At 38.9% G+C, this 110,366-nt stretch overlaps 6 protein-coding genes across 6 annotated transcripts; 4 read left to right on the top strand and 2 right to left on the bottom strand.

Annotated features, from left to right (window-relative positions):
* The first annotated feature begins 213 nt into the window (after window positions 1-213).
* LOC132123288 (UPF0547 protein C16orf87 homolog) lies at window positions 214-6,567 on the top strand. Its single transcript, XM_059533847.1, has 4 exons — window positions 214-414; window positions 1,195-1,288; window positions 4,264-4,443; window positions 5,830-6,567. The coding sequence occupies exons 1-4, from the start codon at window positions 232-234 to the stop codon at window positions 5,946-5,948; spliced, it is 576 nt and encodes a 191-aa protein (XP_059389830.1). The 5' UTR covers window positions 214-231; the 3' UTR covers window positions 5,949-6,567.
* Window positions 6,568-13,759: 7,192 nt separating this feature from the next.
* LOC132112987 (myosin light chain kinase 3-like) lies at window positions 13,760-29,085 on the top strand. The gene is made up of 12 exons (XM_059520769.1): window positions 13,760-14,494; window positions 16,238-16,543; window positions 18,829-19,295; window positions 19,983-20,088; window positions 20,672-20,765; window positions 21,873-21,982; window positions 22,536-22,677; window positions 23,569-23,639; window positions 24,755-24,883; window positions 26,427-26,579; window positions 28,201-28,336; window positions 28,448-29,085. Exons 1-12 carry the CDS (start codon window positions 13,923-13,925, stop codon window positions 28,523-28,525), a joined length of 2,364 nt encoding a protein of 787 aa, XP_059376752.1. The 5' UTR covers window positions 13,760-13,922; the 3' UTR covers window positions 28,526-29,085.
* Window positions 29,086-29,395: 310 nt separating this feature from the next.
* Window positions 29,396-32,819, bottom strand: LOC132123279 (origin recognition complex subunit 6-like). The gene is made up of 7 exons (XM_059533840.1): window positions 32,657-32,819; window positions 32,419-32,545; window positions 31,599-31,762; window positions 31,436-31,525; window positions 30,714-30,823; window positions 30,318-30,404; window positions 29,396-30,080 (listed from the first exon to the last, which is right to left on the bottom strand). The coding sequence occupies exons 1-7, from the start codon at window positions 32,779-32,781 to the stop codon at window positions 29,950-29,952; spliced, it is 834 nt and encodes a 277-aa protein (XP_059389823.1). The 5' UTR covers window positions 32,782-32,819; the 3' UTR covers window positions 29,396-29,949.
* Window positions 32,820-33,082: 263 nt separating this feature from the next.
* LOC132123259 (vacuolar protein sorting-associated protein 35) lies at window positions 33,083-60,628 on the top strand. The gene is made up of 17 exons (XM_059533824.1): window positions 33,083-33,217; window positions 37,602-37,700; window positions 37,873-37,969; window positions 39,754-39,877; window positions 44,851-45,033; window positions 45,285-45,498; window positions 47,008-47,091; window positions 47,217-47,326; window positions 47,629-47,725; window positions 47,830-47,978; window positions 49,047-49,254; window positions 51,188-51,343; window positions 51,679-51,801; window positions 53,048-53,227; window positions 53,449-53,688; window positions 57,323-57,466; window positions 59,635-60,628. The coding sequence occupies exons 1-17, from the start codon at window positions 33,215-33,217 to the stop codon at window positions 59,812-59,814; spliced, it is 2,391 nt and encodes a 796-aa protein (XP_059389807.1). The 5' UTR covers window positions 33,083-33,214; the 3' UTR covers window positions 59,815-60,628.
* A 303-nt stretch (window positions 60,629-60,931) lies between these two features.
* LOC132123270 (histamine H3 receptor-like) lies at window positions 60,932-64,692 on the bottom strand. Its single transcript, XM_059533833.1, has 3 exons — window positions 64,090-64,692; window positions 63,841-64,007; window positions 60,932-62,556 (listed from the first exon to the last, which is right to left on the bottom strand). The coding sequence occupies exons 1-3, from the start codon at window positions 64,469-64,471 to the stop codon at window positions 61,645-61,647; spliced, it is 1,461 nt and encodes a 486-aa protein (XP_059389816.1). The 5' UTR covers window positions 64,472-64,692; the 3' UTR covers window positions 60,932-61,644.
* Window positions 64,693-80,435: 15,743 nt separating this feature from the next.
* arl8 (ADP-ribosylation factor-like 8) lies at window positions 80,436-92,215 on the top strand. The gene is made up of 6 exons (XM_059533818.1): window positions 80,436-80,986; window positions 83,753-83,813; window positions 85,115-85,262; window positions 86,676-86,759; window positions 86,848-86,999; window positions 90,293-92,215. Exons 1-6 carry the CDS (start codon window positions 80,941-80,943, stop codon window positions 90,339-90,341), a joined length of 540 nt encoding a protein of 179 aa, XP_059389801.1. The 5' UTR covers window positions 80,436-80,940; the 3' UTR covers window positions 90,342-92,215.
* The last annotated feature ends 18,151 nt before the right edge of the window (window positions 92,216-110,366 follow it).

Raw genomic sequence — 110,366 nt, 5'->3', positions numbered from 1 at the left:
GCTCCTTGAGTGCTGGCTGCATAAAGGAAATATCTAGACAGCTGAATATTTATTATTGACGTTCTACCTCTCAAAGCTGCTATTATGAGGCACAGTTCTAAACTTTAGAATGTCCAAAAACAACAAAAAAGGCGCTAATCTTTCCATTTCTGGCTGTGGGTCACGTGAGCTGGCAGCCAGGGACCGAGCGAGGCTCTACAGCGCGCATGCGCAGTCTGTCTCGAGCGATTGATGTGTGTGTCTGAGCTCCTGATGAGCTGCACTTCTCTGTGTGCCTTAGTGCAGCTGGAAGTTTTACAGTACGATCGCCGAGGTCAAGGGATATTATTGCAGCCCGTCGTTATAAATATGTCTACAAACAAAGTGAAGAAAGTGAAAATGGCCACCAAATCATGCCCGGAGTGTGACCAACAGGTGAGCTGTTGTTTGTCAATGAATGATATATTTGTGTTTTTGCTCAAGTTCTCAAATGCCGGATTGTTATCTTTAGTACGGTGTGTGCTTTGATAAGGTTGAGTTATCTATTAGATCTGTGTGAGTCACAAACAACGTTGCTGTGTGCTGTGAAATATGGTTTTCGCGTTTTGTCGATTGTATTGAAGTGATTTTATTGATATTATATGTGGTATCACACAATAAGCCACCGAATCTGGTTTCCATCTTAGTTCGGCGATGAAAACGTGTAAGGTTGTTAAATGATATCCAGCTTGCTGCATTGAAACAATTAAATTTCATAGATTTCATGCAGTCTGTTTTCGCTTCGTTTAATATCACGGAGCAGGATGATCTCTGCGATTAAAATGCTTATAAATGTGCTTGCTATTATCTAAAGGCTTCTGCCATTTCTAAGGATGATGCAGTTATACATTAAAGCTGGTTTCGACGTATAAACGATTCATATTTTTTTGTTTATTTTGCCCTTGAACAAACCGAACTGGCTTCATTGCAGACTGTACTTAGTGTGACTGTATCAGTTGAGCTGCAGAAAACTATCAGGGTATCGTTTCCTGTTTACTGTGGCGTCAGTGTCAGTTTTTCTCCAGACACTCCGTATTTATTTGCTCCTTTGAAAAATGCATAATATTGAAGTGCTCTTCCTCGAGTGTTGTGAAATATTTAGTCAGTCATTGTACAGAAATGTCACTGTGTGCTGAAGTTCACTGAATTCTCCTTCTCTCTTTCTGTTTCTGTCAGATTCCTGTGGCTTGTAAATCCTGTCCTTGTGGCTACGTCTTCATAAGCCGAAAGCTTCTCAATGCCAAATTAAATGAGAGGTCTCCAGTAATGGGTAAATTGTGCATCTTTTAAATGTTTTATGCCTCTGAACCACCCATATATTAATCATTCATATATCATGTTATGCTAAATTGTGTACTTACTAAATATTTATCAAGTGGCCTTTAACAAGCTGTGTAATGTGACTATTGATCTGGAAAGTGACGGCTGTGGAATAGATGTTTAAAATTCTTACAGTGGAATGTAATTCCAGATATTAATCAGCTAACTTTTCTGTCCCACTGAAAAAAATGAACACTTGCTCATTTCATTGCTTTAATATCTACCCATATGAGTCTGCCACAGTTAGTCTGTGTCTTCAGGCTATACTCGTGAGTTATGGTGATCGAGAATTTTTTTTTACATACTATCATTATGTGCTGGACTCTTTGGGCTAGTGAATGGAAATGAATAGCAGGCAAGTTTCCAGTCAGCAGGATGCGTTGAGAATACAGAAATGAGTGCTGCAGTGATGGCTGTTTGCTTGAGTGAGTAGTGCTAAGAGAGAGATGGGGGAAGGGCCAACTAATTCCTGTCTGAAAAGCTTGTTCCTGTCCTCTCTCTCTCTCCACCCCCTCTCTCTCTCTCTCTCTCTCTCTCTCCCGCCACTGTCTTACCAAGAAACTAGTCACAGTATTTCACTTGACTCATTTTTATGATACATTAAGTCATGTATAAATTCACCCAAAGATTAAATTACAAAATGCATTTCTCAAAGTTGAACTGAAGGTTTGTTGAATCTTATTAGGAGGGATTTTTGTGAAGTGATGTCACAAAATGATGTCTGTAGACATTTTTAAAAGTGTGTTATGTAAGTGATAAGGGGCCAGCTTGGGTGGTCGTGATCTTGTTAAAATGAGACAACTGTGTGGCTTATAGTGTGAGCACATTTCAGTCAGTGTGCAGTTTTTATTAGTTGTATTTCTTCACAATTATTTGGTAGGCTTGTGATTTTAAAATGATTAATTAGATTTTCTGCTATTTGGAATTCATATTTAAGCACGAATATCAGGCTTTGGGTCAGTCATGAGTATTATTTAGTTTAAGTTAGAAAATAATGTCTTGTTGTGTACATATCAAATACATACATATCATAGTCTCATGCATGCTGGAGTTTTATGATTTTAAAGCCCAGCTGGCGTGTGCATTGCGTTTTTTTGGTGGCGCAGGCTCAGACTGTGATTGTTGCATTGAGTTATGACTGGAATGCTCTGCACAAATGTTCTTTGTTTAAATGCTTTACTGTGGTGTGATGTATACGTTGATTTCTCTACTTCTTTACATTTTTCTGTACAAATAATTCAGAGCTCTCTGCAAGTCACATAAGGAATTAATTTGTAAATATGTGGAGGGTGTGAGATTCTACTTGTATTATATTATTTGAAAGGTGTAGCCATAGTTTATTCTGAATGAAACATTTCCATTTTTAGCAGAAGTATTTATTCAGGGCTTACCCTGCTCTCTGCTAAGAATAATGTGCTCAATTTGAAATAGGACAGCCTTTATTTAGATTACCCTGCCTGCCCTTGCATTTTGGAAAGAGAATTTTATTTCAGAATTAAACATTTAATTTAATTTTAAAATATTTAATGAAAGCCTAAATAAGACATTTATTAAGAAAATTGTGGTGTTTGCAACATGAAACAAGACAAATGTGATAAGAATATTGGATCAAATTTACAGCCAAGCTTTCCAGATATTTTGCAGTAATATTCACACATGATGCAACCCGGTCTTCATGATTGTGGCATAGTTGTGAAGGAGTTGCGCAGTGTTAATTAGCTTTAGAACAGAGCTCTTCTTGTTAGTGCAGGTTATTGACACGGCCTGGATTCCTGAGTTAACGTGCAGTCGTACAGCAGGCCGGTAAAGGGAGTGAGCAGAAGAAGATCTTATCACAGCGTTTAGAATCAAATGGCTGCCATGGAAATACATGATTATATAAACATTGAAATGATCTGTTGGGGAAAGAAGGTTAGGTTGCCTTTAGAGATTCACAGAACAGGGTTGCACCAAGATTATTAAATCATCCATCATTCTAGTGCTGGATTATTGTAAACATACTTGATTAAAAAAAAATATATATATATATATATACATACATTTTGGAAAGTTGACATGCTGTACTTCATATAAAAATATTTTTAAATGGCATGTTTCTAATTATGTTTCTAACTTAAAAAAAAAAATAGAAATAAATAATTATTTTTATAAATGCAACTTTTATCTCCTACTATTTTAGAGGCTACATGGAATATATGTATTCAAATGAATTTTTCACACCATAACAAATGAGTGAACAATGAAAAAATCGTAAGAAGCATAAAATTTAATAAAAATATGTAATGAACATAAGTTATAACACTTAATATGCAATTTCCCTTTTTACATTAAGAGCAAGAATATCTAATACTTATTATATAAAATTTATATTTATAATATTTATTTATTATATATATATATATATATATATATATTTTTTTTTTTTTTTTTTTTTTTTTTTTTCATTTTTTTTTTTTTACATAAGATCTTTGGCAAGTTATGTATAGAATTGGCCAAATAAATCTTTTTAAAAAGCTTTCCAAATATTATTATTAGTATTATTGTGGTGTAGTCGCTCTCTTCACACAGGGTTGCTAGAGTCTGTTACTAATGACGTTTACTTGAAGCCTGAAGACTCCTATAAATAAACTCCCTCAGAGAGACGCAGGCCTACTTCCTTTAGTAATGAGCTCTTAATTCTCTGATTGTAGCTCTGCATATGGCTGTGCTTTTACATTATTTGCATATGGACTCACACAGACCCTCATTTGGCTTTTTAGTCTGTCAATATTGATTGGGGGATGGGTTTAAAGACTATGTGAGGAAAACGAGAGCTGCTGTTTGTGATAAAACTGTTCATGGGATGGTGTGGCTAGTTTGGGTATCCAGAATATGAATGTATCAGCACCAATTACTGTATATTATAACCTTTTGGTTGTGTTTCAGACCAGTTGGACGCAAAGAGAAGACGAACAGAAAGAATCAGAAAAGAGAAGATCAACTTAACACCTAGCAGTGATATGGAAAACAGGAGGCGACCTCGTTCCAACAGTCAGTCAGATCCAATCCGCAGAGGAAGAGGCAGACCCAAAACTGTTGGACTGAAGAAGCAGGAGGAAGAAAAAGGTAAAGTGTCTGGGGAATAGGAGTCATTATAGATTTACAGCCTATATTCTACATTAACTTTAAGAAATGTAGACATCCAGGGTGACTTTATTGCTGTTATTTTTTCATTTGCATTGGCAATGATGTCAGATAATGTCAATTTAATTGTCCACAATAATAAAAAAACTTTATTCGATCAACTTTTCTTCAAATATATGTAAATATATTTAAATAAATACAGACTATTGTAAGTGGAACCAGCAAATTTCTCTGAACATTTGAATATGAATATAAACAATAGTACTTTGTTAAGCTGACAAAAAGAGTTGTTGCTTTGAAAAGTGCTTTTGTCAACGTTTGCTTGGAGTGTGCTTTGAAGGGATCTTGTGAATAATGTTTGATCACAGGTTTCTTTCCTGTTTTTGCAAACACCCTTTTTCACTATCGATGTGGCATTTCTTTTCAGCGTCCGTCACTGTTTCTATCATTTTATCCAGTTTGAATCTATATTTTCTCATTTTGTGTCATCCCTAAAATAGTTCATAGTTTAAATGCGTCTTGTCTGTTGGGTCAAACAGTAAATGAGCGTAAACCTAAAGAGGAACGTTTAGTAGCCTTTTAAGTATCTTAAGTATTAAGAAATATTTTAGAGAAGTTGCTATAAAACTGGGCTAGGAAATGAAAGATGTTGATGTATGTTTTCACGTCTGGAGCGCCTCACCAAGAGGAGGTAGGAAATAATACTGCGAGCATTTGATAGTGTTAACTGTGTCCTAGAGTCTAGATACCACCCCTATCCCCAAACTGACCTTCACTCCCATCATACCCCTCTCTGATCTCACACTCCCCCTAGAGATTTCTGTTTATTTACATTTGCATTTAGAATAAAGCCCCTCTGTGGCGTGTCACAGCTGATCTTCGCTCCCAGCCACACCTAGCTGTAAACCAAATAGTGTCTCATATTAAATAAAACTCTGGCTTGATCAACCCTTGTGTGTTTTAGATAAAGTTTTTTTTTTTTTAATGACAACAGATGACCATATCTCCATGGACACAAAGAAATCTTCAGTATTCAGCAGCCATCAGGGTGGCACGTGCTTCATTGTACTGTTTCCAAGTGTACAGCTTTCATATTGTGGATTAATGATCCTTTCTTTACTCTCTGCTGAATAAATCATTGCCGGGTTGGAAGCTTCCCTGCAATATCAGCTCTTCTGTGGAGGAGCGACTGCAGATCTGCTGTGCTTTTCACTTTAAACAAAGAGTTTCAATTAAATTACATTAGTATGAAGTTCTGCCCCTTTTGAATTATGCTTTGTGTCCTGTAATAAATTGGCACATTTCCCTGTTGATGTCAAACCAGTCGTGGTTGTTTCTGTAATGATTTTTTTTTCTTTTCTTTCACAGAAAAACAGGAAAAGGAGGTTGACATGTATGCCAACCTCTCCGATGAGAAGGCTTTTGTGTTCTCGGTGGCCTTGGCTGAGATTAACCGCAAAATTCTGGGCCAGAGACTCATCCTGTAGCAGGCGTTGGAAACAATTGCAGCTGAAACTCAGGACTCTTACTACGTGGCTGTGTGGCTGTCCCATATGTCTGTGTAAAAGAGGGAGGGAAACTCAGACACAGAAAGGCTTAAACCCCGAAGCTCAGTGGTGCTCCCGTGAATCGGTGGGGTTTCATCCCCCCGGTTTGTGTATGAGGGGAAAATGACTGTTATCCTTCACATGAGTGAGAAGTGTAGTAATCATTAGTGGTGTAGGATTCTATCTATTTTATTGACAATTTTACGGAATGTATTTAAATGTTGCTACCAGTCGTTTCTTAAAATTTCAAGCTGTTTACTGAGGGACAATGGGTTCACCAAAAGAGTGCAAATTATGACTGGTGCCATTATTCAGACTTGTAATTGGATCTGTTCCAATATTTGTTTATTAAGGTGCCAGTGAGCCATATTATTTCAAAAGTAACCTGGAGCTGAACCCCAGGAAATGCCGGATTAATGGTTATTTATTATGCCTCAACCACCTTAATTTAAGTGTGTATTTTATTTTTCCCTTTTGGTATTGTTTTGACGAATGGTAACAGCGTATATGTGTAATATTCATCTTGTATAAATATATATTAAATTCAATTGCATTCAAACTCGCAGTTTTATTTTTAGTGGAAGTTAATTGCAACCATTCCTTCTCATACGTCATCTGCCCTTCTTTTAAGATGGATTTGGAGCAAGAAAAATGCCTCTGGCAACTCTCGTAGAGAGAGCTCATATTTCAGCTGTCTTCTAAAGCTCTACTCAAAACTCGATCACTTTGTTTCAGTTCTTCACAGGCAATATTTCACCATGAACAAGCTGAACCAGACTCAGACGTGTTGAATAAAATACACAAGGATCATCCTGGTTTTAAATAAAAATGTGAACTTTGGTATTTATGTAGCATTATTGTTTACAAAGAGCCCAGACCATTTCTGAACATGTATTTATTTATTTCCACCATCAGTTCGGATTGTGCAGCTGCTGCAGCCAGTCTTTTTTTCCTAAGCTTCATCACCAAGCAACAAGCTCACCTCAGAGAATCCAGTGTGCGGTGGTTTCCACAGAAATGATGGATCACCCGCTCTATATTCCCTTATATTTGTCACTGATTTGCCCCCAGCAACCTTAGTGATTCTCAAAGGGCATATTAATGAATAATTTAAAACATGCCTACTTAACAGTAAAGTATGCCTCTATAGTCAATATATTCTACTTTCCTTAAGACATTATTTTTTAGCTGCTTCAGTTCTTTACATGCAACATTTCACAGTCAACATATGACATGTAAATAGATGCTATGTCCGTTCTTTTGTGTTAAAAGGTTGATGAGAATTCTTAGTAAATGGGAAAACATCCAAATTTAGTTGCTAAATTAATTTCACAAAGAGGCTTTTACGTGAGTTCACATTAACAAACACTTTCACACTGTGATTTGTGGGTTGGTTTAGCCTCCCGTTGAACAAGAAAAACAAGGTATGCATTCTGTTGTAGTAGTTCTCAATAAAAAGAATTGATCAAAGTTAATAGAGAAACCAAGACAAACGGGCCAAAGAAATTATTTTTCATAGAGTTTGAACAAGAGCCTTAAAAATGATGACCTGTACAATAAAATTTGGTTATGAGTAACTATGGGGTGTAACAATGAAAATGCAAATACTGAGTGAAAACTGCAACTGTATGGCCAATAAGAAGAGATAGCTGATGAGATAAGCCCTGGATGTATCTTAATATACATGACACAAGAGTTGTTGAGGGGTTTCCCACTTTATGAGTAGCTGTATTTGCATTTGTTTGCCACCTTCAGTCAAGAACAGTGTGACAGCTGTTAACAGCTTTTGAGCTAGGCCTATACAAAAACCAACATGATTCATTCACTTCATTTAACAGTAGTTTGTGGAGAAAAGCTCAAGTGGGGATTTTTGCTTGTGACAGTGTTTTCCTGTGTGATTATTAAAAGGCAGAAATGGTTCTATCTAAGTTTCAGTGACATGATGATGTGATGAGTCACTGGACAGTCTGAATGGTTTGGGGGTCATGGCAGACGGTGTGTCTTTGTGTGGTGGAGGTGATGAGGGTCTGATCTTGTTTGGCACTTGCTAAAGCTCCCAGTGGACATCCTCACCACAAACCTCTGGCCCTTCGCCTGGAGAATAGGAATAAAAAAAATAAAAATAAAAGATTCATTAGGTTACAGGAAATGGAGAAGCTGAATAATATTCCATCTAAAGAAAATGATTTTGTGTGCTTGGAAATATACAGAAGAGACATTTCCTCAATATATATATAGTGGCTCTGTTTGTCATTGAGTTTGCATTTAGTTTTTCATACAACTGCATGTGCAGCTGCATGTTAAGCCTACATAACAAATTAATTGTAAAAAATCATAATGTTCCAGTTTAATGTGGGAAACCAAACCAAGGCTTATTTAAAACATTAGTGTCTTTGACATGAAACACAAAAGACATCAATGAAGGAACTGGAGAACATATCCTCTGCTGTTGGTTAGAGCACGCATAATTTAAATGTTATTGAGATCACACCCTCTTTCTGGAAACACGTTGTTCAGATGTTTTGTGTGGCTTGAAAAACCATTTGGGTGGTTGATGGAAACTCAGAGTGAATCACAGGCTCTGGTTTCTTGCCTGAGGGAGTGGAATAAAACAGATTTCTGCATCTATAGCATTTGTACCAAACAGCTTGTTGTTTTTTCGAATTTGGATGGCTTGGTTTTATTCTCAGTGAACCTATAAATGGCGATCTCTTTATTAACCACTAGATGGCAGCCTAACCATAATCCTCCACTATTTACAGTCGGCTACGCAACTAATGTTTTATACATCTACAGAAACTCGTTGCTTCAGTTATGCAAGCAGATTGAAGAAGAAATGTAAATTTAGAGCCAGAAATGCAGAAAACAGTCGCTCTGTAGCAATAAGATGAATACTTATTTTTATTCGGATTCTTTTTTTTTCTATTTATTAACATGAATATTGTAAGTGTTTTGATTGACAAGATAGGCTAGTGATGCTAGCAATTCTAAGTAACACTAATATTTACATGTAACCAATAATATACATTTTTAACCATAGTTCCCGCCAAAATCTAGTAGTAGTTTAGTGCTGACTAATTATGAATTAAAGCAATACTCCATCGAAAAATGAAAATTCTCTCATCATTTATTCGCCTTGTGTTGTCCAAGATTACTTTTTTCAGATGAACACAACATTTTGTTATCCCTTTCTGTTAATGTGTGTAAAAAAAAATAGGTGTGTAAGGCAATTTCTTCTTCTTTTTTTTCTTTTTTTTTTTACAACAGCACTTTGTGAAGTAGGCTAAACAAATAAAGTTGAAAATATGAGTATTTTTCTTATACACACATCAGGTTTCAGAAGACACTGACTGATTAATTGGGGTTGTATGGATTACCGACATGTCCACTTTGTGTTTTAATTTGATGCATCATCTCTGGGAGTCACATTAACTCTAAAAAGTTTGTGTTCATTAGAAGAAAGAAAAGGTAGACTATTACTTTGTTCTCCTTCAAATAGTGTAAGAGGCTGCCAGAATCTGACATGGTAGCTAATACCAAGTTAGTTACCAGTTTTTAGTAGTTTTAACTGTAATATCTTATGCTATTTTGGTTGTCACCATTGTACACTTTTCTAAGCAATGTTTTTAACAAAAAAAAGCACAGTTTTTAGCCACGAATGAATAATCTTGTTGAATTTTACGGACTTATGCAGCAGGTTGTAATAATCATACTACACAGACATTGTGATTTCAGAAGTTTTATCAGTGAAGGTCAGAACAGACAGTGCTGGTGTAAATTGAGTCATTAAAATCCATGTCATATAAAAGAGCATTGCGATGACAAAAGTGCGTGTGAGTCATGTTAGATGCCGTACTTGTGCCACCTGTCCCATTACTAACAGGAACAACAGCCCTGTCACAGAATCACATTATTGTTTTAGCATTAAAGCGTTTTCAGTGCCATCTGTAGCACCACCCACATCGTTTAACAAGCCCTTACAAATCACAGGATGAAGATGTTTGCCTCTAATGACAAGTTACAGTTATTTGGAGGTTTTCATAACACCTGTCATTTCACTAGTGAAGCTACAGTGAATTAAACCACCCCATTTTTTGAGAGGATTCTGGAAGCTTTTTCATTTACGGAGATTTTTTTTTTTAGAAACTGCTTTTATTAGCATATCAATTCACTGTAATTGTGTTACATATAAACACAGCTGATATGTACCGACATGCTCTGTTCTTACTGGTGTTATAGAGACAATAGTAGCCAGCCATGAAGAGAACCGTTTTCAGACCGGGAACAATGCCACCAATCAAAGATGGATTTTATTCCATCAGCCTCCTGGGGCTTTACATATGCCTCTAAAACCAGAGCCACCAAATAACGTGCATGGTGCTTTGCCTGCTTGCAGTGTAGCTCTGGGCTTTTCCAACCCCAGATGAACAAGCTCTCTTATTTTGCTCCAGCTCTTTCAGATTCCTTTTCAGGAAAGGCTTAGGCTACTTGATGCCTACACACCGGTGCACGACTGACGCATCCATCTCAAATTGGGACAGTGCATGAGATCAGATCCCTTACAAGCACACACAGTCTCTGCTCCTATTCTTCTACACCAGTATAAGAGAAACTGAAGTCTGGTCTGACCTCCAGCATCCTCGTCATATCGCCATCCCTCCGTCCACCCTGCAGGGAGGAAGACTTACCACGGGGATGTTCCCAAAACAAAAAGACAAATCTGAGACCTATTAATAAAACAGGACACTCACATTTCCAGCATACTCAGGCTAATCTCAGGCAGCTGTTATCTCTAAGCAGGAAGTGCTTTCTGGGCCCACTGGCGTGCTGACGGGCGGTGGGTACCCAGTAAACGGGCTGAGAGTGATAAGATAGTTCATGTTTGAGAGGTGATCTGTCCACCCCAAATGTTACAGAACCCTGAGAGTCCGGGTCTGGGAGATATTCGTTTCTCGTGGCAGCCCACATTAGCAATGGAGTCCACTGAGTCCCACTTACCCAGGACAACAGGGCAATGCATGATGGGGACCAATCTGTACAGATCAACGCTTCTGAGCACAGGTGGCTTCAGTGTGTCAGACTACATCCGCAAATTCACAGTAAGACCCTGCTTTTGTGCAAACGGCATGAGAAAATTCTGTACTTATAGAATATATTTTTTGATTATTCTTAATTGCTATAGATATGTCTTATTATAATAACATGACTGGCAAAACTATATGCAGTTACTTTTAGATTATTGTCATTAAAAAAAATCAACTACTATTTTAGGGAGTTAAATAAAGATTTTAAATCTCTCCTTATCTGTGTGAATATTAAACTCTTATGGTAAAACATTTTTGTTTGCATATGTAAGCTACTTTTAATTCAAGTGGTTTGTAATTCTGAGGAGTAGGATTTTTACTAATTTTTTACTGACAAACATGTTCAGGGTTGCCTTTACCTCTCACATGGAGAATATGTGATTAGTTTAATTACTTTATCTGCGTACTTTGATCATTTATAAGCTTCCCTCTTGAGCTGTTGGTTTAGTTGTATGCTCTTTGTCATTTTCTATTTTCTTTTCTTGTTGAGTCAAATCATCTCAGTATTGTTTCACAAATTGTTGCACATGTTTTTGACAATGGTGCCCTTTTGGCCTTTTGACAAATTGCGCATTGTCTGTAACATTTTAAAGATGTTGTACATTAGAGAGCACAATCCCATCTCCTTTCTCAGAACAAAGAGAAAACATGAAAAGGCAATTAGCTTGTGTGGGTGAGTGAAGAAGAAAAACAATTCATTTCATTCATTTCAACTAAGCATATTTAGCTTGGGCTGTTAAATAGATGACATTTGATTGAATTGAATTCATCTTGACACTTTATAGCACTCAGAGTGAGTTTTTATTGAATGGCCTGAACGGTAATGGGATTTGCGTCTAATTTACATACCATCTCCCCAAGCGCTTTTGTCAGAGGGACTCTTCTGCTCTTTCAACCTTTAACGCTAAGAGTCCTTGCCATGTCAAACATCTATATGAGGGCACAGAAGGGATTGTAAAATGAGACTACAGTGCAAACATTCCATTCAGAGAGGGCAAGGGTAAACACCACTACGAACAACAGCATACATCCATTAACTTGTCAGAGCCCTTCAAAGCCATATTGTCTCCATCAGGCTGACGATGTACCATAAGTACAGCAGTTTAACAGCAGACTTGCATTTCCCTTCTTAACGCACATTCTGTACTCAACAATTTTCTGTGATCAAAGAGGTTTTAACATATTAAGCAGAATTATAGTTATGCTTATCTCTGCCAAGCACATATTCTTTCCCAGTGATGTTAGCTATCTTACTGGCCCGAGTCCTGTTGTGAAATGGAAATTGAGTTTCTTGTATTGTGCCAGCTTGTAATAACAGATCCCCACCACCACTAAACAGTCAGCATGGAGCCACATTCCTGTGGCTGTCCTGACCCTGGTCTCTATCTCTATTGCATAATAAGGTTTTACTATATTGTGAGTGTTGTGTTTTGGCATCCGAACACAGCAGAAAGTTGATATAGAAGGATAAAGACAAAAAGTCCCTGGCTTACACACGGGACACTGACATTAGGGACAGAACATCCAGAGAGTTCAAGGTTCCCATCTCTAGAAGCCCCTTTATTAGAGGTGTCTTATATATTTGGTAGACAGTTTTAAACCAAGCAACTTACATTGCATTCAAGCTATACATTTTATCACTTGTTACAATGGGAATCAAACCCATGACCTTGTCATTGATAGTATTATGCTACAATCTGAGCTGCATTGAGCTTTCAGCATGTTAAGTAAATAAACATGATTTTCTAGACTTAAAAAATTATTTGCTTGTTTACCTAATAATTTCTTTAAAAACCTCTTAATAGAAAATAGGGTGAAACATTACAATAACATTCAGTTTTTCCAGTCTAGGTGAATTGATCAATTAGTCTATTTAACTTATAAATCTGCTATAGCTGTTTGTTAATTCATGTCTATTCATCATACATTAGCTAATAATTATAAAGTTAACTAAAGTGTAAAAATGAACTAATAGACATAGGTAATAGATATTTATATTTTGTGAATGAATGTATAATATTTGAGTAAATTTGCCTAGGGATGGTTTATTCTTTAAATTATTTTATTCCTGGTTATGATTATGTTGTTGTAATGATTCAGCTAATGGAAAGACCCATTAACTATGGCTGGATTCCAGATGAGGTCAGAGAGACACAGTTGTAGCATATCATTCATCCTCATGCCAGCGTCAATAGACGTTTATTTTTATTTAAAATGTCAGCCAATGTCACGTCACATTCCAATGAGTAGGGTGTTAGGTGATATGCAGTTAGCAGCATAGGGTGGATCCAGTGATTGAGTCTCAAAGGAAGATGGATCCAACTCTGTAACAATTAATTTAAAAAGAAAGCGTGATAAGAACATGAAAGAGTGAGATTTAATTTGTCTTTCCTCTACCTAATGACCGTCCATTTACAGAGGTCATTCCATTCATGCTCACCTTGCTCACCCGAGAAGAGTTTAAATGTTTTGATGATGTCAAGAGACTGCTGGAACTTTGGCAATCACCAAGACCTGCTATAGGTCATATCAAAGGCCTGTCCCAGAGTATACTGTAGGAGAGAGAAAGAGAAAGAGAAGAGAAGAGGAGAAGAGGGGGAGGAAAATAGAAGTGGAGAGATAAGATACCCAATGGAGGTGTTTATTTAAGTGAGGTCATGACTCTGGCACATACCAACAACAGGGTCTGTCTGAGTTGTCTGTTTTGTGAGAGGCACACAATACCCGAAACAAGCATAGAGACCACTGGGGAACAGAAATAGGTTGTGGAGAGAACGGTGGGGCATCCTCTTTTTCTACATTTTCTCAGTGCATGTGACCGGGGCCAGCCATGAGTAAACAGGCAACTCTGGCCTCCTGTATTGCCAAGTTGTATGAAGGAGGCAGGCTGGAGAACTCTGGAACTCCATCTGGGACGGTCAAGAAGACGAGTCCAACTCTGATAGGTAGCCTGAGCAATGTGGAGGTCAAGTTACATGCCCTGGAAGGGAAGGTGGAACAGATCAAACATACCCAGACAGAGGTCCTTCACAAGCTGAGTTCATTGTGCCAAGGAATGGAGGCGCTAGAAAGGAGCCTTATACAGCACAAGCAGGGTGCTCAAGAGGCAAATGTGATTAAAAATGGTCAGCGAGAGAGCAACAATCTTCCTTTGCTGACTGAGGTCAGATCGCTTTGTGGCGAAACTGTGGATCTGCTTCATAATCTCAAGCAAGAGAACCAGCAGCAGAGAGAGAAGATTGAATGCATGGAAAGTTCTTTGTCCACTCTGGAGAAAGTATTAGGGTATGTGGGGAATGCTTTCCGTAACTCAAAGGTAGTGGAGTTCATCCTCAATGGTGTGGTGCCTTGGAGGAAACAAGGCCTTCTGAACACCGTGGAGGAAGAGGTCAGTAAGATCCTGCTCATCTGAGATCTCTGTTCCGAACAGATAAACAGAAAAACACAGAGGTTATGTGATACTCAGTGTAACAGGTCAGATAATGTATGAAATCAGAGCTGTTTATTTCCAAGCTGTTTACTACAGCTCGAGCTGTCCCTGAAAATGAGGACAAATTCAAAACAGCGCAGAGTGAAATAATACCTAATGTGATATTGATTGTTTCTTTTAAAAGGAGCTCACGAAGAACTGAACATACTGTTTAGTACTCATTTTCTGCTAATCAGTTTGTTTGTTTTTTAGGTTGTTGCATTAGATCCTTACATATATATGTTATGCATGTTACCATTTTATTAAGTTGAAATATGTAGCTGTGTGGTAGTTGTCTTTACTGTTCATACAGTAAGATGCCTAAATCTATTTTAGACAGAGTATGATAGTAGTTCATGCATTCACAATAGTTAAAATACACAAAACTGAAACCCCCACTTTAAAAATTCATGGTAACTTAGTAATAACACAGTAACTAATTCATAATAACATCCAATGCTATATTCAGCTGTCACAGTTGTTTGTGTATGTTTTTAAGTATTATCTATTTTCCTAACCATTGTTTTCCTCACTATTTAATTTGTTGGCTTATCTATTGTTACTGCTTAGCTTGTTATATTTACGGCCAAATCTTACCTTTTACCCAAGGTTGCTATTTTATCTATGACGAGGCTGAATGGGCCTCGTGTTCCAAATTCCTAGAGTGGACATGTGACTGAGCTGATGGTGACTGAGTGTACGTTAACCCAGATTTGCAATTAGCAAAGCCACAGTTTAAACCCATACCTTTATCACACATATTTTAAGTTAAGTGTATGTGAATTTTCCTCTTACAATGCTCTTAGAACCACTTAGAGGACAAATTCCATTTCTTTTAAGCTAGAGTGGCTGTACATCGGCAGATGCTATATTGTTAATTGTAGACTGCATCTCTTTCATAATTATGAGGTGAAATTGCTTTTGGATCCAAGTTAAATTTTGCAATAGTTGGCTTAGCTAGACGATGGAGCCTTCCACACTGTGTCTAATAGCAGCTCTTTTGTCAAACAGTTTAATTATAACAAGCATTTCATGCATCAAATCCCAAAAACCACAAAATGGAATGTTTTGTCACAAATCCCCCCTGAGTCGTGGGATGAACATGAAGCTACCTGAAGTGCCATTCTGTAAACAGGTTGACTATTATAATATTGCTTCACCATAATCAGCATAAGCACCACACCCACTTCATGTTTAAAGATCATGGTGTAATTACTCATAGAAGTATTTAAGTACAACTAAGTACATATTAAATCAAATCCATGAAAACATCAAATCCATAGTTTGACAACATTTTTAAAAATAATCTCTATGTTCTGTTATTTCAACTGTATGTTATTACTATCAAAATGTCCACGTCTGTTTCTGCAAGTAGAAGAAAGGTGGCAAAGTGAAATACATGTTTTAATCATTCAGTACTGCATAAAGCCCAACAAAAGTGTAATATATATGCATTTGGATCCACAGAAAAACAAACCAGGTGACAACTTTAAACCAAACAACAGTTTCTGCCACCAGAGCACACAGACCTCAGAGGGGGTTAAAGGAGTAATTTCAGGTATGAACAAAATATATCTTCAGCAAATTATGGACTATAAATGTTTTTATTAAAGAGATAGTTTATGAAAAATGATATGTCAGTGATTTTTCCCGCATTAATTTTAATGTACGGTTTTGCAAAACACAGCTGATTTTGAACTCCAGCAGCCAGAGGTCACTGTTCCCACTGGTCCCAGCAGCCTACCTTTTCCTGAAGCCCTTACAGGTGAACACAAACCTCTGACACCTGTTAGTACAGAAGTAAGGTCCAAAGCCTTAAGAAAGGCCAAGGAGGTCACTGTGAAAAGCAGAGCACCTGCACAGGTCCAGACATTTGCTTCTGATATCCAGCTGGAGGAGGAGAATGACGTGCCAACTAATGCTGAATGTGTCACTGTGACAACAACTAAAGTGGAAAAAGATTTGGCTCTTCCACAAGAGAGGTGAGCCATTGCTACAAATTGCTGCCATTTAAGGTTCAAAAATAATTTCTCCCATCTTGAATTTTAAAAGGGATGCTGTCAGTGATATGTTGGATTTTCTAAGATTGTAGCAAAAATTTTCAAAAATTACTATGTGCTGAAAAGAAAACAGGTTATAAGGGAAGACCGAACATTGTCATTGGCCCCCTTTGGAGATAATTACATAGCAGCTGATGCCAGTGTGGAGAACTAATTCTCTAATGGACTTTTTATCCTACACAGAAGAAGGGATCTGAACTGGTTAAAGGGTTAGTTCACCTAAAAATGAAAATTAGCCCATAAATTATTCACCCTCAAGTCAACCTAGGTGTATATGACTTTCTTTTTTCAGACGAATCCAGTCAGAGTTATGACACCTGACGGGTGTTGCATGCATCAGTACAAAATAAGTTAAATAAAAAGCGCCCTTCCACACAGCTCTAGGGGGTGAACAAATTAAGTTATATATCTTTAAAAGCACTTTAATATCTTTAAAGCGTTAACAGATTTATAATATTTTTTTAAGTAGAAAACGCTGTACTTTATTATTGTTAGGCTATTATTATATGCAAAGAAAAAGTTTTTAAAATAACATTAACCATAATTTTTTCTAGGCATACCGGTTTCGGAACGATAAAATTACAGTCATGGCCAAAAGTTTTGGCAATGACATAAACTTTGTGATTTGCAAATGTTTCTATGGTATACCGAAAAAACTATGATAAGCATATCATAAGTTTGAAAGGCTTTTATTGGCAAACAATATTTATAATTAGTCAATATTTACAATGTTGACCCTTGTTCTTCATAACCTCTGCAGTTTGCCCTGGCATGATGGATATTAGCTTCAAGGCCAAATCCTGAGTGATGGAGATCCATTCCTGCCTTATTAGTTCTCAGAGTTGATCACACTGTGGGCTTCTGGTTGTCCACTTGCCTTTTGAGGACTGACCACAGGTTCTCTATGGGATTGAGATCCTGTGATTTGGCTGGACACAAATCCAAAATTTCAGTGTAATGATCTTCAAGCCACTTCTTTATTACTCTTGCTTTGTGACATGGTGCTCCATCATGCTGGAAAATGCACAGATCATCACCAAATTGCTCATGGATCGTTTTGAAGAAGTCACTCTTGCAGGTCGTTTTGATACTGTTCTTTATTCATATCAGTGTTTTTGGGCAGAATTAGGAGAGAGCCCACTCCCTTGGTTGAAAAGCAACTCCACACATGGATGGTCTCAGGATGCTTCACTGTTGGCACAGCACAGTGTTCACCTTTTCTTCTACAAACAATCGACTTTCCAGACATCCTGAAGACTTCTTTACTGCAGTCAAACCTCTCTCCTTGAAGTTCTTGAATGAATTTAATTTCAGATTCAATCTTCTTCGTAGCAATTTCCATTTTGATGCAAAGCGATGATGCCTGCACGTGTTTCTTTGGAGGTAACCATTGCTAAAAAGAACACAATCAGTGGAAGCGTTTCTTCCCACCTTTTATAACAATCAGTCTGCTCTTACAATCTATTTAGTATGATAGTGATTTCACCTCTTACTAGTACTACTTCAGACTTTCACATGTCTGCTAATTTGTCAATTAATGTTAGCTGGTCATTTTGTGTCAGGATCAAAAAACAATGAAATTAGTTTTTTTGTAAAAAGAAAAAAAATTTTGGTCAATGAAGCTTTTAGCAATTATTTAAAATGCACCTGATCCCTCTACACAATAATCTAGAAACAATGTGAATGAACACCACAACGGCTAAAGCTGCAAACCTTGCAAAACACAAAATTTATGTCACTGCCAAAACCGTCTTATAGCCGTGTTTTTCTCATCTGTCGCAAGAGTTCAAAAAAAGGCAGAGTGCTGATAATGCAATTCCAAGAGCTCTGTATTTTAATGTGTTAGTTGTGTTTTTGCACTGAGGCACAAAAGACCGTCTACCTCAAATAACAGGCTAGGTTATGTTATGTCATTAGACTAATGGCCAAGGTCTTGAGATTACACTATGCGCCATTGTAACTATAGTGACTGAATCCACGTTGCCAGGCATTATGAGTTTTAGGCCATTTAGTTTTATTCAAAACATTCCAGTTAAAGACCTTGTGCTGCTGTTGGGTTTGCTGTTGTTCACAGTAGCCTCTCATGTTTCTTGATGACCATTACCTGCATATCTTTGAATTGATTACATATATCAAGGTCTCACATACATAACTTTAAAACGTGAATAAACAGCACATCAAATGTTTGTTCTTTGGGTTATTCACAGGGCTCTTGAACAGGCAGATGCTTCACAGGTTGGTGAGGAGTCTTCATTCAAGTCAGTAGTTCCTGAGCAACAAGTGGTGCCAAAGGTTGAGGTTCCTCAAAAACAGGCTGAGGTTTCTCAGGTAGATGATGAGGCCTCGTTGAAACGGTCAGTTCCTGGACAGCAGCAACTAGAGAAGGATGTTCCTCATAAACCTCTGCTCTGCACCAAAAAGCCCGTCGACGAGGTCAGTTCACAACATAAAGAGACAGTGGAGAGTGTAACACCTGTGCCGAAACATGATGAGGGAAAGACAGAATCTGAGCCAGCTAACAAGAAAAATGAAAACAAAACCATTGGGAAGATTTTGGAGTCTGACGCAATCAAGAACTGTGCGGCTACTAGTCCACAAAAAACAGCCATTGTTGAGGGAGGAAAAGCAAAATCGTCACCTCTTAGAAAAGCTGAGTCACAGCTAATGATCATTGGTGAGTTCACGTTGTCTTACCACCAGCTGAAAAAAAATCATTTCTTCTGTGTTGATAAACCCTCAATGCAACCGTGTTGCATTTCAACTCATAGGAGCACAACAATTACATGCTGTTTAAAAATCTGATTCCAGTCAGACTAAAGCAATAAGTTCAGCTTCGCCTCGTGTACACTTTATCGAATCTGACTACAATTCACCTCGGCACTGAATATTTCAAATACATTTTTTAATTGATGAAAACGATGTAATGCATTTTTTGATTCACTAAAATAATCGTCTCATGAGTAGTTCATTCAGGAGTCAGATTACATTGTGATATAGGTTTGTGATTCACTAAACAGTCACTCTTTTGGGAGTTGGACTACAGTAGTTGTGCTGTATGTTTTTTGACTCACTAAAAAGAATTGAGATGGTTGGGAAGTCAGGACTACACGGGTTGTGCAATGACACCAGCAAACAGTGGCTACATGTGATGAACAGTGACACGGTAATATCATGTGACAAAAATGATCAGTTAGGCCTATTTAGAAAGTATTGTGACTTTGTAAATCAACTTTCAACCAATCCAATTCTTCACTTTTAATTATAACTAAGCAGCTTATAATTTGTCAAAGTTCAGTGTGAAAACATTTTGCAAACAGGACTTGTCAGCATGCTACAGTCTGGGTTGATGTTTGTTTTTTAGATGACAGTCCACCTCTTCCAGCCCCGTTTGAGCACCGCATTGTCAGCGCCAAGCAGGTTCCCATGAACGCATATTACGCCGTCAAACCCGATGAGGTGCTTGGCGGGTGAGTCCACACACACACACACACACACACAGATATATATATATATATATATATATATATATATATATATATATATACTGGCTAACATTTTTCTCTTGGCACTATCTGTATATATTGTATTAGCCCAGCTGCGTCTGTCATGCTGACAACAGAGCAGCAGATAGGAGTATTAAGTGGAGGGGGTCACTCTTTCTCCAGGACTGGCAGAGAAGCATGCAGGCGCTGCCCATGGAACATACAGCAGTTGAATGACTGGTACAAACAGACAAGGGCTCATTTAGACCTCCTGTGTGTGCACCTCTCGCTCCACATATGCCACAAATAAGCACTGGCTTGTTTTTTGTCTCATCATCGGCAGAGTTTATTCTGGGCAGGTGTTGAGCAGGTCTGTTTGCATGGAACTTATTTTCAGCCAGCAGCAGTTGCCATCTTGACGCAAACATGTTATCTCACCCCATGGAGACACAGCAGATAAAAACACAGGGAGAGGAAAGACAGCAAATAGTGACAGATAGCTTTCACAAAGGTTGAAATGATTTCCATAGTGCATGAAATAAAATCTGTGTGTATGTGTTTGTTGCAGAGGCCGTTTTGGACAGGTGCACAAGTGTGCTGAATTGTCGTCAGGTCTTACGCTGGCTGCTAAGATTATAAAAGTCCGGGGAATGAAAGAGAGAGTGAGTACAAAATATGCATAAACCATTAGCGTTTCAAAAATGTTTACCCCCCTTTCTCCCTCTCTCTTTCTCTTCCCTCCCACTCCAATCTGTCCATCACTCTGTTCCTGTTAGGAAGCTTTATGAGAGCATTTCCTTCTTGACAACCACTGACAGTTCTGCGCACATGAGCATTTGAAAAATGTGCACACATTAACACATGCTCTTGCACTCTCGCAAATAACATAACACCCATAGTCCCTCAAGTACATGGAAGTGCATGTTGTTTCTAGCATCTGTATTAAAAAAGCGCTCCAAACATTGAGCTGTTTTCATATAATGTGAAATATAAAAAATCTTTGCACATGCACTTTCATCAGTTCCAAACATCCTCCAAGCTTCAACAAGTGCCGCTAATTCCATCTAATGACAGCTCTTCTGTCAAAAGCACTTGCCCTCAGTGCAATGCCTTTCTCTCCCCTCTGTTCTGTCAGTTGGCGTCATTAGAGAGCAATCAGTGAGGAATGGGCAAGTACAGATCATTTTCAATCTCTCACGGTTTAATTCCACAAATGTCAAAAGAGCAAAAGAAGTCAACACACAGTCACACAGAGGATATCTCTCTATAAGTATCATTTCTGGAAACATTAGCATTTTGAAATGCTCCTTCCTAGTGACAACATGATGCTCCATTCCTTCTGCATGCACCGTCTGCTCAAAAATGTGCCAGAGAGAGAGGAAGAGTAGCTTCATATGAAATAATTCAATGGATTTCCTTGGTCATTCCACAGAATAGTGGACAGGAAGAGGCAGAATAACTAGGGCAGACAATTACAGGGTTGGCCATGGCTGTCAAGTACCATTTCAGAAGCTGTTTAAATGCTTGTATTTGCTACCCCATGCAATCATTGTCAATCCACTTCCAGCACTTTAACTGCACAATTTAAATTCTGAAATAGCTTCTCTCTTGCTAATGACCTAATTTATAACACTGCCGCTATCATCCTTTTGAGAGTATAACAACGCTTTTCATAAGCTTAAAATATAGGCTTTAGACAGCTGTTTGAAAAGGAAATGCATTGCAGATGATCATTTATTTGTATTTTATTTTTTGTGCTTTTATTCCAGGATGAAGTGAAGAATGAGATTGGAGTAATGAACCAGTTAAACCATGCAAATTTGATTCAGCTGTATGATGCTTTTGAGTCTCGAACAAATCTCACACTTATTATGGAATAGTAAGTACCCCAAATGTACTAGAAAGGTTCGTTTAAATATTTACGGCTTATATATAGTATAAAATTGGTCTAAATATTAATTCTAACTTGGCTTTGGATAATATTCATTAGGCTTCATTTGCAAAGCAAATTTTCTCTCCTGGCCTTGTCCTCACATTCTTTCGCAAGAACATAGAGCACCCACACATGCCACTTTACACAGACATAATGGTGTGTCATCTTCCTCCCTTGTTCACAGATTTAATTTTACAATTTTTGGTTGTATTTAATTTGCTTTTAATTGAAACGTGAATGTTTTGTGTGAAGATTAATATTTGTAATACAAAACATACCTATAAATGATGAGGCTTTTTTTCTGAAATGGATATTTTTAAATAAGGTATGGAAAGAGTCTTAAAATGTAGTTTTGTTTTCGCATTAAAAAAAATACTTGCACTCAAATGGCTTGAGCCACTTAATGTCAATCTGCTTGGCCAAACAGACTAAACTAAAAGAGAAGAGTTAATATGTGATGGTTCATTTGAAAAAATCTTTCCATTGTTTGTTTTTTCAGTGTGGAGGGTGGTGAATTGTTTGAGCGTATCATTGATGAGAATTACCAGCTGACGGAGCTGGATGCCATCGTGTTTACCAGGCAGATTTGTGAAGGGGTTCAGTACCTTCACCAGCAGTACATTCTCCATTTAGATCTTAAGGTAAACCGCACAGCCAGCACTGAATGTTATAATGTGACACTGACAGGATTAGCAGTGCATAGTGTCGGCTGTCTCTATGGAAAAATCCACCAGCGAATTATCCATGTTTGTCAACATTTGCTGTCTGAATGTCATAAGTTTTAATTAGCATACTGCCATTGGACTTGTGCCCTGTCATGCTTGTGAACATGTTGTTTATAGAAATATGAAATGCACACCATTACATACATTGCTTATGGAAAAGTAAGACTGTTCACACCAAGGACAACAATGATAATGATAAACATACAGTCTTAAAGGTGCTCTAAGTGATGTCACACATCCAGCCAATAACCGACAAGAAAGATTTGGGGGGTTAGTGCACGGATGAGGAGGAGGGAGGGTCTAGCTAGCCTCCGTTTTGTTTGACAACAATTTGAACATCAACAAGAAGTTACGACTCCCGTCATCGCTTAGAGCACCTTTAAAAGTTTTAAAGTAGTAGTAGAGTCCACCCCAGAACTGTCACGATAATGACACAGAGAAAATATTACTTTTAGAAGGTTTTTCCCAGATGATGAACGATAAAAACATTGACAGGCAATTAGAAGTCAATTCTGATTTAAAAAGCTCAAGCATTTAAAGCGACAGACGACAAAACTGTAGCACACATGTACAGTAAACAGAATGATGATATAAATTGGTTTAGATATTACTATAGTTATCGTTAAATTTATCATTCTTGGTGTGAACAATATTTCCTGTCTTTAATTTGAAACATGGAAATTGTTATTTACATTGTTATTAGTAGTAACAATAAGTAAGTTATTATAAGTAATTATGAATACATAATCAATTTTAATCTGAATCTCTTTTATCCCTTACTTTTTACTTTTATTTTCTTTACTATAGCCAGAAAATATCTTATGTGTGAACACCACAGGGAATCAGATCAAGATCATTGACTTTGGACTCGCCAGAAAGTAAGCAGACCTAATTAAATCCACTTATTATCAAAAAGTTGGTTTATAAATACTAACATGACTTTTTCATTTTAAACATTTTTTTTAAGTGTAAAAATGAAGCACATTGCTCAGTCTTGTAGAATTATTTCTCTAATTTCACTCTTAAAATAAAGTGTTATAATAATGTTTTCAGCAGGATTCGCACCAATGTACTGACACACTGCACACGGTCACCATGACTACAGTCACATTCCTTCACAAATGTTCATTTTTTGACATCTTTGTTCACTTTGAGCTTCAGAGTTTGAAAGCATTGTCACAGTCAGCGTAACTGTAAGAAACTTGCAAAACTTTTTTATTTTGCGTAATTTATGAATCTTCACTTGTGAGCAAGACACTGCTGTGGGTTCTGTGATTTACATGTTTTTCAATTAGCAGACACTTTAATCCAAAATGACTTAAAAATGAGAAACACTACAACAAAAGCTAGGGATGCCACAATACAGAGTGCCAGAATTGCTCAGAGAAAGTACAAAAAAGAAAGTACAGAGGTAGGTGAGACTCTGTGGAACGACTAAAAGAGAAAAGTAGAGCTTTTAAAAAAAGTAAGTAGCGTCAAGATCTCACAGGGGAGTTGTGTGATTTCTAAGAGTGGAGAGGGAAGATCATTCTACCACTGAGGTGCCGTGAATGTGAAGGTTTGGGGAAAGTGGTTTCAAGCCTCTTTGTGAGGACGCCATGGGATTCCACTCACAAACTTCCCTCAGATTTCTGAAAGAAACACAAATTTGCAGAAGTGAGTGTAGGTAGAGAGTACTGAGCCAGTGACTGTACTTACACCAATATTGTTGCATTGAACTTGTGTGGGCTGCAATTGGGATCATTTGAGATTAGACTTTTAGATGGGCTCAGATAGGAGGGGTCTGCTTTTCCTGATTGTCTTTTGTAGAGTGCACAAATGCATAATTCAGTGGTATTTCTAATTTGGTCAACTAATTTAAAAGGTCCTGCCCAACCTGGTTTTATTATAGTCAAGGTTTGTGGTATGAGTTTGGGTCCGTTTTTTTTATGAATGGGTATAATATAAAGTCCAAAAACAAATCTGCCAAATGTGTCTGTTTATCTCTCAACAGGTATAGACCCAGAGAAAAGCTGAAGGTCAACTTTGGAACCCCAGAGTTCCTGGCACCAGAAGTTGTCAACTATGACTTTGTGTCATTTCCTACAGACATGTGGAGCGTTGGTGTCATCACATACATGCTGTGAGTACACAACTAGAAGCAGTAAGGCAGATCTATTAATGCAGCATTTATTTCACTTTTTTCAAAAACATTATGCAGACTTCCAACGTTTAATGGAATGTAAAGATTGTCATAAAAGAGTCACAATTGACATTCATAAAATATGCACATATGCATTAATGATGTATGTGTTGTAGGGATACAAAAAGTCACCCTTTCTTTCCACACTGAACTGCACAGTGGCATAGACGGAGTGAAATATCAGCCAGATCAAAAGCCAAATACAAATGTGACGCTCCATGAAAGCTTTAGAGGGCTCATCTAAGAGCATTGAATAGAGCCCTGATAAAAGGGCACCAGTTCCATACAGCTGAAAAAGCATGTTACTAGCCCTGCTGCTCTGTTCTGTTTATTTGTACACACAAGCAAGCAAACATAACATCCTATCTCAGACCCTGCACCCCCATCACTCCCTCCATGAGCAGTGCTGGCCATGGATGACCCTCTACTCTGGCCAATAGAATAGCAGCTCGGCCTCAAAAATTGAATTAAGACTAATGACCTGACAGCTGTTGGTGGAGAATTAGAAGGGTTTGCCCATCCAAAAAATATGTGTGTCACCTACTTCACAGAACTGAACACCCAACAAGACTCAGGTGTTCAGTGTATTCATTTAATTATAGCTTTTTATTTCAAGTAGACACAAACACATAATTGTGTTAGTGGTGAGTTAAGCCACTATAATTGTTTGTTGTGCTCATTTCAAGTTTTTATAGATGGTATTGGTGTTGTGGTTGCTTATCCATGTACTTTATGTATTTATATTCAGTTTTTTTGTTAAGTGACACTTTCAGTGTATTTCAGTCAAAATCCCTTCGGAATCATATCAGCATTGCATTTATAACATTTATTAATGTTAATTTATAAATATTGTTAATTGTTAGTTCATGTTCATTCATTATTTATTTCTAAATATTAATTTATACAACTTGAAATTTTAAATATGGCTCTACTGATGACCCAGTGCTTGTTGTGCATGCTAGGTGCTTGTTGTTTGTTTTACATATGTGTGTGTATGCTAAAGTGAAATGTTGAATTTATTTAAATTTGTATATTTTTATCATTGTTCTTTTATAATTGTTATGTTGTGTTGATCTTGTAATGGTGTGTTGTGAAGCCACATTTTCCAATCGTGGACAATAAAGGAACTAAATAACTAACATAATATATCATTAAACACTATAAATGCTGTAAAAGTATTGTTCATTGTTATAATGCATATTGTTAACAAATTTAACCTTAAGTATCGATATTTATTAATTAAACTGCATGGAGATTTAAACAAAACATACAAATGGGGGAAAATAAAAACACAATTCAGTAATCGTAAAAAGCCAAAAATATTCACAGTGCTTCAATAAGAAAATATCAAAGTAGATCAGAATGGTAAAAGCAGAGATATAAGTGCACCTTTTTTCATGTCACACTTTGATAAGCTTAAAACTAAGGGTGAATAGATTTGTAGGTTGTTCACTCACTTCATGATTTATTTTATTTTTTTCAGTCTGAGTGGTCTTTCTCCCTTCATGGGGGACAACGACACAGAAACAATGAACAACATTATGCACGCCAACTGGGACTTTGATGCAGAGGCATTTGAGAACGTGTCAGAAGAAGCCAAAGACTTCATTTCCAGCCTTCTTGTGACCGCCAAATGGTATTCATCCATCCATCATTATTCCACTAGTTCAAAACCTTGAAGTATAGAATATAACTCATGCTTTCAATCACACATACTTCAGTATAGCAGCCTGTCTCCTATTATTTTTCCTCGTTTTTGGCCACCTGTCTCCTGGCTTTAAGAGCCTCACTTTTCTCTTCCATCTCTCAGTCATTGCCCCACTTTGACCTGCTCAGGTTCCCTTAATGCATCCAGGCATCAAAACTGAAACCTCTCAAAAAACAGTGCTGTACACCAAAAAATGACATATAATTGTCTGGTGACGTTAGCATGGCCCAGTGTTATTTTAAAGTGTTTGGAGCTCACCCTCATGATGCTCTGTCTTAGATAACCTCTCCCACACAAGGGCTGTACTGCTCAGCTGGCATGAGATAATAGCAGGCTGGCACAGCAAGTGGCCATGAGAGGGCACATTGCCTTTTGCTCACTGTCTTACCACGGTCTATGCAGTAAAAGTGATAGTTAATGATCCAGTGCACTATGACAAGGTGCATTTAGACGCAGCATGACACCCACTCTGGCCTTCCTCCCTTCTCTTTATCTGTGGTGACAATGTTGTCTAATGACCTCATCAAAGCCCCCCACATGAGCCATGTGATTCATATCACCCATGTACATACACGCTTTCAGCCAATGAATACTAATGGATTATTGGCATGATGATAATGTAGCCCTAGTAGGCTATAATCAGCTGGATTACTTGCGTCTTTCCTACTGGTAAAAATGCACTCATGTGTACGCAGGTTTTACCAAGTCATGATGTTCAGGTAAATCTTTCAGCTACTTTCAGGACTCGATCTGTTCCTCTCACTCAAATAAAGATGACTGTCTTTTGGCTCTGTTAGCCACATGTTAGCACGGTTAGCCAAACATCAGCACAGTTAGCACAGACTTCCCAAACTTGTTGTGGTCTAATCGACTTGATCGAGTGGACGCAACAGAAATGAAGTGCAAGACTGTCACAGGTCTGAAAAATGCCAAAGCTAAGTGCTCTATTGCTAATACTGCTTTAGAGAGGTATTTGAGGCTAAGTGTAGCCCATTATTCATCATGTTTTGAAACTCGCGTGCCCCAAAATTCCAAGATTTTTGAGGGAAACTATCCAGTGTGCAAGTTAATGTAATCAGATTGAATTAGGTATTAAAATATGAAGTATTGCACATTTTATTAGTGCAGAGTAGGCTATGTGTATTTTGTAAAATCCAACAGCTTTTTATCACTTAATTAGAAGAACCAAAACTAATAAACTGTGTCGCCTTTTAGAGACTGAACAGAAATGTAGAAGTTTATTTTAAAGTGCAAAGTACATTTTATAATTAGGCTATAACTTTTCTTAAATGAGATAACCTCAGTGATGTATGCCACTTCCAGACAACGCAGCCATTGAAATGAGACAGTTAGCTAAACATGTATTCATCAAAACATGAAATATACGTAATATTGATATATAAATGTGTATAAAAGTTAAACATGTGATTCATAATCATTACACAGAAAGGTCTGAACTGTATACTGCATTTCATGGAACTGTTTGTTTCTTTGAGCACCGGATGTTTTTATGATCTTAATGTGTGTGTCTGTGTGGTCTCTATGGTAGCAGCCGAATGAGTGCATCAGGGTGCATGAAGCATAGTTGGCTAAATAACCTGGAGGACAAGGCCAAGGTGTACAAAGTTTGGCTAAAGTCTCAGATGAGGCTTCAGCGTTACCTCGCTGCTCACCGTCAGTGGAAGGTACGGAATCACCAGTCAGTGCATGTGTTTGATTCTAAATGGATTTAGAACAGATGGAATTGCACCAGCATAACATATGAACCTGTTCTTATGGTAACTTTGTTTTTACAGAAACATTTCTATGCGGTTGCTGCAGCAAACAGGTTGAAGAGGTTTCAGCAGAGCAGATCAGTTAGTACTCCAAATTAACCTCCAGTGTCAGCAGCTTGAGAGGACATCACAACTTTACTCCACACACTGAAAAATGAACTTGTCTGAAGATTTGAAATTGCTTTTTAGAAAGTGTTTAATATGTTCTTGCTTTGTTTATAGCCAGTGGAAAAACATTGTGTTAAAAAGTGTCACATTTTCTTAATGTACCTTGTTTGGAACACCATTGCATTTAATTTACACTTCTTTATCATGCTTTCACACCAGGAGTGTATGGCATGGATTGCAGGGCATGCTTTTGAACCACTTGAAAAAGCTTTTTCTTCCTTCTGTGAAGGCGTTTTTCTTGGGCATAACTGCCTTATATTAGTATTTAAAAGAAGTGGTTTTCATTCTCATTGTTCAGTATTTTGAGTAAAACATACAGAGCATGACGATTTGATGTAGAAACACTGTATTTGTTCTAGATTTCCAGTCTTTCTTTAGCCTGTTGATTAGAACTGGAAACAAAACCTGAATAAGAGCCTCAGCTGGCATGGTGTTTTTATTTTTTTAAACTTGCATTTAAAACATTTCACTGGTTGTTCTGGAATATTTGAAAGTTAATATTATGCTTTTTAAGAATTTTTTTTTTTAATTTGTGTGGATGCACACATTCATATGGTAATAGCATAATCACAAATAAATGCACAAATGTGGTTCTGTGCTTGGCAAGGCAATTGGCATACAAGTACAAAGAAATTAGCACAGAATTATAGGGCAGTTCTGTTTTGCGATTTCTGTCTATCTCAAAGAATGGGCTTCTATAGAAATCATTGTATTGGGTATTTTCAGCACAATATAAATGGTCACAAATTGCCTGTAGAAAATGAGTGTTTAATCAAAATATTAAAAAAAGAAATCATCAACTTGTCAAAAATACACACTTTATTCATAATAAAATCTAGCTAAACTGGAAGCAGATAAGCCATTTCTTAACAAATGGATAAATCCCATCCAGATGATCTTGAATGCATTCTACTCCTCTTGTGAGATTTTACCACAGAACACTGTGAGCAAACAAAGTCATACGGTCACCAGACATAATCATCCAAATCATGATCGATTAAACACCACAATTTAAACATCAACACAAACTAAATGAACCACGATAAAATCCTGCATGTTGAAAACATCATCTAAATAAGGAACTTAATTAGTAAACCTTTGCACAATATAAAATCTGTCATAAAATGGTAACCATATTTTCACCAAGAAATGGCAATGAAACAAAGGATAATAAAAAGTGCTGTGATTCCTGTTGAAATGTCCATATGTAAACGGAACAAATTTACTCAAGGAGCCAGAAGGGGGCAGACAACTTCTCTTGGTAATAGAGTATAAAATACAACTCAAAGTAAGGTCCTGTTGACATTATGCAGAACCATAATTAAATTAATCTGAAACATAAAACCTTACAGAGTTCAAGAATCTACTTCCTTTGGTTTTAAAGCATTTTCAAGAATTTTTCTTTTCCACTCTTCATAATTTTGTGTCTCTTCTTCCTCCGTCTTCTCAGCCCGCTCTCGCTTAGGGAATGTTGAAAGCTTTTCATCTTGGAAAAAGCCAAAAAGACAATTACTTTTAATCCTCAAACATATTTATATTCTATTATTAAACATTACATCTAGAAATATTATTTATTAGTCTTTTTAGAGAAAAAAAAACTTTTCCACAGCATAAAAAAAAGCTTAGGAACAGAAAATGTCTTTCCATTGTAACATAAGGGCAGCTTATGGGTAGAATAATAATTTGCCATTATTATTTACTGCGGTAAACATGGCTTTCTTACCATCTTCTCCTGTTTCTAGCATTTCAGTGATTGTCTTCTGCCTCTTTTGAACAGTTTTGACTGGTTTCTCCATAGATGAAGCCTCATCTGAGGGTACAGGGAGGGAGTTAGAACAAATTAGTCAGCTTAATATCATAACTTCAATAATTACTTGAGAAGAAACAAGCTGATCTTTGATGAACTACGCAAAAAAATACATAGATTCATTGTCTAATTGTGATAAAGTCTGTAGCCATTGTAGCCAGTCAAATGTGTTTTTTTTTTTGTGACAGATCTCTTTGAAGTAATATTTCTTTAAAGAAGAACATGAAAGCCAGACCAATATCTCCTACACAAATGTCTTTATTCACTTTAATTAGGCAATGTGTCACTTTTGTTTGAAGAAGTCACACTCACTGCAGATCTCCTGTCCGAGTTTCTGAAACTGTGTGCACAGCCGGTCAAAGATGCCCTTCTTTGCTCCAGATGAAGAGGCTAATTTCCTGTCAGTTCTGATTTTCATGCACCTTCAAAAAGGAAGGAAAGAAACCAATTTATTTTTCCATCTTCAGTCACTGAATATAAACCAGGTGCAGTTTAGATTTAGAGATTTATTTGGCTTGCTGACATGCATAAAATATTTTGGACCCATCTGGGAGCTTTAGTTGTTTATTATCATACAGTAACAGAGTTAGGTTGGATAACAATAGTCCCACACAGGCTCAGTACACTTAGATTAAAGGCAGTCTTATGTCTGAAGTACCACCTTTAAGAAAGACAGTAGCATTTCTCATACAAGCACTCACTTTCATAGAGCCTAATATGCAAATAAGCTAGCTTTAAGCACGGACAGGAACAACTATGACTACATTTAACAACTATGTGATAACCAATTCAAGATCTGACCTTTCCAAATGTAATTTAAGCTCCAAATTTAATGTGTACTCAATGCACCTCTCATAGCCTCATATTAAAGTACTTTGACCACAGTGACACTGTGAAGAGCTTAATGAGGTTCAAGAGACAATTGAGCTCCCAACCAAAATTATGTAATTATCAAACACAATCATCCACCAAGTATTTTTGAACCAGTCATTATTTGACTATGACAATGAGACATCACAGCAATCTATACTCACTTGCATGCTGCATAGAGAGCTGCTGTGGTAAAGAGAGGCTTTGACAGGTCAAGGTCTTGATGCTGAGCAGAGGGCAAACTGGTCTCATACCTTGAACAAACACATGCAAGTTTAGAAGTCATTCAGTTAATATGTATTTCACTGATGCAATGTGAAGACTAACCTCTGAAGGATCTGAGAGGCCACTTTAACCGCTTCCAAACACCCGAACTGCACTGCAAGATCTCTGAGACCCAGGTTTGACTGCAGGCCCAGCATGCACTCCATAGCCTTCAGATTACTGGAGTAAACCTTAGGACTTAGTCCAGAGAGTTTGATGGCATACTCCTATCCAGTATAAAGAATATTTATTTGGATAATTATAGCAAAAAAAATTAATTTTTACTAAATGTTAGTGTACCACATATTGTGTAAAATATTCAATGCTTATTGGGTGAAAGTTGTTTTGATAATTTTTTATCACATATAATTTTCCCCTAAATTTTCAAAAGCAAATATCAGTCTGTGGATAAGCATTCTTCATATTAAATATGAGATATGTGATGCAATAGGACAACAGAATTTTTCTATTAACTGTCAACCAGGCTGTAATTTTGTCTAAATGATGGCAAAAAGTGTTTCCTAATTATGTTGGTATATTTAGAATACATAAATTGCTATAAAATTAGGGCTGGGAAAACACTGTAATAAGCCATTTATAAAATGATAATTTATTTCCATAAAGAAAGCAATTTTATTTAATACAGAATTTGAGGCAAGATGGAAATACAATTTTCTTGTGATGCCACAACTGGACAGTGTTAGGGGTAAATAAAATCAATAGGCAAGCACCAGAAAGTCTACTGGGCTTAACGTTTATAGAAAATTATGATATTACAATTATAGTAACATACTCAACAATTAATATATATATATATATATATTAATTGTTGAGTTTATATATTATATATATATATAAATAAATATAATCAAGCGGATCTTACCTTGTCTAAAGGATATTTCATGGAAGTCGCTGCCAACTCAAGGCAAATAATGGCCTTGCTGGTGGCTGTAACAGAACCCAGTCCAACACATTTCACCTGGGATAATCGGATGTATTCCTCGGCTTGACTGAAAATAAATGACCAGAATTAGTTGTGTTGTTATATTGGCGTGTTTACTTCGGATTGAACCACTGAATCTCAAAACAAGCGACTGGTCACTCGACACTGGGACAGTTACCTCAATACTTTAACAGCCGTTATCCCAATCTTCGACGCAAGTTTACGAAATAACTCTTTATCCATTTGTAAAGATGCAGCTCGGATCTTATCTGTAACCACAACACAATGAAATCCTTTCCGCATATTTGGTTTCGCGCGAAAAAGAACATAGGTCACACCCCATATAAACGCTCGGACCTGCCATTGGTGGATCAAGAAATGGGCGTGGCCAATATCGTTGGCGTAAAATACGTAACTTTAACTGCTTTTTAAAAATCTAATATTACCATTACAGGAAAAGCGAAGTATACAATGTAACATGTTGGTCAGAGAAACGTTTTTCATTACACTTTTCACACGAATAGGATTATGTAATGACACAACTCAGCCAATTATTTCATTGTAAAATAAATCATTTTAATTTTCTTAAAGTAGTTTCTACAGCTTTGAGAGATGAATAGTTCAGGGCTTGTTGTGCTGCTCGTCATCATGAGGCGGAGCAGCAGCGGCGCAGTCACGTGACACGACACATTCACGGGGGGGTCATCCAGTGTTTCCTCTAAAACACCTAATAATCATGGTAAGATATTAGCGACCGTCGCATGCACAGACTGTATGCTGGGTGCTGTATATGTGCCGTTAAGTTGATCACAGCAGTGATGGTGTCAGAGGGGCACTGAGGTCTCTTGGCGGGCTGTTTTGCGTCTGTGAAGATAGCCGTTAGCTTAAGCGTTTGAGATGCCGAGGCCTACATACACTTAATTATTCACGTTTATTTAATCTGTCTTGGTAAATTCTACTAGCGGTTTAACATTTGGCATGCAGGTGTAGTAAACTTATAGCCGTTATGTTTTGCTGTCTTTACAATTCACAAGTTTTGTTCAAAATGAGCTAATTTAAACTGCTAATCCTGCTAGCATTAGCATTATGTCTTTACAGTTAGGTTTATATCGGTATTTTTATTTATCGTAATCATACATCTGTGTTCCGTTTATATGCAGCTCTTTGTTACATGTGCATTTACATATTTGAAGAGTTGCAGTGTTTTTAGTATGCATAAAATAAGCGAGGTTTGGTCTCTGGTTCATTCATTCAGTTTTAAGCAACCCATAATCAGTTATGTATAACGTTACCGTTTATCATAACACTTTAAAATTGCTATACACGTGTAGTTTGTTAACTGTCTGGTACTGACACTGGGTCGTTAATTGCTTTTAATGTCATTAGGTATGTCAACCGCCCAGCCCCCCACCCCAGCCTGTGCAGACCTCTGACACTTCAGTTATATTAGCCTACTGTAATTCATTTTTAAACAATATTTTTCTAAGTAATTTACAATTATGCGCAGTGGTTTTCAGTGGTTTAAAAAAATTTTTTTTAATAAAAGGCAACCAACAACAGCGCTTAAAATTAAATTTTTGAACAGTAGTGAATTTACAAGAGGATGTGTCAAGTTTGTGAATATGGTGGTAAGGTTATTTCAACATTCAGCAATGATTCATTAAATTGATAAAAAATGAAAGTATAGATATTTATACAGTTTGAAAAAGATTGAAAACGACAATCTACATTTCAGAAATGGATAATATCTCAGTATCATTTTAGATGTGTGTTAACAAACATTTCTTTTTGAATCTTATTTCTTTAAGCCCAATATTATTTAGGCTAATACCAGAGATATGGGCATCTCAATTTGGATGAAAGTGGTCGAAATCTTTGCATACAGCTGTTTTTTTTCTTTTTAAGGGAAAAAAAATCTCTCCCAACATTTGCAGTAAACTATACAGAGAACCCTCTCATGGTATATTTAGAAATTTAAATAAACATCAACAACACTATTATATTCATTATATTATATTTAGTGCTGTCAATCGATTAAAAACTTTAACTAGATTAAATCACACATTTTTTCTGTGATTAATCGCAATAAAAAAATACATGTTTTTGTACGTTTTTAATATATTTTTTAATGTAATAATTTCACAGTTAATCAAATTAATGTAGAAACAACATAAAGACAGTATATTTTAAATACTTGTTTAAATGGCATCTTTTTATGAATGAAGGCTAGTATTACTGATATTAATACAGCTACTGATTTTTTTTTATTTTTTACATTTATTATTAGGCTTCAAAAATATAACAGTTTTTAATTTAAGTAAACTTAAAACAATGCTAACATAAACCCATAATAAATGTCATGTTTACTCCTGCCCTTCCTGTCTTAACAGTTAGGAAATATACAGAAATGTAATAAAGTTATCAAAGTTATATGCAGTCTGCACTGCATAAACTATAAAATTAAATAGTTAATACTTATTAAAGCTACAAAAGTTATTTAGTCAAGAGCAGCGAGTCATTTTCTCTGTTCCCTTTGTTCTTTAACTTTACTGACAGGAAGCTTTATTGGCTGCTGTCCCTTTAAGAGCAGACAGACACGCGGATCTCACCGTTTATATACTGTCTATGGATCTCGCCTCATTCTCTCACAACTCTTTTTGTTCATTTTAGACTTTATATAAATCATTTAAGATTGCTCTTATGAGGATAATCGACAAAACTGGCACTTTGGGATGTTTATTGTTAGTTCAAGCGCTTAAGAGAACTGGATTCTGGCGCCCTGTCTATGCATTGTGTGTGTGTGTGTACGTGTGTACGTGTCACATAAGGGCATTCACAGACAGCGCATTCTCTTTTGGCTTGCCGTGCTTGAAATGTTTAAAAGCATTTAAATGAATAATAGCGTGATCATATAATGTAAAGCTAGCCAACGGATGGCAGAAAATACGGATGCTGCGTTAATTGCGTTAAATATTTTGACACGTTAAACCAGACAAAATTTAATCGCATGCTTTAACGCGTTAACGTTGACAGCACTAATTATATTATTATATTATTTTCAGAAATTATAATCACACTCAAACTTAGTTTGCGCATAGTTTTCATAAAAACTTTCTTCATGGCAGATTTATTAAAACATACATATTTAATTAACATTAAGCTCCCTCTAGTGTGTTTTTTATATCTATGAACTTTGACAACCCTCTACATTGCGAGTAAATCACTCGCATATGCGACTAAATTTTACTCTGGGCGACTAAATTATGTCTATTGTTAGCCATTGGCTAATAAATTCTTTAGATTTTTCTCGCCAGTGTGTGTGTTCAAGACTATTATAAGATTAGCACATTTTCACTCGCTGAACACTGACTGAGCGCTTCAGAGTTCTCTCTCCATCAAGCGATCTGTATTTTTTCAATTCATCTCAATGGAAGCACAGTGCACCTGAATTTGCCGAACTGTAAACTCTGTGTGAAGGCGCTTGACTCACCGTCGCTTTGCTGATAGTGCTGTTTCTCACACATGCAAAGAGAGCGAGAGTCTTACCACGCTGAATCGACGCGCTATATATAAACTATATTCTTTGTTGTATTGTCAAAATAATTGAGTTAATTTAGAATTATTCAACTTTTTCGAACAAGCAGAAGACATACCGGTTTCTCTGGTAGTGGGCGGAGCTAATGCGCAAATGGAAATTTCATTGGCTGGTGCTGATCTATTACCGTCCCTGTTTTGATTTCAGCAAATCAGTTTGACCGAACGCAGACAACGTGATTAATATTCATGAACCCAGCAGCTCATCAATCCGTAGTGCATTGTATATTATTAGTATGGTAGTAGAATTTGTAGTACTATTATCTTTTAATAATAATAATTAATGATTTATATATATATTTTTTTTTTTACAGAAACCCAAAATGACAAATATGCATTCATACATGGTTATCAAGTTTTAGTTCTAATCACTAAAGTTCTATCATTAAATAATGCTTAATACCATAATATAATGCTTGACTGACTGATTAAGATGCTAAGATTTAAGAAGCTGTGCCATTCTATGAAGATAAGCTGATTGGAATCATATATATATATATATGTGTGTGTGTGTGTGTGTGTGTGTGTGTAATATAGTATATCAGCCTGGCGAGTAAACTAAAAATTTTACTAGCCAATGGCGATTATATTAACAAGGTGTGTGTAGAGGGTTGTTTGAACAGTGGATAACTTTGTAACATTGTTCACAACCTGTATTATGTGACATCTTTCTTTCGGTTGAAACACTGATTGAGTGATAACATGAGATATGACTAATTTATTTTGGTAAGTTTTACCGTACCTTTCAATGTTCATTAATGTTTATTTTGCACATTAACTTCTATTAAAGTGGAAGAGACCTGTGCTCTGTGCTGTTGCTTGAACTTTTCTATCAAAATGCATGTTGATCCGAATTGATCCGAATTTTTATAACAGACGAAAGTATTCAGAGGCAGTGTGTAAACTTGATTGACACGTGAGGTCGTATTTATTTTGTTATAACGTGCAAAAATTTCGGACAGAAATTTCGGACTCCGTGTGCAATGACCTTTACTCTCACATTCTTGCTTAAATGTGAAGACCCTATTCCGTGCAGGTTCCTCTTTCTGTCAAACATATTTTATTGGACTGTCCAGCTTTTAATGAATGTAGAAAACTCTTTTATGAAGTCAACTCCCTTAAAGAGTTTAGTATAATTTATCATATGTTAATTAAAAAAATCTTGTGTATTATAACTTGTTTATTTGTTTGCTGTTTTTTATTGTATTTGTTATACTTATATTTTTTAATTGTTTTTTCCATGAAAATAGGCTAAGATGCTAACATGGCATTTAATAAATATATACTACTACTAAATAATCAGCTGATGACCGATGGTGCAGATGATTGCTTTTATCAGCTGAAACAGATTATTGGCCAATACCTCCCTATCGTAGAAGCTATTATAAAATGTAGAAAATGGTAATAATTTATTTTCTACCCAAACTTTTGACTGATGGGACATATAATATTGATCTTTTTATTATTTATTATTACATTTTTGACGCTAGTTTCTAGTTTGATTGTTTGGCTGCACCTGTTTCTTCCAGCCTACCACACAGCAGTCACCTCAGGATGAGCAGGAGAAGCTGTTGGATGAAGCTGTGCAGGCAGTCAAGGTTCAGTCATTTCAGATGAAACGCTGTCTGGTGAGTTAAGTACATGCACGTTTACAGTTTCTGTAACACTGTTGATCCATCCACAGCAGTGATGCTTCATGCTTTTAACCATTAAAACAAAACACACACAAAAAAAATTATATTTATATTGGAGTCTAAAAGCTTACTCTGTTTATGAACATTTATGTTCTTCATCCTCCAGGACAAGAACAAGTTGATGGATGCACTGAAACATGCTTCAAATATGTTGGGGGAGTTGAGGACTTCTATGCTTTCTCCCAAGAGCTACTACGAACTCTGTATGTTTCCATTGCATTGTGTTTAAATGGAATAGAACTCATCTGCACTCTTTATTCTAACATTTAATATTTAATCTACCATTAAGAATTTTCTGGAGTGTTAAAGAACAGTGTACTATACAGGTGCTGGTCATATAATTAGAATATCATTCAAAAAGTTGATATTATTTGATTAGTTGATATTATAAAAAATTGTATATTATATTCATTCATTAAACACAGACTGATATATTTCAAATGTTTATTTCTTTTAATTTTGATGATTATAACTGACAACTAAGGAAAATCCCAAATTCATTATCTCAGAAAATTTCAATATTACTTAAGACCAATACAAAAAAAGGATTTTTAGAAATCTTGGCCAACTGAAAAGTATGAACATGAAAAGTATGAGCATGTACAGCACTCAATACTTAGTTGGGGCTCCTTTTGCCTGAATTACTGCAGCAATGCGGCGTGGCATGGAGTCGATCAGTCTGTGGCACTGCTCAGGTGTTATGAGAGCACAGGTTACTGTGATAGTGGCCTTCAGCTCTTCTGCATTATTGGGTCTGGCATATCGCATCTTCCTCTTCACCATACCCCATAGATATTCTATGGGGTTAAGGTCAGGCGAGTTTGCTGGCCAATTAAGAACAGGGATACCATGGTCCTTAAACCAGGTACTGGTAGTTTTGGCACTGTGTGCAGGTGCCAAGTCCTGTTGGAAAATGAAATCTGCATCTTCATAAAGTTGGTCAGCATCAGGAAGCATGAAGTGCTCTAAAACTTCCTGGTATATGGCTGCGTTGACCTTGGACCTCAGAAAACACAGTGAAACAACACCAGCAGATGACATGGCACTGCAAACCATCACTGACTGTGGAAACTTTACACTGGACCTCAAGCAATGTGGATTGTGTGCCTCTCCTCTCTTCCTCCAGACTCTGGGACCCTGATTTCCAAAGGAAATACAAAATTTACTTTGATCAGAGAACATAACTTTGGACCACTCAGCAGTAGTCCAGTCCTGTTTGAAGCGAGACGCTTCTGACGCTGTCTGTTGTTCAAGAGGGGCTTGACACAAGGAAAGTGACAGCTGGAACCCATGTCTTGCATACGTCTGTGTGTAGTGGTTCTTGAAGCACTGACTCCAGCTGCAGTCCACTCTTTGTGTATTTCCCCCACATTTTTGAATGGGTTTTGTTTCACAATCCTCTCCAGGGTGCGATTATCCCTATTGTTTGTACACTTTTTTTTTTCTACCACATCTTTTCCTTCCCTTCGCCTCTCTATTAATGTGCTTGGACACAGAGCTCTGTGAACAGCCAGCCTCTTTTGCAATGACCTTTTTTGTGTCTTGCTCTCCTTGTGCAAGGTGTCAATGGTCATCTTTTGGAGAACTGTCAAGTCAGCAGTCTTCCCCATGATTGTGTACCCTCCAGAACTAGACTGAGAGATCATTTAAAGGACTTTGCAGGTGTTTTGAGTTAATTAGCTGATAAGAGTGTGGCATCAGGTGTCTTCAATATTGAACCTTTTCACAATATTCTTATTTTCTGAGATACTGAATTTGGGATTTTCCTTGTCAGTTATAATCATCAAAATTAAAAGAAATAAACATTTGAAATATATCAGTCTGTGTGTAATGAATAAATCTTAATATGCAAGTTTCATTTTTGAATGGAATTAGTGAAATAAATCAACTTTTTGATTATATTTTTTTTATCTAATTATATGACCAGCACCTGTACATGTCATCTGTAGAAATTTCGTTTATTTATTGTACTATATTGTTGTTGTAGACATGGCCATCTCTGATGAGCTGCATTACCTGGAGGTCTATTTGACAGACGAGTTCACCAAAGGCCGCAAGGTCTCTGACCTCTATGAGCTTGTTCAGTATGCAGGCAACATCATCCCTAGACTGTGAGTATCTGAGGAAATCTTCCAAAATACTATAACTGCACAAGACATTTTCGAGATTTTGCCATTTTGGTCACATTGGCCAACACTGTGACAATAAAATAAAACTGCCAATAGAGCAGTCTGCATCCATTTGGGGATCTTGTTATGATCCACAATTTAACAAGTATGCCGGCACTCAATGTTCAGTATGCGCTGCTCATGAATTTCTCCTGCAGATTATTTTTCTCCCTCATTGTCTTTTTCTGGCACTCACTCTCTTTTGGCTAGTCTAGTCTTTCCACCAGCTGATTATCAGTGCCTGCACTTGTTGACTTTGTAGCCAGTCAATACTTATATCTTATGTTTTAATACTGTTCATTCATTCTATTACGCAGGATCAATTTCCATGTAGAGTGAACCATTTAGAGCAGTGGTTCTCAACCTTTTTTGGGCCAGCGCCCCCTTACCCATTATTCAGGTTCCTCACCGTCTCCCATCAAATAAAAAAGTCTAATTGTCTTCACAGACTATTGAAGTTTATTATTATTTTGTGTTTATAATGAGGACAGGTATTATATTTAAAATAGCATTAAAACGTATGGGGTCATTACTTTTTTTAAAGAAATTACTTTAATTCAAGGATTCATTAAATTGATGAAAAAAAAAATGGAAATACAATTAAATACATTTTTAAAATAGATTATTTGTAAATAAGTGCAATAACATTTATTTACAATGTTTAAGCATGTTGGTGATTTTCATTGCTAAATATTTGGTGACGTTGTTGCCCCAAATTTAAAAAGACTTCCACAGGGGCATTTTTACAGAAGAGATTTTAGTTTGTTCTTCCGTTCCTGGCAGAGTGAGCGTAGTGGAGTGGGGGGATTTTTGACTGGTGCGAGTAGTTTTCAGTCACTTCGAGAGCGCTCCACTACTACTCAATCACGAGCACAATTAGATATGTGGATCACTTAAATCAGAAAGATGGTGAGGGTTATACTGACGGCGATGGACAAGTGCTGGAAGTTATATCTCAAGCATGTTTGTTTGTAGCATGTGGACAATCACAATTGATTGGGTGAATTCATGTTTTAAACTGTTTATTGTACAGGAAGCTAATCTCTGCTCTAAACTAATGTGTTGCTACACTACATGCACACACAACAGACAAGCTTACACATAATGTACAGATTGTGTGCATATTCAGGACAAACATTCAGGAGTGCAGAAAATTGTCATACTGTCCTGTGATTTATCATTTATCAGCTTTCAGTGAAAAATAATAGGCTTATATTTATCCCTTAGTGTTAGATAATGCCCTGTTTTTGAGAAAATATTGAATTTCCTTTATTTCTGACAGTGGACATAGTAATTTTGGTCTAGAAATACCACATTTATACATGTAAATGGAAGAAATGTAAACCCTCCTTTACTATGATTTTGTGAGTATATTTTAAAGTTTGCTTACAAATACTTACCGTATTTTCCGGACTATAAGTCACACTTTTTTTCATAGTTTGGCTGGTCCTGCGACTTATAGTTATGTGCGACTTATGATAACTTGACATGAACCAAGAGAAATGAACTAACAGAAAACATTACCGTCTACAGCCGCCAGAGGGCGCTCTATGCTGCCAGAGATGCTGCTCAGTGCTCCTGTAGTCTACACTGAGCAGCATATAGCGCCCTCTCGTGGCTGTAGACTGTAATGTTTTCTCTTGGTTCTTGGGTCTAAATAAACGCGACTTATAGTCCGGTGCGACTTATATATGTTTTTTCCCTCGTCATGACGTATTTTTGGACTGATGCGACTTATACTCAGGTGCGACTTATAGTCCGAAAAATACGGTAAATGAAAACTAAGTAATAAGATGGAAAACATATGCTCCTTATTCTCACATTTACATTTATTCATTTAGCTGACGCTTTTATCCAAAGCGACTTACAATTGCTATATATGTCAGATGTCGCACGCCTCTGGAGCAACTAGGGGTTAAGTGTCTTGCTCAGGGACACATTGCTGTCTCACAGTGGATTCGAACCCGGGTCTCTCACACCAAAGGCATGTGTCTTATCCACTGTGCTAACACCACCCAACAAACACTGCGGTGTGATTGAGGGCTCCGTTACTCCGCCCCGCTCACAGACAGCACCATGCTCAGAGAGACAGCTGTGCTGGAGCTGCCCAGAACGGTGAATGACATTTGTTCGGAAGCATGGTTTGATGCAGACAATAACCAGGTTTCCATCCAACTCATTTGCATTTAGGGATGTCAATATTCGATAATTTCCATGATCAATCGTGGTTTAAATTAACGATCAATTAATAACCTTAATGCTGCAAAATGCGTCTGCAGCGGTATTATTATTATGTGCAAAAGCCACTTGGAAAAAAAGCTTTCTCACCCGCATTAAAGGGGTTTTAGTTTGAATAAAATGCTAGTAGCAGGACTGTAAACTAAAAATCAGCAGCACATATCGGCCATCGGCTGACCCTGACCTCTAAACATCGGCATCGGCAATATAAAAACCCATATCGGTCAATCTCTAGTTGTACTGCATCGGTCCAAGAGAAGTTTAATTAAAAAGTGCATCACATGTAGGGCTGCACGATGTGTCGTTTAAGCATCGATATCACGATGTACGAATCCACGATAGTCACATCGCAGGATGTGCGATGTAGGCTGTCGTAGTTGATCCGTTATTCATTAAGTGTATGGGCCAGAGAGAGAGAGCGAGAGAGAGAGAGAGAGAGAGAGAGAGAGAGCGCGCGTGCGAGAGAGAGAGTGAGAGAGAGAGAGAAAGCGAGAGAGAGAGAGAGAGACCAAGCCTCGACCGCACGCTCAACGTCTTCAAACAACACGAGCGCTGTCTTGCTCTCTCTCCCTCGTGCATATTAATCAATTGACACGATGGTGTCGATGTTTAAATCAATTAAAATGATAGTGTAAGTGTGCTCACCCCATTTTTGTTTATAAGAAAAGATACACCTTCAATTAAAAATAATGGCAATAGCAGTGGATGCAATATTCATAACTCTACCAGAATCCGTCGCCATGACTTATTGTGGGAGCAAAAAATTATGTTTTAGTCACATAACATTGGTTAATGGAAATGCCATCATTTCACAATACTTTTTTTTATTTATAAAACATGGCTAAAGTTTTGTGCAAATCTGTAATGGAAATGCAGCTAGTGTTTCTACCACATAACCGCTTGGGTTTATTACAGAAAATAAAGTGATTCCTGGGTTACTCCTTTGAGTGTGGTTTTTAATAATTGCTGGAAGTGATAAAATGGTGATCAGGAGTTGGCCGTCATTGGGGAGCTCGGCAAAGGCAATGTCCTTTGGGGCGACACAAGGCACCCCCACTCACTTGCAGAAAAATGTGCAGTCCAGTTCTCTGACTCAACTTCAGTGCTTTCATGGCATTGTGCCTGCTATCATTTCTGCCCACACCTCTCATTAAAGGAACTTAATCTAGTCGGTAACTTATTTCTGATCAGCTATAGTGCTCTTGTTTCAGTTGCCGTCTCTCTCTATATGGGTTGAGTGATTGAAAGCAATCTCTCTCTTAAATTAAAACCTGTTACCCTGCTAGAAGCCAATACAGTTGATCTCTAACGTTAATTTATAAATGTGTAAATAACAATAACATGAATAACATAAAAGACCTGAAATGTTTTTGGGGTCTGAATTTGTTGCTGAAAGGACAGGAGACTTTTTTGTTAAGACAGATGTCCACGGCCAGGTTAATTTGGCACTGAGGTAAATGTGTAGGGCTGAATGTATGTAAATAAAATGCCATCAGTAGCACTTTGTTATTATTATTCAGAGCTCGTTTTTGTTGCCTGGCCATGAGAATCAGTAATCAACTTTTGAGCATGTGCCATTTTATGGTATATGCTTCTGATTCAGATTTTGTGCGACTGTTGCTAAAGACCAGGGTTGGATGTCCAAGTAGCAGTGTAGCCCATTCAAATGGTACAATGGCTGTTTTTAATGTTTGCATGCACTTTTACAGCTGTGGGGATAATCAAAGGCCATGCTAATCTGTCCTGGGTTTAATATGCAGAGCTGGAGAGGCATTTTTTCTTGTGAATCAGTTCATTGTGAATGATCTGCAAAGTCACCACTATGCTAGAAAATCAGTTCAGCCTAAATAGCTCATCCTCTGAAATGTAGCAATGGAAATCCTGATTACTCTAAGGCTGTTTAATAGGTCTGATTATGCGAATGAACATATTACATTATTACATATTATTTAAATGTAAGTCAATATAAAGTAATTTCTAGAAATAAATGATACATGTACAGAATACATTTTTATGGCATTTTATTTTCTGTATTGAAGATTTCTAACACTTTGCAGCAGCTGTGGTTTGTTAATGGCTTAATCATCCATTTGAACCATCTGAGAATATTGAAAGTCATCAAAAGTAAATGCTAAAAATATATTGGGATGTTTAAAAAAGCAGCCCGGCCCTTATCACCACTCATTCAGTTCTTCTGAATGTAATTAGGTGGTGTCTTCAAATTTTGTAATAAAATGTCTTAGATTTCATTCCCCTAAAAATGTTTGTTTCAGAATTATTATAATTTTACTACATCCAAATGCTAATTAATCTACACAAAGAATTCAAAGACCAAAGTGTAGCGAAATAAACTTCTCAAATCCTCTGAAATCAGTCCGGCTCGGGGAATAGAAAGTGTTGCTTTTGTGCCTGTTACTGAGAAACAGTGCAGATGTCTTTTATGTCTCAAGTATTTTACATTGCTTATATTGTAATATATAAATGCAGCGTATGGTGTGAAACACTCATCTTCTAGGGTTGAAGCACATCCATCTTTTTATTATGAAGCTCAGTAATATTTGCTTTGAAGCCTTCTGATCTGAATTTGTGTGCTTTAGTTATCTGGTGCCTTTGTTTTCCCACTTTTTGCGGTCATTGAGTCATATTGCTCATTAACTTCTCTCTCTTTGGCTTCTCAGGTATCTGTTGATAACTGTCGGCGTGGTGTACGTTCGCTCTTTCCCCCAATCCCGCAAAGACATCCTAAAGGACCTGGTGGAAATGTGCCGTGGTGTGCAGCATCCACTGCGGGGCTTGTTCCTCAGGAACTACCTGCTGCAGTGTACGCGCAACATCCTGCCTGATGATGGAGAGCAGGCTGAGTATGACACTCCGTATCTAATGGTTGTGATTGCACCTCAAGTAGCTCAAGAGTATTGTGACTCACACTGAGCAATTTAAATGATGCCGTAGCATAATCCTGTGGGATAAAATACAATTTAAATCATTGCTAGGAAAAGTCTATTTCCCCACGTCCAGAGCTTAGACTGCTTTTGACGGAAAAAAACACTACAAAATCTCATTATCTGCTAAGCACTGATTGATTACCATCGTTCTCTCCTGTGTGATTTAGGGAAGAGATGACTGGGGACATTAATGACTCCATTGACTTTGTACTGCTGAATTTTGCCGAGATGAATAAACTGTGGGTGCGCATGCAGCATCAGGGACACAGTAGGGACCGAGAAAAGAGAGAGAAGGAGAGACAAGAGCTGCGCATCCTCGTAGGGACCAATCTGGTCCGACTGAGCCAGCTGGAAGGCGTCAATGTGGAAAAGTACAAACAGGTGCGTTTTGGTTTCAGTGCTCCAGTGCAGATAAATCATCTTACTGCAAAGCCCATAAAGCTCTGTTAAAGGTTTAAAAGGGTGCATTGAAATTAGATTTGACCTTGATTACCTGTTTATTTGTGGGAACCTCAAGCTAGCACTTAGCATAAATCACTGGGTAAAAGAGCCATTGATGGAACGACAACAGTGTAAGAGGTCACGGCATCTTTTGATAGTCCTTTGAAAGCTGTTTGTTAAAGCTCTCCATGTTCACGTTCATGAATTAACAATGTGACAGGCTCAATATGTTCTCATTTGATTTTTAAATTCAAGCACCCATACATATGCATAACACTTTGCCCGCAGGGCAGCTTTTCTGATGTACTTTTTGCTTTCTAACTAGAGGCTAATGCACATTTTCAGCTTGATATGGCAAATCTAAATTTTGTAGGTTTAATATTTGATTTAAATGCACAATATGTAATTTTTCACCGCTAGAGGAAGTATTCATAACAAACAAAGATGTTTGACTGAGTGTGGAATCATGGGAGTTGTGGTCTTCATCCCCACAGCCGATGCAATCCGATGGGGCAGGAATCATGTTCATGGTTGAGCTAATGATTTATTAACGTAGTAGAATGAAGCAGGGTGAGACTGAAAGCTGTTGAAGTGAAACCAGGCTGCTGAACGAACGTGACACACGGCTCGAAAGTAGCCAAGCTTTTATTTTGCCACAGTTGACCGTTCTGCTCCTTCCAGTCATGCATATGTGGGAAAAAAAGCAGCGCTGTTTTATCACACTAGATACGTTTGAAAGTTCTGTTACAATGCTTCTCTGTGCGGTCATCACCAGTCTATTGAAACACACAACATATTAAAGCGTCTTTGGTTTTTCAATGTTTTCTACAAATCGAGGGGTTATGACATCATTGGCAGGAGACACAATGACACTGTGGACAATGCCCGTGTCACTAGATAAAATTGCATATTTCTGTGGATTTAAACATTCTTCGAAACGTTTGGGATAATGTAAGTACACAAGTCAGAAAAATATATAACACTGTTCTAGTGGTTTTTGGATATTTTAAGAAAAAATCTTACATACTGTACCTTTAAATGCTCACTTTTCTTTTTTCTTTCTTTTTTTTTGTTTGAACCACAAGTGTTGGATTTGGGAAAATGTAGAAAACTCAGCAGGAATAAATTACATTTTAAAATGCAATAAAATAGAAAAGTTATTTTAACATATAATAGTTTTTCACAATATTGCTATGTTTAGTCATTTATCTGTAAAAAAAAATAATCAAATCCTTGGTGAGCATAAGGTTTTTTTTTTTGGAATTATTTAAATCTTAGCCAAACTGTAGTGCATATTAAATTTCACTGATTTGTTTAATGTATAGTGGATTTAAAGCAGCATATACTGTAGGCAGAAAATTGTAGACTTTGATTTGCTGTTATCTTGTTTGCAGAAGGATTTGTCAGCTCAAACGAAGCTTGTGGTAAATATGTGTTGACTCCCCACAGATCGTGTTGTCTGGGATATTGGAGCAGGTGGTGAACTGTAGAGACTCTCTAGCACAGGAATACCTCATGGAGTGTATTATACAGGTACATAAATATCCCAGCATCACTCATCATCCTGTTGTACTTGGCCCAGTTATTTTAAGTAATAGCTGTGGGCATGTTATAGTTAATGCCCTCACAGTTTTGCCTGCACTTTCTTTTTTCTGCAGGTCATTCCGGATGAGTTTCACCTGCAGACGCTGAACCCGTTCCTTCGCTCATGTGCCGATCTGCATCAAAACGTGAACGTCAAGAACATCATCATTGCTCTTATTGACAGGTGGCTTTTTGTGCCAATTCAGCTTATACAGAGATCTGTTATTTATGTACTTCACCTTTTTTAACATTTTTATAAATGCTGCTGGTTATATAATGCAAATAAATGTTAGCACTATATTTTATTATATTCTATAACCCTAAACCAAACCAAACCCTTTTTTGTAACACTAAACATATTATAAGTACATGTAGTTTATAAATACTCAGTACTTAAATGTATATTTACACTGTAACAAGTACATTTTAGCCCCAGTTTAGGGCTTTGTATACGGAGTCTTGTTTGATTGTCATCTCATCCCACAGATTGGCCTTGTTTGCTCACAGAGAAGATGGCCCTGGAATCCCTGCTGAAATCAAGCTATTCGATATTTTCTCACAGCAAGTGGCAACAGTCATACAGGTATAATATCATGCAGTACCTTTATTGAAATATTGAGTAACTTCGTAAAATCATTAACTAAACACTAAATGTTTAATGTTGCTGTCCTTATTTTTTCTTGTCAGTCTCGTCAGGACATGCCATCTGAAGATGTTGTTTCACTTCAAGTGTCTCTCATCAATCTGGCCATGAAGTGCTATCCTGAGCGTGTGGACTATGTGGATAAAGTGTTGGAAAGTACTGTGGAGATTTTCAACAAACTCAACCTGGAGCAGTGAGCATCAGTTTCAATGTTTTTCTCACACCATTTGGCAGATCAGCACATGGTCAAAGCAACACCCACTCTCTTTAGCACTGCTAGTGCGTTGCTAAAAGATCCGTAGGCTTTTGCTTGCTGGAGGATCTGAGTGCTTTATTTCTGTATTTATAGCCTCATTTTGGGGTAAAGAAACTAAACTATTGCATGAGATCATGCCTATAATAACTAGGGAACCTCTTAAACCAGCATGCTGACCCTGATCTATATTTGAGCTGTTGCACTTCTGCTCATAGTCACTGGTGGCTATAAATGAACAAATATATTCAAATAAAACAAGACCAACTCAAAGTAAATGTTTTCAATTTTGTTCTGTATTTGTTTATCTCTGAATGTCTTTAAAATGTAAAAAGCTTACAAAACCCAAAGGCTGAAACTTTTGACATGACATAAAATTTGAATAGGGTCCTTGCATCGTGGTTCAGGCAGAAATAATTGCAGTTTAATTGTAGGGTTCTTCAAACCAGATTCGTTGAGGAATATTAATAGAAAAAACTAACACACTTAAATATTTTAGATTATAGGGTAAGGCGCCTTTGTTTGCATTTTTTTCTTTTTCTCGTGTTAAAAATAAACGTGATTGTTTCTTTGCTGACGTCTAAAATCTAACCAGACACCTAGTAATTTTGAGGGCGGATGGGATGCCACATAAACCATGATGACTCACTGTTTGCAGTCACATTGAGTGACTGATCACAGCACAGGCCAGTCATGCTAAGGGCTGATATTTGTGACTAGCTGCCACTTCGGAACACGTCTGTTATGTTGTGGTAATGATTATTGGTGTCATACCTCAAGTCCTCCTTTTTTATACAAATGAAAGTTCTGTAAATGCTGAATTTTTTTTTTTTTTTTGATGAATTGTTTCACCACCATCAACATCTTAGTGTAAATTTAGCACATAGCTATACAAACCATCTGCCTTTTAAAATGCATTGGGCCTCAGTGGTAAGGTCACTCATTACAGCATCAGTGTACCAGCTTCTATTTGTGACTTTTTGATTTCTTTCATGTCTTTTTGTGTAGCATTGCCACCAGCAGCGCAGTGTCTAAGGAGCTAACCAGGCTGCTAAAGATCCCCGTGGACACGTACAATAACATCCTCACCGTGCTTCAGCTCAAGCATTTTCCACCACTCTTTGAGTACTTCGATTATGAGTCACGCAAAAGCATGAGTTGCTACGTGCTGAGCAACATTCTGGACTACAACACCACCATAGTGGCCCAAGATCAGGTTTTTATCACATACAGTACTAAATGGTCAGACTGGAGATTTTTATTTGCATGTCTCAAATGAAATCCCAGTAAGAGGTACTAGAAATTTTGAGAGTCTTGTAGATGTCTTGTATCTCTTTGTACAGTAAATTACATTGACTTTTTCTTTTCCATACAAGGGCATGGGGTCTAAGATTTTTTTTTTTAATTTGGAAACCTATGCACACCAAAACGACATTTATTTGATAAAAAAAAAAACGTTGCTAAACATTATTACAAATAAAAAAACATCTGTTTTTAAATGTAAAACATTCCTGTGATGGCAAAGCTCTCGTTTAAGCAGCCATCCCAGGAGTTTTCAGGATATTTTGATGAATAGAAATTTTAACAGCAATTATTTGAACGAGAACCTTTTGTAAGATTGTAAATCTCGTTACTGTCACGTTTGCTGAATAAAAAGTATCTTGCTGGCCCCAGATTTCGAAAAAAAATCTTGCTGACCCCAAACATTTGAATAGTAGTGTACATTGAGATACTTATCTAAGTCTGCTCTTTTCAGGTCCTTTCACAACATTTATATAGGGTTAACACAGTGGTCAGTTTTTGCACATCACAAATGCAAGAAAAAAAAATCGGTTGGTACTTCTATTTCCAGCTTGGTTAGCATAAATAACATCAATAATGCCTTTGACCATAGCATGGCAAACCTCAAACCTGTGTGGTGAGGACCAGAGTTTAATAGAGAAGAGCCAGATTTATGTTCCTTCAGTGGAGTAGGGCTGCTAATCTCACATCAAATTTTTTTTATCTCCGTAATTGTTCAATCACGTCTTTAACTGATGATACTTCACATTCTATACTTCTCCAACCAAAATATTTACTCTTGGGTCATTTTGGTCAATAAGTATGTGGAAGAATACAAGAATTTATCAGCTATCATATTGTCTCAAATGAAGTTGTAATGTTGGTCAGGTTTAAGCAGAAATACAGAAATTCTTAAGGGGTCACAAACTTTCTAATGCCATTGTATTTCCTTTTCGAATATATGAATATGTAACCAATATTTGAGTCATTTGCATCTCTAATAGCAAGGGACTGACAGGTTCAGGTGGCTTACTGTCGGTTTCCTCCTTTTCTTTTTATGCTGCGTGCCATGGCTTTAGAGCACTGCAGAAGTTTTTGATTGCTTTTGTCTTTAAATGGCGTTTCACACAAGCCAAGTGGTCTTTTCTGCCTGTTTTTTTAAAGGTGCATTGTTAATTCTCCTTAAAATCGGTGACTCCTCAGGAAAAAAAAGGTCAGCTATGACTCAGACAAGTCTAGCCATTGCACCGAGAGAGAAATATATTGATATTCCTGTGTTGAAGAAGGTTGGAGCTCCTCTGGCCTTTTCTAAGGACTGTAGCAAAAAAGCACCATCCTTTCTCTCACCCCCTCATTTTATCAGCAGTGGAAAAGAGAGCACTGAGTACATAGCAGCGAAGAACCATTTGAAGCCATTTAAATCTGTTTGCTGTAGAGCACAAAATTGCAAAAATAATGACTGGATGAGGCCAAGCTACAATTGATTAATCCAGGTCTGTTAAAAAGTAGATGTTGTGCTATTTCAGTAGGAGTGACATGTTTACATGACATTTTAAAAAGACACATTATTGCTTTAGTGTGACTAAATCAAACCTTTAAAGTGCACTAAGTGTTTGCACTTTACAGGGTAAGTAGCATACTTCTAGATTAATGAGAGAAAGTATTTTTAAAACGGGAAAACTTGCCTGCCCCATAATACATCTAGTCATATTTAGATGCTCTCTCTCTCTCTCTCTCCACAAATTCTTTAAAATTCATGATTGGCGTTTTTTTAGGGCCATTAAACAGCCTTCTGCTATGTCTTTTGCTGTGTCTTTATTATTTGCACCCAGCATTCTAGGCATAATCTCGTGGCTCTTTCCCTGCAGGTTGATGCAATCCTGAACCTGGTGTCTACACTGATCCAGGACCAGCCAGATCAGCCTGCTGAGGATCCGGACCCCGAGGACTTTACAGAGGAACAGAGCCTAGTGGGCCGCTTTATTCATCTGCTGCTTTCAGATGACCCTGACCAGCAGTATTTGGTACACGTTCTTTCCTCTCTTACCCTCTCCTTTCATCATATATTTCAGACAGAGCAAAGCATTGTTAGCCTCCACTCAAAGAAGACTAAAAAAATGCACTGCCATTAAGTGCTCCTTATTTGTGGGGAAAGTACTGCATGTTTCTTTGATCATTTCTTTGATCATTTGATCATTCTGCATCATAAGCAAATGACTGGCAATGTCACGATTGTTTGACATCAGCCAGAACTGCTCTAATTAGCTCCCAGTGCATTCAATCAGTTGATGAGGTCATCATGCTGCGTAATGAATTATTCAAATCGATTCATCTACTCTTTGTTTCGTGCCTCCCACAGATTTTAAACACTGCCAGGAAACACTTTGGCGCTGGGGGGAACCAGAGAATTCGACACACTCTTCCCCCGCTGGTGTTCGCTGCTTATCAACTGGCCTTCCGTTACAAAGAGAACTCCTCCTCGGTATGTCCCACATTCAACCTCGCAACATCCTACTCTGCCACGTCATTACCTAAAACAAAGCTGTTCCAATAGACCAATTTCAGTGCAAACCGTGATGACGTTTCTGTTGGCGGGGCCTATCTGGTTGCAGAAAATGACAGTTTTATTGGAGCAGTCTATGGAAGCCATGGATTAAAATAATGCAAATGATAGTTTATATGTCAAAAATCTGACACTTTCCTCACAATTGTGATTCTCATGATTCTCTCGTTTCCACTCGGCTCAGAATCATATTTATTTTATAGTGTATATCCCACACTTCTGGCTTTTTTTCCTCAGAGTTGAAAAAGTGTTGAGTTAAATCGAGTACTAAAGTCCAAACTAAGAGAAATAAACTTGCATTTGTGAGAACAATTGTCAGAATTGTTTGTGAGCTAAAATAGGTAAATCTTATGTAAAATGTTATAGGTTTAAATAGTAGGCTTATTTCATGTTATAACTGTAGGGCTGATACAGTGCCTGTCTGAATATGTGAATATTATGTAAGGCTATTGTTTAGGGTAATCACAGCATAGCCCATTCGTTTAAACATCTGCATTTAGCTTCAAATGGCATATTTGATTACAGTATTTTATATGCATTCCTATTCTGACATCCAAAGGAACAATAATGCATTTTTTTATCTTATTCCATGGATTCTACTCATTTCCCTCTACTTGTTATCAGACAAAAGTCTTGTAGAAAAAAATATCTTCTAACTAGATGGGACTATTTTTTATCAGTTTGATTTGAGAAATAAACAATTATTTATTTTAAAAAAAAAAATCAGATTTTTGGTTGGCTGCTCACTAGATTTGGTAACTAAGCCCCTGAGTAATTACACATCTATATAAAAGATAACAGTCTATAAATCAAATGTTGTAATCCACATGGTAGTTATTTTTGTTAGCTAAGAGGTCAGCAGCCCATCTGTTGCATACAGAACTTTTAAAGATTCTAATCATTAAATTTACCATAAATTAATGAACTGTAATTTATGAAAACACTGATAAACATACTTTCTTAGAATTCTTAATAAACCCTTTAAAGGGTTTCGTTCGGCATCCATAGTGAGGAAACGAACATTCACCTTCCCTTGTCTCATGGACACGGCTGCAGAAGCCTCATCTACTGCTTTTCCACACTTCTGAAATGCACTCGCATTAGAATCACAGTTTATAATAGAAGCGATTTTTTTCACATATATGTCAATCTTTCTCTTCCACAGGATGATAAATGGGAAAAGAAATGTCAGAAGATTTTCTCATTCGCTCATCAGACCATCAGTGCTCTGATCAAAGCTGAGCTGGCCGAGTTACCCCTGAGGCTGTTCCTCCAGGGGGCTCTGGCGGCTGGAGAGATCGGCTTTGAGAACCATGAAACCGTTGCCTACGAGTTCATGTCTCAGGTAGAGAAACATTTTGATTAAATGCCTGGTAGGTCACTATCAAGATGAGTAACATGTTTGGATTCTTATCCTTGCCTCTCATGTTCATTACCATTCACAATGATACAGTAATAGCCTGAGAGCAAGACTAGATCAGGGGAATATTGCTTTGTATTCACTCTCTCACACCCAACACTTTATTTCTGAAAAGCCTTTTCATTTTTGCATGTGTGTGTCCCAAGGCCTTCTCCCTGTATGAAGACGAGATCAGCGACTCGAAGGCTCAGCTGGCTGCAATAACGCTGATCATTGGCACATTTGAGCGTACGCGGTGCTTCAGCGAAGAGAACCACGAGCCCCTGCGTACCCAGTGTGCCCTGGCTGCCTCCAAACTGCTGAAGAAACCCGACCAGTGCCGTGCGGTCAGCATTTGTGCCCACCTTTTCTGGTCAGGACGCAACACTGACAAGAGTGGAGAAGAGGTTGGTATTTGTCTTCCACGGTTTTATGGACCAATGAAATCTAAAATGAGTTCCTTTTTGACTATGAATTAGACTGACCTTAATTTGTAATTGGATTGCAGGTTATGTAAGTCTCATTGAATAGTCTTGAACAAAGGTATGACCTTACAATGAAATGGCACATAAGGCGCCTTCGATTTTCAAGTGTCTTTCTGAGTGATCTCACTTCGTTATGGTGGGAGTTTTAGCAGAGAAACATGCTATTTTAGATATGAAAATGAAAGTTTCAGTGGAATTTGATATTCAGGTATTTGCTGTCATTTCAGACGCTTAAAACTTTTTTTTGTCAAGACGCTGTAGGTGGAAGATGTTCTTATGAGTCATATGTATTGAGGTGAGAATTAAGGGTAAATTGCTCACACCGGTAAAGGAATCTGCCAGTGTTTTCATTGAAACTTGGTGATTCATTTTAGAAGCAGCATTTTGTGTAGGCTGGACACAGTTTGTTCAGAATGTGACGTCCTCTCTGCTTGTGCATCTTGACCTCTCATATAGTGTGGATTTTTGAGTTTTTCCTCTGGCTCCATTCACACTGCTTCATTTTTCTAAGCACGCTCTCGAAATGCAGATGTAACTCCTGAAAATGAAGGTTGTCGGTTCAGTTAGAAGACTGTTACTCGTATTAACAACCGAATTGTGTGTGTGAATATTTAACAAACTGTAATCATCCAATCCAGTTTGCCAGTTTGAGGACATGCAACAAGAACAAGCACAAGTGACAGTGGCAAACACAAGCCAACGAGTTCGTGGAGCTCTTTAGATGGATCGAGGATTGTTAGGTCCAGTAAAATCTGCTATCTCTGATCCAGTTCGTTTGCTGGCTTCCTTGGCTGAAGCATGCTGTTTTTGCCTGCCAACTGGCAACCCGGGGTGTAGAACTCGTGGGATAATTGGCAGTGGACGGGATCATGCAGGCCAAAATATAAACAGAAACACTGTCCGGGAACAGATATTTCTATATACAGTATCATGGCTGTAGCACTGGTTTCTGAGAAGACAATATTTCAACTTAACATGTTTACTAAATCTCTGAAAATATTCAAGTCGTTTTATACTTACAGTACAGTAAATATATTGCATTTTGTTCCTTTAAAACTGCTCCTGTTTCAAAGGTTTTAGATGTTATTTGTGTATAGTTGTGCATAAAACATACCTGCAGCAGTTGTAAGTCATATTTATATGCTATTAATTAATTTATCCCATACTTCTAGTTTAGCTGTAGGGGGATCTGTTGCATAGTACACATGCATCCATTACATATAATAGACATTTTTGGATTCGGTCCTAATGATATTTTGTGAGTTGACATGTGGCCAGCTCCAGCATTGCACCAGTGTGCCGTTTTGCAGTGCAGAGCTGTGGCTGTGAAAGTCATGTGTTCATCTTTCTACTTAATATTTATCCTCCTTTAAAGAGTGCTGCAGGTTGTCACGGTTGGTTTCATCACTCCAGAAGGAGCTGCTTGTTTGGACATTTGATGTTTTTTAGGCATTTTGTTTAGACTGGTGTACTGCACACATGCTGATCCCTACAATCACTCTGTGAGGTTTGTGGCATTAATGTTTATTACATATTCAAAGACAAAGAATTACTGAATGCAGGGAATATTTGAAAGATTTGCCTTTTAATATTTAGACAGAACTTTGTACCAAAGACAGTAAACTATTAAAGAGGGAAAATTCAGCACGAGTTTCCGGCGCTGTCAAAATAAAGTTTGATTCCAATACTTAAAGGTCAATGTGAATTACATTTTTTTTAAATCAGATGATATATCTGATAAATCCGATTCTGAACTCCTATACTCGTTAAAATGCCCTGATACCAAACGCTGATACCGCACAGAATGTGATAAGTGCCGTATTCAGATGAAACACAGACACCAGAACAACAGACAGCAGAATGGAGTTATTATTAGAGATTAAGGATGTGTCTGAAGTATATGTATGCAGTTAATATAATGTTAAACATTCAGTATTAATGCCTGTATAGCTAATGTGCACGAGCTGATTAGCAAAGCACGTTGAGCGGATCTAGTGCATGGCGGCACACATGCGCTTCACTTCTGAGCGGCACATGTGCAAAGCCGACCTCATACGTCATTTCCTTGGAACTGCTTCCATTTACCACAGTGAGCACAAGCTACAATAAAGTGATGAATACGTTTTGAATATGGATATTTTTCTTACAAAAACACATCGATTTGCTACTGGAGGCCATGTGAGACACTTTTTTTTTATGGATGGGCTCTTCTTATTTCACTTCTCTTGGACTGATGCATGCAACACCTGTTGAGTGTCTGAAAGAAGAAAGTCATATACACCTAGGATGACTTTAGGGTGAATCATTTTTGGGCAAATTTTCATTTTTGGGTGGAGTAACCCTTTAAGCATACACAACCTTATGACGAAAGTGAAACCATCAGCCAGTGTGAAATGAACTAGGCTGTACTTGTCCCTCCATTCTGCACCAAAACAAATATGTGCGTGCGTTTTACTTGCTTCGTGGGTGTTTCTGCATGATATGAGTCGCTTTGCAATATAAATCACACCATGTTTCAGATGAAAAAGGTACTTATATTTGTGAAAGAAAATTCTGCGATGGGGCAGCACATTTTAATGGGCATAATTAGGTGTGAAAATAACTGAAGGATATATCTGTTTGATAAACGAAGTTAACCAACTAACATTACATTTTCTTTTTGTTTCTGTACCCAATATAAAAAAAAGTACAAATTTAATGAAAATACCGGTATCAGTACTTTGTATCGGCAAGTAGTCCTACCAAAAATAAAAGTATTGGTATCGGCCGAGGAATGGAAAAAGTGGTATTGGAGCATCCCTATTTTTTTTTTTTTTTTTTTGCCTTTGTGTATAAAATTGTAATGCTTCTGTTTACCAAAAGTTGTTTATCTATTTGTGTATATATTTTTTTTTTTAGTTTTTTGTTTTTTAGCGAATAATTGGCAAACAATGACTAAATTTAAGTTCTGTTACACTTTCAGTGTGATAAAAATAGCCACAATGTTCGTAAAACATTAACAGTTAAGACCGAATCTGAATCTGTGTTTTAAGTTATTTCTATTTTCTTTGCACTTTTAAATTAAAAGCATCTTTTGTATGATACCTTTGGAATATATCATGCCTGCATGACATGGGCAGATTGTCAAATGTGTATATTTTCAGCATGTCATTCTTTTTCTACAGAGCACATAGCGCATTGTAACTGACATTCTCCTTTGCAGTGATCAGTAATAATACATCAGCTCCCCTTGAAATGGTGTTAAATACAGAGTACACGATGTGGCAATTGTGCTTATTTTCTTTTAGTAAGGATCGATAGTCTAATGTTTTTGTGACTCGTAAATGCATGTGGAGAAATAGGATCATGCTGTGTTCCTTCTCTCGGCTCCACAGCATGTTCTTGGGAGGTATGTGTTGCCCCTAACAACAGAGCTTCCCAATCCAATTCAACTTCATACGCTGAGAAGTGGAGCTGGCTTAAGTGGCTTTTGCCAAGATAAAATGGAATAATTTGAGGCTGTTCACCGCAATCAGAACTGAAATCTTTTTTTTTTCATCTCTCTCTCTGTTGTCAGATCCGTGATGGGCGGAGGGTGATGGAATGCTTGAAGAAGGCTCTGAAGATCGCTAACCAGTGCATGGACCCGTCCTTGCAAGTTCAGCTCTTCATCGAGATCCTCAACAGATACATCTGCTTCTATGAGCGAGAGAATGACGCGGTATGACCAGAGATGCCCTTTCACTCTTGACCATTCACTTCTCTTTCTTCTTCTCCACTCTTATGCATCTTATTTCTTGATCTCCTTTAACCTGTTGCCTTTACGGTCTCTGTTCTCATGTCTCTCACTTATTCTCACTTTTCCTCTCCGTGCTCCACATTTTTGTCTGGCGCAAGCAGCGCTAGATTATACCTAACTTGCACTTATCTGAGAGGAAGCATCTGTATCCATGTTCAATTTGAAGGAGATTGAGTCAGGACTTGCCGGAGCACATCGGGGCCACAGGGCAGCCAGGGCTAAGAGGAAGCACAAACAAACACACACGCAGTTAAAGTCAAGGTGTGCCCATCAGCTATCTGACTTATTACAGAGGTCGCTATAGACAGCTGAGCTTCATCCTAGGACAGGTGCCACTTTAAACGTGGAAATAAATGGGAGAATCAAAACCAAAACAAATTCCCACGCTGCATTTCATTGACACGTTACCTGTCTGTGTTTCTCCTGTGTTATTGTGTTATAATGGAGAGCAGCATTGGGGATGTTTAAATGATCTTAATGTTGTTCATTGTTTTGTTTTTTATTTACAACACAGGGACAGAAATCAAAAGCTTGCCGTAAATCCGTAGTTTGACACCAGTGTTATTTTTGTGCGTTTATGTGACTCTTGAGTGTGAGAGTGTGTGGGTGTGTGAATTTACCTGAGATGCTCGTCTCCTCGTGTCTGGATAAATTGCTCACCGTGCTTTCAGTGAGTGCTTTTGTGCCTGGCACAGTTTTTGCACCATGTCTGCCGAGAGGGTTAGTGCTCACATTTATAGTAACAAGATAAGCACGGTTATTATAATCAACAGAACTGTCTATACTGCAGATTTTTCCATTTCTTCTTTTCCTATGGAAATGTGTGTGTCTTTCACTTTTCTGGAGGAAAGTTTGGATTCTGTAATGTCTTTGAAAGAAATCTCATGCTCACTCATGTAATAAAAAAACAAAAACTAAATGCAGTAAAAGCATACTGTTAAATATTAGTACAATTTAAAATAACTGTTTTCAGTTTTTATGTGTTTGAATGAGTAATTTTTTCCTCTGATGGCAACACTTTTAAAAAATAAAGGTGCTTCACAATGCTATAGAAGAACCTTTTTTGTCTAAATGGTTCCACAAAGAACCTTTTAACATCTGAAGAACCTTTCTGTTTCACAAAAGGTTCTTTGTGGCAAATGAAGGTTCTTCAGAAATGTAAGAAAGAGATGGTTCTTTAAAGAACCTTTGACTGAATGTTTTTTTTGTGGATTCAAAAATGGTTCTTTTAAGGCATCACTGTGGAGAACCTTTTAAGCACCTTTATTTTTAAGAGTGAAAGCTGAATTTTAGTGTCACATAAATAAGCCTAATGTGGTGTTAAAGAAACGTTTTGTATTATTATCCAGGTTGGAAACAGTTGTGCTGCTATACAATTTGTGGAAACCATGCAGCATTTTGTTTAGTGGTCTTTGATTAATAGAAAGTTCAAAAGAACAGCATTAATTTGAAACCGATCTTACTGATCCTAATATTTTGAGCGGTAGTCCATCTTTAACAACACATTGTCATCGTCATTTTGTGAGTCACTGACTTACCAGTTACCTTCATTTTTCATTTATTTTTTTTACACTTACCTTCATTTTACACTTCATTTGAAGTCCTAGGAGTAATTTATTCATGAGTCATCCTACATTGGTCTCGCTGGGTGTTTTTAATTCAATAAAAACAGAACCAGCTCATAAGACTAATTTGTTTAAGAATATGACTACAGTGTTTGCGTTGTATATTGGTTTTTCTATCAGCCCACGAGGACAACTTATGACATTTAATTGGCGAAATTGCCATTTTTGCCAAAACCTGTTTGGATCTTTCCTCACTATATATATATATATATATATATATATATATATATATATATATATATATATATATATATATATATATATATATATATATATATATATATATATATATTTAAATGCTACTTTAAAAAAAAGTGAACATCAACTAATCACAGGGATTTAAGATCTCATACTTTTTTTTTTTTTTAAACCTTTTGAACACTCTTCGTTCGTTATTTTCTGTCTATCTGTCCCTTTAATTTGCACATCAGCCTGGATTTGCTCAACCTGTGTGTGTGTTTGCAGGTGACGGTCCAAGTCCTGAATCAGCTGATCCAGAAGATCCGCGAGGATCTCCCGAACCTGGAGGCGAGCGAGGAGACGGAGCAGATTAACAAACACTTCCACAACACACTGGAGCACCTGCGTCTGCAGAGAGAGTCGCCCGAGTCTGAGGGACCTGCTTACGAGGGGCTGGTGCTGTAGGAGCCTCACGCATTTACATTTATATTTGTGTACACACGCATAGAGAGATATATGTATATGCCCACATGTGCACACCAGGGTATTCCAGCCAGGGGAAAAACAAAGCCAAACTCGCCTGCCTCTCTACCCATTCCTCTCATACTTTGTCTGTTGTTTTTCATCCTCTGCCCATCTTTTGTCTCTCTTTCTCATTTCGTGAGGCGTTTCCTTGTGAGAACAGTGGTTAGAGAACAGTGCATACACTGCACTCCTGCTCTGCGCTTCCTTCAGACTACCATTCTCTCTTGATACTATTGCTGCCATACAAATGAGCAAGAATAAAGCTATATATTTAAGAGAGAGAGAGAAAGTGTTGCTACACCACTTTCTCGCCCCGCCAGCCAAACTGGAGAAAAAATGGCAAAGCTTTGCTTTGTTACAGTCTTTGTTTAGAGGACCTACTCTTGATTCTACTTTCTGTTTTCAGCATTAATATTTTAAATGCCATGCTGAATTAAAGACATTTGTGTAACTAATGAATAGTCTTGTTTCTCACCCTTTTACTTTGCGGCAGACACTTTGGTGGAGTGGGACAGTGTGTTGACTAATATGTGGAAGGGGTGAACATGTGTATAGACTCTATTGATGAATGAGTTGCTGTGGCTGTGAATCGAAACAATGTCAGAAGCCTTCTCTTGCATCTTGTCTCCTTTTTTTGAATTATGATTCCCCTTCCTTCATATATTGTATGTATAATCTAATTGTAAATCAGTTACAACAAAATATCATTGATTTCATGGCATTTGCACAAATAAAAAAAATGATATTAACCCCACATGCCTGTAGAAGTGTGAATTAATGTCATTAAATTCACTTTGAAAACAGAAGAAGCAGTAGGTATTTTCTTTCATATGGTGACATGCATCCAAACGTTATGGATTATCAAAAAAAGCAAAAATGTAGGGAATTGGCTATCTATAAGTTGTTGAAAGAAGTCTGAGACATGAGAGAAGACTGCCGTTTCACTAGATCCTGGCATTTTAATTAACATTACAAGATCAAAAAATAAATACAGTTTGATACATGTACATTGTTGACAATAAGATCTATAACATGCATTTAGAAAAAAAGAACTCTTATTGTTAAAAAGCACGCATTGGAGCCTAGTTTTCCAGTGAATGCCGGTAGAAACATTTGTCCTGGTTATTTTATACATGCAAGTATATTTGTCTGTTGGTTTTCTTATTTATTGTTCTGTATCTCTGTGTTTGAACGGAATCTTAATGCATCTTATTTCCGTTGATTAGAGATGAGTGTTCAGACCTGAAATATTCCAGTATAAATTGGTTATCTTGATATGCTTATAAGAAATGAGTCGTGTTTTTTTCTGCATTTAGTCTGTCCCACAGTTGCTAGGGGAACTACAGGCTTCACCAGCAATCCCTGTACATCTGTCATGTAGAATCAGTATACAATTATCACGAACAGCATGGTTTGAGATCTCATCGCAATTGTTTTCATTGCAGACTGTGGTTACCAGAGGTATAAAAGTCTATTATGATCATCACTTCACCAGTAGAATTTATTTTGAAAAAAGGAACAAAATACTTACAAAGGCAAACATGGCACTGCACTAGACACTTCCAGTTATGTAGACATCATTTATGATTCATTGAATTTGGAAGCGCTATAGCTATGCCACTACTTCATACAAAAATGTGAGTATGAATATGTAGATAAAATATCTCTGTCTACTCACAATGTGCACAAAGAAAATGTTCTGCTAGATACAAGCACATTAAAAAAAGAAAAGCCCTCTTTGAAAATGTGGTCACATCCTCATCCTCAAATTTAATACTTCTGGTCCATATTCTGAGGTTGAATTTTAGTTTTGCTCGGACACAGTAATTTGCTGAAGGCTCTTTTGAAGCTGCTGTGGCACAGAGGATACAGGATTGGATTGATGGATGAGTTTATCCACAGCAGCCAGAACGAGATCTCATAAAGGTAGTGCTGGACGCACTGACTGTGACATGCTGCCCGAATGATCATCAGCAGCGTGTAGGGTGCCCAACAGAGTCCAAAAACACAAACTATTACAGCTAGAGACTTTGCCACCTTTTTATCTCTAGACAGGCGAAAGCGGCTGGCCAGACTGGCAACCATATCAGGACGGTGTCTGTGTGATCCAGCCGAATGATCCACGTAATGAAACTGTGCCTCACTGGATGTCAGGATCTGCTCACCGACCTGCAGAGGAGGCAAGTCTGCGATTGCGCTGTCTCTTCGTTTAGTCTGTCTGCCATTACCAAACTCTGCAGCAGACACCTTTGCGGTAGAAGGTAACCGGCAGCACCGTGGCCTTGAGGACAAGTCGACCTCCCTTTCCTCGACGGGCCTCACAAAAAACACGCGCTGTACATCGCCGGTTCTGACCGGCCTCATCTTGAAGCTCCTAAGCCGAATATAAGTGGGCTGTTCTTCCCTCACTGCGCATCTGTTGCGGATGTTGATGTAAATGCTGAGGTTGAAGTAAGTGACGCTTATGAAAGGGGTGAAGAACTCGACAGTGGAGGCAGTCATCAGAAAATACCAGTTGAAGTAAAATTCAGCATAGCACTCTCCATCTGGCACCACACTTCCTCCTGCGATGTGTTCCCAACTGATAATAGCTGGACCATAAAGAAAGAACGCTGCCAGCCACACGCAGAGCATCTTCAAAACAGCCTCTCTGGTGATGCCCTTCTGGCAACGGTAACTCACCTGGAACACAGATTTATCATTGATTTTTGAGATAGATAGATAGATAGATAGATAGATAGATAGATAGATAGATAGATAGATAGATAGGGTGAGCGTGATTTCACCAAGTACAACATGTTCGTTGATCAACATCCTTGTTGTTCCTGGAACAACATTCGAAACAACCAATCAGAATTGAGATATAACTTTTCAGAAAATATCTGTTTTAGGCTTACAACCAGAGTTAGGTGCTTCTAAACTCTTGTTAATCAGCTATCAATTCCCACTGATTTTAGGAATAAATATGGGCAAGTTTAGGTTTAGGGGTAGGGATTGTCTATATTTTAGGACAATAATGTTGATGCAGGATCATCAGATGATGTTGATCCAGGAACATGTCTTACTTGGCAAAATCACGGCGACCAGATAGATAGACAGATAAAATATCTTTCCCCTGGCTGCCAGATGAAATAATTACATTTTATGATTAAATGGATGTCACATTGCATTTATATCTGAGGCAGAAGTAAGGGGGTTCACGCTTTTGTGCGCTGCTGCGTAATAGGATATAAATAAATGTTGACAGGTGATTGTTAAATGGTAAAGTGTGCATGGCATTTGTAGGTCTGTACTCATTGTGTCTGTCCAAATTATTATGTACATGTGAGGATGTGTCCAAACATTACTCTTCATCTGTATGTGACCAGCTGACTCCTGAATGAAATTGCTTAGACTGTTTTTTTTAGGTGGAGACCACATGCAAAATTGACGTTTCAGCGTTTCATTCTAATGATATTAAAACATGTATCATTAGGCTACTCATCTCCATCAATATTCTGATATTGTAGTCTATGTATATTTATACTAATTTATAATTTACTTGTTAATCTGATTTATGTTCAAAAACAAGTGTTTTTCCACATAAAAGGTGTGTTTAATGGACCATTAAAATTATATCTCTATACTGTATGCAGTAGCCTACTGTGGAATCATTTAGGACAATAGTTCACACAAAAATTAAAACGCTGTCGCCCTCGTATCGTGCTAAAGCTGTCTGTTTTCTTCTTCTGCAAAACACAAAAAAACGCAAATGTGTGTGTTCCGCATCAGAAAATTTCATACAAGTTCAGGTTGCGTAGCTACCTTTATTTTGTTGCAGTTTCTGACAGTGGTCACTGGTGGTGGCTCAGTCTCATTAGTTTTTGTTCTGTTATTCTCTACACAGATTTGGACAAATTTGGCGTTCTTCAAAGAGAAGTAGTCTAACTATTACCAGCCCAGCCCGTGTGTTTGCGCAGCACTCACCGCTTTAGTGACGGACTGAAACCTGTCGAAACTGATGAGCACGATGTTGAAGACAGAGGCGGTGCACAGCATATAATCCACCACCAGCCACAGTTTACACAGACCCCTGCCCAGTCTCCACTCACCCGTCAGGACATAGGGAATATACACGGGAATGCAAAATCCACCTGAAAATCCATTAAACACACATGCACTTAAAGGACACTTCATAACAAAGCAGAAATAAACACGGTCATCAATGCCACTCACCGACAAGAAAGTCCGCGATGGCCAAATTTAAAAAGAAAAAGTTGCCTTGTGTGCGTAAACTTTTCTCCACCACAAAAGCTAAAATGACCAGCGCGTTCCCCAGGACCGTGGCGAACACCAGCAGTGTCATAAGCACAGTTAGGAATATTGAGGTGGATGGAGAAAACTGGCCATACTGCGCGCGCCTGTTCTCAAATGCGTCCAACTCGCGGAGATTCGTCGCGTTTTCTTTCTCCAGCCCAGTCCAGTTGGGCGACTGCGGATTTCCTGATTTCCACATGAATGAAACAGCTGTAGGTATCCCGGGAGAGTGTGCCGCGGACAATAACGAGTTTTGCATGGTGTTGCCGCCGCTTTCCACCGTCAACAAGCAATTATACATTCCAGTCTGCGCGTAAAAGCTGCCGAGCCATCCGTGCGCCCAACCGTGACCGTCAGTTGTTCATTCACAGTTCAGCGAGCGGCTCAGAGGACTGCAGGTTTTTATACTGACGGGAGCAGAGCGTTCATTGGCTGTTTATTTAACGCTGCTCGGTCTGATGTCGGTGACTGCGTTAGAAGTGTTCATCCAGGATTACTTAAGAGTGTCAAACGCCCAGCTCTTGTGTTGTCATCGATGTTCTGCATCTCTGTGATAACAGCCCAGTTTGCTGCATCACCACCTCCCACCACATGCCTCATTTAACTTGCAAAAATCAAAAATCAATCCCACAAACTGTGATTCGAAATCTCACGTGTCCTGCTCTGTTGAAAATGGGAATTAGCTTAAACGAGCCTAATAAGATGGATTGTTAGCCTTGGATAATTAATGTGTTTCCAATCCTGGCCATCTGAAAAATAGCTAAAATAACTGATTCTTAGACACGCAGGGAGGTAAAATATACAATCAAAAGAATCGAATCCATCTTATTCTTACCCCAAACACAGCAACAGCAGGTTTTGTTGCGAATAGCATTGTTTACTTTGGGAGATTACCCTGTCATACCTTGCCTAAAGGAATCTGAAATAGTGGGTGACAATTAATTCTTGCTTTCTCACTGGAACACTAAAACCAAAATGTGATGTCTGACAGGTTGAGTTTTGTCATAATTAAAAACACTGTGCCTGAAATTAACTGCAAAGTATTCAAATCAATAGCCAGGAAGGTCAAATAAATTCATGGATATTTAAATGTCACATCTCTTGAGAATCTACTAAAGAGACATGAAAGCCACACCAGGACTAATGAGCAACTGCATGTAAAATACACAGCTGCTCCTGTAGAGAACTTTGGACTTTTTTTTTTTGCTTGTTTTTTTCAAAACACATCAGAAACTCTGTGCATTGTTGTTTTTAATTATGCATGTCCAAATATCCATTGCATAAATAATTTCATGTGCAATAAAACCATTTAACTTTTGTATTCAAATAATGCACTTCTAAGAAAATAGTTATTGTCAGTCAGTCTCTGAATAGAGTCTAATCATTCTGTCTGAGTCCTATCTGACATCCTTTTATGAAATCATATTATAGGTCAGAGAACAGCAAGCAAAGACAAAGTAAATATGGTCTGTGGTGAATGAACAGACTGACCATTGCAGAAATAGGGAGCATTTGAGCTTTTGTGAGTGAGCGTCTCATTTGTAGGCCTGGGACATTGTGACTCGTCATATTCCTTTCTGGATCTGCAGTTCCATTATTGTTGTCTTTGAAAGCACAAAAGCATATCTGTGAAACGCCTTGTGGTCTTTCAGTGACAGAGTAATGAGAGACTTTATGAAAGCATGAAAGTGAAAGATTCTAGCACAAAGCACATTTCTGTGTACAGATGTGTTGAGAGATGACACACAAAAGAAACTGAAATGAAATGAACAATATGAACAGGAACACACTGATGCAAAGTTGAGATGTCCAAAATATTGTTAATGCTCGCCTACTGTTTGCCCATCACTGAGAAACATCTGGGTATGAAGGGATTATAGACAATAACAAGATGCACAAAACCTACTTGAATCCACCAAAACAGATAATCATAATCATGGTGCTTGTGTTATGCCAAACAGTCACAGATGTGTTCTCTTCCAACCCACTTACAGTACATCACCATAGACTCTCTCTCTCTCTCTCTCTCTCTTCACCTCATTCACAAACACTCACTAATTCATGTTAATTGCAAGAAGTGGGGATCATAGGCATATCACATGCATGACGCTTTTGGAAGCAGCACATAATTATAGGCTGAAGTTTTTGGTCTTCCTGTTCATCAGTTTCACTTGGCTTTCACATATTTCCCCGCCGGAAGCAGGCATCCTTCTCACAAAAGAAAGAAAGAAAAAGAAAAGCCCATTTCTGCCCAAACTCCTTTTTTATCTGAAATTATTTTTATACATTTAGAAATTTTGTATTACATCACTTGTTCAACATTGGATCCTCTGCAGTGAATGGGTGCCATCAGAATGAGAGTCCAAACAGCTGATAAAAACATCACAATAATATTCTATCACTTTGGACTCTCATTCTGACGGCACCCATTCACTGCAGAGGATCTACTGGTGATGTAATGCTTAATTTCTTCAAAACTGTTCGAGTGAAGAAACAAACTCACCTACATCTTAGATGACATGAGGGTAAGCAAATTTTCATTTTTTACTCAACTTGGATGGAAGTGAAATAGTAGAGCCCTATTTACACAAAAAGAGACTGTGTACACACACACACACAAATACAAAAGTTTCTGAAAACATTATTCTGAATGCACAGAACCCATGTTCACCCTTCTATGCACTGTAAAAAAAAATATATAGAAAAACAGAAAATGAACCAGGACATTTTTACATGAAAATAAAATGTACCAGGACTTTTTTAAAATCAATACTGAAAATGATTTCATATTAACAGTACACTTATTTAAAAGTAAGCACATGATATACAATTTATTTTGTGTTTCATTGCAGAATTAACGTCTGCTCTGGCACTTTCAATAGAAAGCTTCAGTGTTTATTTATTCCATACCATTCTTTCACGTAAGTGAATTTCACTTAACTAAAAACGTATTTGTACACCCTGTTATCTTTACATAATAAATTGCTTGTGATGTTCCTCATTTATTAGTCACTTTAGATAAAAGCATCTGCTAAAGGACCAAATGCAAATGTACATCATTCTCATTATAGTCGAGGGATAGTTTGAATGTTTTTCCTATTGAATCCACACCAGTTCCGTTGTTTATGCCATTGATTAAGGTGTTTCACTTACCACTCCACAAAGTACTCTGTACTCTGCCTCAACGTTTTGTAACCGGCGGATAACTACACCATTGAGGTCGGTATGTTCGGTTTGGCTTGGAGGATGTTAGCACTGCTGGTGCTTATGGGGGAGGTGTTGGGAGATTGGCAGCTACAGTACGTGGGTTGAAGGACTTGCTTTTAGGGGCTGTAGCTATAGGCGAGTATGGTTCTGGGGAGATGGAGGTGCAGGGTAATTACACGTAAGGGTGGAGAGTGGTTGTAGAGAAATGGAGTGGTGAATCATAAGAGGGCTTGTGAGGAACCTACTGAATGTAAGTCATTTCTAGGTTCCCTCCTACTGCTCCATACTTCACTTTTTTCTCAATTAGTCAGTCCTTTATCTTCCTTCTGTAAGAGGTTTTGTTTCATTCTCATTGTACAAGCTTTACCCTCATATGACCATTAAAGGCTTGATTGAAGTTTACGTCTACTGTCACACTATAGCAGTTTTGTTATTGCAGACTTATGAATAGGCATAAGGTCAACATGAAAGCAAGTGTGCTTGTGTTCCAGTGTCCTTCAAATGCTTTGAATGATCCTACAGTACACGCAACAGGTGCCTTTATAGTCTAATTAGAGGATGAGATGAGTGACTCTTGAGTCATCTATTATTGAATAATGTATGATTAGTCTCAGAAAAAAACTCTCTAGTTAAAGCCATCAAACCATAATAACCCAAAATTACCCAGTCACATTTCACAAGAATGTTAGGTCACATTTTACAATAGTGAGTAATTGCATGCTTACTGTACATACTGACTAACACTATAACATACCTAATATCCATGCAGACCAGTAACAAATAAATACACTCTTTTTAAAGTAGCATGACACATCATACTGTAAGTTTTATAGTTTTAGTCAAATAGTCTAAAATAGTCTTAAGTTAAACACAAATACCAGTAACAACATACTTCTCCAACAAGTCATAGCCCATTTCACAATATCAACAACAATAATGTAATTAAAAGCACCTTGCCTAAATAATATACATACATATTAAAATACATATGCATATAAAAAAGCAAATTTGAGCTCGGCAGGTTACAGTTTCAAAGTAGCTCTATATAAAAAAGTTTCCCAAAGGGTGTTTTCGCAGTACTGCCATATAGAAGAGCCATTTTTTTTCACTGCCCAGATAACCTTTCAATGAAAAGTGTCTTAGTGTGAAGAACATTCAAAAAAAATCTAAAGAACATTTTTTCCACTTTGAAAAACTTTTTGTGGAAAGGAAGGTTTCTGTGGATGTTTAATGTTCTTCATGGAACCAATACACACAACCGGCGCAGCCTCATAGAATGTCTATGAACAGAGTCAAGCCCACTTTTAGGGGAAAACAAACCACCATACAGTATTGGATCGAGGAAGTAGACTAACCTTACAACATGCCAAAGAGTTGTTGTGTGGTTGGGTGCACCAATAATGTTTGTAAAACCCAGAGATGTATAGTAACGAAGTAGAACTACTTCACTACTGTACTTAAGTACTAAAAGGCGGTATCTGTACTTTATTAGAGTATTATTTTTTTCTCCTACTTCCACTTTTACTTCAGTACATATTTTCGATGAGTTTAATGCTTTTACTCCGATATTTTTTTTATGTGCTGCATCGTTACTCGTTACAATTATAAAAATGTTACGAATCATTCCATTACAAACCCACATTACCACTGCCAGAACTGTAGTTGGCAGGTTTGTTGGCACATCACTGAGCGAATCAAGCGATTAAGAAGACTGCGCGTGCTGACTGAACTGCTGTGAAGAGAGAGATGAACACCGAGCCGAGCCAGATAATGACTCGTTCACGAGTCAAGAACCGGTTGCATCGGTTTTCGAATCACCAGTAGTTCTTTCTGACAGTTCGATTCAATAAACCAGTTGAAGAAACAGTTCACCGGTTCTTTTGCGCTCGACGTAATGGCGTCATTGGCGTTGAATGCAAGCCTTCGGTTTACCTGGGCTCATAACATTAGCACAGAATCAGTTCAGAATCAATCACCAAAAGAGTCAGTTCGGTTCATGCGCTCTGTGTGTCGGTTTGCTTTCACGCTGAATCACACATGCGCAGTAACATCAGCTCATCGGTTCTCGAATCGGACACGTCTGACAGAAACGGTTCTTGACCACTGATCTATAATATAAGTTATATATATAGATCAGTGTTCCTGGCTCGTGAACGAGTCAGTCTGTTGTTCGTTATCTGGCTCGGCTCGGTGTTCATCTTCAGTTCTATCTTCACATCAGTTCAGTCAGTGTACTGTTTGAGTAAATGAATTACTCCGGGATATTGGTTTGTTTTAACTCAGAGGGAGTGTCAGCCACAATAAAAAAGTTAACGGCTTAATTCATTTGTGGATTAATGCGTATTGGAGACGCGAACCGTTTAAAACGATTCAGTTCGATTTGGTGAACTGTTTCAAAAAGATCCGGTTACATCGAATGATTCGTTTTTGGACCAAAATGTATTTTCGATGCTTCAAAAAATTCTAACTGACCCTCTGATGTCACATGGACTACTTTGATGATGTTTTTCTTACCTTTCTGGACATGGACAGTAGACCGTACACACAGCTTCAATGGAGGGACTGAGAGCTCTCAGACTAAATCTAAAATATCTTAAACTGTGTTCCAAAAATAAACGGAGGTCTTACGGGTTTGAAACAACATGAGGGTAAGTTATTAATGACATAATTTTGCAAATTGGGCGAACTAACCCTTTAATCTGTTTTTTGTTTACAAAATGTTACAGTCAAAGGAATTTGGAATGTCCTTTAGGTTAATCATTTGAAATAGTAAAAACAATATGTTCAAACTTTTGAGTACTTTCTTTAATAACTACATAACACAATACAGTGTTTCATCATATATATCATATATTTTTAGTGACAAGTACACATTTCCATTGCCAACACTTAGTGTCAGATACCTTAAAGGGATAGTTCACCCAAAAATGAAAATCATCGTTTACTCACCCTCAAGTTGTTCCAAAGTTGTTCCAGAGTTTCTTTGTTCTGTTGAACACAAAGGAAGATATTTGGAAGAATGAAAGAATCAAACAGATCTAGGTCCACATTGACTTCCATAGTAGGAAAAAATATATACTATGGTAGTCAATAGGGACCAACATCTGTTTGGTTACAAACATTCTTCCAAATATCTTCCTTTGTGTTCAGCAGAACAAAGAAACTCATACAGGTTTGTAACAACTTTAGGGTGAATAAACGATGATAGAATTTTCATTTTTGGGTGAACTATCCCTTTTAAGACATTGCTATTGCTACATTGCTATGCCATTGCTACACTTTCTATGCTATGACTGCTCCACAGACTTCTTGTTGCAAATTTTGCTCACACACACATACACAGAAACCTGGACCTGGAGATGCACACACACACACTCACACACACTCAAACTCACAAACTTACTGACACACTCAAACACAGGCTCACACACTCAAACATTCAAAAAGACTCACACACACACACTCAGACACACACAGGCTCACACACACACACCAAACTGGACCTGGAGGTGGACACACACAGACTCTGACACACACACACACACACACACACACACACAAACCTGGAGATTGAGGTGGACAAAAACCAACACACACCAACCTGAACCTGGAGATAATAACAATATAATGTCTAGTCTGGTGGCTGTGATATATATAAATCTACCTACCAACGTCCGTTGCCATGATTTTTGGAATGACTGATCGCGAGAGGAAAAAATGACGTTTTAGTCGCATAACATTGGTTAATGGAAACGCCGTCATTTCGCAATAGTTGTTTATCGATATTTAGGGAAAAAAAACACAAAAGATTTGCGCAAATCTGTAATGGAAACGCGACAGCGCTTAACATAGACTAACTTCTCAGAGTTATGTTGAGCAACAGTGTTCATTACTAACCATTCAACTCTGGATTGATTCTGGGATCTTCGCTGGGGGAATAAGCATTAAGCACTGGTCCGGCAACAATCCGTCCTCTAACTAACACATGCTCATGTTTTGATTCAGATCGTGTTCGAAGAGGAGGGGCTAGTCGTGTGTGCCTCCGTTGTCAGTTTTTGAGAGGGAGGGAGCAAGCAGGGTGCAGCTCTACAATAAAATACAATTGTACCCGTATTAAATAGTTTCAAAATCTGAATCAATCCGTGGCGGTCAGCGTTGATAAGTAGTGCACCACGTTGCTTCCATTATGAGCGTGCTCACCGCGGCCGCGCACCTACGGTTGAAATAACGACCTTGAGCGCGAAAAAGATGCGATATGTGAACGGCCCCTAGAAGCAGACGTCTGAAATGAAAGGCAAGAACAGCTATTTCTTTAGCTTTAGACTGTTACATGAAAATTTAAAAATGAAATGTCATAATTATAATGTTTTGAGAGTTTACTTATGTAATTGTTGCATTAGGCTATGAATTAATAAATGTTTATTGATAAGATCTAGCTATTTCATATCTCTTCATTTACAGTAGCTAACAAATTAGGGTCTAACCTCCTGAGGAGAGGCCTTAAGGAATTGAATTTGTCAAATAAATGAATTACATTTTTCTTTGCGTTTGTGTATGTGATATTATATATGACGACACATCGTTTGTGTATGTGATATATATGACGACACACAACCCCCCCCCCCCCCCCCCCCGGTCCTTTTTAATATCTCCCTAATTCTGAGGTCTCAAGGTTGGCAAGTTTGGCTTAAGTGTGGTGCTTAAAGAGCACTTCAACTTCTACTCAAGTCATTTTTTTGATAGAGCACTTGTACTTTTACTCAAGTCTGGATCTCTAGTACTTTATACATCTCTGGTAAAACCCCAAATTTGAAATTCATGGCTACCTGCCATCATCATCCATATCTTGCTGTTATGGAAATATCATGAATTACGTATGACCTCATCGAGTCACCACGCCAGTGAATAATTTTACTTCATATTTGAAAGTAAACCTCTTTAAATGTATATATTATGTCTTTATATTAAGAGTACTGAGTGCGCTTTTCTGTCCAGCCATACAACTAGCCTGGCTTAGCTTTCGATTAGCATCATACGTAATTCAGAATTAGGGAGATATTAAAAAGGACCGGGGGGGGGGGGGGGGTGGGTAACGATACGTGTTTTTAAATTGACCAAATTAAGTTTGTGGATATATCTTTCACGCTCTGTGGCAGGCAGGGTGGACATATAATTACTTGACATGTTTAGTTTTAGGGATTTCTTAAGTTATTCACGCCTGCCGGCTGTGTACGGACGTTGCTTTTTGCCGATATTTTGTATGGAAGTCTATGGGAAATCGTGACGAAATTGACAGGTACATTCCCGGATGTCCCGGTGCAACACTACTTAATGTATATTTATTTTGGGTAGCTGCTTATAATTATTCACAAATATTTTTTATTTTTATATTATAGATAAATATGTCAGCATGTAATGTGTAATTAGTATGGATGGACATCCTGATAATTACCTAATCTCTTTTAACATTTCATCCCCACTCATACTCATGCTCATTTTACAGTCAGTGCTTTTACAATCACACTGACTAGCTTTCCAAAAGAAAAAAGAAAAAACAATCACTCTGCTCTTTTTCTGTGTTAAGAGTCAGCATCTTCTTTGTCTCTAATTTGAGTGTGCTGTATAATTGGCTGCGGTCTCTGCAAGGAGAGAAATAGCTATTATGTAAGTTTGTCCACCAGTCTTAATCAGATTTTTTTTTTTTTTTTTAATTATTCAATAGGTGCAGATAAAATGACACATAAATCCCTAAATATCAAGCATGAATCTACCATCACCATTTGATTGGTGGTGACTTTTAAGCATGATAGATCTTGTGGTGTCTGCAGGGCTAATATGTGTTCAATGTCCTCCTCTGCAGGGACTCTGACCATTCACACCACTGAGAGATGGACTTTCCCCCTATATACAGTGCCTTGCGAAAATATTCCAAGTGAAGACACATGAAAACACTTGAAATTTGCAAAAAAAAAAAAAAAGCACCTAAAGGACCCTCAGACTGTGAACCTCAGTTCTCAGCATCATGTTTGAAGGAAACCAGCTCTGCACATCACCTGCAGGCTAGCATCTCAAAAGTAAAGTGTGCTGGTGGCAGACTCATGCTGCGGGGCACTTTTTCAGTGACAGGAACTGAAAGACTTGTCAGAGCAGTAAAAAATAAAAGCTCAATGCACCAAAATACAGAGATAGCCTCAATGAAAACCTAGGGGTTTGAACACTTTCGCAAGGCACTGTATATACAGTAGGCAGGGGCGTGCAAGCTTTTCAAAAGTGTGGGGAATGGATGTGGTTTGTTTATAAACAATAAAAACGATGAATACAGTGACAGAGGGGTACAAAATGCAGGGCTTAAAGTTCTTTGGCACCGTGCCGGATTTCCGGCTTGCAGCTTTTGGCTGGGAAAAAAATAATCCTACATTTAAAAAAATCAGAAAAGGGGAGAGAAAAAAAAACGGCCACACAAAGCTTTTTCTCTGGTGGTATAAATAATGTAACAATTACTGTTTTTAAACATTAAAATAATATACACTTTTCTTTCATAGTTCTTCAACAGGTACGCAAACAATGTCATCATTTCTCACTTTTTTCTCCTCAACAGGTAACGTTACAATCAAACACAACAGGTAAGTATCCACAAAAGTATTCAGCTAATCAACAAACAATGCTCAAAATATCAAAATCAGTTGCACTGGCAATGAACCCATAAATACACTGCTTAACAATGGCAGTTTGTCCCCCCTCCTCGTCAATTCCCTGCCTTCTTCATCACAGTTATGTTAAACATTGCATGCCACATAACGTTACATAAACGAATTTAGCTAGCTGCTGAACAATATCAATAATAGCAATTAAGGATGGCTGAAGCGAAACAGTCGTTCCGAAGCTTTGCGAGATCCCGAAGCGCAGATGTGTCGAAACACTGATCCGAAGCGTGATTCGAAACACCCATGTCACGTGACTATGACCAAACGAAGCCTCGAAGTGTTTCACTAATTGTTTCATCAGGTGTGGTCCGCCGAATCAGCGTTTGATTGGAACGGTCGGGAACAGACCACACAATCGCACATCTGTATAAAAGTGAAATAAACGCATTTTGACCTCGTGGGTTTTTGTGAGAGGAGTTTGACTTTGAGATAGCGAATTTTTGGTGATATAGTGACATAGTGCGATTTGATTAGTTATAGGCAATTTAGACTTACATTTAAATTTACACAACACATTGACTGAGAGGCTAGAGACAGACAGAGTATACATATAGTGACACATTAATAGATACATAGATATAAATATATATAGACAGCTAGATTAATAAATAGATACATATATAGATAGATTACAGATACATATATAAATACATATATTATAGATAGATACATATATAGATAGATTATAGATACATATATAAATACATATATTATAGATAGATACATATATAGATACATAGATTATAGATACATATCTAGATACATAGATCGATTCATATATAGATAGATAGATTTGCATAGATAGATAAAATGGAAGCTCCCCAGAAGAGATGCCGTACATCTGTGGTGTGGGAGCATTTCCATTTAGAAACCCCAAATAAAGTGAGATGTGTGTATTGTGATCGGCAGCTAGCCTACTGCAACAATACATCATCCATGATGCGCCATTTGAGGAGCACTCATCCTGCCATTTTGCAGGGTGCAGAGGATGGCATTCCCCCTGTACCTAGGCCTGCTACTGACACTGCTGGGCCATCTAAGCAAGGTATGCATTGTTTGGGATATAATTATAATTGAAATATAATTACAACCTTTTGGGACACTGTTTATAAAGTTTATAAGTTATATAAAGCACTGATTATAAACACTGGAAGGTTTCCAAATAATGAACCAGTAGGCTATACTTTTAATAGATGTGCACTAATTGAAGCTGTATTTTTCCAATGTATTTGTCTGAAAGTATGTTTTGTCTTCTCTTTTAAAAGTCAGACAGAGGGAATTGGATGAGGCTCTTATAAACATGGTGGTGAAGGAATCTGCAGCCCTTCACCATCGTGGACGATGAGGGATTCAGGGCATTTGTGAACAAGCTTGATCCAAGCTATGTCCTCCCATCCCGGAAGGTGCTTAAAATAATGGTCAGCGAAAAGTACAACAAAGCCAAGGAGAAGACAATGGAGGACCTACAAAAGGCCGAATTTGTTAGCCTTACAGCTGACATGTGGTCCTCCATTAATATGGATGGATATCTTGGTGTGACTTGCCATTACATAACACCAGAGGCAAAAATGGCAACTGTTGTACTGGGTGTAAGGAGGTTTTACCAAACCCACACAGCCCAGCATTTCATGGAGGCTAAAGCCTTGCTAATGGCTGAGTGGGGAATAACCTCCAAAGTTCAGTGCATGGTGACTGACAATGCATCTAACATGATCCTAAGTGCCCAGCTACTCCACCTTCGCCATGTCCCATGTTTTGCTCATACTTTAAATTTGATTGTGAAAAAGGCACTTGATCAAACCCCAGTCATCAATGAAATACGCCAGAAGGCCAGAAAGATAGTGGGGTTGTTCAGATCCAGCTGCAAAGCAAAGGACAAGCTTGTGGAGATGCAGAGCTTGATGGGAAGACCAACTCTGAAACTGATACAGGAGGTTGACACGAGATGGAACAGCACATTTGACATGCTACAGCGCTTGTATGACCAACGTGAACCAGTGGCTGCTGCACTTTCCAACTTAAACAATGATACTGATCCCCTGACAAGTATTGATTATGACATTATTGAACAATCATTGTCAATACTGCAACCATTCAAACTCGCAACAACAGAGATGTCAGAGGAAAAGAGAGTGTCTGCTTCAAAGCTTATACCACTGTACAGGATGTTGCAGCACAAGCTTGCACAGAAAAAAGGAAATGCAACGCAGGAATCAACTGTTCAATTAGGTAGGCCACAATGACCATACTACCCATGTGATTGGCCATAACTGTCATATTATTGTCATTATTATAAATATGTGTTTCTCCTGTTTTGGCTCATAGGCTCACATCTGCAAGAAGGTCTGCACTCCAGATGTGGAGGTTATGAGAGTTTTAGAGCCTTGGCACTGGCTACACTGCTGGACCCAAGGTTCAAAAATGTGGCATTTGGAAATGCTGCCAAAGCCCAGGAAGCTGAAAAGCATATCACAGTGGAGTGTGCTTCACTGATGCGTTCAAACACAAATCCTGGTGAGCAGTTTCAGTCTGTGTTATGTTATGTAATCTGAATCATGTATGCCGTCAGTTTAGGATTTGTTACTAATTGCTGCTTTCATTTTTATTCAGACCCAGAAATGTCAACATCACACCCATCATCATCATCATCATCATCACCATCACCATCAACATCAACACCAGTAGAAACACAGGACAGTTTATGGGAACTTTTTGATACTCGCATCCATCAAACCAAGATGATACACAATGCTACAGCTGATGCCACAGTGGAAGTGAAAAAATACATCAACGATGCGTATTTGCCCAGAACTCATGATCCACTAACTTACTGGAAAGAGAGAGCAGTAATCTTTCCTCATTTGTATGTCCTTGCAAAAAAATATCTTTGTATGCCAGCAACAAGTGTCCCTTGTGAGAGGATTTTTTCAAAGGCTGGAGAAATTATCTGTAAAAAAAGAAGTAGGCTAAGTCCTTCCACAGCAGATAAAATAATATTTTTGAATAAAAATCTCTAAAAAAAGTGAGACATTGTGGCTTGATTTCTTTTATTAATATTCATTTTTCATGACCAAAATAACATTATGCACAGTGAGGAGCCTATAGGTTACAAGCTTCACATATTAGAACATTATAATAATAAAAAAAACAAAACATTTTTTAAATGGCTCGTCAAGGTTGTTTCAGATCAACACCTGCAAGTGACCACTAGGTGTCACCGTTGAGACGGGTGTCGGATTGATTCGAAGCCTCGAAACAATATGGCACATTTGGTTCAACTGTTTCATTGGTTCACGAGGCCTCGATTTTGCCATCACTAATAGCAATTAGCATTAGTCTAAAAAAGAAATATAATACCGAAAACACTCGACATGTCAACAAAACGATAACAGAACATCTTCCCAAACTCTTCCCGCCTAAGTTCCCGCCTCCTCAGCACGCGCTGACCCTATTTTTATACAGTCTATGGCGCTGACCGATAACACCCCAAAAGAGGCGGGACTTAAGGGAGAACAGCCAATCATCAGCCGGTCACACTCAAAGCCGGTGTCATGTTTGAGAGGGGGGGGGGGGGCAACCGCAGTGAGCGCAGACACAGAGCGGCCAGAGAAACAGAGGAGCGACTGTAGTAAGGGCGTTTGTGCAAAACTGCGGAAAAACTGCAGAAAACGTGCGGGTGTTGAACCCTCTCACCGGGAAAAGTGAGAGGGCTCAACACCCACACCCCCCACGGGTGCGACGCCCCTGACAGTAGGCTATAGGTGAGCGTTGCCATGGTCTGCAGAGATTGTACCATTCAGCTCTAAATGTCTTATTGGTTTAGCAGTCATAAGTCTAATAATGTATAATGTAATGTAAAAAATTCTTCTACAGGGAACACATGAATCACAAACATGTTTCAAAAAGTTGACACGACTGTAGCAATTGGAAAAACAATTTTAAATAACAACTTAAAAGAAAAGTGTTCATGTGTTCTTGAAGCGGTCTGGACGATTAATTTAGTTGTATCTCTTTCATATCTTTCTCATCACTGCCATCTCGTGGCTGTATAAAAATATGTCATGGGTCGATGAATTATGAAAAAGACACTGGTGCAAAGTTGTTGATATTGTCCAAATTGATCAGTTGCATTGTGTATTAATACCTCGTGTGTTGTTTTAAAAACTACCACTAAACTCAGGTGAAAATAAGGAAAAATTTTATTCTACGATCGTGTCATGATTTACCTAAAAACTCTATTGAACACACTTCATTATTAAGAATAGTATTATTAATTATAGTGCTTACCACTGTTTATTTATCTATTTATTTTACAGTCTGAGGTGTTAACACAGCTTTACTCTCCTAAGAGGCTCAGATGCCGTGTGCGCCACCTGATGTCTGGCATCAAAATCAAAGCAATAACAAAAATCAACAAATAAAATGGAAATAAAAAATAAGAGTTTGAGCTCATTTTTTAACATCCTTTATATTATTCATAACCTCTAAAAGCATTTGATTCTCCCTGTGTACAATATTTAATATACTTATAATACCTTTACACAATCGCTAAATTAAATGTTTTTGAGTGAATTCTGGAAACAGAGGGTAATTACTAATCATGTGTAAGTATTATGCATATGTTTTGACATTTTTTGAGACACATTGCCAGTAAACAACTTGGCAGTGGATAAATGTGGAATAAATCATTGTCAGAGCTCTGACTCCTGTATTTTTGCAGCTCACAGAGCCCTGCAAATTACCTGAAAATACACATTTAACCATGCAGCTGCCTTGACCTTTATAAAAGCCTCACCAGTGCACTAGAAGGCTTCATATGTTTTATATGTTCATCTGAGAGCAACCTTTCTATAAGTTTCTATTAGCTACATCGAAATCCATTTATAAGCATAGCAGTTTATCAGTGATTTACTGAATTGACTCCATTGTGTGAATATTACAGAAAATTGTTAACCACTAAGTCTCATTTTTACATTTTTGCTTGTTTGTCTCAAACTTTGTTCCATGTCAGTGTAGTGAAAGTCATTCCTATTTGGGATATTTTTCTATTTAGTAAAATACTATATCAGTTTATATGGACAAACAAAGATGTGCTAGATGTGTGATTTTAGCACTGCATTCTCACATTAAGTGTGATATTTGTCCGCATTCTTCTTCAAGAATGTGACAAAATGGTATAGGACATCTTCAGCACACCATCTGTCCTTTTCTTTGCCAAGAAAATATAAAATAATCTGAAGGTTTCGCAATTTATCTCCAAGATTGCCAGTGACCCTGGTGACTGGCTAAATGAGAGTAAGGGAAGGAACACAGTGAAGAGCCACATGGAAGTAGTGGAAAGGTGAGTGAGAGATTTTGCCTTTGTAATTGGATAAATACAAAGTTAGAATTCTTAATGAATTGATTTTTATATGCCATAATTTCCTGGTGTTCATTATTCATTTGCACCATTAAGGGTTCATGGATTGTTTGGCTCTTTACTAAGTTGCTGATATCCAGACTGCATTTTTTTCTTTGCAGATAATTCTTACTGAAACTACAAGTTAACATGTATTTAAAGTCTTAATTTCCCTCTGCATGGATAACTTCTACTCATAGTATGTACTGTTTATATACTGTAATAAATGCTGGCCGAGTAATAAAGTTTCAGATTGGTACTGAAGTATGTAACCTGGAAATCCATTTATAAACATAACAGTTTTATCAGTGATTTACTCACTGTCTCACTGTGACATTTTTGGTTGTTTGTCTCAAACTTAGTTTTTTTTTATTTTCAGTCAGTGAAAATCTGTTTGGGATATTTTTCTATTTAGTAAAATACTATATCAGTTTATTATACAAATATAAAGTACTGATATAAAATACTATCAGTTTATTAAATACTATATCAGATTTCTGATGAATGTGATAAAGGAAGTTCAATAATAGGCCAAATCTTTAGATGTTCTGATTATTTCGTTTATCTAGTTTCTTATTACATTATTAGTAGACACAGTACTCACAAAAGACTCCATTTACTTTTATCTCATAGATTTCAAACCGTATGCAAAATGCAAATAAACTGCTGCAGGCGGGAAGGAACTTGCTCAGGCAGCATTGAAGAAAGACTAATATGAGTAACCATATTGTTATCAATGTGTGGTTTTTGACCGTTTCTATCTATCTGACTGCTAAGGATATGTCCATGTCGATTTGAACAGAAATTATAATTATAATGTGTGTTTTAATCGTTTTCAGGTATTCAGTACATTCAGTTCAAATCATTATGGATGTGACACTTGTGGTCTGGATATGTCACGTCATGATCCTCACACGTGTAACCTGACACTGATGGGGGATGGTGTGTGTGTATGTGTGTGTACACAAGAGAGAGTGAGCTCTTATTATTTATCCAGGAGCACCACACACACACACGAGCGCCGCTGCGAGCTCTGTGTGCCTCAAGTTTGCTCCCTTGAGCTCTAGCCGAGCAATTACACGTGTGTAGCCAGACAAAGGGAGCTGATGTGCGTGTTTTGTCCATGAGGAAACTGTGGATGAGGTCAGCGCGCTCTGGGAAGTGAAGAGGCTTGTGTTTGGAAAGAGATGTATCCGCCGCACACTTGATTAGACCACACAAAAGAAGAAGTGCTCTGAGGCCGCTTACCTGTGTGAACACACCGTGGACACACACACACACACACACACACACACACACACACACACACACACGTGCTGCTGAGTGAGTTTACGTTACCGTAGCCGCATGGGGTTTGTGAAGAAATAACGGCTTCACGGACAACTGCTGTAACGTTAGTTACGTTAGGCCTCTCCTCTAAACTCCGCCTCACCGGGCACGGTCTCTCATCCACCAGGAGAAATGGGTCTAATTTTCGCAAAACTATGGAGTTTCTTTTGTAATCAAGGTAAGAGATTGTGTTCTGGCTGTTTTGTATTGGGTTTTTTTGACTGTTGTCCGCCTCCTCGGGCTGGTATCCAGCGAAACTGAGCGAGCTAACGTTAACGTTCATGCTAGTGAGCTCGTTTAAATCCGCTGCGTTGAGCTCATGTTAACCCATGAAAACCACAACCGCGCACTGACACGTTTACTCAAGGATATTTATACCAGACAGGATCGTTTTTATACTTAGTAATTGTAACGGTTTGTTAGTCTGTCCGACTCCGTTACCTTCTCCCGGAAACAAAACAACAGATCTTATCTAAATGTTAGTGGTAAAGGTAACATATGGGTCATTTACAATGATCTGCACACTGAGTATTGGCCACTTGTTGGATTGATAGTGTGCTTTCTGAAGACTGTAGGTAGTAACCAAGGTCAGACCATGACAAAAATAAATAAAGTGATGTTATCTGGTACCTTGTACATTTATAATGTTTTTATGTTATGCCTCACAGTACGACTATGGTGTCTTGTCCAGAAACATGGTATTACTTTGGCACCTTGTCGAAAACATGGTAATATAATGTAGGCACATTCATATGATGCCCCAAATACTGTTATGTTACATTTTAAGGCAAGGCACCATAGGTGAAAAAAACCTGCCTAAGTAACTAATAGTCCACCTCGCACACACGTCATATAATTCATCACAGTACATTGAGACATTTGTTTGTATTTTCTAAAATGTGTGTTTTCTAATAAAATATACATTTCAGGGCATTTTGAATATCCTTTTTTATCACTTTATAAATTAGGAAAAATATATACCATATATAAATCCATCTGCAAAAACCTGTAAAATATTGATTGTGTATTTTTTTTTCTCTCGTCTGGAAGAAGAGACGTTATGGAAGCATATTAGCCCAAAATCTCAAATTGACCTGTGTATGGAAAAAAACAATGGTTTTGCTTGTAGTCTCTAGCCTTAAACTGAATGTTGCTGCCTACAGCTGGCGTGAGGTAAAACTATTCTCCAGCTGTTAGGTGCTTCATGTGTTTGTGTGTGATTTATCGGATCTGATTTGTTCTCATAGGTTTTGTTCTCTGACATATGTTTGTATGTCTTTGCTGCTGTGACAGATGTGTCTCTCTGGTCAGAGGACAGAGGGGTCAGATATCAGCTTCAGCTTGTGCAGTGACAATAAAAGGAACTGATTTGAATTGAAAATGCTTTTGTATAGAGAAACCGACGCCACGACCACCTGGCGGACAAAAGCAGCGTGAGGAAACCGCTTTCCTCTCCCATTGTTTTCCAGTTTCAGCAGTCAGTTCAGCCTGTCCAGAGAGATCCAGGCCTTTACATTTACATTTAGTCATTTACCAGACGCCTTTATCCAAAGTGACTTACAAATGAGGACAAAGCAAGCAATCAAAATCAACAATAGTTGAGTATGGGAACTGCAGAGTTTTTAACTTAAGTGAACTAGATTATGTCCAAAAGTTACTCTTCTAACTGCATTTTAACCCAAATGCATATTTTTTATCATTGAATATGAGCATTGATCGTGTGCTAACAACATAATGGTATTTCCTGCTTTAACAACGGAATGGACATTGTTGATATTACATGCACTTTTAATCATTTCTGACACCACACTATTTGCATTCATTCAAAGTTATACATGTTAAGTGTTGTTGAAATATGGTTTTCTTGTGTGTGCTAGATGCATTTATTACAAATGAACTAGCCAGTCGTCTTTGCTAGATGCTGAGTCTTTCTCTAGGTCCAAAAGGAGCTCCCAGGAGAAAGTAGGATAGATCTTTGGCCCACTTTTCTAGACCTAAAAGGAATTCTGCCTGGTGGATTTGTAATCTCATTCTCTTTCCTAATTCCCTGGATTACTGTCCTGAAGAGGGGCAGTCACTTCAATACACTGAGTGTTAGTCTCTAAAACGCATACATTCATGCAGTCATTCGCAAAAATGGAAATTCTTGCGATTTATATAATTTAAATAGTTGTCAGTGTAGTTTAAGAACATAGCTAAAACACATATTGGTCCCGTAATTCATTACGTAAATCATGTTCTTAGCTTTTGTCCTTTAGCTAAAGCTTAAAGCAGTAGCTATCTCTAGTAGTCTTATATTAGTTAGTGTCAAGTTACATTTGTCCTTGTGTTTGTTTTGAAAAGTTCCACCAAGAGCTGTGGGTGGCGTTAACTGTAGTCTTGAGAAACTGTCAGTTTTCGGCTTCCTGTGACATTTTTGTAAAATAGGGGTCGGTCATTGAGGAAGCAATAGCTGTGAAGTGTGAAATATTTTGTGTCTTTGTGGAGCTGTCAGAGATATGAGTTATCCATTCCTGATTCCTGTAGTTCACATCGGAGTTCAATGGTGGAAAAAAATCCAAACGCTCACTCTTTTGTCTCTTACATACACACAGGCTGTCAGATTTCCCTCACATTGCTCTGATAAAGGACGGATCACTAGTTTATCTAATCACATCTTCTGTTATGCAAGCGTGTATCCCGTGTGGCAGAGCTGTGCATTTGTATGAGTTTGTTGGACAAATTATCTTCCAGTTGATAGAACTGGGAGGTCAATAGAAACAAACTAGCTCTGAATGAATTAATGTGTATTTCATGTAAATAAAAAAAATGGATTCCATTTTTTTTTCTATTGGCATTCCTTATGGTTACTGAGATGAATTAATTGTTTTTCAATTGTTTGATTGTATATTGTTGGTTTGACCTTTCCCAGAATCAAATAAGTATTTTAATTTCTATTTTGTAGAACACAAGGTCATTATTGTGGGTCTGGACAATGCTGGGAAAACCACTATACTTTATCAGTTGTGAGTAATGGATATTTTATTTATTTAGACTCTTTATTGCTCTTGTTTTTATTTATTTGTTTAATAAATAGTCTGTTTCATACATTAGAATAGAGTAGTCTCTTTATTGCCACACACCTGGGCCAGTTAAAATTGTTCTATTAGTTACAGATTTAGGACATGAGAAAATTGGCTGAACATATCATACACACTAAACATTACCTTTTATTGATTATGCAATGTTATGTGCAATGTATATACACTAGTGGTCGACCAATATTGTTTTTTTGACAGCCATTGCCGATATCTTGGAAAGCATGGGGTGTCGATAGCCGATATAAAGCCGATATCATTTTTTTTTTTTTTTATTTAAGAAATTTGAAACCATTTGATAATGAATTTTTAAAAAAATTGTAAAATAAACATTCTTATACTTTAGATGACAAAGTATTTTTCCACAAATTAATAAATATTTAATCAAAATATAATTAAAAAGAAGTAAACACAGTAACCAAAAGGGCACTAAGTATTCTGGGAAATTTGTGTGCACTGGGAATAATATTTTTCAAATAAACCCAGGGTAACCCTCATTTTACATACAGCACACAGAGAAAATGACATGAATATGACAGCGGGCAAATGGATATAGCACAGCTTAATTTGAAATCACGATAAATAAAGCATTCAATTCACACAGAACGACTGTCACACAAAGTACACATGATCATGCTGGATAAAAATACACACTTCAAGATCTCACAGCTGGATTCAACTAAGTTTGCAAGGTTTGTGAAATAAAATGTTCATTAGCCATTCAAAGATTTGTTTAAATGATGCGTATTTGCTTAATGCTGATGGCAAACGAGAAAGTATTATAATGTTTGCCTTTCTATTACTAATAATAAAAACAATCGTTATAATACTTTTTGTATACATTAATTCCTTTGTTTAACCATTGTATCTGATTATTAGAAAGACTTCTATCCCTGTTAGACAGAACTGTTAACGATAGCAAACAAGAGGGAGAGTGCGAGCACTGTGTGCGCTCAGGCGCCGCCGTTCTCAGCGCAATCAAAATAAAAGTCCCACCTCAAACACATCGGCCAAGCAGGAAAACTTATCGGCTGATGCTGATATTTGAAAAATGCAAAAAATTTGCTGATATATCGGTCGACCACTAATATACACAGCAACATAAAACAATAGATAGAGACACAGTACTGATTAGGTAAAGGAGGTTTCAGTGGCAATTAATTTTAAATAGAGACTGCATCAGTTTTGTTTGTTTCATCTGAACTTTGTTTGTGTGTGTGTGTGTGCAGTTTAATGAATGAGGTGGTGCACACGTCTCCTACAATTGGCAGCAATGTGGAGGAAATAGTGGTGAAGAAAACCCACTTTCTGATGTGGGATATCGGTGGTCAGGAGAGTCTCCGCTCCTCTTGGAACACATACTACTCCAACACTGAGGTAATGCACTTATACACTGCACTGCTGGAGGATGAACCTGTTTGAGAAGAGATGATTGTATTAACAGAATTGAAAACTTCACACACTTCTCGATTCAACAGTGCTCTCTTCCACCCTCAATACCCATGGCTAAAGTGCCTTTGAGCAAAGCACAAACCCCAGTTGCTCCCCGGGCGCTGGATCTATAGCTGCCCACTGCTCCGGGTGTGTGTTCACGGTGTGTGTTCACGGTGTGTGTTCACGGTGTGTTCACTTCTCACTGCTGTGTGTCTGTGCACTTGGATGGGTTAAATGAAGAGCACCAGTTCCGAGTATGGGTCACCATACTTGGCAAATATCACGACTTTCACTTTTTAATAATTTAATAAGTTAATATTGAATCAAGACTAGTTAGCACATAATTAATAATTGAAATGGTTTAATAACAATATTTTGTTGTGGTTACACTTGAATTGGTTACGAAATAGATGAAGGATGGTAAAACATATAGTTAATTGTACCCAACATGTATGTAAAGTATTACCTGAGAGAGAAAGATAGGGAGAAAAAGAGGGAGTGCCAGCAAAGAGAAAGAGACAGAGCAACAGTTACAGTCGTCTTTTATACTTTCATTGACTATGTGACTAAAAACCAAATGTGAGACATTCAAACTGCCCAGTCAAAAGATTACAGCTTTACCCAATGTGCAAAAGATGTGACAATTAGAAGACCACCAATGTATACACGTTAGCCTACAGGCCTTGATCGATATCAGCACTTCTGTGCCTTCAGGAATGCCAAATGGCTCTTTTGTTACTCAAGATAGGTTTGGGATAGGAAAACAGTCTTTGATTTTTGACCCTACAAAGTCTTTTTTTGCATTCTTAACATCAACAAAACAATACATTTCTTAGTTTTTCCACTTGTTCTCAGTATCAAAAAAAAAATTGTCTAGAATGTCTAACAGACATTTCGATTGATATTTTTAGTAGCAGTAACAAACACCACATACTTTAATAATAGCATTTCTAAAGGAAGTAAGTTGAGGTGGTTTCTGAGTAACAGCTGTGTGTTCAGTCTGCTGTGAACAATAGTTTGAGCAACAGTTGTGCACAGCGGTAACTCCGCCAGACCTTAGCAGATGGTGTCTGATTCAGAGTTCAAAGTTCACGGTTATACAAAGAGGTTTGAATGACGTGACCCCTGCCTTTCATTCAGAAAGTGTGCGTATGAGATTTGTGGTATACCCCTGCTGTCAAGCTCCATTCAGGAGCTCTTGAGACCATAGATGCATGTGGCATCTGCCAAGGACATATCCGCTGAGCAACAAACAACTCTGTGACCTTGCTAAACTTAGAAATCACCCCTGAATGTGCAATAGTATGCTGCCTGACATCTGATAATAAAGCTTCATATGTGTACTTTTTCTCGTAGTTCATCATACTGGTAGTGGACAGTACTGACAGAGAAAGACTAGCCATTTCTAAAGAAGAGCTCTACAAGATGCTAGCACACGAGGTAATGCTTTAACATTTACAGCAAACAGAGCATGAATATGACATTTTGAGCCTGTTGTTCAGTTGTTGTTTTGTCTTCATTCTCTCAGGATCTGCGCAAAGCTGCAGTGTTGATCTTTGCAAATAAGCAGGATATGAAGGGTTGTATGTCTGCAGCAGAGATTTCCAAATACCTGACCCTCAGCTCCATCAAGGATCATCCCTGGCACATCCAGTCCTGCTGCGGGCTCACTGGAGAAGGGTAAGACCAGCAGTACAGACACAGGGATTAACTCTACTAACCTAGACTCATTGGTAAAATATGCCCAATCTACATTTGTCCAAAGCACTAAAATGTACTTACACATTACATTTGCTGCAGGTTCCAGCTGAAATGAACACTGAAATGAATACAGTGACAGTAAAACACCAACAGCTTTATTCCATTTCACACAAATTATGATTTTGGGGCAGATTATAGATTAATAAATAATTATTTTTCATAGTACTATATTAAAGGGGTCAACGGATGCCATTTTTCTACAAGTTGATATGATTCTTTAGGGTTTTAATGAAAAGTCTATTACATAGTTTGGTTAAAATTTCTCAATGGTAGTGTTTTTTCCCTGTCAAAAACAGCTCTCTTCAGAGCAAGGCGTTTTGTAGTGTTTTCCTTTAAATGTTAATGAGCTCTGCTGACCCCGCCCCTCTCTTCCGAGCTGCTCTCAGAGAGACTGTTTACTTTAGCCACATTCATCGTGAAACTTGCTAATTCCAGCCTTAATGCGGTCACATACTGGACGAGAAGCCACACCATGTCTTTAATATATAAACACATTGTTTTCTACATGCGCACCGGCGGCACCACCGGCCTCCGTGCTATGACTACAATAGACTGTACTTTCTCACTCTGTTTGGTCTGTTTTTTGTTTTAGTTTTTATCACCGAACTTCAAACTCATTGACACCACTTGCTCATTCTTGAAGTGAATGTTTGACTGTTTGGAGAGCAGATTAAAGGTTTTGGACCTCCATCTCAAACTGAACAGGATGCGTCAGGTGATCGATAAGTTGTCCTAGAGGCACACATCGCACGGCGGTGGCACTGTGCTTCTCGTCCAGGGTGCAATCACCTTTCAGAAATGCAGCAAGAAAACAGTGCAGTGAGAGTGACTGATAATAACAAAATAAAACATAGCTAAATTTAAGTCAAATAAAAAATCCTTATTACAAATGCATCATCACACAGTCTGTCTGTGCACAAAACGAACAATGTTTAATGTAAGCCAAAAGATCATGACAACGCTCACAGCAAAACAACTTGGTGACAGACACTTCATTATAAACAAGTAGGGGTGACCCCGAATAGTCAACGAATCGATGCTTTGATTTGAGGAGCCTGGTTCGACTACCAATCTAAAAGTCGAATATTCACGGTGTGTTGTTGATTATGCCATTTTGACCATATGGGGGAGCTCAAATGTCTGATTTCACATAGAACTACCGGTTTTCTCCCAGTAAGTTAATATACAGACTATTATGATAAAGCTGTAAGAATCTGAAAAGAAAGAAGCTTCAAATTAATATTTTAAAGTGCGTGAATATATCCAACCATCCATATAGATTTATGTTTCACTTTCCATAATCCGTGACCGACAGAGGTGCATCTTGGCGGCAGGGATTTAAAACTTTACCAAGACTCAAACTGACACAGACAGAGACTGGATTTTTTTCGAACAGGTAGGGTACAAGTGATTTCAAAACATTTCAGCCGGTGTATGTATATTGTGAATATATTATTTACCTGATATAAAATGCGTTTGGTTGAGTCAAGCGTTTCATTGTAGTACTACAGTGATATCTCTTCAGCGCACAGCGCGAGCAGGACAAACTACAATGCAGAATATTAATAACTATGACTGGGACTGTTATATACATACTATTATAATGAAAAGACCATTATACTAAAATGCTATGAATTTTGAGTTTAGCTGTCGTGTTTCTGCACATTGTTCCATGAAGAACGCGTCCACGAAAAAGAGTTCGCATTCAGAGCCCCGCAGATATGTTTATGTGCATTCGGGCCCTTTTTGCAAATAGCCTTTAAGTCTTAATATTAACATTATGTTGTATAAATAACGAAGCGTATTCTATATGAAATTATGGGTTGAATCCCATTGATTTAAAAACTTGCTATCAAATGCGTCACTCTACTGGTCATCTTCAGTGCACGCAGCTCAAAACAGAAATGCAGAACATTAACTGCTAACATTTTAGGCTAACGTTATAATGAGAGCACTATTGTAAAAAAAATAAGAATAAAAAAAAAAAATTGATTATGGTTTCGCCGACGTTAAGTGTTAGCTGTCTGTTCATCAAAACATAAAACATTATTTAGCCCGTTTATATCTGCAAGGTGTTCATTACACATTTTCCCTGTGTGTTAACATCAGTAATTATCGCTGTCGAATGTCTGACTTGACTCAATGTATTTTGCTCCGCCCCTAAACATATGATTGAACTATCAGTCGAATATCAACAAGATTCGAAAATTCCGATTCGACTATGAAAATCCTTAGTCAGGGACACCCCTACAAACAAGCAGTGTTTATATTAAATAATATTCTTTTTGGCCAAGTAAATGTCCTCGCTTGTTATTTGCAGCTTCCATCATGACGTGAATAATAGTAGCCGGTTAGTTTATCAGCGTATTTATTTTTTTGATCGAGATCCCACAGCAAGGTGGAACTTGTCGTAAGGTTAGTGATAACAAGGCCTGCCCATTTAGAGGAAAGATATGATTTTCAAATAAGTCAAAGGGACCTGATTGGCTGGATCAGGTGTGTTTAGTGTTTGACCTAAACTCTACATGCCTGCGGCCCTCTAGGAACTGAGTTGGACATCCCTGATGTACAGCAACCAACAGAATAAAAGTTGACAGATTTACATTAATCGGTTTTGGATTAAAGCTAAGGCACAATAGCCTTTGTTCTTAATGGCATTTTTTTCCCTTACATTAATTTTACTTTTATACTTTAAGTAGTTTTGAAACCAGTACTTTTACACTTTTACTTGAGTAAAAAGCTTGAGTTGATGCTTCAACTTCTACAAGTCTTTTTAAACCCTAGTATCTATACTTCTACTTCAGTAATGAATGAATGTAAATACCTTTGACACCAGTGATAATAATCCAAAAAAAGTTAAATTAAGAATGTTTTAGCCATTATAAAAACAGTACTTCTGAAAAGAATGAACTCTGGCATGAGATCATCCAAGTAGCTTTGTTTGTTCTACTTAGAATGTGCTTAAAACATGAATCATTTAATAACCTTGTTAAATGAAATTATTGAATCTATTGGATTTTTTTTTAAATAGATTTTTTTCATACTGTACATTATAATGCCATGATGCTGTTGTAGCTTTATAAACTTAATTTATCTTTTTATAGGTATTGGTATAGAATTTGTCGACCAAGTATGTTATCACACTGGCCAGTGTTGGGGCATCCCAAATTTTTTTTAACCTTTATATTATTATTTTTGTGTGTTTTTTTCAGGCTCTGTCAAGGTTTAGAGTGGATGACCTCGAGGGCTGGGCTCAGATAGCCTCTTATTCTACTTGTTGGACTGATTGACAGTGATTCCCACCTGCTCCGGTGGAGTCATAGGCTCACCCCATTGGCTGCTTATGTTTTATTTTTAATCTCTTTATCAGAATTGCCACTCTACAGTTGAACTCTCTGGACACCTACCTCAGCTGGGATTTATCAGTTACATGAATCTGGTTTGACGGTCTTGTCGATCAATACTATATCAGGAACGACTGGATTTTGTACTGGGTGTATAACAGAAGATCTTCAAAGTGTAAAGTATTTGAACTGTAAGAGAGTCACTACAGTGCTGGTATGAGTTTGTGAGGAGGGACTCTGCCAGTGGAACAGATGTTCTCCAGATAAGTATATTAAGCTAATTGTGTATGATGTTCTTTAAATGTACTGGGAAGAAATTATTTGAATGGTCAAAATGTAACTTTTTCACAAGAGGAATCTTTGGGTCAATTATTGCCATTGTTTGTTTTTGGTTAAGCTTTTTGGGTATCAAGTGTTTAAAGTGCCACTGATACCCAACCACACCACTACATATCATGAAAACACCTGAGCATATCACTTAGTGCACATTACCTCAATCATTAGTTACAGTAGAGGGTGCTGTTACCATTTCAGATATGGCCATTACAGCTTGAAACATCATTTATGTGAGATGCAATTAAAAGAAGGACACCAGGTATGATTATCGCTGCAAGATAAAGCAGAGTGACATCTTGTTTTTTTCAAGCAAATTGATTTTGAAATGGCACACATCGGAAAGCAGCAGTTGGCTGGATTTACTGAAACGTCTGAGTGTGTGTGTGTGTGTGTGTGTGTGTTTTTGTCTGTGTTTTTAAATAACCATGGAGGCATTCTCCTTGCTGGATTGTGGTTACAGCATAAAGGTCTTTCAGTTATTATTAGGAAATTATGTTCAAATGTGGCTCAGTATTATGATTTTTAGATTTCTTTTTTTTCTTTCACAACCCACTTGGTGCAAATATTCTTTGCGGATGATCTTCACTGTTCAACTAGCCATAATAGCGCTGTCTGTTACTATTTAAGTGATTGTCTGTTTATTCAGATTTGTTCATTTTCTTTTTTGTCATTCATATTTTATTTTATTTTTTTCAGGCTACATGGTACAATAAGTGTGCATGAGCACTAGTTCTTATTTGTTTGCATGGTGATTTTGCCAACATGCTTTTTGGTTCTAGCTGAAACTCCTGTGTTTTCACTTACTAATTTTGTTTTTCCATTCTCTGTGCTCAGTTAAGAGGAAACTCTTGGATGCAGAGACTACAAATTGGTGCTCTCAATGACATTTTGTTCATGGAAATCTGTTTGCATAATTGTAATTGGCTGATGATCCAGGCAAATCAACCCCATGGACCGGTCTCTTTCTGTTTTGCAAAGATTTTTCGTGGTGACTCTTTGAGGTCATTACCTGACTGTTGTGGATGTGATTTTTAATGGTCATTTAAAATTTCACATGGAGACTTAAATAAATGAATTTGACTGCTGTGACCATTAACATAAAATGTCATTGGTCAGATTTATGTTAGATCTTTCTTTCCACAATCACCGTCTAAAGCAGTGTGTGTTATTATATATCTTTACAAACCTGATATGTTATATCATACCATGTTGAACAGAGGTCCTTTGGACAAAAACTATTTAAAAGTGGATATGTGGCTTACCCGTCAGAATGGGACTGATGGGTTTCTGCCAATGGCTCAGAGGAGTGTAAGATTCAGTTTCATTGCTAAAGTTGATGGTCAAACCATTTGGTTTTTCTCAGATGTGCCATTTCTAAATGAGCAGGATGAAATCTGTTGCAACTTTGCTAATTCTTATAGTTTTATAATAAAAGCTTTTATTTTGAAATCTGAATTGTGTTATTCTTGCATTATTTGGTCAAAATGCTGGTTTCAGTTTTTTTTTTTTCTACTTTTTTTTTTTTTTTTATACAAGAGAAGGTAAGCTCTTTTTGTGCATTTTTGTGAGTTTTATAAAGCCATTTTCAGTATATTTGAATTCAAAATACAGACTCCACATCTTTGGTTTAGTCTTGTGTATCCATCTGGAAATTGTCCATGCTTGCACTTTGTTTGAATCTATTTCTATATTTTAAATTGGCTTTGTAGCTGATGACAGGAAATGCTTTCAGCTGTGAAAGGAATTGATTCTGATGTAAACTGTCCATATGTTGAATCAAAAACACAAAACAAAAATATTGTGGGTTATTTTGGGGGCTGTTTGCATTTTATTTTTAAAACTTTAAACTGGAATATTGGTCTGAGATAGGTACATGACAGATTGGACTCCAATCCAGCAGCTATTTTTATTTTTTAATTCAGTGCCCAGAATCTTCAAGGCTATGGAGTTCACCATTTGCTGACTTGCTTGTTTCATGTAAAACATGTCAAATTGATCTGTTGCCATAAATCTCAATATAATCACCCCAAAGTTCATTGGTTAAAGGGATACTCCACCCCAAAATGAAAATTGTCATTAATCATACCCCCATGTTAATCCAAACCCGTAAAAGCTTCATTCATCTTCGGAACACAATTTAAGATATTTTGGATGAAAACCAAGAGGCTTGAGACGGTCCCATAGACTGCTTAAGCTGCTAGACTTGCTGAAGTTACACTGTAAAGTTCCAGAAAAGTTTTAAAAGCATCGTCAGAATAGTCCATCCGTATATTTATGCTTTGATTTGAAAGAAAACAGCGCATCCTTGTAACCTGGCTGATAGTTTGCAACTACATGTCAACTAGCAGTCATTAGAGTATTAGCAGACTGTCTGCCCATCTTCCAACAATTGATTTTGATGGGTCCAGAACATACTCACTAGAGACACTTTGAAAGTATTTCAACAGTTTACTCGGAGAGTTACTAGACATGTAGCTGCAAATTAATGAGCATTAGGTGACATTTATAGTTGCAAAGTTACTTATAGTTAGTAGTATGTCTAAAGTGGATTATCAAAATAAAGTGTAACCATATGTCTGTATGTCTTGACCCCAGCCTCAGTCCATTCCTTGTGAAGTTCATTCAATTTCTTGAATCGATTTTGCTTAAGGCTGCAGTTCTCTCGGTTGGTTGTGCATCTTTTTCTTCCACACTTTTTCCTTCCACTCAACTTTCTGTTAACATGCTTGGATACAGCTTCTTTAGCAATGAATGTTTGTGGCTTACACTCCTTGTGAAGTGAGTGAATGATTGTCTTCTGGACAACTGTCAGATCAGCAGTCTTCCCCATGATTGTGCAGCCTAGTGAACCAAACTGAGAGACCATTTTGAAGGCTCAGGAAACCTTTGCAGGTGTTTTGAGTTGATTAGCTTATTGGCATGTCACCATATTCTAATTTGTTGAGATTGAATTTGTTGAGAAGGAATTGGTGGGTTTTTGTTAAATGTGATCCAAAATCATCACTTAAACTACTTCAGTCTGTGTGCATTGAATTTATTTTATACCCGAGTTTCACAATTTGAGTTGAATTACGGAATTCTACGACATTCTAATTTATTGAGATGCACCTGTAGTTTCTTTTTTATTGAAATTACAGAAATTGCAATTACGCGTTCTATCCACTAGGGTGTGATATTGTCTCGTGCCAGTGCAGCACTTACGCACAGTCATACAATTTATTATTCATTGAACGCAAAGGTGAGATCCAATTTTCTGACACCCATTTTGCCTTTCATCAGCCTTGCGTGCTTCTCTTTGTATTTCACGCTTGCACTCTGGAAAACGCTATAGCTGAGGATGAATGTTATTAATCAATCTATCAAGGCAATCATGGCCTGTCACTTCGTGTAATGAATGATCTATCAAGTATTTCAGCATTACTCCGATATAAGGTACAGTGATTTCTTCAAGGTATGTGTAATTATTACTGTTCCAGACTGATTTATATAGTCAAGATAAAGCACAATTTGCCTTCTGATATAATGGCTTACATTGTATTAGGATCAAGTGGAAATCTATTTGTCATACTGATGCTTTTTTCTCTGGAGACCTGCACACCTACTCAAAATTGAGCTCCTGTGGAAAGTCTTATTAATTATTAATATGTCATGAATGTAAAGTGGAATGGAAGAAAAAGAAACTTCACCTTCAACAAGTTTGACCTGAGTCCCCCGAGGTCCAGCTTATTCTTACATCTGTTCATTTGTAAGGGCAAATCCTGTACTGTTTGCTAAAATTAAGAAATCACTTACCTTGGGGTCCTCTGTCATCGTCAGTAGGGGTCATAATAAAGAGTATCCATGGTTACCCCACTGTTAAAAGGCTGCAGTCTATTCTGTGGCCTAGGTGCAGCTCTGTATTAAATAGAATATTTCTGCCAACAAAGAGAAAGTGAGTCAGAGACATAAAGGAATGGAGGTGAAGGACAGGGGAATCTGAAGATGAAACGACTGGATCAAATACAAAGTGCACCCTTTCATTTGAACACCAGGAAGGAGAATTGGCGTATGCCAATATGGGTCTAGTCTGTTCTAGTGCCAGGAATATCTTTTTATTGCCTCTGTTAATAGGATGGGAATATTTTGTCCCAAAGTACCTAGATGAAACCGTAGGCAGTGCATGCGGCATACAGTTATTGACTGAACTGACAGAATATTTTCCCCTGATTTCTGTTAATGCTCTTCTGTGACTTTCTTCATTTGCATAGTTTTAGTCACATTAGTGAATCCCTTTTAGATTATTACTATAAGGTGATCTAAGGCTCCATTTAATTTCCTGAAGAAAATTTAATTCCGGCTAAAGCAATTAGAGCCAAAGTCATTGTGATATGTTCCCCTATCACTAATTCATCACTGGGGCCTGTCAAGTCTGTCTGTCAGTTGTCTTCACTGGTTTAGTTACAGGAACCTGGTCTGTGAGCATTCTGTGACGCTTTCCTTCTGCTTTATTAATGACTGCAATTCCTCACCTTTGTACAAAGAAAGATATTTCTACAGATCCTGCATTATGTGCACAATTGGTAGAAAAAGGTCTATTGTTAAACCCAATTATGTTTAATGTCTTAACCATTTTTGATAATTTTGAAAATGTGTGGAAAGGTCATCCAAATATAGAGAATTTCGATGTGCTTGTTGTTTAATTTTCATTCTTTGAAGTCATATGACTGATGTGTTCTTTAAACAGACGGCCAATTCTTTCATCTAACTTCAGCTTTTATTTTAAGCCTGCCATTTAGGTACTATACCTGGTGTCATACGCTTCCTTTTTGCATTTTTTCCTTAATTATTAAAAAAAAAACTAGCAGACTTCAGCGGTCAGCACTACTTAGAGGCAACACATGATAAAAGATTAATATGTTACTGTATGTCTTACCATGAAACCTGTAGTGTAAACACATCTTAAAGCACACGCGTGTGTGCAGCCTTGTTTAAACTTGTCTGGGTGAGAAAAGATGCTAAAAGGTCAGCAGGATATGTCTAGTCTAAAGAAAGAGAAATTATCAAAGAGGGAGGAAGGATGCAATCAAACAGCTATTTAAATCATTACGCATCTATTTTACTCTATATTTTCAACACCCAGAAACATCCACAGACAAGTTGATTTGGCATAAATATGCTGAATGATGGTATTTCAATACTTTAATTGTATTTCTTCTTTTGATCTTTGTTTCTGGGCCTTTTGTATCCCTGTTTTCATATTTAAACCCAATGCAGCTCTTGAATCTATGAAGTTGCTCAGATCAAATATTTGTCATTATTGTCAGTAAATGAGTGGTAGCTAGCTGATAGTGTCCAGTCGAGTGTGATGCTCATTCCTGTTCAAGGAAATGAAATTCATGCTCATTTACAAAACATTTTGGTTGCTTTGAAATTCATGGGGGTTTATTGAGATGCATATGGTTTCCACCTCTCTGTGCTACAAACACTGCAGTCGGGATAATATGATCAAAGCACAGTTATATTTAGATGACTTGTGCACAGTGACACACATCTGTGTGAGTATACGGGTCAGCTCTGCTGACAGAGAGAATAAAACTGGTTCTGCTCAAAGTCTTTCTGAAAGCTTCATTCCTCCTGCTGTGGTTGACAAGTTACAAAAAATGAGCTGTATGTAGACTGTTTTTTTTTTTTGTTTTTTTTTGTTTTTTTTTACAGAAAATGTTGTTAGCATTTCTCAATACTTAGGTCACTTTTGCTAAACTCTTCACACAGTGAGCACAACAGAAGTCTATTTGGGCTAAACTGAGGATCGATTATCATTGCTTTACAGTTTTCTGTAAAAAACTGTAAGTAACAGCTGACAAAGCACTTCAATAATTTACCATGAATCTGGTTCATTTTTATTTTCTTTCTAATAATTAATATAATATGTAATATGTATAATAATACAATCAAATAATTAAAAAGATGTAAGTAATTTACATTTCTTTTTATTTTGTAATATTAATCTCTGGAAATGCACTTTAAAAAAAAATAATGTGAGCATTTTTTAGAAAGTAAACTTTGTGACTAGTTGTTCATTCAAAAGCTGTTCTTGTGGTTCCAGGTTTTATTTTACACAACAGTTGTTTAAAAAAAAAACATTTGGTTTAATTTAATTTATTTTATTAAAACAACTGTTGTCATTAAACATATGTATAGTACTTTGAACCAGTTTTTAGTCTTCATTTTCCTCTCTATACCCTTCTGTCCTCCATTAATTTTACTGTGGCTTTTAAAACATTTCACAGACCATTTGAAAAATTTCCCTTATAAATAATATGTTCCATATTTCAAACCTATGTATTTTGTCAGAGAGCTAATCGAGCACTTCAAGGAGCCATTTGAAATTGGAAAAGCAATGACTTTGCTGAGTTGATTATCTTTAGTACTTTGATCGAGAACATGTGGTGCTTTAGCTCAAGAACAAAAGGAATGATGCATGAGTCAGACTTCACTAACTCTTGTATTATTTCTGTCTTGGAGGGAATACCATGCTTTGGACCTAAAAGCTGAACTGTACTCATTTAAAAGTCATCATTTCAGGTACTGAAAGACCTAAATGAGGTATGTTGGACTATGAGTTCCTTGATATGGATGCTTGCCCAACCAATTTATTTGGATCACTAAGCAGTGAACAAATAGTTGTAGTCATAACAATTACTCCAAAATAACTAGACAGACCTGCCAGTGAAAGACAAATATTAAGATTACACCACTACAAGAGAAACAAAGAACAGGGATCTGAGGGTGCCTGAAATAAATAGTGTGATGACTATCGTTTTCTAGAAGCAGGATTGAAGAGCAGAGGGCTTGTCAGGGTTGGAGATGCTCTGTGCTGCAGAAGGCTGTGGGCTGATGGAGAAGGAGAGTGATGAAATGGGTGGATGACCTAAGGAGCAGCCATGGCAGGCTAATAGTTCAGCTCTGACAGGTAACATACAGACTATAAAATTCCATTTATTCAATTCAAAAGGAGAATGAAACTCCCAGGAGTGGACGATCAGTGACAGCTTTTGTGAGGCTGAGGTGAACACAATGTGTTGTAAAGGAAAAGTGGAAAAGCAAGAGCTACAAAACCAGTAGTGTCCACAAGAGAGGGCTTTGCACAGTGTTAGTAGACAGCATTAATGGGCTGTATCTTATGTTATTTTATGAATTAAGAAGTGGATAGATACCTGTTTTTGTTATTCTGCTAAACACACACACAAAGCTTTGGTTAGTACTGAGCGGACAAAAAAAAAACATGTCTCAAAATATTTTAACCTTTTAACCCACACCTGGATGCTAGGGGAAGTTCGGATCATTTTACCGACCCTGACCTTTGAGTATCATTTAGCAAAATGAACAAATCTTTTTTCGAGTCATTTAGTTCATTTTATCAAATATAATTAAAATGTTACATGTTACTTCCTTAATGTTTTAATGTTTGTATTGTTTAATAATAATAATTAAAAAAAGACTGTATAAAAGGCTTTAACCTATCGTTCATTCTTTTGTCACGTGACGTGACAGCATTGGATAGAGCAATTAATTTACAAGCTTCCTTACAACCGGGTGCATAGTTATTATTATTATCATCATCATTATCATCATCATTATAATTATTATTTACTCTTACAGTTACTGCTTTTCTGGTCTCAAATTGTAGCTTTTTACTTCTTACAGTTTATAAATGTGTGTATTTTTGTCATGATGGTTATTTTTCATACACTGAATGTTGTTATAAAGGTAATAAAGAGTTGGTTATTATTATTAAGTATATTTCAGGCTCAGATGCATAGGTTAAGGCTTATGAGTCTGTCACGTGATGAATGAACAACTGGAAAAACCAGATGACTCGATAGATGAACTAATCAATTATTTTTTGACCCGGTTATAATTAAAGCTCAAAGGAAGAAGATTCAGTGGTTGAGACCTTGAGACTTGACCTTGAGAGGCAGAATACTGCTTGCTAAGGCTTATATACTCTGCACTCTCTCTATATGTGGACAACAACATCTGTCACGTTTCATTTTGTTTGGAAAACAATGTCCATTATGTTAAATAGTCTGTATTAATGAACACATATGAGTACGGTGGGTTTAATTTCCTTGATTTTTCTTCTTTGAACAACACTTTCAAAATTAATTGGATTAGACAGTTTTTGTGTAATCCAAACTGAAATTTTATCTCCAATTACTATTTTTCCAAATTAGTCTCCCTTTCCTATTGAATCTAGAATCTCTAAATTTAATAAACAGGCATTACTTGTCACAGTGTCTGGGTTGTGTTCCCTGGGTTTCCACTAGATGTCCTCCTTTCCCACGGTGTCTGTCACTTTATGAATTAATTGTCTGTTCCCTTATTTGGTCACCTTCCTCCTTGTTTGGGTTAATTGATTAGTCCCCACCTGTCTCCAGTTCCCTCATTACCTTCTGTGTATTTATACCGGTCTGTCTGAGTATGTCACGGAGTCCTTGTTTAATGTTTGAAACTCATGTCCGTCAGCTCTTGTCCTTGCCTTGTGTTCGTGTCTTGTTTATGTTTGAATTTGGATATTCTGGTTTTGACCCTGCCTGGACTGTTTACCCTTTAATAAATGACTTACCTGCGATTGGTTCCTTCTCCTGTGTTTTCTGTAACACCGATCGTGACAGAAGGACTCCGTCACAGTAGGAACCAGCGGTGTGTCATTTTTCCGTTCCCCAGCCAAGATGCCTGAGCAGCGAACCAAGTACCTTCGGTTGATCGCCCTCCGCCAAGAGGGCAATGAAGTGGGTGCCCTGGCTCAGGTGTTCTGGTCCCTGGCCGAGGGCATGGGCTATAACGATGCGGCCCTCAAGGACTATTTCAATGGCGGGCTGGATGATCCAGTGTCTCAGGAGGAGATGGCGCAGTTAGAGACACTGGAATTCTGGGAATTCGTGCGCTACCTGCAGCATCGGCTTCGGTGGGATGCCCCAGCCACTTCTGTCTCTTCCGGCGGGGTGGTCGTCAGCCCAGCACCACTGCCCAGGATGGCAACCAGCCAAGCGCCACAACCCAAGATGGCCGCCAGTCCAGCACCACTGCCCAGGATGGCTACCAGCCAAGCGCCACAACCCAGGATGGCCGCCACTCCAGCACCACTGCCCAGGATGGCTACCAGCCAAGCGCCACAGCACAAGATGGCCGCTAACCCAGCGCCAATGCCCAAATTTGCCACCGTTCCAGCGCCACAGCCCAAGATGGCCGCTAGCCCAGCACCAATGCCCAAATTGGCCACCGGTTCAGCGCCACAGGCCAAGATGGCCGTCAGCCTAGCGCCACAGCACAAGATGGCCGTCAGTCCAGCGCCACAGCACAAGATGGCCGCTAACCCAGCGCCAATGCCCAGATTGGCCACCGGTCCGGCGCCACAGTACAAGATGGCCGCCAGCCCAGCGCCAATGCCCAAATTGGCCACCGGTTCAGCGCCACAGCCCAAGATGGCCGTCAGCCTAGCGCCACAGCACAAGATGGCCGTCAGTCCAGCGCCACAGCACAAGATGGCCGTCAGTCCAGCGCCACAGCACAAGATGGCCGCTAGCCCAGCGCCAATGCCCAAATTGGCCACCGGTCCAGCGCCACAGTACAAGATGGCCGCCAGCCCAGCACCACAGTACAAGAGGGCCGCCTGTCCAGAGTCATGGCCCAAGATGGCTGCTTGCCCAGCGCCGCTGCACAGGATGAGAGTCTCAGTTGACCCTCCGGAGTCGAGGCAGGTTCCAGTTGACCCTCCGGAGTCGAGTCAGGTGCCAGTTGACCCTCCGGAGTCGAGTCAGGTGCCAGTTGACCCTCCAGAGTCGAGTCAGGTGCCAGTTGACCCTCCAGAGTCGAGTCAGGTGTCAGGTGCCAGTTGATCCTCCAGAGTCGAGTCAGGTGCCAGTGAACTCTCCAGAGTCGGGTCAGGTGCCAGTGAACTCTCCAGAGTCGGGTCAGGTGCCAGTGAACTCTCCAGAGTCGGGTCAGGTGCCAGTGAACTCTCCAGAGTCGGGTCAGGTGCCAGTGAACTCTCCAGAGTCGGGTCAGGTGCCAGTGAACTCTCCAGAGTCGGGTCAGGTGCCAGTGAACTCTCCAGAGTCGGGTCAGGTGCCAGTGAACTCTCCAGAGTCGGGTCAGGTGCCAGTGAACTCTCCAGAGTCAGGGCTGGTCACCGCTGACCCTCCAGAGTCAGGGCTGGTCACCGCTGACCCTCCAGAGTCAGGGCTGGTCACCGCTGACCCTCCAGAGTCAGGGCTAGTCACCGCTGACCCTCCAGAGTCAGGGCTAGTCACCGGTGATCTTCAAGAACAGAGGCAAGTCACCTCTGATCTTCAAGAACAGAGGCAAGTCACCTCTGATCTTCAAGAACAAAGGCAAGTCACCTCTGATCTTCATGAACAAAGGCAAGTCACCGGTGATCTTCATGAACAAAGGCAAGTCACCTCTGATCTTCATGAACAAAGGCAAGTCACCGGTGATCTTCATGAACAAAGGCAAGTCACCGGTGATCTTCAAGAACAAAGGCAAGTCACCTCTGATCTTCATGAACAAAGGCAAGTCACCTCTGATCTTCATGAGCAGTGTCAGGCCAGCACCAATCTTCTGGAGTCCAGTAAGGACACCAGGGAATTACCAGAGTTTCGTCGTCCCGTTGGTCCAGCCGCACAGAGGTCTGCTCCGCCTTGGGGGGCTCTGGTCCTGACCACATGGCTGTGGTGGTCTTCTGCTCCGCCCTGGGGGCCTTCTGCCCTGACCACACGGCTGTGGGGGTCTTCCGCTCCGCCCTGGAGGACTCTGGCTTCGTCCACAAGGACGTGGTGGTCTTCTGCTCCGCCCTGGGGGGCTTCCGTCCTGACCACACGGTTGTGGTGGTCTTCTGTTCCGCCCTGGTGGGCGCCACGTGATGTCCTTATGGACTTATATTTTGTGTTTCTTGTTTCCTGTTGTGTTTTCTGTCGGTTCCCCTCTGTCAGTCTGGCCCTCCGTCCCTCCTCCTGGACCTCCTCCGGTCCTCCTCCCTCCTGGTCTCCCTGTTTTGTGTTTACACTTCTGGTGTCTGTTTCCCATGTTTCCTTTCTGGCCCTCCGTCCCTCCCCCTGAGCCTCCACCTGTCCGCCTCCCTCCTGGTCTCTGTTTTGTGTCATGTCGTGGAGCGTCTGGGAGCCGCTCCGTAGAGGGGGGGTACTGTCACAGTGTCTGGGTTGTGTTCCCCGGGTTTCCACTAGATTTCCTCCTTTCCCACGGTGTCTGTCACTTTATGAACTGTCTGTTCCCTTATTTGGTCACCTTCCTCCTTGTTTGGGTTAATTGATTAGTCCCCACCTGTCTCCAGTTCCCTCATTACCTTCTGTGTATTTATACCCGGTCTGTCTGAGTATGTGTCACGGAGTCTTTGTTTAATGTTTGAAACTCATGTCCGTCAGCTCTTGTCCTTGCCTTGTGTTCGTGTCTTGTTTATGTTTGGATTTGGATATTCTGGTTTTGACCCTGCCTGGACTGTTTACCCCTTTTGGATTATCCTTTAATAAATGACTTACCTGGGATTGGTTCCTTCTCCTGTGTTTTCTGTAACACCGATCGTGACATTACTTGCATGGTCATAAATTTTTAAGCACAATTTCTCCCCTCACCGTTATTTCATATGGAACAATCAAGACATTTTATATAACAGAAAATCTTTGTTTTTTAATAACTGGTTTGAGAAAAACATTTTGATTGTTTCCCGGTTATTTAACTCAGAAGGTCTTATTTTAAGTTACTATTATGTAAATGTAATTTTCCAGTAACTCCCAAAGAATTCTCCATTGTCATGGACGCTACTCCTAAAGGAGCTGTTATGCTTTTAAGGGACTCTGTTAGATCATCCAGCACTTTATCTATTTCTTTAGACCCATTTGAAATCCCAGTAGGAAAGCTATGCTTTTTGTTACATCCTTCATCACATAACTAAGATTAGATCACTTTTTCAAAAGGAGCTTGTAACAACTCCATATGTCTTATTGGAGGAATGTGATTGATCATATTGACTGGAAAAAGTATGGACTCTGTCTTCGGAATACATAATAATTAATAAGGTTAGAGAAATCTCAGATTTTACCCAGCTAAAGTGTTTTTGAAAAGGTTTAAATCAGGCATAGATACAAGCTGTTCTTTTTGTGGTGACCCTAGGGAAACTGATGTACGTATCTTTTGGGATTGTCCTCAAACAGCTATTTTGGATTGAATTCTCTAATGTTATCCATCGCAGTGTGCTATGGGTTTTTCTCTGCTTTTTAAGGATGTACTGTTTGGTTTCTTTAATATTCAAAAAGACAAAATTAATGAATATTTTATTATTAACCTATTATTACTTCTTGCAAAATTTCACATCTATATTCATATTGTTTTTTAAAAAAAGAGTTTCAACAGTATAGCCAAACTATTTTATCTTCCAAAAGTCTTTAGGCTGTTAAAACTGTTAATTTATTTAATCTTTTAAATTTATTTTGTTAAAGCTTTCGATTAGTATTATTTATTTTTATGTTTACATATGTCTGTAAATGATGCTTTGAATGTAATGTCACCTCTTTGTATACAATATTTACATTTTCTGTACTTTGATTTTTGGTACCTTGGAGTTAATAAAAAAAAAACACCTAATCAATTCTCTTTCTGGCTCAGACTGCATTGGTAACGCTTATGGGTCTGTCACGTGATCAATGAACGACTCGAAAAACCCAAAGATTCATGAGATGACCTAATCAATACTCTTTCCGGCTTAGACTGCATTGAAACAGGTGAACTAGACTAATTCCAGTACAGAACCTATAGAATTTTGAGCATGCACAACTGAACAAATCACTCCCCGAGATGACTCGTTCTTCCTGAGTCACATTAAATATTCGTTCAAAATGAACGGATTGTTCAAGAACGACCCATCACTACAGACGTCCACGCACCGAACTCTCTTTGTTCCCTTTCGAGAGTACTCTCGTACTGCGTACGCTAGCTTACGCTATGGGAAAAGGTCCCCTTTTCTCGAGAATATGAAGCCAAAAATTATCCTTAATTTTTAAATAATGTAAAACGCAGTGCTGCAGCACAGCAGACCTAAGCGAAGCGGCTCGCGCGCTTATTGGCTGTGCTGTGGCAACTGCAGCAACCTATGGTGAGGCGGCGGAGAGGAACGAACCAATGGGGGCGCTTTGCGCCCATTGGACGTCAGAGCGCGCCAAAATAGGCGTGGCTGGAACTATATAAGCCACCGCGTCGCCATAGGGATCAGATTTCATATCCTTCAGCGATCTCAGCTGCACTTCGCTGTCTTCTCCGGAGAAGCCTCTACACGCCGTCGAAAAGCCTCTCAGCGGGATAGCACTGCAACGCAGATCTGAGGACGTCGGCTCGTGCTTCATCTCGACGCCGCCTTCTGCACTCGCTTCCTGCTGCGCCATCCGGCGTGACTATATCCTTTATAAAGCTAGTGTGTTTGCCGCTGCATCACACTTTTTCTCCAAAATTCGAGGCGTTGTTTCAAATGCCTCGGGCCTGCGCTTCCTGCCGAGGCCCTCTGCCCAGCGAGGACCGCCACATCCTCTGTGTCTCCTGCCTGGGCCGCGAGCATGCTGAGAACGCACTCTCCAAGGGCGGCTGCCCTGAGTGCGACAACATGGCTATATCGACCCTGCGGGCTCGATTAGCTCAAACCAGCCACGATGCTCCACCCGCTCCGCCTCTTCTCTCTCAAGTGCCGCGTAAGAAACGCCGCAATCAGAGAATGCCTGAGCACACTGCTACACGCGAGCTCACGCCGGAACACTCCCCGCGTGCCTCGCCCGCTCTCTCTCCTTCGCCTGTCCTCTTCGTGGACGAGCAGCGCCAGTCTCTGCTCACCAGCGCCCCCTTCTCCTTCGGAGCGCCTGAGGCGGAAGAGGACAGACACGACAGCCTTTCTCTCGCCGCATCCAGTAGTGAGGAATGGTCGGGCTCCATTGCGGACCCCCCCCCCTCTACAGCCCCCAGCTGCACCGGACAACGCGCTGATATCGACGCGGAGCTTACTCGCGTGCTTACAAGGGCTGTCAGCGACCTTCAGCTCGACTGGTCTCCTCCAGACGAGCCCGCTAAAAGCAGGCTGGACGAATGGTTCTTGCAGGGGCGCCCTTCGGCCCCTCCGCAAAGAAACGCCCCCTTCTTCCCGGAAGTTCACGATGAACTCACGAAGACGTGGAAAGCCCCATTCTCCGCACGCTTGAAAACTTCTGTCTCGTCAGCGCTCTCCTCTGTTGACGGCGCCCGAGACCATGGTTACGAGAGCCTCCCCCCTCTCGAGGAGGCAATTGCTGCACACCTCTGCCCGCCCTCAGCCGCAGGATGGCGGTCGAAGCCTGTGCATCCATCCAAACCGTGCTGCACCACCTCAGCTCTCGCTGGCCGAGCATACACCTCCGCTGGTCAAGCTGCTTCGGCTCTTCACACCATGGCTGTGCTGCAGGTTTTTCAGGCCAGACTTCTCCGTAACCTGGACGAGTCTGCCCCAGATACCTATGACTTTAAAAATCTCCGAAGCGCTACTGATCTAGCCCTGCGTGCGACAAAGACCACAGCACAAGCGATCGGCCGAAGCATGGCAAGCCTCGCTGTTTTAGAGCGACACCTCTGGCTCACGCTCACGGAGATGAAAGACGCCGACAAATCCGCCTTTCTTGACTCTCCTATCTCGCCTTCCGGCCTCTTTGGCCAGTCGGTTAAGGGTTTCGCTGAACGCTTCACTGAGGCTCAGAAGACGTCACAAGCAATGAGACACTTCCTGCCGAAATGCTCTAGCTCTGCTGCGGGATGCCGTAGAAATGTGCCGCCCCCTCAGACCTCGAAGCCATCGCAGCCAGACTTACAGTCTCGCCCAGCGACCAAAACCCTGCACCGCTCTCGCTCTACGAGCCGCAAACCGCCAGAGAGACGGGGACCTCGGCCCAGGATTGTGCTGAACCCCGAGCCTCTGAAGCCCTCCTGACCTTCGTGCTGAAAAGACCGTGGTTAAGTCCCGCTGCGGCCGGACCACCACACAAGAAACCTCACATACTTCCTCCAATCCCCTCACTAAAGGCGGTTGGAGATGTCTATACTGCAGTAAACGAGCCTGTTACAATGCACGCACGCCTGCACACAAACGCTGTTTTCACGGCGACCTCAATAAAGCACAAAAAGAGCTTTTTCTATGTAGGCAGTGTGCCCACTACACAGTACGCACCCCTACATGTATACACACTCCCCCAAGTGTCACAAAAACACACTCGGGTCCCCTTTCATGCCCACCTTCCCGCCCGCGCCGGAGGTGCTCTAAATGTAGCGCGCGTGCCCACTTCTCAGTGCGCAACCCTACAAATAAGCGCTGTCACCACAGTGTCCCAAGCACAGCATACTCGAGCTACTGGTCCCCTCATAACAGGCGGCCAGTGCCCGAAGCACATTCAACCCATAGCCGCACGAGCCGCTGCATGGCAGGCCATCCCCGGCATATCAAATTGGGTTTTGAATATAATAAAACGAGGTTACTCGCTCCAGTTCGCTCGCAGACCGCCGCGCTTTCGCGCCGTGGTCGAAACGAAAGTGAAAAGCGAAATGACACACGTCCTTCGCGCCGAACTGATAAACCTTCTTGCAAAAGGGGCGATAGAAACTGTCCCCCCTGCGCAGCGCGAGTCAGGCTTTTACAGCCGCTACTTCCTCGTACCAAAAAAGGATGGCGGTCTCAGACCCATCCTAGATCTCAGACGTTTGAACAAAGCGCTTATGGCGCGATCGTTCAAAATGTTAACTACCAAACAAATACTCGCGCAAATTCGCCCGAGGGATTGGTTTTTCTCAGTGGATCTGAAAGACGCTTACTTTCACATTCAAATAGCACCTCATCACAGGCCATTCTTGAGATTCGGCTTCGAGGGGCAGACTTATCAGTACATGGTTCTTCCATTCGGCCTCTCCGTAGCGCCCCGTACGTTTACACGGTGCATGGATGCCGCTCTCGCACCCCTGAGAATGCGGGGAGTGCGAGTATTGAACTACCTCGACGACTGGCTAGTTTTAGCCCATTCCGAGGAACTACTGACGACACACAGATCCTGGATCCTCAGCCATTAAGAATGCTTGGGTCTCACGATCAACACTGTCAAGAGCGCTCTGTCTCCCAGCCAGAGGATTTCCTTTTTGGGGATAGACATAGACTCTGTGACGTGTACAGCGCGTCTGACGTCACAGCGCGCTCTCACTATTCAGCATCTAGCCGTGTCGTTCAAAGCCGGGTCTCTTTACCCGCTCAAACGATTTCAAGAAATGCTAGGTCTGATGGCATCAGCCTCTGCGGTTCTCAAACTGGGCCTGCTGCGCATGCGCCCACTACAACGCTGGCTGAAAGACCTTGTTCCAGGGCGCGCCTGGATTTCCGGCCGCGCGCGCATCAAGGTGACCCACGGCTGCATCACAGCTCTGGCCCCTTGGAAAATAGCCAACTGGTATCAGTTAGGCGTAAGCACGGGCGCTGTCTCGAAATGGAAAGTAGTCTCGACAGATGCATCCAACCTCGGTTGGGGCGCCCTGTACGAGGGCAGGTCTGCCTCCGGCCTCTGGTCGAGCCCGGAGCGACTGTTACACATAAACTGTCTGGAGATGATAGCGGTCGAACTATCCCTGAAAGCTTTCCTCCCATTTTTAAAGGGCCACCACGTTCTGGTCAGATCAGACAGCATGTCAGTGGTGGCCTACATAAATCGCCAGGGTGGTGTCAGGTCAAAAACCTTGCACACCCTGACTGAACGTCTTCGACGACATGGGCACATTACAATCTGCGCTCGCTAAAGGCAGCGCATGTACCTGGCATCCTGAACCGGGGCCCGTACATGCTTTCCAGGGCGAATGTTCCCCCTGGGGAGTGGTCTCTTCACCCACAAACGGTTCAGTTGATGTGGAGCATCTTCGGCAGGGCAGAGGTCGACCTCTTCGCCTCAGAAGACAACGCTCATTGCCCAATATATTTTTCAAAGAGCAGGGACGCGCTGGCCCTCGATTGGCCCAGACGCCCGATTTATGCCTTCCCACCGGTCGCGATGCTACCGCAGGTCATCGATCGGGTCAGGAAGAGCAGATGTGCTATGCTGCTAGTAGCCCCACTCTGGACGACCCAACCTTGGTTCTCCGAGCTGATGCAGCTGTCCAGTACAGCCCCATGGCCAATACCGCTGCGGAAAGATCTCCTCACGCAGCTGAAGGGCGCGCTCTGGCATCCCCACCCCGAACTTTGGGCCCTTCATGTATGGCCCCTCAACGGGTACCCGGGAACCTCCCTGAGGGAGTGTTAAAGACCATTACGGAAGCCAGAGCGCCCTCAACCAGGCGCCTTTACGCGCAGAAATGGTCAGTGTTCTCCACCTGGTGCGGGACACGGAACCTAGACCCTCACTTATGTGACGTGACGGAGATACTCTCCTTCCTACAGGAGCGTTTAGATGCGGGCAGATCCCCGTCTATGCTCAAAGTGTATGTGGCAGCCATTGCAGCTTCTCATGCTCCGGTGGCTGGCCTATCACTGGGAAAAAACGAACTGGTCATTCGTTTCCTTAAGGGAGCTCGTCGGATGAACCCTCCCCGACCCCCTTCAATCCCTTCCTGGGACCTGTCTACGGTCCTAGAGGCCTTAAAGAACCGCTTTTGAACCGCTTCAGTCTGTCGATATGAAGCTTCTTTCGTTCAAAACCGCTTTTCAACTGGCTCTGGCCTCAGTCAAGCGAGTGGGGGATTTACATGCGCTATCTGTAAGCGCTGACTGTCTCGAGTTTGGGCCTAATGACTCCAGAGTCATTCTCAGACCAAGACACGGCTATGTCCCCAAGGTGCTCTCAACACCGTTCAGAGCACAGGTCATCTCGCTGTCAGCCCTTTCCTCGCAAAGCGACGAAAGCAACGCGAGCTTCATCTGCCCCGTCAGGGCTCTCAAAACCTATATTGCGCGCTCCGCCTCATTCAGGAGGTCGGACCAGCTCTTCATATGCTTTGGTGGGCGCACCCGAGGTCTCGCCACCACGAAGCAGAGCCTATCGCGATGGATAGTAGACACTATCTCGCTGGCTTACAAATCTAAAGGCCTTCACTGCCCGTTCGGCATCAGAGCCCATTCCACCCGAGGTATGGCCTCGTCATGGGCGTGGTCCTGCGGGATACCACTGGATGATATCTGTGCGGCGGCAGGCTGGGCCTCTCCGTCCACATTTATTAGATTCTATAATCTGCAAGTCCCTGCCCTGCAGGCCAGGGTACTTTCTATATAGACGTGCTAAGCCTTATCACGTCCCCCTTTTTTCGTTCCCTATATAAAGCTCACTAAGGTTGGCTGTTGGGACTGGGATTTCTCCTGCTATAAAGCCCCGGGCTCTCGCCTCGGGCTGTGACAGGTCGAAGTTCCCGAGCACGCACGGCGTTTTACATTGTGTTCCCATAGCGTAAGCTAGCTTACGCAGTACGAGAGTACTCTCGAAAGGGAACGTACTCGGTTACTAACGTAACCTCGGTTCCCTGAGATGAGGGAACGAGTACTGCGTAACCTGCCGTGCTATGTGCTCGGACCGGGTGATCGCTTCAGTCGATTTAAAACCTGATCCCTATGGCGAAGCGGTGGCTTATATAGTTCCAGCCACGCCTATTTTGTCGCGCTCTGACGTCCAATGGGCGCGAAGCGCCCCCATTGGTTCGTTCCTCTCCGCCGCCTCACCATAGGTTGCTGCAGTTGCCACAGCACAGCCAATAAGCGCGCGAGCCGCTTCGCTTAGGTCTGCTGTGCTGCAGCACTGCGTTTTACATTATTTAAAAATTAAGGATAATTTTTGGCTTCATATTCTCGAGAAAAGGGGACCTTTTCCCATAGCGTAAGCTAGCTTACGCAGTACTCGTTCCCTCATCTCAGGGAACCGAGGTTACGTTAGTAACCGAGTACGTTTGCATGTGTCAATGTTTACGAATAGATTAAATGAAACTATGTATCATTATAAAGATCTAACGTTAAGCCTCAAGCATCGACGACAGATCGCAATTTTTCAATGGAAAGCTTATAAAGAATGTATTTGTGTAAGAAGTAACGTTACACATCAAAACATGAAGAATCAAAACGCAGTAACGTTACATACCAGATTCGTCGTAATAACGAGTCATTAACACATCCACAGCTGTAAATCCCGGTTTAGTTAGAACGGTAAGGGTCCACTGAATGACATCCCATAGAGCACGTTTGGTCCAACGAAGCAATAACGTTGTAATATGGATGATAATTCCTTTGTTTACGTTTCAGTTCTTCGGGGACAGTATTGCTTGTGTACGTTATGGAATAACTCATATAGATCTTGTTAGAAAAAAAAACAGCATGGTTTTGTAGCATACAGTGTCACACACAGAATGAGATGATCCACAAAAAAAAGTCAAAGACAAGCGTAATATAGTTTATTTGAATTCTGGCGCTCTCTCGTGACACCCGCTGTGACGCATCTGTCATCTGATGGAGGTGTAAATTAGCAGTCGGCTTTTGCACAAATTCCTTATTTTTTCAACATTTTTCATAAATGTGCGAGTGTGTTTTATAGGG

The sequence above is a fragment of the Carassius carassius genome, chromosome 3, assembly GCF_963082965.1.
Source record: "Carassius carassius chromosome 3, fCarCar2.1, whole genome shotgun sequence".
Taxonomy (NCBI): Eukaryota; Metazoa; Chordata; class Actinopteri; order Cypriniformes; family Cyprinidae; genus Carassius; species Carassius carassius.
The sequence above is the reverse complement of the archived record's forward strand: the minus strand, read 5'-3'. Positions and strand labels throughout refer to the sequence as shown.

Excerpts from the sequence above, each read along its gene's own strand:
- LOC132123288 (XM_059533847.1), top strand. The coding sequence starts at position 232 with ATGTGTGTGTCTGAGCTCCTGATGAGCTGCACTTCTCTGTGTGCCTTA. Across the intron at positions 415-1,194 it reads GCCCGGAGTGTGACCAACAG|ATTCCTGTGGCTTGTAAATC; the intron begins GTGAGCTGTTGT and ends TGTTTCTGTCAG. Across the intron at positions 4,444-5,829 it reads GAAGCAGGAGGAAGAAAAAG|AAAAACAGGAAAAGGAGGTT; the intron begins GTAAAGTGTCTG and ends TTTCTTTCACAG.
- LOC132112987 (XM_059520769.1), top strand. The coding sequence starts at position 13,923 with ATGAGTAAACAGGCAACTCTGGCCTCCTGTATTGCCAAGTTGTATGAA. Across the intron at positions 21,983-22,535 it reads CTCACACTTATTATGGAATA|TGTGGAGGGTGGTGAATTGT; the intron begins GTAAGTACCCCA and ends TTGTTTTTTCAG. Across the intron at positions 22,678-23,568 it reads TTCTCCATTTAGATCTTAAG|CCAGAAAATATCTTATGTGT; the intron begins GTAAACCGCACA and ends TCTTTACTATAG.
- LOC132123279 (XM_059533840.1), bottom strand. The coding sequence starts at position 32,781 with ATGCGGAAAGGATTTCATTGTGTTGTGGTTACAGATAAGATCCGAGCT. Across the intron at positions 32,546-32,656 it reads ACGGCTGTTAAAGTATTGAG|TCAAGCCGAGGAATACATCC; the intron begins GTAACTGTCCCA and ends ATTTATTTTCAG. Across the intron at positions 31,526-31,598 it reads GCCTCTCAGATCCTTCAGAG|GTATGAGACCAGTTTGCCCT; the intron begins GTTAGTCTTCAC and ends TGTTTGTTCAAG.
- LOC132123259 (XM_059533824.1), top strand. Across the intron at positions 45,034-45,284 it reads GATGATGGAGAGCAGGCTGA|GGAAGAGATGACTGGGGACA; the intron begins GTATGACACTCC and ends TGTGTGATTTAG. Across the intron at positions 47,979-49,046 it reads AACAAACTCAACCTGGAGCA|CATTGCCACCAGCAGCGCAG; the intron begins GTGAGCATCAGT and ends CTTTTTGTGTAG.
- LOC132123270 (XM_059533833.1), bottom strand. The coding sequence starts at position 64,471 with ATGTATAATTGCTTGTTGACGGTGGAAAGCGGCGGCAACACCATGCAA. Across the intron at positions 64,008-64,089 it reads CATCGCGGACTTTCTTGTCG|GTGGATTTTGCATTCCCGTG; the intron begins GTGAGTGGCATT and ends ATGGATTTTCAG. Across the intron at positions 62,557-63,840 it reads TTCAGTCCGTCACTAAAGCG|GTGAGTTACCGTTGCCAGAA; the intron begins GTGAGTGCTGCG and ends TCTGTGTTCCAG.
- arl8 (XM_059533818.1), top strand. The coding sequence starts at position 80,941 with ATGGGTCTAATTTTCGCAAAACTATGGAGTTTCTTTTGTAATCAAG. Across the intron at positions 85,263-86,675 it reads CATACTACTCCAACACTGAG|TTCATCATACTGGTAGTGGA; the intron begins GTAATGCACTTA and ends TTTTTCTCGTAG. Across the intron at positions 86,760-86,847 it reads ACAAGATGCTAGCACACGAG|GATCTGCGCAAAGCTGCAGT; the intron begins GTAATGCTTTAA and ends TCATTCTCTCAG.